At 35.4% G+C, this 144179-nt stretch overlaps 4 protein-coding genes across 6 annotated transcripts; 2 read left to right on the top strand and 2 right to left on the bottom strand.

Moving 5' to 3' along the window:
* Window positions 1–2389: 2389 nt before the first annotated feature.
* LOC123533599 (fibrinogen-like protein A) lies at window positions 2390–14350 on the top strand. The gene is made up of 5 exons (XM_053520414.1): window positions 2390–3056; window positions 8444–8574; window positions 9881–9977; window positions 10758–10913; window positions 11770–14350. The coding sequence occupies exons 1-5, from the start codon at window positions 2738–2740 to the stop codon at window positions 12009–12011; spliced, it is 945 nt and encodes a 314-aa protein (XP_053376389.1). The 5' UTR covers window positions 2390–2737; the 3' UTR covers window positions 12012–14350.
* Window positions 14351–22886: 8536 nt separating this feature from the next.
* On the bottom strand, window positions 22887–43080 carry LOC123534660 (3 beta-hydroxysteroid dehydrogenase/Delta 5-->4-isomerase type 1-like). Of its 2 annotated transcripts, XM_045317000.2 has the most exons (6): window positions 42895–43080; window positions 42314–42394; window positions 41867–42045; window positions 34763–34927; window positions 31796–31993; window positions 22887–23550 (listed from the first exon to the last, which is right to left on the bottom strand). In XM_045317000.2, the coding sequence occupies exons 3-6, from the start codon at window positions 42012–42014 to the stop codon at window positions 22988–22990; spliced, it is 1074 nt and encodes a 357-aa protein (XP_045172935.2). In that variant the 5' UTR covers window positions 42015–42045; window positions 42314–42394; window positions 42895–43080; the 3' UTR covers window positions 22887–22987. The 2 variants fall into 2 exon arrangements, with proteins under 2 accessions (XP_045172935.2, XP_045172934.2); XM_045316999.2 differs by lacking the exon at window positions 42895–43080 and having other exon boundaries at window positions 42314–42515.
* An 11416-nt stretch (window positions 43081–54496) lies between these two features.
* Window positions 54497–133473, top strand: LOC123533517 (uncharacterized). Of its 2 annotated transcripts, XM_053520411.1 has the most exons (64): window positions 54497–54641; window positions 68777–68847; window positions 70458–70617; window positions 71200–71360; window positions 71688–71846; window positions 72280–72430; window positions 74831–74991; window positions 75335–75491; window positions 76906–77078; window positions 78215–78373; window positions 80454–80610; window positions 81458–81630; window positions 84351–84507; window positions 86848–87014; window positions 88117–88273; window positions 88641–88801; window positions 89159–89326; window positions 90428–90584; window positions 90907–91070; window positions 91512–91679; window positions 93564–93731; window positions 94147–94320; window positions 94884–95051; window positions 95897–96064; window positions 96368–96547; window positions 96853–97029; window positions 97955–98077; window positions 98357–98481; window positions 99522–99851; window positions 100303–100534; window positions 100670–100935; window positions 101611–101821; window positions 102270–102512; window positions 103124–103282; window positions 103908–104102; window positions 104346–104597; window positions 105583–105772; window positions 106803–106972; window positions 111110–111274; window positions 112115–112240; window positions 112409–112540; window positions 113099–113227; window positions 114089–114202; window positions 114659–114919; window positions 115450–115572; window positions 115862–115987; window positions 116490–116615; window positions 117319–117450; window positions 117805–117882; window positions 118431–118601; window positions 118932–119051; window positions 121717–121839; window positions 125483–125608; window positions 125919–126041; window positions 126400–126657; window positions 126993–127099; window positions 127799–127955; window positions 128312–128418; window positions 129000–129156; window positions 130092–130118; window positions 130785–130896; window positions 131154–131230; window positions 132574–132665; window positions 132967–133473. In XM_053520411.1, the coding sequence occupies exons 2-64, from the start codon at window positions 68781–68783 to the stop codon at window positions 133039–133041; spliced, it is 9852 nt and encodes a 3283-aa protein (XP_053376386.1). In that variant the 5' UTR covers window positions 54497–54641; window positions 68777–68780; the 3' UTR covers window positions 133042–133473. The 2 variants fall into 2 exon arrangements, with proteins under 2 accessions (XP_053376386.1, XP_053376387.1); XM_053520412.1 differs by lacking the exon at window positions 130092–130118.
* A 4233-nt stretch (window positions 133474–137706) lies between these two features.
* LOC123535106 (sarcoplasmic calcium-binding protein-like) lies at window positions 137707–142877 on the bottom strand. Its single transcript, XM_045317648.2, has 3 exons — window positions 142739–142877; window positions 141265–141368; window positions 137707–139556 (listed from the first exon to the last, which is right to left on the bottom strand). Exons 2-3 carry the CDS (start codon window positions 141363–141365, stop codon window positions 139106–139108), a joined length of 552 nt encoding a protein of 183 aa, XP_045173583.1. The 5' UTR covers window positions 141366–141368; window positions 142739–142877; the 3' UTR covers window positions 137707–139105.
* Between the last annotated feature and the right edge of the window lie 1302 nt (window positions 142878–144179).

Genomic DNA, 144179 nt, shown 5'->3' with positions numbered 1-144179 from the left:
TCTGGCATTGTATTTGCAGAAATATGAGGAGATGGTCTTAATGTCATTTATTCTGTAAAAAAAAAAAAAAAAACATAATTGAAATATTTTTGTAGGACATCGTTTTGTACATCGATTTATAATTCGATTATGAACATTACCCAGTTTTTTCGTGTTGTTTTTGTTCTGTTTGGCACATTTATTTTATCTACTAGAAACATGGATGATAGTAAATACTCGGAAAGCAGGGGGTGGAAAGAGCCTTTTCGCTGGTCAGAGCCTCGGATTCTCCCTACCTCCCCCCTCTTATATAAAAATATCATAAAAAATAGAAAAGAGTTAAGGTTGGGGCAGCCGGCTCGCAGCATACGATTAACCTGTCTTTCTGGGTAGTTTTTAGATGAAATTAAAACAAAAAATAATAATTATAATAATAATAATGCGTAAAGATTAAGATAACATGACAAGTATTTGTCATATTACATATGAATTGTCCATTCTGTATTCTGTCTTACTGCATATGTTCATAAATAGTCCGGTGTATTTTATGTTTCTTTCAGCATATTGATTGCTTAAGTACATGCATATTTGGAAAGAATTATGATATTTCTGTCTATATATATTTCGAAGGCGTTCTATTGATGCACTGTGTTATTTGGATATTGATTGTTATACGAACAGTAGTTAACCACCATCTTTAAAACCAGTTTAAGTTGTTTGTTTGGTATCAGTTATATAGTAAAGGAAAGAAATAAGGCGTGTATGTGTATATAAACTTGATTTTATTAGTAAACATATATTATTTGCATTGATATGATTTCATCAATTTAGAATTATTTTATTGTCGTGACTTAAATGGCGCTTACAAATTGTAATCTTTATTCGGGGTACAGTAAAGAAAGTCTTCTTTATTAAAATGTTTGGCTCAAGTCAATTCTAATTTCATTTTAATTTTTGTCCGAGTTGTGAGCAATATTTAGTGATCCACAACATATTTTATTCTTGTATACTACGGCAGTATCAAAATAAAAGCTCACTTGTCTAGGTTGACCTTCTCGTATCTGCAACCTCGCGCTCGGTTGGTCATCTCTTATTATTGGTGTTATTGGGCGGGCGCTCTTTAACCGTTAGAGGGGGCCTTGTACCATGTGTTCGGCCATTCACCTGGTCCATGGATTGACTGTGTCTTATATAAACAGGGTTGTTCAACTTATCGGCCATACGATTATTAGTGATCAGTCGAAAGTTGCATTTGTTATATGTACGTGTAGGTCCGTACATATTTTTATAATTTGTGGGTCACTTTGCTACAAACCTCTAACATATGGGTTTTGTTGAAACAGACATGTAAATCCCCCCTGTTTTCTTACGTTTCCAGTCTGCTGGTTAGCTCAGTCAATCGCTTGGATGGATTATATTATTATTGTAGCATAGTTTGCTATAACCATTCCATCGCACCGGTCCGTTTGTTCATATATTACATTGAAACATTTTTTTTTTCAATATTTTAATATTTTTGTGCGTTTGTTTGCTGAAGACTTTCTTGACTTACATCAGATTTTATTTTGATCTTGGTGTTATTTTTCATTTCGCATTTACTTAATCTAGGAAGAATATTTTTGTTGATATATCATCTCATGTCATAGAGATCTCTGAAAGCATCTTTGCCTCGTTTTTTCATTAGTGCGAAGTACTAGAACCTATAATTTCCTATTAGGTCTGGTATGTTCTGCGCTTATTTTCATAGGTTGCTGCACCTTCGCGCTGCTATGTTGCTTCCAGGCATTTTAGCTGGAGCTTTGTCTTTCATATTTTCTCATCATTTTCATATATACCATGCTATATATTTACAATATGCCATAATTTTCATTTGAAAATTTACAGTAAAGTCACGGCCTTATCCCACATAATTTTGTTTTGTTTTTGCTGTATTACTTGGTACATTCACCTTTGTCTTAGAACCGATGAACTCCCTTATGCAGTCAGACCCGTACTGTAGACAGCCTCCAAAAATATAACCTGCTTACTATGGTCACACGTCACCTGTCTTGAGAAAATATATGTTTTCACAAATACCGGCATTTTTCAGTCCCCAAGGGAAGTTCTGCAGCCGGGTTTGACTGTATATATATATATACCCCAGCACCCACCAATAAATTAAGTAATATTCTATATACTGAAAAGAAAATGTAAGAACAATAAATCAGTTTGTTATGAAATATATTCATAGTTTACTTCGATCTTTGTTCTCATATTTTAGAATCAAATTCAAATTAGACATGCACTTACCCTGTCCATAACATAAGGACAAACATGGTGACACAAGCTTATGATTGCTGAAAATGATAGAGTATATATTGAGGTAGATATATATGTAAATTCAAAAATCTGTCTATAGAGAAAAGTATTGTAGGAGGTGTCCTAATAACAGCTAAAGGTCTATATTAGTAATTTTCCAGTCGCATTACTATCAAATGATAGTTATGATATGAAATGTTATTAAATCATGATTTTAGGCCTTAACAACGAGCATGGTTTACATGAGATAACTTCTACATACATTAAACAGCTTTGGATGTGCCGTAGACATACAGGGCGTAAAACAAATGATTTATTGATGAGCTTAAAGTCACGTGACAAAATAACAATAAGCCTCATACTCATATTTGAGCTTGAGGTAGATCGGATCAGACAAGAACTTTAGAAATTGGAAATAATTTTAGGTCATATCGTTAAATTTGTGATGGAATAAATAAGTATGAAGTGTACTTTTTTATTTGTGTGTTTGTTGACTTTCGCTGCAGTTTGGAACTTCATTTCCTCTGTTGATATTAGATTTAGAAAATACGAGTTTGTTTTCGAAGGATACAGGTGCATACCAAATGAAACCGCCTTTGAATATGAAAACATTTCTGATTCTTACAAATGCAGCAAGCTTTGTCACGTGAATAACGCGTGTCTCAGCTTCTCCTACAAACCGGATTCTTACCAGTGCATTGGATGTCGTGTTAATCTTGGCATCAGACCCAGCAGTTATGAGTCGTATCCTGGTTCGCTATATTTCCACACTAAGACAGGTAAGTATGATTTTTAAAATATTTTAAATGATGAATTGAAGCCCACGATGTCTATGTAAACAGAAAAATACATGTATGCGTGTGTGTACACGTGTGCATAGACGGATGTTCGTGCTCGTATAAAGAGTACCTTGAGTTACGTTTAAAGTACTTAACACTTAGCCCGCCGGCTTAGCTCAGTAGGGAGAGCGTTGGTCTACGGATCGCAGGGTCGCGAGTTCGATCCCCGGGCCCCGTATGTTCTTCGTGACGATTTGATAAAAGATACTGTGTCTGAAATCATTCGTCCTCCACCTCTGATAATTCATATGCGGGGAAGTTGGCAATTACTTGCGGAGAACAGGTTTGTACTGGTACAGAATCCAGGAACACTGGTTAGGTTAACTGCCTGCCGTTACATGACTGAAATACTGTTGAAAAACCGCGTTAAACCCAAAAACAAACAAAACAAATATAATAGGAAACACAATATGTAATGTGATACCAATGAAGTATAGACAACCAATGAAGAAAGTTTTAAACAAGTAGTTTTTACCAGGTGTTTGTTAGATATCACGTGCCTCTTTAGCAAGTGTTTGATACAGTACATTCGAGGATTGGTTAGAGTTTTCTCATATTACCGTTATAGTATCATAGTATAATTTAGGCCCTCCTTAAATACAATGTTTTCAAACCTTCCTCTACAAACTTATTCAGTCAATCTGTTTTCGGTATTACTTTAGAGAGAGAGGAAAAAACAATAACAGATAACTAGTATAAGTTAACATACAAGTGTGTTACCTCGGGGAAAGTGATTTGGGTAGCAAACGAACTTTATTTGCTATCAAATTGAATTCCCTGAGATTCTCACAAGCATGACGGTACTCGCCGGTAACACACGCGTGTGTATTGTCTAACTGGTTAATTGCATGATTAAAAACAGTAAAGTGAACACATTGTTTAGATATCTTAAATTTAAAGTATTTGAAAATATTTCCCTATTGAATCTCATTTAGAAACATTTCATAATAATCCCCTAACTCACATATAAAAGCCAGGAAATGGCACTGGGCAGGTTTTTATATAAATTATGCTTCACATCTGAAAGCTCTTTTTTCAAAATGTTCAGTAAACTGCTGAATAAAAAAGTTATAAATACACATTAAGACATTATCAATTGATGCCAATATTTAAAAAAAATGAAATAAAAGTTTAAAAAAAAATGAATTTACCGGGAGTTGCTAAAGAGGTAAGAAACCCTGGAGAAATAGAGAATGTAAACAATTCCCACGTATAGCTAATTTTAGAGTTAGTGAGTTGGGTTTTACGGCGAATCGACACAAAATTTTCATATATCGCTGAGAAAATTTCATATTGCAAACGCCAACAGTAAAGCATAAACATTTATGTAAAAATGTAAATCATACCTAAAATTATTTATGTAAAAATGTAAAGCATATCTAAAATCAGTAATCTAAAAATGTATATACGTATGTGTTAAGATATCAGCTGAAAACATAAGAATATCGCAAAAGATGTTAATAAAAATACGAAATGTCAGATTTTTGATAAACTCCTATCTGCTTTAAAAACGATAAAATATTTCAAACTGAAAATCCTTCAAATAACTCTCTCGAAGATTGAACGTCAGAATATGTACTGCGTTGTGTAACAAAGTCCACACAGTCGACCAAAACGTGCGGTGTTTGACATGGTATACTCGACATCACTAATCTCGCGTCATCACTAATTTCGCGGTATTTGAGTTGCGCCACCTACGTGGTGTTTTAAGTCAAAGTTCGTGTCCTATTTTACGCATGCTAGCGAAAAACGTTCTTACCTGCAGTTACAGTAATCGAACGATAATTTGATATTTGTAAACAAACGCAGCCGACCTTATTATTTACCAGTTTAGGTAAATCACGCATAGATGATACGGATTAGTATCTCAAACTGAGACTCGATGAACGAAGTACTGTATTAGCGCAATCGGTTAAGCCGCTAGGTATGACACCCGAGGTCTGGAGTTCGATACTGGGTTTAAGTATACTTTTTACCTTTTTTCAGCATAGATACAATATCTGTTTTTCAACTAGTTTTAAAAATAATACGGTAATACAGCATACATGGGTTCTTTGTGAACGTCCAATTTTTACCGATGGAATGTAAGTACATTACTCCCACGTTATACACTAACATACCATTCCATAGCTCGAAATGGCGAACATTGAACAAAGCTTCTGATGAGCGATTACTCTGAAACGGTCACACTGACAATTCTGCAACAGATACAGCGGACGAGCCGGAAATGAAATGAATTTTACTGATTAAAATTTCATAGATATTAAAACAAGTTAAAACAAAACAGAAAAAAAGAAATCAACATAATAAGATAAAAAAAAGAGAAGACAAACTGAGAAAAAATAAAACAAACATAAAGCAGGGCTACATAAAACTTTTCCTTAGAAAATAAACCTTTTGCGAGTTTCGAACTCGTGCTATTTTCGCACTGTATTTGAAAACCGACAGCTTAGACACCTGAGTTATTTAGCCAATCAAGTAAATGCTGATTTCTATTTGACAAGTTTCATACGAATTCCTATCTTAATTTACCGTGACATCTGACCAACCTAAATTATTTGTCTTAGACTCGCCTGACATTTTCGCGCCATTTTTATTATCGTTCGCCGACTGTACCTTGCTAAATATCTGTTAGTATTTATTAAAAGCGTATTTTTCACATATCTATAGCAAAAATAAAAAAAAATCCATTAATTAAGCAAATATTTGCAATGCTTACAAGTTCGTCTCGGTTAGGGAACACCAAATTTTACGTAACATCCCCAGCTAGACTAAAATGACTGAAATATCAGTATTAGGCGAACATCAAAACGTCTAAACTCGACGGATTCTAAAGGGGAAAAGGGGACAGATAGGATTCCTCAAAATAAACCCATGATACTGAGCAGTGAATTGGAACATGTTAGATTAGTATCAGATAGAGAATATTCAGTAATAGTACAATTCTTAGGTTCCGATACATTATGACCACGCCCGCGACCTTGTGGTTAACTTGCAAAATATCTGGTGTGTCCGCTGCCCAGAGGAGAATACGTTCGATAGTTTAAATTGGCGTTTAAAGACATTTGAGTGTTCCTGTTAATTTGACTTAGTTTTTTTTCAATGTTTGAATAATATTTAGTGTTTTTAACCTATGATAGTTTGATTGCCACAATTGTTGACCTATACCGCGAAATTAGTGATGTGACGTCACATGATGACAATGGCTGACTATTGTTGTTCGAAGTACACATGATTGTTTCTTGAATGTAAGAATAAGAGTAAGAATGATTTTATTATAGTGACATGTGCGTAAACGTATACAATTACAAATTACTTAAAGGAGCATAATAGCACCCGGACCAGTGGACCTATAGGTCACCTTATAGTCAGAAGTTGCAACATTAAACAGTTTTAGACATAATGGTACATATAAATATAATTAACAATCAATTACGTATGTGCATAAATATAAAAACATTTTGAACACGATATTCTATATGGCAAAGGAATTACATGGTTATATATAAGGACGTATGTTTGACATTAAAATAAGGAGATCATTTAATACATTGATATGTGATCCATTTTCACGCAGTTATTGATGCATATGACATGAAATATAGTGGTAAAGACAAGAAATACTCTGTTGTGTTGTTTATTGTTTAATGTCGTTAAGTCACATGTCAAGTGCCGCGACAATACAGATGAACGGTATACACATTCGGGTTGATCTTCTTTATTCCAAAGATAAGAATGAGTCAAACAGGTATGACCTATTCGACAGCGAGAAAGAACAACTTCCTCCAGAGTTAGCGCGACAAGATCTGTTCCCTTGGTGCTATTTCCCTAAAGTAGGTTTGATAACATGAAGTTTATTGAACGAAGCATGGTTCCATCATGTCCATGACGATCGCCATTTAGATAAAATGTTTTTGTTGATATTGGGCCTAAAATCGGTATATGGTAATTTCAAATTAGATTGTGGTAATGAAAGGGATTTCTCTGCTGCAGTATAAGCATCGTCATTTCCATGACTACATGACTGGGACTCCAGCAAAATATGATAGACATTTTAAGCATAGTTCATGAACCCTGAGAGGAATATTTTGAATGAAAGGATTTTTTCTATATTTCGGTTATGAATTGACTGTAAAACAAAAAGCCAGTCGGAAAATATAATACTGTTTTTCACTATTTTTTTTATATAAAATCAAAAGTTTTTGCCTCGGCTGAAAATATTGGTGCATTACTTAGCAAACGTAATTTTGATTGATGAAGGTGGCTGACAGCAGCACTGCCAACCTTTGATTCATCTTTTGAACCAGTCTGTGTAAATTGCAAAATAGTCCTTGAAAGTTGACTTGATTTCATGATGTTTGGACTTGAATTGTTTCAGACTTTCTAAAGGCAGTTTTCAAATCGAAACGAACGGTAAGGACATTAGGGGTCCATGGTGGTGTATCTGGAATTGAATTTTCTTTAATACCATCGAATTCAAAGTCAGTTTCATTCAAAGAAGATTTTATGCGAAAGGCATATTGCAATGGAAGTTTTCTTGGCGTGTGTAAAAAGAGGGTTCGTTTGCTTCAGCATACAAGCTTTCAACTGGCGATGTTCGGAATGCACCATGAGCAATACGAAAACTTTGATTATGGATAGTACTTAACATTTGTAAAAAATATTGTCTTACTAAATCATAAACAACACAACCGTAATCTAGCTTAGATCTAATTAAAGCCCTATAAAGTCTTAATAAAACCTGGCGATAGGCCCCCAATCAGTATTTGAAATTACCCTAAAAATATTCAGTGACTTCATCCAGTGTGGTGTTACCATGCAACCAGTATGGTGTTACATTGCTGCAACCAGTGTGGTGTTACATTTACTTCCCGGTTGCTGTTAATAAATAATTCTAAAAACAACAAACAGTTTAGAAATGAAGATATTCAAAGTGTCCACTTTATTGGAGACGGGTTTCTATGTTTCATTTTTGCATTTTTCCACTGCCCCAACACCCTCATCCCTTCACCTACCCCTTACCCAGTTTTATATTGTTGATATAAAGAAAATGTACTTGTTGCTGAACAGATAAAGCAATCTGTCTGTTCTATATCATTGCTAGTATTTCTCTATATTGCTGGCCTGCGTTGCGATGCATGGTTCTAGGGCTATGTTTAGGTGTTCGTCCAAAATATACCACAGTAACTCATTTTTCTATAATTCTCCAAATTAAAATCATTTCATAATATTTAATATCGTGTTTTAGAAAACTATTTCTCTGTTCATGTCTTTGATACATTATCAGTTTTCTTATTTTCACCAGGACTAATTTTTGTCAGTTTCAGAAACCAGCTGCAAAGAAATTTCAGAGAATAACCGCTTTGTGCCAAGTGGCCAGTATAAGATAAGGTTATCGAAGTCAAAGAAGGTACAAACAGTGTACTGTGACATGGACACAGACGGCGGAGGCTGGACTGTAAGTTTATTTATAAGGTTACATTTTTTTTAAACTAGTCTGTATAAAATAATATAATAATAATAATCATAATAATAACAACTTTATTTTCTGAAGGTGACATACTAAGTGTACAAATACAGATATTTTACAACTTATTTCCAGTATGGCCTTCAACTGATATACATTCACACATACACACAATCATACAGTCAATTTATAATTTAACATTTATACAAAAATACACATATCAGAATTACTTAAATTTTCTCGACAAACACGTCTCAAATTAAAGAAGTCTTACATAAACGTAATGTAACAATAACTATGTTTTAAAAGAATTACCATGCGTCACAAAGATTATACATGACAATTAAGATACATACAAAAAAAGAAAGTCTGTCCCATAAGATAATAAATAGTTCCAGATTTGAATAATAAGATAGTATGAATATTATTATTATTGGAATAGAATACAGTAACATCAATTCAACAAAATTCTTTTAATTACAAGTAATTAATTGCTAAAAACTATTGTAACAAGAGAAAATTCTTTAAATTATGCTTGAAAGTAGTTATATTATTATTATGAAGTTTATCGAAGTCAAAGAAGGTACAAACAGTCTATTGTGACATGGAAACGCACGGTGAAGGTTGGACGGTAAATTTATTCATAAGGTTAAAAAAGTAAAATTAAGTATATTAACAATAAATCAGATTTGCTACTTACAAATAGCCATGTTACGTTAATGTTATACATAATAATTGTTCTGATCATTCATTACGTTCTTGAACCTATAAAGCCAAGAAAATAAAGAAAACCTATGTTTGCGCTTTTCATGTGTAGTCTTATATGTAATATATTGATTTCATTTATTCCACAAAGGTTAATATTTTTGGTAACAATGGCCTTCGTAAAACTGTATAACAAAATTATTATATTTTTTATTGTATTCGGATAAACATGTTCTTACAAATTCAACATTAACAATTTTGTATTTCCACATGACAAATATCACCCTAAAGTTACAGTGGGGTTAAAAACTTTGTAAATACGTTTTATTACATGGAGGAACAGAAACGGATCATTGCAACAGCAGCATGACCTGGATATTGTATTCGGCTCTCGTAGATTTTACCAAAACTCTGGATTATAAGGTTTTGTCGCATTCTCTGTTTAATGCTTTAAAATAAAAGTTTTTGATATTTTTTCAAGTTTACGTAAGAAATGTACAATTACATGTTGATACACTATTTTTTTCAAATCATCTTAATTCATATTCTATATGATTATGAATTAACAGTAATTATATTCATTTATTACCAGGTGTTCCAACACAGATTTGACCATTCACTATACTTTAACCGAACTTTCTCGGAATATGAAAGCGGTTTTGGCGCCTTAAATGGTGAATTTTGGTTAGGTATGTTGCATTAATTACCTTATAAATGTTTAAGCAATACGATTATATGTCTCCGGTGCTCTCGGGTGTCTCCCTTATAACTAAGAGGCATGTACTGGATTTTCCCAGGAAAGACGACTTTGCGTGCAAGTATTCCTTCGTGGTGTAAAGCACAAATTTTGTGTTGAATAATTAAAAGAAAAGATTGTATGGATAAAAAGGATAGTGAACAGTTGTTAGACACTTTGTTTCATATATTGTCTTGTACAAAGAAATATGATATATATGCTATCGTTGATAGCATTGACTACCGTAAAGGTATAACTTCTATGCGCTGGCCCTAAAATTACACTCCTTGTTACGATACTGTAACTATTCTTTTGTCTATGGAAATCAAATATCTTCTTTAAAAAAATCATCTGCCCTGACTATGTAGCTATGCTCTAATTGATGCTATTTATAGAAGTTGTTTCCAATTGGTCTAAAATGGTACACAAGTACTTGTCAAACAAATAGTTGCATCAAAAACACAAATTATTCTGTCAATATGAGAATTGATCCGGGTTCGATTCGCAACTCACGAACAATTTTTTTCTTGATTTGTCGTTTTAAGACTGCTTAGAAACAAAAATATATGTTCTGTAGTTCGTAATAAGAAGAAAACTTCAATTTTAAAGAACGATCATTTTAGCGAAAATATAGAGGTCAGTGACTTTAAATTCGTGGTAAAAGATAAAATAGCATGCAAATATATTTCTGCATTTTGTTCAATTCATACTAAAAAAATCTTTATATGTCCAGGTCTCAAGACTGTGCAGGAAATGACATATCAGGTTAGACCTACGCTCAGGCTTGATGTCAGAACGGATGATGACATGATGTTTACCGAAACCTACCAGAACTTTTATCTTGACAAAGGCCCACGCTATACCCTTCGTTTTGGTGAACAAGTGAATGGTAATAATGTTAATTTCTAACTTCCATTTTTCACGGGATGTTAAACTTGATCTTTGTGAATACATGTGATACAATAAGCATTCGCAAAACAATTTCTTTTTAATTAAATGTATCAGTAGACAATCAATTTTGAGCTGTCCCACAATATTTGGGATAAGCAGAGGTATTGTTGCACTATAATTAGTTATTAGTTTGATCGAATAACATATTTATATAATGATGTCACGAATGCCATCAGAATGATGAACAAATTCTACAATCAACTGAGAAAATTACATACAGGTATTTGTAAAACTTTAACTAAAACTCGTTTCAGAATTGTTTTCCGTTCCTTTTAATTCCCTCTTTTCAATGCAACTTTGTTTATAGCTGATCCGTCAAAGCATGAACTGAACAGGCTAAATTAAAGGTACTGTTCGTTGTTTTATACTTATAGGTTTTTTGTATGTGGATATACGCAACTTTAGGAGCGCAATATTACCCGCGAAAGAACGAGAGCATATATCCACATAAAGTTGGTAACCTTTTTCAAATAATTAATTTATGACTGAATTATCGTTTTGTAACGAAAGGCAGGAAAAATACGAGAAGAATTTCTCCGAAAATATAATAAACAAATCAAACTGACGCGCATTAATATCATCCTCGAAAATGACGTCAACTTGTTGTCGCAACATGCGCGTGGACGCCATGAACATCGCGCGATTCTTTCCATTACAACGTTAAGAAAACATTCCACGTTCGATATGAAAGCGCTCCACGGAAATATGGAAAAATATTGCACGATCGCAGTCCATTGAAACTCAGTGGAAAATAATGTTAGGTATGTAATAATTGTTATTTATTTCTTTTTCAGATGTAGGTTCAGAGGGTTATCTTAAGACAAACAAAAATCAGCATTTCTCGACTTATGACGTTGACCAAGATAGTGCCTCAGCCTCGAACTGTGCTAGGAATAATGGTGGTGGTTGGTGGTACAATGCCTGCACCTGGATATCTCTAAATAGAGCTGTTCGTAGTCGCGATGGGATGCTAAATATAGGTACCTATGGACATACCGGAAAATATATCACAACCTCTAAAATGATGTTTCGATGATGACGATGCAGTTTTTTCATTGTATCCTCTTATAGATATTTATGGACTGTTCATGCAATTTTAGTTTGTTTCAGTTTATTAAATTTTGAAAACATTGTTAGCTTAAGAGAACCACAGGCGATCGATAAAATCGTGTTTGCTATTATTAATAAGCTGTTTAAAAGGTCTCTACCTTTTTTTATTATTTTTAGAAATTGTGCATGTCAACTAATACATGTTTATCTTTAAATGTCTGGACAAATATAACAGAACGAGCGCATACGAAGGTAAATGATATAGGTTACTAAAGGTATTGAAATGTAAATAAACAAACATATTCAATAAAAACAAATTGAGAACTATTTAATTTGAAATATATCTTTATTCCATTTGAGTTAACTCTGTTTAATATGCAATACAGGTACATTCATCAATACCTCCATGAAAACTTTCTGCGCAATGTGAAGGGCAAGATCCCTGTCTTTCTGCAATATTACCAAAATCATTAACATTACTTGCAGTCGAAAGAAAAGCCTCAAACCACCAACTTTGTAGAATTATTGAAAAAATCCTGAAGCATTAATATTGTTAGTGTTTGCCTTACGTTAAATTAGCTTAATAAACAATGAGCCTTCAGAAATTACGATATCTTCTCAATCATATTCCTTGTTAAGTGTTGTTTATTTTGTTGTCTTACTTACGCATTTGTGTGCATACGTGCGTGCGTGCGTGTCTGTGAAGAAGCTATATATAGTCGACACAGCTAACTCGTGAACATACGACTTGAAATATCAAATTTTACAGTAGTACAAGATACAGAGGACGCTCCATCAATCTTCCAAACTTTTAGGCAATATTTGGGTTAAAACCGAATACGCAGAACTCATCCGAAATTAATTTTAGTTGGAGCAGCAGATACATACCAGAGTCTCATTGTTTCGTAGTTCGGCATGTTACTATGAGACCAATGTTTTATCTTGGTAACTACTTGTACAAGTAAAGCTCAAGTGGTGGGAAAATTTTGTTTTGTTGAGAATTAGTCTGCATAAATAAATTCAGTTTCATCTTAAAGCCAGACAGTTTTACCTTAATGATTAATGAAGTACGTGTAAAACATGTACACAGAAATCGATATGAGCGAGCTGTGTTTTAGGATCTGGCCTCCAAAAGTGTCAGGCAAAATACATCATAATTGAGCCGTGCCATGAGAAAACCAACATAGTGGGTTTGCGACCAGCATGGATCCAGACCAGCCTGCGCAGCCGCGCAGTCTGGTCAGGATCCATGATGTTCGCTTTCAAACCCTTTTGCAATTAGAGAAACTGTTAGCGAACAGCATGGATCCTGACCAGACTGCGCGGATGCGCAGGCTGGTCTGGATCCATGCTGGTCGCAAAGCCACTATGTTGGTTTTCCCAAGGCACGGCTCATATCATGTGACTTGTGGTGTATAATTTTCCATTCGAAACAGTTGTAGTCTTCTGTGTGCATATAATAAAAGTCTTTACGGATAATACCATAACTGTAAAAAAAAAGAATTCAATGCGTCAAATATTCCTGTAGCCAGAGTTACGGAACCCTTGTAAAACAGACGGAACCAACAGGCTTCCGTCATAGTTAAATGGTATTGCAATGTATCTTTAATATGACAGTGTGGAAAAATGTAACCGTACGAAAACAAGTTATTTGTCATAAAATATGGTTATCAGTCCCCTACTGATTAAAGATCAAGGTCACAATTGGGGTCAAAGTTCAATATGGCCTTTCTTGTCAGGTCCATAACTCTGACATTCATGAAGGGATTTTTATATCATGGATACTGTTGCCCAAGATGAGACGACGTGTCATGCACAAAACCCGGAACCCTATCTATTGGCTTCCGTTAACCGTGGTCGTGTGATTAAGGTCACTAACTTCGAATCACTTGCCCCTCACCGCTGAGAGTTTGAAATCTCGCTTTGAAGTTACAATCCTTACTGTGAGGAGGCCATCTAGCTGGCTTGCGGAGAGTCGGTGGTTCTTCCGGTACCTGCCTGTGACGACATCATACCCGTTGGGGCACTTGGAGTTTTTTTTTCCCCCACGAAAAGCAGGAAAAACGCTGTATGACCTATAATCAATTATATCGGGGTGATGTAACACCCGACACAAAAATATAAATGTAAATGAATTGAACAATAAGTGGTGAACAAGAAATTTTGTTGGGTTATAACAATTATGTAAGTCTATTTGGCCTGCTTTGGACCGTCATATGGTAAATAAAATATATTATCAGATATTAAATGTTTTCACTACAGTTATTTGTTGGCTTTGTGTTTTGTTGCGCTCTCTGTATTGTATAATAAACTAAAATATATATACTGTATGTTATTTTTATTGAGGGCGAGTATATGTACACTAACAGCCCGAGTTTTCGATTCTTGAACAAAATCTTAAAAGTAGATCCCTCGGAAGCACCAAGAACAAGACAAACAGTGAATATTGCAGACTGAGTCTGTTCATGAGCAGTAACACTGCCCACGCCCCATAGCACCGGTGTTACGGTGTTGTCAGTTCTCCCCCCTCCACACAGACTAGTCAATTCCCCTCCCCCACCCCCTCTAATTGCAACTTGTTACTCGTGACCATTCTTATTGAGGAAAAACTAACTAGTCAATTCTCTACTCCCTCCCCTCCTCGTCAATTTTCCTGTCTATTCAATTATTTCCCCTGTAAGTGAGTTGGAACTAGCTATTCTTGGTTATTCTTAACTAGCCTGATTTTCATTTGCGATAGTCGGTTTTCATTTGAATTTCATATAAAATAAGAAATATGTTTCATATTTGTGTAAATTAAAGAAATGTTTTTAAATGAATTTATTCTAATTTTTGTTATATATATTTTTTTAACTGATGGCCTTTCTCTGTTTCAGTATCTTCTAAGGTAAGGAAATTACTGCTGATCAGTTCTTTCCCCCCTGGCAAGTACTAGACCTATCGGGTGGGGAGAAGAAATTGACCGGTCAGTCCTTTCCCCTCTAGCCTATACTTGCTCTGTTAGATGGGGGAAAGAAATTGACCAGTCAGTTCTCCCCCCACCACCCCACCACCCGCCGGTAGTACTTGACCTGTCAGGTGGGGAAGAAATTCACCAGTAAGTTTCCCCCCACCTAGGATATACTTTACCTGTCAGGTGGGGGAAAAATTGATCAGTCAGTTATTCCCCCAGGACCCGCCCCCCCCCCCCCCCCCCCCACACACACCCCCTCCCTCACTAGACAGTACTTGCTCGGTTTTTTTTGTTTTTGATTTTTTTTTGGATGTAACGTCGCACCGACACATGGTGGAAGAAGACTTGCTCGGTTAGGAGTTGAAAGGGGAGGGGTGGTGGGGGGGGGGGAGAAATTGACTGGTCCGTTCTTTTCCCCTAGCCGGTACTTGACCTGTCAGGGGTTGGGGGAGAAGAAATTAACCAGTTAGTTCTTTCACCTTTCTAGCAAGTACATGACCAGTCGAGTGAGGAAATGAATTTGGCCTGTCAGTTCTTTCCCCATTAGCAAGTACTTGAGCTTTCAGGCGGGGGGGGGGGGGGGGGGGGGGAAATTGACCAATCAGTTCTTCCCCGCTCCCCTACCCAGTACATGACCTGTCCGGTGGTGCAAGAAATTGATCGGTCAGTTCTTTCCCCTAACCCCTTGTCACTACTTGACCTTTCGGGTAGGGAGAAAATATTGACTGGTCAGTTTTTGCCAGTACTTGACCTGTCAGTTCTTTTCCCCTAGCCAGTTAGGTGGGGGAAGAAAATGACAGTCAGTTCTCGCCCCCCCCCCCCCACCCCCTCCTTTCAGCCAGTACTTGCTCTGTTAGGTGGAGAAATAAATTGACCAGTGTCAGTTCATTCCAACTATTCCTATCATATACGTGACTTGTAAGGAGGGGGAAGAAATTGACCAATATGTCCTTTCCCTTCTAGCCAGTACTTGCTCTGTTAGGTGGGGGGAAGAAATTGACTGGTCAGTTCTCCCGCCACCCCCCCACAGGCTAGTACTTAACCTAATGGTTTGGTTGACCGGTCAATTTCTTCCTCCACATGATAGGTCCATTATATGCAAGAGCGAATTTCTCCCACCACTTCTCAGGTCAGAAAAAAAACAGACCATTAATTTCTTCCCAACACATGACAGATATTAAATAGTAAATGAAATCAAACAGAAGTTGAAAAATTTGATTTGCAGAAAAAACGACAAAAAAGAAACATATAGGTTTATTCAAATAAAACACAATACCTATTTTCATTTGAAATTTAAATGGAAAATGAACAGACACTTGTATCCCTGAAACCAATACATTTGTACTTGAAGGGTAAACTTGACTAGGGGGAAAGATGACTAGTCAGTTTCTTCCCGTATCAGAAAACAAAGTGCAAAGGGGAGGGGGTGGAACCGACTGCGGGGGAATGGTGGAGGGGGAAGAGAAACTGACTAGTCGGGTTTTCTCCGGGGGAAAGAATTGACTAGTCAGTTTTTCCCCAGATTGAACTGACCTAGGGGAAAGATCGGCTGTTACACCGGCTTAAGCAGTATTCAATCTTCAAATCTAAATGAGTTGAAATCAATGAAGCCAATTGTTCTCAGTGTATATTTGGGAAATAATAGCACTACTCCAAAGCCTTGGTTTTATTCAAACTAATTAATCGATAAAAACATCGAAAACGTTTTATATAATCGATCCCTAAAAATATAGAATCATGATCGCATTTCAGTTGTACACCAAACAATTTTATTGAAAATCGATCTGTCTGGTCGATCTGTCTGGTCTTGTATGAATAAATAAATAGCATTCTGGCTAAATATAATACTTTTGTTCTTAAAACATTTCCTTATCAGGATACAGTTTTACTGTAGTAAGAAATTCAGAGTAAATGAAACTTCTCTATAGCAGTAATATGGCCTGCACTCAAGAAGGAAAATTAACAAGAGGATTTTCTAGCATTTGCTCAAAGAATCATTTATCAATACCGAGAAATTCTGATATCTTAGCATCAAGATTATGCAATTTAAATGTTAAAGTATGAAACTGACATCAGCCGTTACATTTTTCATAGCGTTTGGGTTTACGGCATGAATTTTAGAGTGGAAAAAAATGATAAAGCCTATACCTTCGACAGCTACTCGAAGTTTGGCGAAGTTGTCTGTAATGAGTACATCTTTCATATCTTGTTTCAAAGGATTTTCAAATCAAAGGGCAGTAAATCTTTAAACAATTTAAACGATTGCCTGAACACACCATTTTCCTTCTGCCTAAATAACCGGGACCTCCCTACGTACGAAATAAAGAATTTAAATCATAATAGGATAACAGAACACAAATGGGAAGTGTAAAGGAAAATAAACAACAGCTATTGGTTGTTAAGAATTTTAAGAGCTTGCGACACATGTTCGAATTCCTAATATGTATGTTGTAAAATCAATAAATTCCTTCTTTAAGTTTCAAACATATTATCAAGGGAAGATATGGCAGCAACGGAAATACAATCCTTATCATTCGAGCTTATGCTCTAACGAGCATTTCCACACATCTCATGGCTTTTAGCTCACAGGAGAACACACTCTTCACTTTATATTTAAACGACATCTCCTCTAAAACCATTTGGTGGAAGTTGATGAAATTTGACCTGTGTATGTTTTAGATAGTTCTCTATCAAACTTGTCAACGAATCTTATTTCATGCAGAACTCTCGCTGCATGGCAAACGAAGTTGGAATAATAAATCCGTCCTCTTAGAAGTCACTAGCCACATTTCAAGATAGTTTTGCAGAAATTTTCTTAGCACGCCCTGTGTAAAAAAATCATTGTTTTTACATTCCAGAGATCCCTTTTTCTACATGTTCATCGTAAATCTTTGACGGATTATATTTTCCATGAAATCTTGGTGAATTTTAAAATGGATTACATTAGTACAAAAACTAGGTTAATAGCAAGAAGCATAGAAACACCTTGTCAGTTTTACTGACTGTAGAAAAACAAACTTATTAACACTCATGAGGCCACATTTTGTCACTGAACTTCATAAAAGTTTGTCAGATTGTTTGTTTCTATGAAATCTAAATCAAGTTTGAAAATTTTTCTCCAGATCAAGTAACAAATTCTTACATTTTAGTTGTAACATTTTATATAATATCTGAGCATCATCAACGTTGATAGAATATTTGTTTCATCGAAATGTAGTGTGTTTATCACTAAGGTAAAACAAGAGGGCCATGATGGCCCTATATATTGCTCACCAGATTTGATCTGGCCTACTGACCTAGTTTATTACTCCACATGAGCCAATTTCGAATTTAACCTAGAGATCATCAAGACAAACATTAAGACCAAGTTCCATAAACATTGAATCACAACTGTAGCCTTTAGTGTTCACAAACTTTCCCTTTGATTTGACCATGTGACCTTGTTTTTGACTCTAAATGATCCAGAATAAAATTTGATCTAAAGATCATCAAGACATTCTGACCAAGTTTCATAAAGATTGAGTCTCAACTGTGGCCTACAGAGTGTTCACAAGCTTTTCCTTTGATCTGGCCCACTGACCTACTTTTTGACCCCGCATGACCAAGTTTCAAACTTGACCTAAAGATCATTAAAGCAAACATTCTTATCAAGTTTCATAAAGATTAGGTCACAAATGTGGCGTCTGGAGTGTTCACAAGCTTTTCTTTTGATCTGGCCCACTGACCTAGTTTTTGACTCTACATGGCGCAGTTTCAAACTTGACCTAGAGATTATCAAGACAAACATTCAGACTAAGTTTCATTAAGGTTAGGTCACAGATGTGACCTCTAGAGTGTTCACAAGCTTTTCCTTTGATCTAGCCTACTGATCTAGTTTTTAACCTAACATGACTCAGTTTCGAACTTGACCTATAGATCATCAAGACTAATATTCTGACCAAGTTTCATAAAGTAGATATAGGTATTTTTGAAAATAAACTTCAAAAACTTCAAGAAAATCCGACTTCAGATGAAGCTGAAATGGATTCTTTGAAAACGAAAATAAACGAATATTACGAAAAGCAAGCAGAAGCCGCAAATATTCGTTCGATAAAAAGTATATACAAGAAAATGAAAAATCAACGTCCTACTTTTTCAGTTTAGAAAAGAAACGGGGAATACAAAAATTATGGTCGAAAATTCGATCAGATTCAGGTCAAATGAAGTATGGAATAGATAATATATTAAAGGAACAATGTCAATTCTAAAAAGGTTATTTACATCTGAAGGGGTGATGAACAAGCTGCAAACTATCTACTATCCAGGGTCTCAACACAAATTTCACAGGAAGATGCAGATAAACTCGACGAGTATATTTCACTCTCCGAATTTGAAAACGCTGTTTTTAAATTTAAGCAATCAAAATCTCCCGGAGAAGGTGGCCTACCTGCAGAATGGATTTAAAAAAAAAATGGTACTTAGTCAAACATGAATTTCACTCGCTTTCAAAACTGATCCAAGATTATAACACTCTGACAAATTCGCAATATAAAGGAATTCTGTCACTTATGTATAAAAACGGAGAACGCGAAACTTTAAAAAAACTGGAGGCCAGTCACCCTTTTAAACGTCGACTATAAAATAATTGCTAAATGCTTATCGGACAGAATAAAACCATTGCTTTTGACTATAATAAATTCTGATTAAAAAGGTTACGTTGAGGGAAGAAATATTAATGAAGCAAACAGATTTATACAAGATTTGATGGAATATACAGATCGTGAAAATCAGGAGGGACTTATTGTATTTCTGGATCAAACCAAAGCTTTTGATAGATGCGAATGGCAGTGGATCGACATGTGCCTTAAAATTTTGTTTTGGTTTGAAATTTCGGAACTAACGACACTACTTAAATCCTCAAAAACAGCAATTATTACTAACGGATTTTTGTATGGGTTCTACCTCATTTCAAGGTCTATAAAGCAGGGCTGTCCGTGCGCCCCAATTTTATATATTATTCAAGCAGAGCCAATGGCATGTTGCATACGGCAAAATGAAAATATTCAAGGAATAGTGCTACCGTCAACAGATCTGATATTATCGGCGAAAATAAATCAGTTAGTTGATGATACACAATTTTTTGCTAAAAATGAAACTTCGCTGAAATACATATTCAAAGATTTGTCATATTACGAAAAAGCATCCGGAGCTAAACTGAATAAAGATAAAACATTTGGACTTTTTATTGGCAATCTAAAAGGAAAAACGCCGTTTTTCAAGGAAATTTAATGGACAAAATCGTATGTCAAAACACTGCGCGTTTATCACGGTTACAATATAGACAATGATGCAATATAGCGGGCGAAAATAGATAAAATAAAAAGCTCTTTACAAGTCTGGAAATCCAGAAATCTGACCGTACAGGGTAAGTCTTTATTGATAAAAACGTATTTTTTTCTGTATTAAATTTTGAAATTGAAAGTAGAGGCATTCCGGAAAAATATGTAAAAGAACTTGAAGATTTGATTTCTGACTTTTTATGGAACGGAAAAAAGTCGCTTGTCGCTAAACTGACGTTGAAAAGGGAGAAATGGCAAGGGGAAATAAATTTATATAACATTTCAGATATACGAGAATCACTTAACATTAAAATGATTTATAAAATCATACGCTCAAAGGTAGATAACTGGAACTCAATTGGTAAATATTATTTACAGTCGTTAGATAACATCTATTCTTCCTTTGCAGATGTTCATACTTAAAATAATATGATTATGAGAGAAGAGTGTCTTCTTATTATGCACTGGCAATAAAGCACTGGAGCAAACTACTTTAAAAAATTAAACCCGTCACCGTGAAGATATTTTAGATACTTCTTTATTTAATAATAGAAATCTACTTTTTCATATGAAACCTGTTCTCATTAAATCATTTTTAGAAAGCGGTATTACAAGTATTAGACATATATGGACCTGAAAAAAAGCATTTTATATATAGGTAATCAGATTTTCCAAAAGCTTTAGAAAGGCAAATTGGATATCTGAATGGTCAATTGTAAGAAGCAGTATTCAAGCAAAGAATTTATCTATTTTAAAGTCAAATGAAGACCCCAAAACAGCAAATAAACTCTTTTTTCAAGTGTAAAAATCTTCAACTTTTAAAATTGGGTGTAAATTGGTACATTACTCAAACCTGCATGTACGTGATATAATGAAACAGTTAGTATACTGTGACAATAAATCACCGTTAAAAGTTGAATTGGAAAGGGAACAGAATTTAAGTATTTCCTCTCTCGTTTGGGACAAAATTTGGATGAACATTTACAAATCATACTGTCTACCAATCGCGAAATATTTTCAATGGAGATTTGTTCACAATGTTATTTACACGGAGGAAACTATTTTTAATGAACACATCTAACGGGTTATGTATGCAACATATGTAAAACTAAGATGGAAACATTAAAACGTCTCTTTTGGGAATGCTGTGATATTAAACAATTATGGATTTTTGTAAACGAAATATTTCATTTAATTCTGCCCGAGGAGCACACTACTCTCGATTCTTCCAAGATAGCACTAGGTATATGTACAACTTATTCGAAAAACTCTAACGTTTGAAACACTTCCATTTCTGAAACGAAATTTTTATCTGGAAACACAGAAACGTTAAAATTAAATTTTCAAATGTTAAGCATGGAAGTGTTGTGATGGAAAGAAAAATCATATCAAATGTAAAAGATTTGTTCAAATTTTAAACTTTAAACAAAGAAAATATAACAGTTCTCAATAGAATCAAATTGTTATGATTGAAGGGGAACAACTCAAACAGCTTGACGAATGCCTGTTATGTTGATCCTATACTTTCGGGTATATATATTATAACTTGTAAAATCCGTAGTATAATGATGATCTTACATTTCTTTCGAGTATTTAATATATATATTGGCAAATGTTACTAAATTATTTTCATTGTAATAAATATTTGCCTTGAAACATTAACAATAAACAATTATGAAATTAAAATTGACACTTAATATACAGAGTTTATACTTGAGTATAAAATAATATAGAAGTTAAATTGAATGGATGTTGCAAGAAGAAACGCATAAAAAAATTAAAAATTCGACTTCATCCTGGTCTTGGAAAACTGAACATTTTAATACTATCCAAGTATGAAATTGTTTGGAATCCCCCATTAGAAGAAACTAAATTAGAAACTAAAGAAACTAGAATTCTTGTATAAACGTTTAGCAATCTTATTTGATAAATGGCCATTTGGAACTACGGCAAACTGCCCATTAGGAATCACACCTAACTGACACGGTATAAACGTTTAATTACCTATGTCCCAAAGGGACAATTTATCAAACAAATCACTAAACAATTTTCGTTGTTTTGTTGTTGTTTTTTATTTTCAACAAAACAGGTTTTGTCTTCACGAGTGTGTTAAAGCAAAATGTAAAACAAAGATCAAAAGTTAGATCAATCGATAATCAATATGATATTACAAATGAACATTTTCTATACTTTTCATTTTTGTTCTAATTTTTAAAAAACAATGGGAAAAAATACAAGAATTTCACCAGAGGCTTCAACAGTTCTTTTTTTAACTCAAAAATCTACAGTCTGTCTTGAAAAGACATGAACAGGAAGTATCATAGCTATTAATCCGAGTCTATTTGTATTAAGAAATTTGTATCAATAGGTTTTATTTGATGTAAAAAATCACAGTTACATAATAAAATCAATTATGTACGTATAAAATACCCGTGCAGAACGTATAATATGTCCATATCTTTTTTAACGTTTGGCAACATCTGTCGGCCTTATTGGGTGCATGTGCGTTTTTTTTCAACAACTTTACATAGTCTTCCCTATTCCCAATTTGGCCCATAATCTTTTCAAACAAAACACTAACATTCAAACAGTAATTTACACGTGCAACTATATTTCATGAAAAGACTAAATATAAAATATACTAAAATATGTACATAATTACTATCTCTATCTATACTTTTATGAAAATCACTAGTTTGAAATAGATCTGATATATTTCACCACTCGTTGTTTCACCTCATCTGGTCCAAATAATGGCTCATACCCTAACAGATGAGTGGCTTTCTGTCTGTCCAACAACCATGTCATTCCCCTCATATAACATATCCATTTACCTAGCGAGAAATTCACCGTCCAAAATAATGAAATAAATGTAAGCACAAAAATGAATACACGCATTAATACCATTTGTAGCCACATTGGTGGCGAGAGAGGAAATGGTTTCAGACCACTGTCCTTAACCATTGTAAACATGGCACCTTGTCCTTCCATTTTAGGCGTATCATCTGTAATAAAGTAGCATTGACCAGCAGCTTCCGGGTGTTTGTTTTCACGAAGCGTCATATCTGCCTGTATAAAAGCCCATGCAACGTTTCCCACATAGACCCAGTCGGTGTGTTTAAAGGAAAAGTCGACATATACATAGTATCCAGTAGCTTTGGTAAATCTATTGCCGTACAAAGTACCAAGACTTTTCCAGTCCAGGTCGCCGTATATCGCAGCGGGTCGGATTGACGCGGTCTGTAATGTACTACCTGAAAAGTGTTGAAATTGTAGTCAGAACTAATGTAATGTCACCAGAAAAATATTATGATATGTAAATGTACAGGCGAGTTTAAGTATTTTTACACGTACGGAGGTGTTGCAAGTCTTTGCCATTCTCTTAAAGGGCCACAATCTATTTGTTTATAACGTGACTGCCACATTTTTACGAACAAATGTTTTGTTAAATCTTACTTCCAATAGCTGTTTTTTTTCGACTATTTGTGAAATATTTGAATACAGAAAATATTATTTGAATGTTTTGTTTTTGATTACCTCCCTTTATGGTGCTGATAGTTCAAGATTATGTCTAATATAGAAACAAGTGCATTTCTAGCCATGTATTTATGCATATTCGCTATTTGGACAGCTAAGTAATCTCTTTCAACATAAAAGGAAAAGCCTTATGGGGCTTAAATGGGGTTAGGGTTTTAATTCAAATCAGTACAGTTCAGCTCATAAAGCGACTTCCTCATTTCAAATTAAAAACATAAACATTCTATTGTATAAAAAAGTTGTTATAATCTTCAGTACATTCTAAGTGAACTTAAACTCTGAAACTCTCGACAATTTCATTAAACATTCTAGATACCATCAGACTACTTATATAAAACCAGAACGAATTTCTTGCAAATCTTGCATTTCATACGACATTATTGTTGGTTTTTTGTTTTTTTTTAAAAAAAATATTTCATTAAAGACAACATGCCTACTTTAGTTTAATAGTCAGTGATCTCGGAAACCGGTGTCACAACATCAACACATTGTGGTATGTACAATAGTATCTTTTGAATAATAAGTCAAATGGGCCAGAAGCACAGACACTTGGGGTCAGGACAGCCCCAAGCCATCCCACTCTATTCCGCTCCTGTTGAACGAAAAATCTTTAGCATTTTAACCTGTAGTGAGCATAGATGACGGTGTTTTCAAAAGATGTAAGATGTCCTTGCATAAAACTATATTGATAGTGCATCATACATTTTTATATGCCATAACTGAGAGAACAATGTTTTAGAAAGCAGCCGCTCCCCCACCCCTCCCACTATCACCGGCAGACAATATGTGTGGCATTTAGTTCATAATCGGACTAGCACTTCCTGACAGAGAGATATTTATTATTACACATAAGTAAAGAAAGAAGGACACGTCCTTTAGCGGATGGTTTTTTTTCTCGTTAAAACACTGTAAACATTTTGTTGAAAAATTTGACCAGCTGGCGTTTGAAGAACTACAATTTTTGTATTTATTTTCAGCTCTGTGTTTTTGGCGAAAGTAAAAGTCGGTTTTCGTTAGGACATAGACATAGACATAGACAACACTTTATTTCATCTCAAATCATATTACACGATGTATGAGCGAACAGTTGCTCTAAATACAATACAATTATACGTGACATGGTGTTATTAATTTCAGTTCTAAAAAATGCTAGGAAGTAGAATTACATTTTCACTGATTGGACTGTTTTGGGGGTAAGGGCACAGCCACATTACAGCAAATAAGTATTTTACAGTACTGCGAATGTGTCTCCAGCCCCATCCCAGTCCTACACGCAAAACAAATACCATTTTTATGATTGTGATCTTTTTGGAGCATTTCGTCAGCGGGAAAGGGGAACTATAACTTTTGAAACAGACTATATTCATCTAAGGTATTTTGTTTACTAATATAGAATACACAGGTCACGTGACAATGTGTATTGACTCGATCACTGGGTCAAAGCTATTAAACGTGTGAATGACTACACATGGGCGTGTTTATCGGTGCGTTCTCGCAATTGATTGGTTCTCTTGGTAAAAATATGTGCACCGACAGTGGAAAGGTGACCTGGTATTTGTTTTGTTAGAAGTAAGGATTATAATAATATTCAATCATTGTGGATTATAAAAATACAGATGGGAGTATCACTGGATGTCAAAGATGCATTAGTAAGTTGATTAGAAACATTATTATGTTCATTATTTTAAACATTTTGTAACAAACGTACAAAGCACATGGGCGACAATGCTGTGCTGGGTTTCAGCTGTCATTGAGAAGCTAAATGGGCACATCTTCAAGGAGCTAGTGCAGATATGTGCTTGAAAATAGCATTTCAGTCGGCATGTGCTTTGTCTGAATTAAATTACTTTATTGCAATTAACAGTTGTAGGATAGGTGCGAAATAACGCGGTCCTGTCCAAAGTTCCGGGAGCACGCACCCGAGGCCACGGCTAGGGATACCCAGCACGACATGAGTCTCCATGGTCACATGGATTTCCATGTCATGCCGCATTCCCAGCCCGCCACCGGGTCCGCGCCCCGTCACCAGTGACACTAGCGCATTACTTCGCACCTGCATAAATGATTATGTAGACATGTAGAATACAACTTTGAGGTACCATCATAAAAGGAAACAGTCGGATGTTTGCATCAAACATCAAGCATTACAATTTCAGACAAATAGTGTACATAGGCCTATTTATAAGACAAAGCTTTTATACAATACATGAGTACTTCTTCAGGATCATGTCTTGAACTTTTTAAAGAGTATTTTAATAAATTTACATACATTTCTTAACTGTTTAATGGAAGAGTTGTTTAGAAGTTCACTGAATTTGTACACATTCGTATTTTCATAATAATAGCGTTTCAGATAGGTTGTTCTATCTGCATGAAAATAGGTACATTTAAGTAGCAGGTGATATTCATCAGCTGTCTCCAAGCTATCACAGCACGGGCATTCCTTTCATTAACAGCTAACCCGGCCATCTACCAACTTCATTGGGAAAATACGTATTGCTAGTTCGAAATTTGATTAAAAGCCTACTTTCAGATTTATCTAGTTTAATCAGGTATGGTTCTATTTCTATTTTATCCTTAATTAGGGCATAATTTTTACCTTTTGATGAGTTTTGTAAGATGCATGCCAACTTTGAATGTTTTGATCAAGTAGTATCTTTTAATAATATATTTAATTGATTTTGTTTCAAGTTGCTCTTGGTTTTGCCATATGTCTATTCTTCCAGTTTCAGCAAAGATATTTTTTACGTGGTTGATCCATTTAGATTTGAAATTTGATAGATTAAGCATATACTTATATAATTGGTATGAGAGTTTATCTTGTTTACCAGTAACTAGCCTATTCCAAAATCCTATCATTCTACATTTTACAGTTATATCAATTGGATACCTTCCAAACTCAGCTAAAAGCATGTACTGTGGAGTACTTTTTCTTAGATTGCACAGCTTCCTCAAAAATTCATTATGAATTTTATTAAGCATTGATAAATTTTCATAACCCCATACTTCTGATGAGTATGTTAATATTGGTAGTATCGTATGATCAAATAATTTAAGAATTAGATCAATAGGTAAATTAAGGTTATTAATTCTTTTATAGAATAAGAACATAGCTTTACGAGACGTTTGTGCGAGATTTTTTCTTGCATTTAGAAAGCTTCCAGATTTAGAAAACCATACCCCTAAATATTTATAAGAATCAACTACTTCTAGTGTAGAATTATCAATTTTGAATGAGAAGTTAGCATTATTTCTGGCACCAAAGACAATAATCTTAGTTTTTATCTTTATTTACAACCAAGTTCCAGGTTTTGCAATAATCATTAAAGTCATTGAGGCATTTTTGTAGGTCATCAGCATTATCAGAGACAAGAACTGTGTCATCTGCATAAAGTAAACTATTATTTTTAGCCAGGTGACAAGATCGTTCTCATTATCTTGCATCTTGATTCCAGAGTTGCCTTTTTGATCTAAATATTCTTCGAGGTCATTTAGGAATAAGGAGAATAGTAGAGGGGATAAATTCTCCCCTTGGCGTACCCCACAATTGCTGTGAAAAAATTGTGAATTAGTGTTACCATCAGAGACACAGGACTTAATGTTAGAGTACATATTTCGTATTACTCGGAAGAACTTTCCATTTACATTATACTTTATCAACTTCCTCCACAGACCTACCCTCCACACGGAATCAAATGCTCGAGAGAAATCAATGAAGCATGTAAATATTTGCTTTTTACTATGCCTTAATAATTCAATAATGGAGTTTAAAAGTGAATATGTGGTCCGTAGTGGAGTAATTTGCCCTGAAACCGGCTTGGTTTTCCGAGAGGATGCTATTCTGGTCAAGGAACTTTCCCAATCTTAAATTAGTATAGAAGTAAATAGTTTACTAACACATGAAAGTAACGTGATTGGCCGATAATTTTCGGTGTTTAATGGATCACCTTTTTTGTATATGGGTATAATGACCCTTCAGTCCAGCTTCTCGGTATTATACCTGTTTTAAGTATGAGGTTAAATAAAGCAATATACAGAGGTAACATTTTCTCCTTAGTAGATTTGATATATTCGTTAATTATACTATCCAGCCGGGAGACTTACCATTGTTTAAATTATTTATCATTTAACAATTTCTTCCTGACTTATATATGCGTTTAATAAATTATCGTCATCACTAATGTTTAAATTATTAAGAATATCGCTGTCATCCATATCGTGGTATTGGTTATTATTAGTATCCTTAAAATAATTATACATGGAATCAAGTGATGGCATTTCAGCCTTTTGCTTTTCGATTTTACAGTATTAAGGAACTTCCAATATTCTTTTGGTTGCTTTGTATGCATTTTCCTTAATTTATTTTGGTTATTTTTATTGTATTTATTTATTACATGTTCATTGTATTTTTATACTTTTTACATGCACTTTTTGCATGAAGTTTATTGTACTCTGATGGGTGCTTAGTATATTTTTTTCTAGCCTTGTTATAAGTTTTTCGTGCTTTGTCACACTCAGTACCATACCATGGCTTTTTGTAGTTACTTTTAAACGCTTTATTTCTTGACTTATTATCGGGAATGTTTTTTGGGCGCTTTGTATGAATATGTCTGACAATTTAGAGGTAACATTATCGATCTGTTTTGATCTACATCATCAGGATTGCTCGCTTGCATTTGAGATACAGTTGCAGTTATATCCTCAAAACTAATATTTTCATTGAAAGTATGAGATAATGTTTGATCCCATTTTGGGCTTTTTGGTTTACTCATGCTTGTATCATGCGTTATCTTTTGATTAATTATGAGTTTAAAGGTAATTAGTGAATGCCCATCTGACATCAGACTGTCTACATTAGTCACATTAAATTCGTACAAAAATTTATATGCAGAAATTGAAGATAACAGATAATCAATTAATGAGACATTTCGGAAGGTTAGGTTACTTGGCTTATTTCCCAGCCTTCCATTAATAATAAATACATTATTAATTTTGCACAGGTCTATAAGTTTGTAGCCATGATTATTTATCTTCTTATCATGCGATTTTCTCTCTAATGAAATTCCACTGTTTTCCATTTGGACCTTTGATCAAAAAGCTTATGGTATCATTGTCAAAATGAAAAAAGTCTGACAAAAAATCGTCATTTTTAGTGTAGTCTTGCATTTCTGCCGTTTGGGCATTAAAATCGCCAGAAATATAAACATGTTCATATTCGCTACATATTGCAAAAATATCAGATTCAAACAACTCAAATTCGTCATCATTATAAAACCTAGAATGCATCGGAGGTACATATACAATACCCAGAACAATATCTGTTTCTAAATTTGTACATTGAGGTTTTAGTTTTATCCACATTATATATTCAGAATTGCTATCAATAGTATCAACATATATTTGGCAACACTGTCCTTTATCAATACACCGACCCCACCACTTTTTCTAATATATTTTTGTTTACGAGGTTTACTAAAAAAGGTATATCCGTCAATATCAATAATATCATGCTCATCCACGTTTGTTTCTGATAGTAAAAATATGTCATGACTTTTAACTAAATTAACAAATTCTGGGTATAAAGAACGCCTCTTAAGGCCACAAACATTAAGAGCAGCAATGCTTAAAGTATGTAAAGTACCGTTCGATTCATTCAATGTTTTACCACTTTTGTTCATAGCAGTCTGTTGTTGACACGTCACACGGTCGCTATTCCCTCCGCTGACCTAGCCCATAGCACTGGAAGTGGAACTCGGCTTTGATTGGTCACCGGGTCCACCAGTAGCCCCGGCGGAATTTCCCGATCTACGACCCGAGCTGGAGTCGAATTGAGTCTGCATTCGGAGCATGGACTGACTATAGTCATCCAACTCCGTCTCACTTTTGTCCGAAGAGGTGGTTTCACGGACAGAATTGTAGCCTTCCGTGCTAGAGGTCCGATTGCACCGACTCAGCAGAAAGTGCCCTGAACATGTTCGAAGTGGACACCGGAGCAGTGCCCTTTGTCACGTGTTTCTGTTTGGTTATACGTTCCGCACGTGCAGTTTCTGGATTAGACGGTTCCAAGCGCGAGCCTCTCGCAGCCCGCATCACGTATTTCCAATCCGGGAATTCGTCTTGTATTACCTTCCGTTTAACTATAAGTTTTGCCGGGTATCCAATGACAACAGTTCCTCTCGGATTTCTGGATTTCTCAGTCTTATAGCGTTTCCATAATTTTGAGCGTGCTTGAACTATTTCTCTAGGATAGTCCCTATTTTATCCCGTACTCAGAACCTTTCAGCTTGTACGCATTGCGAAGAATCAGTTCGATATCATTTTCATTTGGAAACAGACTATAATAGGGCGGCACAGCGAGTCACTAGATAATCCTACCGATACACGTTGTTTACAATATTTTTTGAAGTGTCAATTTCAAGGTACAATGCGATAATGTCTGATGTTTTCTTTTCTAATCTTCATGGGGTTCTTCCTTGATTCCACGGAAAACCAGATTTAGTTTACGATTTTTCACTTCATTGTCTATGGCTCTATATTCTAATATTTTTAACCTAAAATTTGTGCTTTTATTTTCATTGTTCAAATCTTGCACGGAATGTTCCATATTTCGCACTTTCGACTCAATATGTTCCATTTTATTTAGCCTATCAAATATGGTGTTTAATTTATCGTCCATGCTCAATGCTTTAAATTGTTCTGTTGTTATGTTTGTTTCGTACGTACCACCGGTTGAATGTCTTTTACGTTTGTTTCGTTTGTTGTTTTGCACCTGCCACGCATTCGTGTTATGGCCGCCATGACTGTGACCACCTCCCCGCCCACGTTGCGAGCTAAATCCACTACGAAAAATCGAATTATCACCGCTATTCTTCTGGTTTGCCTGCATTCTCGGTCGATATATTCCAGGAAATATGTTTAAATAACACTTAGTCAATACCAAAGAGCAATATTCCTCAGAGAATGTAGATTAATCAGCAGAAAACATCGGTACATAAATTTCGACCTTTTTCACTCACCATGTCACGTGTCAATTTTTAGTTAGGAGGTGATAATCTTTAAACATATTGTCTTTAAAATCTCATCATGACAAGGTGTGAGAGCGAACGAGGTCATTAGTAGCGCATTTAAATTAAAAATCAGACAGACTTCTGCCGCACCCGCCCTTTGAACTGTTGAGCTCTTCCTACTCAGGTCAGCTTAAGTGAGAAAAAAGTTTCAAGTGACTTCATTTATGTTTGAAGTTTGAACTAGCATGGTCATATAATGTATGGTGATGGCTTCAAGTTTTACATTTATTTAAAGAATACTCTGCTATCGTCAATAAAGGAAGAAACTATTACTACATATTGTACGGTTGGATTTCGTATCTTAAAACATTTTTAGAAAATAAGCTAAAATAAATAGTGGCAAAGACTTCGGCAATATTTTCATCTAAACAAAATTACTGACCTGCACCTTTACTTATCTGCTGAGGTGAACATGTTTTACAAAAAAAAAAAGAACAAGTCAAAATCAAATCTCTGTCGGAAGAGTAACGGTTAAGTAATCTAGCCAGCCCGCTTAGCTAAATAGGGAGAGCGCAAATCCACAGAGATCTACGGATTGTGTCTGAAACTAATCGTCCTCCACCTCTGATTCATGTAGTGAAGTTAGTAGTTACTTGCGGAGAACAGGTTTGTACTGGTACTGAATCAAGGAACACTGGTTTATGTTAACTGCCCGTCGTTACATAAATGAAATACTGTTGAAAAACGGCGTAAAACTAATAACATACAAACAAACAAAACTTCTGTTTCATTGGGGAAAGTTGGCAGTTACTTGCGGAGAACAGGTTTATACTGGTAAAGAACCCAGAAACACTAGTTAGGTTAACTGCCAGCCTTTACGTGACTTAAATACTGCTGGAAAACGGCGTTAAAACCCCCCAAAAAAGAAAATCAAACCAACAAAATACAGTATTACCATTTGCTTGTATCACAAGTTCCTCGGCTTGTTGCTTAGTTTTTCCATAGACAGGAAACAGGTGCTCCCTGGGATACTCTAAACCATCTTCCCGACCGTCTATAATGTCGTCATACCCCAGTATCACTCCCGCCGAACTACAGTATATTAAACGTTTTACCCCTGTTGTTTTACACGCTTCTATGACTGTTTTCGTACCTGTAATTAATAAATCATTTCAATACATTAACATGTATTATGCAGAAGTTTTCTCGCAAAACAGTTTATTTACAGAAATTCCAGCCTACCAAATCAATAAACTACAGCGAGTCCAAAATCATGCCGCTAGAGTAGTCAAGAATGCTTCCTATGAAAAACCAAGTACCGAACTTCTGAAAGAATTACACTGGCTTCCAGTTAAGGCTAGAGTCATGTTCAAAGTTTTAGTAATAGTCTTCCGTGTCATCAATGGTACAGCTCCAGTATATCTGAGGGAAATGTTTGTACCTACTCGACAACGATACAGACTTCGCTCACAAAGTGACACTAACTTTAACATCCCTAGACGGCGAACAAAACTAGCAGACAGATCTATGGCAGTCGTTGGTCCCAAATGGTGGAACGATCTGCCTAGCTATCTGAAAAACATTCAGTCTGAAGCCAGCTTTAGATCAAAACTGAAAACACATTTATTTAGGCAGTTTTATGAACAATGAGTGTAGTCTTGTTAAAATACAAAATATTCAGAAGTGGTGTAAAATAGTATTTATATATGTCCAAATCTTTAAATCTAAGTTCTAGAATCCTGTTCATATTTTGTATGTATATATGTTAAATGTGTGTTATGTAATTGTAAAGCGCAATAGAATATTTTATAATTTTTGCGCTATATAAATGCCATGTATTTGTATAAAAGAATGCAGCTTATCATATATATAGATACATAGGTGGGCCGGTGGTCTAGTGGTAACACGCTTGACTGTCAATCCAGAGGTCCGGGGTTCGAATCCCGGTCCAGGCACTGGGAATTTCTGAGATGCTCTTGAGTGTCTCCCACCTAACTAGAGGCCTGTACTGGTTTTTCCCAGGAAATACGACTTCGCGTGTATCGTGCTATACACTGGGCACGTTAAAGAACCAGACTCTTTTCTATTCGAAAAGAGTCTGTATCTGAAAAGTTCTCTCTGTGTTCTGGGGGCTTTATCTCATTTTGTCCCTCTAGTCTGTACTAGTAAAGGATGATTTCGCGCCCTGTGTGGCTGCAGTTGCTGTAAAGCGCCTTAGAACGTGTTTATCATGAAAAGGGCGCTATATAAATCTGGTATAATAATAATAAACAGAAAAGTGTTAGTGCAATGGAAAGTACAGATATCAAACAGGGATCTTGTAAACTTCGTGCTTCGGGGAAATAAATAGTTTTGTTTTCTGTCTTTTTTTCCAGGGTGTTCTTTTTTGCAAATTTTATTGCAGCAGTCAAGGTGCACTTGTTTAATGATTTTATTATCATATTTGTATGTACATGTCCTTAGTCATCATATCAGTACTCCGTAGTCCGTAATCGTGTCTGTACTCTGTGATACAATGTATTGTGTTGTGCTCCGTATTTGTTTTATCGTGTCATAAAAATATAATTTGTAAGAGAGAATACTTTTTGATTGGTCAGTTATGCTACTGTGTAGTGCCATTTAAAAAAGCAGGCACGGACTCGCATACAGTGATAGGAGCAGACAGTCGGAGAATGAATGAAGTCTTTACTAGTGTGTCTTTACCAGTGAAGATATGTACACTATGCTAGACAGGGGCCCAAGTCTAAACACTACCATGATGAACATAAGGACCCACTGGAATTTGGAATTGAGTGCTGAAACGGCATGCTGGTCTGGACTCACAAAAGGCATACGAACGGCTGCTTTGAAGCTCGCGATGTATAAAATCGCGTCAGTTGTCGCAAGACAGTATCAACACTCATTAGAAACAAAGCAAGTGTCTTCAGACAGGCGATATGCCATGGTCGTGCATATTGAGAATGGAGAAAAATATATATCCGCCAACAAATCCTCGATTCCTTCACACAAGTCGTCAGTAGATCTTGGAACACGAATTGTGTATAGCCAGGTGAGGCAAATCTTAGATATGTACTCCATACTAACGGATAATCAATGATTTCGGATGAAAAGGTCTTGCGAGATTTAACTGCTGTGGGTTCAAGCAAGCTAAAAGGACGGCCAAGATAGACGTAACTTGGAACACCTGAACTTTACTGGTACACCATTTCAATAAATACTCTTTCTAATCTTTACGGGGGCTACCGTCCCCACACCCCTGTTTTTCTGTTTAGTTTATTGAATTTATCTAAGCGATTGTAACAAGCACACTATACCTTTTAAAATTCTAGCAGGAAGTGCGTATCAGTAAAGTGCATTCTAGCCCGTAATTAAATATGATACTTGTATTGCGAAGGAATACTGAGGTTAAACAATAAAATGGATCGGCTTGTTCACTACAGGTTTACCGGCTGCAGTCAGTGGTGCGTCATCTAAATGTTAGAGGACCTCGACTGGTATTCGCTAAAACTGACCACTTGAACATGCTTCTCCAGATTCAGAATGGCATTATTGCCGTTACCCGCAGTCCCATCAGACTGAACGCATCCGCACCAGAGGGCGCAACATGCAGTATGAGTTTACAGCAATTAACGATATATAAGTAGTCTTCTTCTAACAGACAAATGGGGAGTTCAGAGCTAACGTTGGGGCTCAGTCAAAATAAAGCTGATTTAACGGTGTAACGGACACGAGTAGCTTTATCACGTGGTATTAAAACATTCCTACAGAATAATTTCATGTGAAACAGTAAGACATTTCAACAAAGATGACAAATTGCAATTAACGTAGTTCTAAATAACACAATTATTTGGTATAAAGTATATGAAGTGATTGATGCTGCGAGGACGAGCGCACAGTATAGTTTAAGATTGGAATACTTTACCTTCGACATTTATTTGATAGCTCCTCTCCATGTCGGCAAATAAAGAGATATCGATTATACTAGCAAGGTGGAACACACAATCTACGCCCCTGCATGCCTCTTTCATAAGGTCAAGGTCAATGATACTTCCAACAAAATGCCGCACTGGCTTTTTCGCTCTGAACTCTGAAAAACAAAAACACGCAGTTTCCAAAATAACATAAAGAAATACAACCTCCAACCTCTAGCATCTGACTGGCTGTGTCAGTACACGTTGGCCAATGACATAGCAGAATTCTGGGTGTTGTTTATAAAACTGAATCTGCTGCTGATAGCTACTTCAATATGGAAGTTTTATGAACTAAAGAATTAAAATGAGTAAAAACAAATAAAAGTATCATTATATTTCAGTAGCAGATATTTGCAATAAAATCTTTCTTTTCTTTACAATCAATTCAAAAGTATTAAAATGATTCATGAGCACTAAATGTATACAGAAATGATGAATTAGAAAAGGTGTTGATTAAATCTGCTAAATCAGGTACCTGTAACTTAAAGTTACAAACCATGCTCAACTTTTGCTAACGTGAACCGTTGGCATTTTATTATTTAACTCAAATACATTTAACTTGGTCAATTACGATAAATAAAATCTACAAGAAATCTAACAGTTAAACGCCTAAGAGCCTTTTATGTTTAAGTGCTAATACGTTACGTTTTTAGGGTATAGTTCATTTAAATTTAACACACAGCTGTGGTAATATTATATACATAGACATATTTATCAAATCTTTACAAATATACTGTGAACTAATTGTTCATATTTTCAAATGTAATGAAGCTTAATCTTAACCAGTCAGGTAAAACTCTGATAACATAACATTAACACCGATAACCCGGTCACAGGGTGTTCGACTTTGGGTCTTCTCGAGTGAGTTACCATATAACATCGGAAAATGTGCTCAAGAAAAGTGTCGTGTCCATTGGCAGCAGACAACACTGGCAGCAGACGACACTGGTACAAGATGAGAGAAAAAACAATGTTACAATGTTAATGAAAACCTGTTCCAAGTCCGCTGGTAAACTTCCGGTCCAGACGACATCGCTTCCGGTCCAAACGACATAGCTATGTACAGCTCTACAATAAAACTCGAAATGATGAACGAAAGTCGTCTTAGAAATTATTCTGAATGCGAAATCATACAGTGGTACATTGGTCTATTCGTTTTGTTTATTCGTTCTAAAAATGCACACTGCACGTTCATGCTGCATCTACACAGGCACGTATACTCAAGTTGAAACGACGCTTGTCATACATTTCACATCAAACAGACAGAATATCTGTTGTCGTCTGGACCGGAAGTCCACTAGTGGACTTTGTGCAGGTTTTTCAATCGTTCGTTCCTCACCCACTCTCTTGCACACCGGTTACGTAATAGTTATAGTATGTGTGAGAGTGTGTTACCAGGATATATCAGAGCTAGGGGTACATCGAGGGTATTTTTCTCTGCACATATCGTCGAGGCCGGTAGGCCGAGACAGATATGTGAAGAGAAAAATAACGAGATGTACCCCTAGCTCTGATATATCCTGGTAACACACGAGCATTACGTAATAGTTATAGTATGTGTGAGAGTGTGTTACCAGGATATATCAGAGCTAGGGGTACATCGAGGGTATTTTTCTCTGCACATATCGTCGAGGCCGGTAGGCCGAGACAGATATGTGAAGAGAAAAATAACGAGATGTACCCCTAGCTCTGATATATCCTGGTAACACACGAGCACTACATATTATAACTGTTTTATCGCATAGTTTATCATTAAAATTTATATATTATTTTCATTTAAATTTGTTTATTATTATTTTTACTATTTTGATTCCCTTTCTGCGCCTCGCTGACTGAAACACTAAAACTTCTGTTTTAGAAAAATGTGTTCCCCAGATAAAAGTACCCAACAAATTTCTGCATTGGTTTTAAATCTTTGCATTTCATTGGCCAGACATATTGTAAAACTTGTTGTTTTGTTTGTAAAAAAAATCAGAGAAAAAGAAACATTTGAGAAATCTCAGAATTTCATGTATTTCTGAATTTGGCAATAACTATCAAGTTTTTGAAATATTCTAGTTTATTTATTCTTTTACTTTATAAATGTAGGTGTTTGTGACAATTCTTTCTCTGTGAACTGTAAATTGGAGCTAAAATCATCTTTTCTTTGAAAGGAAAAAATTATACTCCCTTGATAGGACCTCAATAGAGAAAAAGTGTTCCGATATATTCGGAACAGTTTTACTGTGCTGATATATATCGGAACACTTTTTTTCTTATGAAACTCCATAGAGATTTCCGTGTTGATATATATCGCAACAGTTTTGTAAGTTATCAGCACAGTTTTGTAGTAATAATGTGTGTTACTATGTATAACATGCTGCAAAGATCAAAGGAAAACTGCCGCGCTATGCGATAAATATTATAACTGTTTTATCGCATAGTTTATCATTAAAATTTATATATTATTTTCATTTAAATTTGTTTATTATTATTTTTACTTTTTTGATTCCCTTTCTGCGCCTCGCTGACTGAAACACTAAAACTTCTGTTTTAGAAAATGTGTTCCCCAGATAAAAGTACCCAACAAATTTCTGCATTGGTTTAAAATCTTTGCATTTCATTGGCCAGACATATTGTAAAACTTGTTGTTTTGTTTGTAAAAAAAATCAAAGAAAAAGAAACATTTGAGAAATCTCAGAATTTCATATATTTCATGTATTTCTGAATTTGGCAATAACTATCAAGTTTTTGAAATATTCTAGTTTATTTATTCTTTTACTTTATAAATGTAGGTGTTTGTGACAATTCTTTCTCTGTGAACTGTAAATTGGAGCTAAAATCATCTTTTCTTTGAAAGGAAAAAATTATACTCCCTTGATAGGACCTCAATAGAGAAAAAGTGTTCCGATATATATCGGAACAGTTTTACTGTGCTGATATATATCGGAACACTTTTTTTCTTATGAAACTCCATAGAGATTTCCGTGTTGATATATATCGCAACAGTTTTGTAAGTTATCAGCACAGTTTTGTAGTAATAATGTGTGTTACTATGTATAACATGCTGCAAAGATCAAAGGAAAACTGCCGCGCTATGCGATAAATATTATAACTGTTTTATCGCATAGTTTATCATTAAAATTTATATATTATTTTCATTTAAATTTGTTTATTATTATTTTTACTTTTTTGATTCCCTTTCTGCGCCTCGCTGACTGAAACACCAAAACTTCTGTTTTAGAAAATGTGTTCCCCAGATAAAAGTACCCAACAAATTTCTGCATTGGTTTAAAATCTTTGCATTTCATTGGCCAGACATATTGTAAAACTTGTTGTTTTGTTTGTAAAAAAAATCAAAGAAAAAGAAACATTTGAGAAATCTCAGAATTTCATATATTTCATGTATTTCTGAATTTGGCAATAACTATCAAGTTTTTGAAATATTCTAGTTTATTTATTCTTTTACTTTATAAATGTAGGTGTTTGTGACAATTCTTTCTCTGTGAACTGTAAATTGGAGCTAAAATCATCTTTTCTTTGAAAGGAAAAAATTATACTCCCTTGATAGGACCTCAATAGAGAAAAAGTGTTCCGATATATATCGGAACAGTTTTACTGTGCTGATATATATCGGAACACTTTTTTTCTTATGAAACTCCATAGAGATTTCCGTGTTGATATATATCACAACAGTTTTGTAAGATATCAGCACAGTTTTGTAGTAATAATGTGTGTTACTATGTATAACATGCTGCAAAGATCAAAGGAAAATTGCCGCACTATGCGATAAATTAGCATAGTGTATGGGTGAGGAACGAACGACAACTCTGTTTGGAGAATGCTAATGTAGCCGGTGTGCAAGAGAGTGACTGCTGCATCATCGATCGTTCAATATGCACAGTACCCATTAGTTTGCTATACGCTTAAATAAAAACTTGAGAATAAAAAATATATCATGTAATAAAACACTTATTAAATGATTTACCGGTCAATAGTCAGAAGCTATTAGTTTCAACTATTGATCGGCGAACTATTCAATAAAGTAAATTCTTTCATATGCAACTATTAATGTAATACCTGATGCCTTTTGTCTTATAACATATAACAACGTGGATGGTCTGAATACAATAAGTTCGTTTCATCTAAAACGTGAAAAAAATACATAAAAACAGGTAGTGAATTCGCAATATATTTGTGTTAACAGACGCAGTAACTGAATGATATTGCTGATCTTAAAGTTCGTGACTTGCTGATTTTCATTAACGGAAAATAGCTTCAATCTTTTACTTTATTTGAGCTGAAATATTACAGGGAAGAGCTATTGTGAAAATGTTCGCATCCGGAACTCTCCACTGTGTTTAGATTAATTCACTGTAAACAAATTCTGCCTGTCATTAGCTAGATTAGGGTAACCGTCACACAGATTGAACATTGAATCTGGCAGATGGTCAAGGCCGATTCGCGTACAAGTAAATGAAAGAAAATGTAATCGGGATATTTAGGATTTTTATTCACAATGCGTTTGCAACTAGAAACGAATATTTGTTCAGATAAGAATTCAAGATACTGAAAATCGTCCTTAACTTTTATCCTGTCACTTGCAGTATTTTCGACCCGATATCAGGGTGCCGTATATCTTTCTTGATATACCGTCAGTTGATCATGTGACCAGTGATATACGGTCAGTTGATCATGTGACCTTATGATCGATATTGTTGTCATAAGAAATTTTGCAACGAAACCATCATCATTGTGTTGGAAATGTCCGAACTAAGAAAATGAGTGGTCAAATAATGAGTTTTTATTAAAAAAAGAAGAAGTTATTGCGATTTTGCCGGTAATCACGTCATTATATAAGTGACGTCATTACGAATATGACGTCATTAAAGCGGTTGTCGCACACTTATTTTTGTAAAATAAATTGCCAAATATCGGAAAATGAAGTAATGACAAGATAAATAGAATAATAGGTTAGTGCCTAAGATGGAGAAAGTTTATCTGGCTCGGCTCCGGACGTTATCAGGTTCGCCTTCGGCTCACCCGATAACCTCCTCCACCTCCAGATAAACTTTCTCATCTACGGCACTAACCTATTATTCTCTATTAATCTTTACTTGTTGTCTATCAATGTATTTAAGCCGGTGTAATGAAGTATTTCGACCCCCATAGAATAACGACCCCCCGGTCATTATTCTATAGAAAATGTGACTCCTTTCCTGTAAAATATTGACTCCCCTTATAAAATACTGACTCCCTTTGAAAACTCTATAGAATAACGACCCCCCGGTCATTATTCTATAGAAAAACTGACCCCTCCAAGTAAAATACTGGCTCCCTAAAGATGACTCCCTTCGAATCTCATAGAATAACGACCCCGGTTATTATTCTATAGAAAAAGTGACTCCTTCCATGTAAAATACTCACTGCCGAAATTACTACATTCGAACTCTCATACAATATCGATTCCCGGACATTATTCTATTTAAAAAAGTTACTCTTCCGTGTAAAACACAGGCTCCTAAAAAGACTTTCGACGATAATATCTATTAAAAAGGGATCCCCACCAAACCTAACGGACAATTTTACTAGATCTACAACTCTAATACCCTCCATTGCCAATAGTTAACATTTTGAATGTACTACTACTACTGGTGCCGCTACTTCTATTGCTATTACTACATGTACTTCTTCTACTTCTACTACTACTACTACTACTTCTACTACTACTACTACAACTGCTACTACTGATACTACTATACCTGCTTCCACTAATACGTCTTGTACATCTACCTCTTCTTCTCCTGCTGCTGTTGTTGCTGTCACTTATTCCTCTGCTGCTGCTGCTGCTGCTACTACTACTGCAACTGCCACTACCACTGCCACTACTACTACTACTACTACTACTACTACTACTACTACTTTTTATTGTTGCCGCTACCGTACTTTACTGCCACTGCTAAGTATTGCAACTTCTATTAATACTAAGTTCTATGCTAGCAGTTTCTTGTGCAGTTTTCTTCTGAAGAATTACTTCATACCGAAGTTTGCAGGGATTATTGACATGAACTGGTGTGTTTTGTGAACGTATTGTGAATTGTTATTTTCCTGAAAAAAAATGTATACACCAAGATACAGCGTCTAGAAATAGAATCCCTTTTCCCGTTGCGGAATGCTCTGATTTCTGTGTCAAGTGATGGTATCTGGGGCTAATGGTCAAACGGAAGGACGGACGGACGGACAAGGGCAAATCTATATGCCCCCCTCCCCCGAGTGGGGGCATAAAATGCAGCAATTAGGCCTTAGATACATGAGTTATCACTAAATTTGACCAAATCACCGGGGGTCATTTTTTTATGGGAGTCAATATTCTTCGTGAGGTTCAGTTTACTTCACGTGGGGGAGTCATAGTACTATGATCTGGAGGTCATAATACTATGACCGGGGGGTCACTTTTTCTATAGAATAATGACCGGGGGTCATTATTCTATGGGGGTCGAAATACTTCATTACACCGGTATCAAATATAACAAAAATAAAATTTTGAAAATGTTAATGTTCAATTAATATTATATGTCCTTTATTCGTTTTGGGGAAAAGGTTAACACTTATTACGGTAAAGTTATTACCATCTGGACCCTTCTTTTTGTTTTCGTGAACGGGTTACGGTGATCTAGTTTTTGAGGTATGTATAATTGTGTATCTTGGTGCATCATTGTTTATGATCATGGCATATTGATTTATTGTAATATGGTTATGTATAATTATGTGTCTATGTAGATGCCATTTCTGCTATTAGAATTTTGTATTTAGCAAAATTACATGTAAACTTCTCCGGCTATTTAGAACATTTGTCATTAAGCTTCGAATATTATTTGTTAACAACACTGTTCGTCATATTATTACCATGCAATGCTTGTCCTCATGGGCTTCTTGGCATAACTGAATGAAATATAATAAACTCTAAACCCTATCTTAACTCTAGAAAATAAACTTAATACAATGAAATATTGTTCATTTCTGCTACTGTATTTGCAGCTAAGTAGGTAAATTCAAAACATACATAAAAACAATACCTGTTTTATTGACGTACGGCTGTGTATCCAGAACCCTTATTTCAGTCACGTGTTCTGCGTGAGTTTGCAACAATCCCACCAGATGCTGTCCCAGAAACCCAGAACTTCCGGTGACCAACACGACATAATCTCGCAAACGCCGTGACATTTTATCACACTGGTGACTGTCCCATAACAAACTAAAAAGTTCCAATGTTGTCATGCATATTTGTTTAATTCATAAACCCATACCCTGCTTCATTTCTAAAATGAACTTGTCCATCTTCCAATTAGGACAGCACCATTAACAGTAAAAGGGGTGCTTACCAAAAAAGATACATGTACTAACTGAATCACTTGCCGCCAGCAGGCTAAGGGTTAAATGCTGGAATGTCTTAATATTTCAAAGAAAGCTATGAAATATGCAACTACAGTTTTTCCTTAAAAGAGAATTAAATGAATACTCACCAAATGTGTCACATTCATCAGCTTACATCGAGCATCAAACAAAAGCTTTCCGTATCAAAAACCAACAAAACTCCACACAACCTGCCGTAATCAATCAATGAACTTATTTAATTGTTTATTCTTTTGCACAATACTGATATACAGTTAATGGTTAAAAGCATGGTTATTGTCGAATTGTAAAAACTGTTTATCAGTAAAATGAATAGTATATCAATACTTTGTACCTTCAACCGGTTAAAATATGTTATGCTGGATTAAATTTCAATGTCCTAGTTTTTAACCTCGAGTTAAAGTTTACGAACCGTAAATAAACTGATTTTGCTGTTATGTTACAAGTCTTTAAACTTAAACAAGAGAATACACGAGTTTCGAGTTTATTATTCAACTTTACCTATAGACCTAAATTTTGAGTATGAAATTAAGTCAAGTCAGACAGTTTATTTCTTTCTCCTCAAAAATACAACATGATAAGATAACATACTATTAAAACATTACAATTTAATATACATGAGTTTAATACATTCATATATCTTAAAACGTAATTCTTCGTAAGATAACCGAGTCATAAACATAAAAATTACCTTCAAAGGGCATCCATATATAACATGCATGAGGAAACTGTGTATACTATGTCACATTATGTATACAAACTTCAATCACTTGAGCACTGTCTCCTGGATCAATCGTCAAACATATGTATCCCTTGTATAATACATAACACATAACACTCTCTATAGACGACAGACTCAACCTTTTCACTATAACCTGGCCGCTAAAATTGGAAAACCCTATTTTAAAGAGATTTAAAATGTGCTTTGTTGGTGTGTATATTTATATTTCAGGGGCGGTTCCAGAATATAGTGTTGGGGGGGGGGGGAGAACTAGGGGTTCTGGGGGGTATGCTATAATAATAAGATGCTAATTATAGTCCACGTTTTATGACTTGTCAAACTTATTCTTGCTTAAGTATCTTAGAATGGAATTTTTAGCCCGATTGGATTTCTGTGGAATTTTATGGGGAGGGGTTACCAAGGACTATAACATAGAAATGGTAAAGAGCGTTATAGGAGCTCATGCAAATTTGTTGGATTTTTATTGTGCGAACATAGCGAGCGAGAAAAATGCATATTTTATATTTTGTTTTACCTAGAACAAAAGACAAATTACCTATGCGAGCATAGCGAGCGAATAAAATGCATATTTTATATTTTTCACCCAGAACAAAAGATAAATATCTATGCCAGCGTAGCGAGCGAGAAAAAATGCATATTTTATAAATCATATATGTGAGCGTAGCGAGCGAGAAAAAATGATGCATATTTTGCACTTTTTTCACCCTGAACAAAAGAAAAACTACCTATGCTCCGGTGATTTTAGGGGCGAATGCACACCCCTCTCCCCGGATCCTCCCTTGTATTTCATTGGAGTTTCTTTATATAATGTGTTGTTCTGATTACAGGTTAGACAAGCTTACTGTCGCTGAGTGGCTGCTTTTTAATTTCTGACTTTTGCAACCACCGCGACAAGCCAAAGTATGTCAAAAACTTGGGATCTGCTGCGAGCAATATTTGCTCGCATCTCAAATACATGAATGGAAATTGTTAAACACTATAAAATATATACCATGTCCACGAAGAAAGACCCTTTTTCTCGCGATCTGCACCAATGATATTCTTGAAATACACAGCATTACTTTATACCGGCCATAAATCCACAGCTATCCCGCAATATTGACCTTGTTTTTCAGCCATGATATTTTATGATGCGTTGTTTTGATCCTTATCGACCAATCAGAAAACGCGCACCTTACAACATTTACATTTCAAGTATTGGAGAATCTGTGGAAACCTGTACGCTGAATTCTCGTTTTTTACGTCATTATGAATTTAAAAGAAATGAACACGAAATATGATGTATACTGTGTTGTTTATTATTTAAAGCGTATGAACAACATACAGAAAAAATATATATACATAAAAACAGCCTAGAGAATATAAAAAGTCACGTTGTCTACGTGTGCAAACCTCACGGTGTGTATTTAAAGTTACTGTACATATTTTTTCCAGAACGGCCCTCTCAAACAATTTTCAGATCCCGTGATTGTTTTCATGTCACTGTCAGTAAAATATTTTACTAAACTTCTTGCGTAGGCAAATATTAAGACCAGTTAAGTAGGGACGACATGTGCGTATTTATTGAAACGCTCAAAACCGGAGGAGCTTACAGCCGTGTCGTCCTGGGAAGAAGTAACATGGTTTCAAACTTGAGAAGTGATCACACGTTTCACCGTATTACACCTTTATTTTTTGACTAAGTTAGTTTTGAATTTTTGAGAGAATTCAACAAAATACTTTCATAAATAATTTACTTACGAGAAGAATATAAAAAAACGTTCGCGCAAAAATATTTTATACGAGACTGAAATTCGGCAAGCGCGCGGGAAATTTCATTAGATCTACCGTATTTCCTTTGATAACTTGAAAGTATGTCTCTAATCAACTTGATTTTATATTGTTGACTGTATAATGTATGATGTAGACACATGTTACCAATGTACTAACTAACGGACCTTAACAAACGAGCTCCTTTCTGTTGTACATGGGCACAGTAATACTTATGCATATTTTAGTTTTTTTTTCTTCAGATAACAAAATCAAATAACTATGCGTGGTTATATTTCTTATAAATATAATGAATTACAAATTATATATTTCGCGTAATATGCGTATCTTTTGTAAATCGGCATAGTGACTATATTTAAAGAAAACTTGCGACATTCAATATTTCGCCAACAATGCGTTGTTAGAAGTCGTTTTTCATTATTAATTAAAAAATAGTTATTTTGTTGTCCGAAGAATCTTAGGGCATTTACTGAAGTAAAACTTATTGCAAACGAGATGTCAATTAATTTGCAAACAAATTCAGCTTAAAAAGACTTACTATATCAATTTGCACCCCTGTTGCAATTATTGGTAATCTATTTGATTGTGACAGACGATTAATTACAATTATCTAATATTCAAAACGTAATAAAAATTATTTAGAATAAATAAAAAAATCTATGCTTCCAAAGAATTTGCCGATTTGGAATCGGTCTTGTAACCGGTATCAATACATTATTTAACTAAAAAAGCATGTGACGGGTATTAAAAAATCTTTCAAAGTAAACCCGAGTAGTCAAGATGATGATCAGAAATAAATTTTATTTCTTGGAGATATCTACTCTTATATCGCGAACACCATTTCCGTAAATCTCGTATACAGAAATAACTTTTAATAAACTTCTTTCAGTTATTTTTTTTTCTGATTGAACAGGGTTATAGATCTTCCAAAAAATAATTAAAACAGTTGTTTATTTAAGAGAAGTTTAGGTAATTTCAGTTCATATTTCCCTTAGGCTCGCCGATTTTCAATGTGTTATAAAAAAACGTTTTGTGTGCATATATTTCATTTTTCTTTTGTATTTCAATTATTCATGTTATATACGAATGAATTTTGTCATAAAGCCAACAAAAATACCACTTACTTAAAAAAACGGGTGCATTACGGTTATGGAAATTTCCTGGCGCTCACCGAATTTCAATCTCGCATAAGACCATTTTGCGCGAACGTACTTTATTTTCGTTTCAAAAATCAATTATTTTTATTATACGTTTGTATGTGGTTAGAGTCAGTCATAAACCCTGCAAATAAAACATTTATTAAAGAAAAACAAAACTAAGCAAAACATAATGTCAAATTTAATGCATGGATCCTTGGACTTTTCTTTTACATTTTGTTGTTTGGAACGATAATACATTTGTGAATTTAGAAGATTTCTATTAATTTCATTGTAACAGACCAAAAAAACATGGAGAAAAAATGATTTTACAATACTCACTAACGTTCAACAAATTCAAATCATGTGAGAGGTGCATTACGAAAAAAAACGGGAGACGAAATCGACCGGTTCACCGGTAGGGCGATTTGACGCGGTACATATTTCACCACAGTTGGGCGGTTGTTTACATAGGATTTCAGCTAACGTGTTTCGTTTTGAAACTAACATATTTTTTACCGATTTACTTATAGAAACAAGCAAGATTATCAGGTATTCGTCTGTATTTATTATGTATAACAAGTAGAGTGCAGAAAAATGTGAAAATTTGGTGTTAAATGCAAACTTCATAAAACTCAATTTCCACTCGGTTTTTGGCATATTTTGGTCCGACGTTACAGTTTGACCGTCACAATATAAAACGAACTGTATACGTCGGATTAGTTCGACTAATTACAGGTAACACTATAGCAAAAAACTCGATTGATAACAGATTTTATCCAGAAATTGCACCTTGTTGGCGTCAAAAGTATATACATTGTATTTTCTTGCTTGAAGAATGATCTACATATAAATCCGACCGTTTCGTGGAAAAAGAAAAGTTTGGTAAAATTAAGTACATGGGGGTGTGTGGAGCACGTGGTCTGATTGGGGCATCTGCACAGCATATTCTGTTTGCATATTTAGACGCGAGGGAGACTGTTCCAACCCCTGCGCGAGCAAGTTTTAGGGATCATTGCTTCAGGTTTAACGTTGATGACCGATTGTGTATGCCATGTACATGTGGCGGTATGTGGCAGCGCTTTGCTAGTATTTCATTTGATGTGTTTTAAGCAAGATAGTGCTTTGAATAGCATTGCGTCACATGATTTTAAACATATTTCACAATAATTATTAATCTGATTATTTCACAGATTTTCTAACGTCAGCTGCTTTTAAGTTCGAAATATTTTATAATGTTTACATGTGCTCTTACTTTCAGATGTCGGTTTTAATCTACTAACATACTTTCTTATCATTTTTGTCGTTGCTATGTTCTAATGTGCCTGAAAATGAGGTTACTTATACTGTAACATATAATCATTATAATTATCTCTTTCTACTCATAAATGCAAAATAAATAAGATGTAAACACTTTGCATGTACTCTCTTTTAATATTTGTAAATTTAAAACCATTTAGATAGCAGATGGGCGTCTAAGAAGAGTTGGGGAATGTGTAGTGTTTCGTGTGGGTTAGGAATTCGATCTCTAACCAGATCGTGTAGAAATCCAGAGCCTTCTCCGTAAGGTAGATATTGTCAAGGTGTCCAGCAGAAGTTTGAAACATTTCATGATCGCTAGACATTGTTATGGTGTCCAACAGGAAATGGAAGTACAAATGTATGGCATGGTCGCTAGAAATTGTCAAGGTATCAACAAGGAAGTCAAAACCTTACGGTAAAGATTGTCAAGGTATCCAACTTGAAGTCGAAACTTGTCATGATTGCTAGTGATTGACATGGTGTCCCGCAGGAAGTCGACACTTGTCATGATCGGTAGAGATTGTCAAGATGTCCCGCAGGAAGTCAAAACCTTATGGTACAGATTCTCAAGGTGTCCCACAGGAAGTCGAAACCTGTCGGTAAAGATTGTCATGGTGTCCCACAGGAAGTCGAAACTTGTCATGATCGCTAGAGATTGTCAAGATGTTAAACAGGAAAGTGAAGCATGTCATGATTGCTAGAGATTGTCAAGGATGTCAGCACCTACGGCTGAGCTTGACAAAATGTCCCACAGGAAGTCGAAACATTTCTGTAGAGATTGTCAAGTTGACACAAGGGAGGTCGAAACATGTCATGGTCGCTAGAGATTGTCAAGGTTTTCCACAGGAAGTCAAAACATGTCATGATCGCTAGAGATTGTCAAGGTGTTCCGCAGGAAATCTATACATGTCATGGTCGCTAGAGATTGTCAAGGGGTTCCACAGGAAGTCGAAACATGTCATGATCGCTCGAGATTGTCAAGGTGTTCCGCAGGAAGTCGAATCACGTCATGATCGCTAGAGATTGTCAAGGTGTTCCACAGGAAGTCGAAACATGTCATGATCGCTAGAGATTGTCAAGGTGTCTCGCAGGAAGTCGAAATATGACATGGTCGCTGGAGATTGTCAAGGTGTCTCGCAGGACGTCGAACATGTCATGGTCGCTAGAGATTGACAAGGTGTCTGGCAGGAAGTCAAAACATGTCATGGTCATGATCACCAGAGATTGTGAAGGTGTCCCGCAAGAAGTCAAAACTTGTCATGATCGCTAGAGATTGTCAAGGTGTTCCGCAGGAAGTCGAAACATGTCATGATCGCTAGAGATTGTCAAGGTGTCTCGCAGGAAGTCGAAACATGTCATGGTCGCTAGAGATTGTCAAGGTGTCTCGCAGGAAGTCGAAACATGTCATGGTCGCTAGAGATTGTCAAGGTGTTCCGCAGGAAGTCAAAACATGTCATGGTCGCTAGGGATTGTCAAGGTGTCTCGCAGAAAGTCGAAACATGTCATGGTCGCTAGAGATTGTCAAGGTGTCTCGCAGGAAGTCGAAACATGTCATGGTCGCTAGAGATTGTCAAGGTGTTCCGCAGGAAGTCAAAACATGTCATGGTCGCTAGGGATTGTCAAGGTGTCTCGCAGAAAGTCGAAACATGTCATGATCGCTAGAGATTGTCAAGTTGTCCCGCAGGAAGTCAAAACTTGTCATGATAGCTAGAGAGTGTCAGTGTGTCCCGCAGGAAGTCGAAACATGTCATGATCGCTAGATATTGGCAAGGTGTCTCGCAGGAAGTCGAAACATGTCATGATCACCAGAGATTGTCAAGGTGTTCCGCAGGAAGTCGAAAAGTCAAGATCGCCAGAGATTGTCAATGTGTTCCGCAAGAAGTCGAAACATGTCATGATCGCTAGAGATTGTCAAGGTGTCCCGCAGGATGTCGAAACATGTCATGATCGTTAAAGATTGTCAAGGTGTCCCACAGGAAGTCTAAACAAGATCGCTATATCAAATAAGTTACTCATTCATTTACATTTGTTAAACATATTCAAAATTTGACTTTTACTGAGTGCAAGTGAACGTGTTTTATTGTCTCGTCTTCTATTAACTTTCGTCCTAAGGATGTAGGATCATGTTTTCCTACTGTCAGCATTGTTTCTTACTCTGTGAGCTTGAAGAACATTAGTTTCTATGACAAATAAGGGCAGAAAAAAAATAGGACACTGCACTCGCTTTTATTTGAGGGCATTTTTTTCACCCACTGTTTAAGCGTTTCTGAAATTAAGTAAAATTGGGGCTACTTTATAAAACATATGATATCTCACTTAATGTTATTGAGATTTCAGGTCTTACAGGTTACAATGAATACAAGGTGATACCAGTATTATATCAACATAAATGTCACTAACAAATCTCTTTCATGTTTACATGTGTGCATAATTACCCAACCCACTTTTTTCAACGGAAGGAGCGTACTTATGTCTACAAAACAAATTCTGTTGTTAAGATTTTAAAAACATTTTTCTGCCTTAATGACACACAAAAATGCTTCAAAATGGAAAGAAAAAAATATTTGGGTCAACATGAAGCTAAGAGATATATTCAGAATATACCTTTAAAACTTGTGAATTTTGATATCTTTAGTTCTTTTTGCTTAAATTTATACTTTCTAGATAATATAAAGTACTATGTTGATTTTTTTGAAGTTGTAGCTGATCCTTATATCAGTCAGAAAATTATCAGAACCAACCCTGATCTACTTTAGAAGATATTTGAAATTACCGACTACTATCCCATTGAATCTATTTGGTTAAATGGTACATTATTAGCTATATTTCAAGTATTTAGTATCAATTTTGGCATTAATGTTGTTAGAAAGAAATATTCGAAGGAATATTTTTCAAAACGGCGGATATCCTGAAAAAAGAACGCTCGTACATCCTTAATTGCTATTTTACTTTGTATGTATTTCAATACTTAATTACTATTTTACTTTGTACGTATTTCAATACTTAATTACTATTTCAGTTTGTACGTATTTCAATACTTAATTACTATTTCACTTTGTATGTATTTCAATTCTTAATTATTATTTCACTTTGTATGTATTTCAATACTTAATTACTATTTTACTTTGTATGTTTTTCAATACAGGTTTAAGCCGGTGTAATGAAGTATTTCGACCCCCATAGAATAATGACCCCCCCCCGGTCATTATTCTATAGAAAAAGTGACCCCCCGGTCATAGTATTATGACCTCCAGATCATAGTACTATGACTCCCCCACGTGAAGTAAAATGAACCTCACGAAGAATATTGACTCCCATAAAAAAACGACCCCGGTCATTTGGTCAAATTTAGTGATAACTCATGTATCTAAGGCCTAATTGCTGCATTTTATGCCCCCACTCGGGGGTGGGGGCATATAGATTTGCCCTTGTCCGCCCGTCCGTCCTTCCGTTTGACCATTAGCCCCAGATACCACCACTTGACACAGAAATCAGGGCATTCCGCAACGGGAAAAGGGATTCTATTTCTAGACGCTGTATCTTGGTGTATACATTTTTTTCAGGAAAATAACAATTCACAATACGTTCACAAAACACACCAGTGTCAATAATCCCTGCAAACTTCGGTATGAAGTAATTCTTCAGAAGAAAACTGCACAAGAAACTGCTAGCCGATAGAACTTAGTATTAATAGAAGTTGCAATACTTAGCAATGGCAGTAAAGTACGGTAGCGGCAACAATAGAAAGTAGTAGTAGTAGTAGTAGTAGTAGTAGTAGTAGTAGTAGTGGCAGTGGTAGTGGCAGTGGCAGCAGCAGCAGCAGCAGCAGCAGCAGCAGAGGAATAAGTGACAGCAACAACAGCAGCAGGAGAAGAAGAGGTAGATGTACAAGACGTATTAGTGGAAGCAGTTATAGTAGTATCAGTAGTAGCAGTTGTAGTAGTAGTAGTAGAAGTAGTAGTAGTAGTAGTAGAAGAAGAAGAAGTACATGTAGTAATAGCAATATAAGTAGCGGCACCAGTAGTAGTAGTACAATCAAAATGTTAACTATTGGCAATGGAGGGTATTAGAGTTGTAGATTAGTAAAATTGTCCGTTAGGTTTGGTGGGGATCACTTTTTAATAGATATTATCGTCGAAAGTCTTTTTAGGAGCCGGTGTTTTACACGGAAAGAGTAACTTTTTTTAAATAGAATAATGTCCCGGAATCGATATTGTATGAGAGTTCGAATGTAGTAATTTCGGCAGTGAGTATTTTACATGGAAGGAGTCACTTTTTCTATAGAATAATAACCGGGGTCGTTATTCTATGAGATTCGAAGGGAGTCATCTTTAGGGAGTCAGTATTTTACTTGGAGGGGTCAGTTTTTCTATAGAATAATGACCGGGGGTCGTTATTCTATAGAGTTTTCAAAGGGAGTCAGTTTTTTATAAGGGGAGTCAATATTTTACAGGAAAGGAGTCACATTTTCTATAGAATAATGACCGGGGGTCGTTATTCTATGGGGGTCGAAATACTTCATTACACCGGCCCGCTTAGCTCAGTAGGGTGAGCGTTGATCTACGGATCGCGGGGTCGTGAGTTCTCCGTGATGATTTGATAAAAGACATTGTGTCTGAAATCATTAGTCCTCCACCTCTGTTTCATGTGGGGTAGTTGGCAGTTACTTGCGGAGAACAGGTTTGTACTGGTACAGAATCCAAGAACACTGGTTAGGTTAATTGCATGCCGTTACATGACTGAAACACTGTTGAAAACGGCGTTAAACCCAAAACAAACAAACAAAAACAAACAAACAATAGGGTATAGGTTTAATGAATCTGAAGACTATTTCAGGAACTTTAGTGATTACAAGAATGATTTCAGTAAACTGGACTGCAAATTTTGTCTTTGTATTTCAATTCATACCTTTGATACATTTTTTCTCCAAGCTAAACATTTTAGTTGTCTTAGAGATTTGAATATCGGTTACTAATGTATTAACTTTATGTCCTGTTCTTAGGCCTATATTTGTAAAATACTTTTTTTTTTTAAACTTGACTTTTTATGTATTATAACGCACTTTTGTGTCATTATCTAGGTATGAAGTAGGACCTAGGCTACGTTCAAAAACTGGCTGACCAAGGAGACACAGAACTGCATGTGGATTTCGAAGCAGCACATGGAAACTATAAGGATCTTACATGCCTGCCTGTGTAAGACGGAGTTTTCCCTACCCGAGGACAGTGTGGAATAGAAAACCGAGCGTTAGGGAAGATTTTTATCCAAGCTGTCCTGAGGGTTGGGAAAGCAGTTGTCTTACAGAAACAGACATGTTAGATCATTTTTCTTGCCTATCACATTTCAAAATAGATCATAGAGACAAATAGATTGGGGTCTCCTGACAATATTTATAATTATAGTTTATGACGTACCATGTGACGTCACCGAAAAGCACGCTATTTTAGACAAGGTTTTTCCCTAGGGAAAGACAGGAACATGTCCTGGCGCGAGCTCTGAAAATGTATACTTTCTCCACTAGATAGGCAAGAAAAGGCATATGAAACGATACCCACTATTCATTTCCGGCAAGACAATCGTACTCTCTGCCCGTCGGTTAAGTGATAAACTCTCATGAAAGTACGCTTTTAATTGACAAAAAACATTTAAATCTAATACCAATGAAAAATAAGATAAAGAAAAAAAAACATGGACAAAAGTCCAACAGGAACAGCCACATTCAAAGAAAAAGAATCAATATGTCATACAATACTATATCTTAAGGACCACAATGGAAATAAGAGTTTATTTTAACTCTTTTTTTGTGTTATCCTTAACATATAATGTTGATTGACATGGCTATATTAATTCATACATGTTTGTTTATTGTTTGATTGTATGTTTTAATTATAAGTCGCCATGTAAATTGTACATTTTATGTTGAAATAAATCTATCTATCTATCTATCTAATTTTCGATTACCTTGACACTTTTGAGAAATGTCTTGACGGTCTTTTGTCAATTATTTATTCTATGCTTCATGTACTGATTTAGAACAATCACTGACCACAGTGTTTTCAAAATTCACTCACACTCATAGATTCAATTTTCATGTCTGGAGTAGTTGTGCCTGGACCTTATGGACTACCACTTTCTGCCTTTGACCACGATGTGGACCGTAATGGGAAAAACTGAATTTTATTGTCATGTTGCATGGTAGAACAGTGCTTGTTATTCCTCCAATTTTAATAGAGATACCTGAACCCAGACATCAACAGTATACAGGGTATGGTGTATTTGCCATTTAAATGCTACCATACTCTGGAATCAACAAAATTGATGTTTAGACTGAATTAGTATCTAACTCCGTTTATTTGTATAAATAAAGGAACGATGAATAATTTAATGCTGACGCATGGTTCATATTGTTTATTTTTGGTTTGATGATTTTTAGGCGATGTCGAGAAAATGAAATGATGCATTTGTTAGTATACCTCTTTTGCCTCCAACAACCCACCCCCACCCCCGGACTTTACGCACAATGTGAATTTCCTGTTTACGGATGTTGCTTTCCCGCGCTTTGTTTAAATACGTTGCTATAAAAAATAGTTCTAAAAAGAAAGCCGTTCCATTGATTTTATTCTTATAATTATTTTTTGAAATCGGTATGCAAGAAAAAGATTATGTCACTGGTTATAGGTACAGATGGGAATATCCGGCTCTCGGGTAACTGTTCAGGCGGTAACTCGGCAGGAGCCTCGCTACCGCCTAAACAGTTACCCTCGAGGCCGGAAAATTCCATCTGTACCTTAAGAACCAAAAACGTATGTACTCAATGCCTTTTCAGAAGACAGAGCAACAAGAGAAACACCCTTAAGGGCCCGATGAAACAGGCCGGATGACAGATATCATAACAGTTCAGTCCTGGTAGGATTTAAAAACTGCTTATCATAGAGTCCTACCCCTCTTCCGTCAAACAAGATCAAAGAGGGAAGCGTATAGTGTCCAACTGTAAACAGATTGAACACTAAACATGCGGTATGTCTCATAGACTTACATATCTGTCTTATGTTGACCGACATAATTATGCTTACTTTATTTTGAATTAGATCTATTAAAAACAAATCGGCATATATATAGTGTCCATGCATTTAAACTGTAAAATAGCTCGTCCTTTTTTAGCCTAATTATTTTTAAATGCATACAAAAATCGCATTCTTTCTCGTTTACAATTGGATTTGTATTGAAATGCGTCAAGTGGTATCTTAAAAGAATCTACCTCAGACTATTTCAATGTCAAATGTAAAGAACAAATATTTAACTTGTTAAATGTTTTAATCGGTTGTGAAAGAAGCATATGCAAACAAAAAGAGTACCTTTTTAATTTTTTCTTCCTATTTTAAACCAGTCGAATATTCTCGCTGCTTTCTTTACCATTTGGGGTAGTTGCATAGTACAATATTGTCAAATATTGTCTAATAATGAGGAGATAAATTTGCTTTTAAATAGGTAAGTTTATATGAAAAAAATATTTCATTTCTGTGCTTAGTTTGAACAATATCTCACAAATTACTATAATATGATGCACTGATTGTTGTAAATTTGGTAAACCTTCGTCTTTATCAGAGAATTTTTCCGATAAGAATCTACTAATATTAACTTTTTATAGTCTTCTGTATTTAAGTGAAAATGAGAAATGTTTAGATATATTCACATCCATTTTTCAATTTTAAACTGATAATCATATAATATAGTGGTAGATATACTTTAAATGTTAACAATAAAAAATATGTACATCTACATTGAATCTATTATAAGCTATGCGAAAAGCATCACCTTTTATGTTTTTCTTCAATTTACTCGGGCGATTACATACATAATTATGTATTATTATGAATCCTTTAAAACATTTTTGTTATCACACAAACATATCAGTTCAATTGTAAACTCACGATTCTTGATTGAACGTATACATACACCTCCGCACTTTAAAAACGCACCACTTAATAAATACACAAATTACACTTTCTGAGTGGACCAATTTATTCATTCTTGTATTACATAGTAATCTTAATATCTCTTCCATAAGATGTGCAAAAATGAAAAAGATCTATAAATAAAAACTACTTATTTAAGATGTTTATATCTGGTACCCCTCAGTTTCAAAATTCACAAAATAGAATTTTGAGATTTTTTATTACTTATTTCACGCATAAAGTCTTCCAATATTAATTTAAATGATAACAAATGTCTTTTTTCCAATACACTAGTCGCTTGTCGCTTAATTAAAATTATATTTATTCAAAACCACTCATCCATGACTTATTATGCACAGGTAAGACGTTTAGCACGTTTTGCATGTGCACTGTACATGTGAGCTGTCAAATAATATAAAATTGATAAATTCGTGATCTCTAATAAAAACGTAACTATGAGATCAACAATTGTTTCATTTTGTATAAATAACAAGTTCACAATATGCCCCGACTTCCGGATAATATTCCCCAAGCTAGGATAAGCAACATAGTTACTTCAATGAGGAGAAGATGCGTTGCCTGCGTGGCAGCTCTCGGAGGATATACTAGATACTGACATACTGGTCGTCTGTGAATTTTGACTTGGAGGGTGGTGTTGTTTAATAGGATGAAATGAACAGTTTTTGTTAACCGATTTTTGTTAAATTTTCCTTGTTTGTGTACCAGATAATGAATATATGTAATCACATAAAAATAATGGAATTGTCATATGAAATAAAATTTTATGACCCATTTTCTGAGTGGTGCGTTTTTAAAGTGCGGAGGTGTATAATAGGCGTCATACAGCAATATTTAAGATCAAAATGTCAATTAACAGGTGTCGTGTGCCTTCATAACGGCATACCTAGTTTTACCATTATCTTTGATCCATCATAACCTTATGACAAGAAGGCACACTGTAGTCTGTCATTGCACAAGGTGCGCAAGACTCTATTGCGGCATATGCTATCTCGCTATCTCGTATTATTGCATATGTTACTAATTTAGTAACAAATTTTATTTAAACGTATATGAGAAACATTAGGATAGTATTAATGTTCATGTGAGCTAGTATGCCAGATATCGGTAACGTCAAAATCATCAGACAACGTTGGTGATGTTCCTGCGCTTCAGTGACGTTCTCAGTTAAAAGGTAGGGTGGAACATATATTCAATTCAATTCGTTTATTTCTCTCAATTCATGATAACATGACATTATGAGGTACAATACAATATTTATAATATATAACTATAACGAGGCATTTATACAAAACGGTTGTAAAACAGTGTTGGTGTACCTTAAAGACTATATTTATGAAGATAAAGTAATAATTATAATTTTCTGATATCTCAATAAATTCTCTTTTTTTAATATTCCATATTAGTATCCCTTCCTGGTGTTATTCGATAGATTTTAGTTTTGTGTGCTTTGTTCAGATGCGTTTTCGGCCTTCGTGATTAAATAACTACGCATCTGAACACAAAACCGTGTTTTAATTGCCGACAAAACACTCAAAACTTAAATCTACTTCCCAGATATAACATGGTCTATAATCTATAGGCGCTAGTAAAACATTTATTCTTACGCATCATGTTGAAAAAAAAGGGAAGTTTAATTTAAGCTGAAGATCTTGATATCGTATGCACTTAATCTTGAGTATCAGTATACATACAAGAATCTTGAAATAAAGTAGAAACAACCTATATATGTCGCTATATATTTCGGGTAGGTTTCTGTACATGATGTACTTGATACAACAATTATAATATATTTCGTCTTAAGTGTTTTCTGTCGGTTTAAGAACGCAGGTTATGTCTGCCCTGTGTCCAAAAGAAATTGTGCGCTTCTTTAAGCACAAAGGTTGGAAAGTAGCTATATAACCTATTTAAACTGTGTTTGTGCAGCAACCATTTACTCGGATATGTAAACAACTAGTGCAATATAGTTACCCAGATTACAGAAATTGAAATGACCACACGATTTAATCGGGACCCTACTTAACCATACATAGCCTCATTAATACATATCTAACATGAAAGAAAAAATGCATACAATGTTGAAACCAAATACACATTTTTGTGCGTTATATCTACCTTACATCAGAGAGAACTAATCTTATTCTAAATTGACTAATACCGTACACTTTAATTTATTTGTAAAGCTCTTAGGAAGTGTTCAATGGTTCTGTTGAACCCGCTACAACCCTTACAATGGACTAATATAAAGTATACAATAACTTACCAACTTTGTCGAGCGCTGAATACCTTCTAGAATGAAGTAATTTGTGTAACGTTCTGCCAATAGTTTTACCAATATGGCGGCCTCCTAGTCAGAGGGCGATCCCAGCATCCTTCACGTCAGCCAGCAGTTTCGCGGGCGACACACATGAGTGATCCGCGTCTACTACACTCCTCCCCACCCTATAAGGGAGTGCCTCTATGTTAACTGTATCAGCCTCTCGGAAATGTCTGAGCCTGCCATGTTTGATGTTCCAACCCAACGTTGTAGGTTGGATGTCCTGGGTTCAAACCAGTACTAGCACTAGGTTGTCAGCATATTTTTCTACCCTGGGCAACCTGGAGTCTCCCGGCAAGGCCGCACCTTCCTTGACCAGGAACCAGCCTTCACAGTTTAGGTGAAGCCTAGTCGATATTAGGCCCTGCTTAGGCCAACTCTGGAGGCATCTTTCTGACATAGAGCCGTTCCGTGTTGGTGGTGGCTCTTTGAAGAAGATCTCTCCATGGCTCATTGCGGATCTTGGCTACCTCAGCCGCGGTGTAACCCAAGGCAGCTGGTGTCGACCTTCGAAGGGCTGCACCAGGAACCGGAAAGTATGGAGCATCAGTCTCTAGGAGAATTCGTCCCGGATCAACATGCCTTATCCAATCCAACATGTCATGGTCCCCAGGCTCCTTATATTTAGACACCATCGAAGTGAAACCGAAGTACGTGTTTGGGTACTCCGCAATCCATCTCTCTGCTAGTGAGCGACTGCCCGTAAATCAATGGCAGTGTATAAGGTGTTCCCGTCCCACTGACTGATGCGCCTTCAGAATCATGAGGACAGTCAGCCATGCTTCGTCGGATTCCGTCCCCACACTCCTGCAATGTAACACTAGGACATGGTTTGGTCCTAAGCAATCTAACGCCTTCTCCAGATTCAACATCTGGGTATACCACTGATTTGGTGGCTCATTGCGCTCCAAGCCAACTTCCCCTAGAGCAACCACTTCGGGCATATTCAGGCGATCCCTGAACCGTCTCCAGTCCTCTTCAGTCCCTGAGTTTTTCCGGGGATGCCATCCAATAGCAGGACAAACTCCTTGGCTGACCCAGTTCTTTATCTCTGTTTTAGAAGGGTAAGTTTCTGGGTCACAAAACACGCCAATGACCCTTGGTACCTCAATCTCATATTCTGGTAAGGTTGACGAGCCATCCAGAATACTGGAGAGATTCTTCTCTCTTTTCCCTAGTTTCTCCATTGTCCGGTCTAGATGACAATGGCTGTCAAATCCAACTGCGAGTTTAGGCAGTAGAAGTTGTTCCTCTTCAGACGGTTCGAATAGCTCCCTGAAGGTGTCCCGCTGTTCCGGCCTTAGCAACGAAACCAAAGAAATGAGCCTGCTCCACTCGATTAAGGAAAGAACACTGCTTCCATGATTACGGAGCGTCAAATCCTCCTCACGCTTGTTCAGCACCTCTCCCAGCTCACGCATGCCCTGCTGTAGGTCAGTTAAAGGAGTTTTAGTTTCAAAAAACTCCCCAATACTTTCAGCCAGCGTCACCAAACTATTCAGCGTCTTGTGAGCTCCCACCAGCATTCGCTGGAGATGGACAAGAGCCGTCCTCCTCCTCTCAGCAACTTCCGTGCCATTCAGCGCAGGATGAAATAGCAATGGCAGATGTTTTTTGAAGGCATGTTTTTCCTCCATTCTGTCACTACATCCTTGAATTGGGCATCTAGGCAGCGCCGGTTTAGGACGCTTGCCAGACTCCTGGCCTGCCTGCTGAGAGGGGCTCCGTTTTCTCGGCTGCTCCTCCCTATGCCTGTGGCTGTCATCTCGTTGACGCTGCCTGTCTGACGTACCATGACTTCGGTTATCGGGGGGTCTCGGTCTGATTTGGACCGAGTTGCCCCTATTGCCTGATGAATGCCCTTGCTTATGGGGCTGCTTAGGGTTTCCCCTACTCTCCTGACTTCGGTCGACATGCTTGTCCTTCCGGGATTCTCTCCGGCTCTCTTCATGCCCTTCTTTGTGGGCCTCACAGGCACTATCTCGGTAATCCTGACATTTTGGGGATTCCCTAGACTTTTCCTTGGTTTTAGGCTGTTCAGAATAAGCTTTGCCCTTTGGAACATCCTTCACCCATGGTTTAACCGGGCTGACAGGTTTAGTGCCAGCTGGCGTATGTTCCGGAGTCCTAGGTCTGTCTGGCGCGTTCACCAACTGGACATCATCTTCCAACAGACGAGACTCGTCTTCCTCGGTCAAATCCAACTGCATCTCTTCCTCCCCCTCCAACAGAGACGATGCTGCTTTCCCTGACACCAGCTGCTCAATCCTTCCGATTTCAGGATTTGATTGAATTCTTATATCCTTGCTGGGACCCTGGACTACCTCACTCCAAGTGCGTTGCTTTGGCGGAGGGAGTGGTGCCACATTAGCTTCCAGCCATGACCTGTTATGGAAGTTGAGCTCCAAGAGGTCCTTTGACAGTTTTTTAAGCCAAGCTTTCTTGGAATTTCTGGACTTTGCCAGTTCGACCTGACTCAGCAATGTAGCCTCGGCCTGCTGACGGAATTCTGGTGGGCACATAGTTAGTGTGGTCACCAGTGGTTCTGTTGGAGACAGCCTACCAACCTTGGAAAGGTCTTGCATCTCCTTGAGATTTTGCTCATGATTTGCCATCTTATCTGCAAATAGAAAGAAGAGAATTTAAATAACTTACCATGTCCCTGATTATGTTCTACCCTTACAATCCGCGCACTGGTACATGCCAATGTTCAAGGCATCTGTTGGAGTAATATCCACACATGATCCATGGAACCATTCCTCGCAATGATCGCATTGTATCATGAATCTACCCTGCCACTGTTTTCTGCAAAAGCAATAGACCCTCTGGCAGTTTTAGTGCCCTCGGGGTTAGCCTTCCAGTGTTTGATCCAGCTTGGCAACTGTCTGTCTCGACATGGTTTTAATTGATCATGATTAGCGACAAACACTACATTCCTAAGCTTCACCCTGAAAAGATAAGACGACAATCTTGTGACGATTACCCCGGGCCCTTTCCAAGGCGGACATAGCTTCTTACACTTACCCTTTACGGCCGCTGTGTCAAGGACATAGACTGCATCACCTACCTGGTAAGTTCTTTCAAATAATCTCAGATCATGGTCACGTTTCATTCTCTTTGTGCTAGTTTTTAGTGTTTTCCTAGCAACTTCATGAGCCTGCTGTAGACTTGTTACCAGCGAAGTAACATGTTCATCTGGACTTACCTGTTTATTCTGACCCTGTGGGAACATCAAACTAGCTGGAGTATTTACTTCCCTACCCAACATCATCTTATTTGGTGTAAACCCTGTCATACGATTGACCGGAGCACGAAGAGCGCCGGCCAATTGTGGCAAGTACTGGTCCCATTTGTTTTGGGATTTGCCTATGAAACAACGCACAGCGTCCATTAAGGTTCTGTTATACCTCTCCACTTGTCCATTACTAGAGGGTCGGTATGGTGTGGTTCGTGCTTTGTGAATTTCTAGAACAGAGCATACTTCAGTGAATAGTTTAGATTCAAAGTTTCTGCCCTGGTCTGAAAAAATTTCAAAAGGTACACCAAATCTCGCAAAGAAATGATTAACCGCACCTCTAGCTGTATCCTCTGCTGACTGAGTTGGTAAGGGTATACACTCGACCCACTTGGTGAACTGGTCCACCATCATCAAGACATACTCATTACCTTGAGAAGTTTTTGGGAGAGGCCCCAAGAAATCTAGGTGCACCCGTTCCATGGGCACCCCTGCCTGGTGTTCGGACAAAGGGCTACGGCCATGCCTGCTTGTCTTCTTGTTTTGATTACAAACAGCACACCCTGATACATACCTGGTCACATCATCCTTGAGCCCATACCATGTGTACTTTTCTCTAAGTCTTTCTTTAGTTCTCCCTACCCCTTGATGACCTGAAGAGGGGAGGTCATGATTTAACCCTATTGCAATCTCTCGTAGCTCTTTTGGCAAGACAAGTCTTTTGTCATCTGTATCTGGGTCATTTAGGTACAAAACCCCATGGATAAACAAGAATTCTTCCCTGTTCAGCCAATAAGATTTAAGCGCGGGACTAGCTCGGAACAATTCAGATGGATCTGGCTCCCGAATATCGTCTAACCATTCAATTATAACCCGAAGGTCTTCGTCAGACCATTGAGCCTGTTTTAGCTCATCTAAAGAAAAGCCCCAGCTATACAAGGTTCGATTGCTTACACCTGGTAAGTCTGTTTCATTACCTTTATCCGACTCACCACTGTCGTCGTCTGTCTGAGTCACAAGAGGTTGTTTAGATCTGACTGGCAAAGGCCCTGTTTTCGACCTATTGTCAGCGGTATCACCATCCACTGGCTTTAGCGGAGCGTCGGAGTCTGTTTTCGGCACATCCGATCCACCTTGGTCTACTGCTGCATTATCCCTTGCCTTACCCCGGGTAGTAACCATGTTAACACCTACCACTCCATAGCAACCTGCAGGTTCTTCAGTTTGCCATGAAATGTTGTCGATTACAGACTGCAAAACTTCTATGTCGTCTTGACATACTGCACCAGATTCTAAATGCTGCTGAGTTGTGCAACAGCCAAGAATCTCTGATTCTGAGTTATCTAGATCAAACCCTTTTTGGTTCGAGACTGGCTTGCCACTGTCGCTGTTTGAATTTCCCCAATCAATCCCGTAGATGTTTTCACCTGTGCCCCCATGGGTCCTCACAGTTTGACCATCGCTGGAGTGGCCAACAACAGCGGAAACCGTCAAAGCTGATCTTATCACCAATGGCACTGCATCATCTACTTCTTCTTGGAAGACTGCCCAATTTGTTTCATGAGCCCTAACACAATATTGGCACCCACCGCATGGTAAATTACCAGGTCGCACCCCGGCACTGTGACCTTCGCATGTCCCCTCTACAGCCGGCATTCTGGACAATGCATCCGCGTTACAGTGCTCACGACCTGCCCGGTGTTTCAACACCATATTATATTGAGATAGCTGTTCCAACCATCTCGCCAACTGACCTTGCGGTTCCCGGAAGTTCATAAGCCATCTTAAGCTTGAATGGTCTGTCCTAACCGTAAATGGTTTGCCTAGTAAATAGTGCCTGAACTGTCTTGTAAAACGCACCACCGCCAGAAGTTCTTTCCTGGTTGTACAATACCGACGTTGCTCCTTTGTTAGAGCAAAGCTGCCATAGGCAATGACTTTTTCCATGCCTTGCTGCACTTGAATGAGTTCAGCTCCGATTGCATAATTAGAGGCATCAGTGTCTAGAATGAATTCATCTTTGAGATTCGGCAACGCTAATACAGGTGGTGAAATGAGAGCTTGTTTTAGAAACTCAAATGCTTCCGCCTATTTCTCAGTCCACTCGAACTGTTTTTTCCGAGTGACAGCATAAAAAGGTTCGGCAATTTGTGAAAAGTTTTTCACAAATCCCCTGTGGTAATTGGCCAGCCCCATGAATCTCTCTACCTCCTTGGTTGATTTTGGAGGTGGCCAATCTTTCACTACTTGGATGTCAGTGTCGGACATCTGCAAGGAATCACCTGTAACTCTACGCCCCAGAAACTCAACCTCCTTCTGAAACAATGAACATTTCTTGGGTTTTAGTTTTAACCCATACTGTTTGAACCTCTCCAGGACCTCCCTCAAATTTTGGAGGTGATCCTGGAAGCTCGACCCTAGCACTAAAATATCATCTAGGAATGCCAAGACAATCTTCCATGACAAACCACGCAATACAAGATTCATGACACGCGCATATGTGGCTGGAGCTCCGCAAAGTCCAAAACCCATACGCACATGTTCATACAATCCGTACTTAGTGATGAATGCCGTTTTCTTCCGGTCTTCTTCCCGGATATGCACTTGCCAGTACGCAGAATTGGCATCTAGTTTAGAGAACCAAACACTACCAGCCAGCGTATCTAGGCAGTCATCCACTAGAGGTAACGGGAAGACATCTTTGGTTGAGGATGCATTCAAAGCTCTGAAGTCCAGGCACCAACGAACTGAGCCATCGCGCTTTCTGATGAGAATTGGTGTCGATGTCCAATCAGATGTGGACTCTTGAATAACTCCAGCTTTGAGCATTTTTTGCAATTGAGCTTCCTCTTCCCCCGCAAAGCATGCAGGTGTGCGGCGCAACCTTTGTTTTGTAGGTTTAGCATCACCTGTATCTATTGTGTGCTCAATAGCATCAAAATGACCTAGATCAAATTCGTCTTTGGCAAAGACATCCTGATATTCAGTCAGGATTTCCTCAAGTTCTGAACTTTGTTCCTTGTTTAAGCGTTGGCTTGCTTCTTCCCAGACGGATTTTAAATGCTCTGGGATACCAGTTTTGATATCCTGTTCAACACCTTTGTGTTTATCTGTCTCTTTTTCTGAGACCTCACCTACCTGATAGACCCGTACCCCCTCCGCAGACTCCTCAGCCAGAGTGTCAGATATGGCATATGCCTTGCCTAAATCCTTTCCCTTTTTGACTAATCGATACCTGTCTCCCGGATTAATTAAACATACCATGGGATCTGATTTTCCATTTCTTACAACTCTAGGGGCAAGAAATCCCAAGTTTTCATCTGGTTCAATGACATAATCAGGTAGTGGTGTTTCCATTTTACACTGTACTCTTACTTACTACAGAATGAGGAGGTACCACCACGCGCTTAGCAACAGTAACTCTAGCAACCTGGGGCTTGTCCCCATATGATGCCTCATCAAGCGCTATCCTCATGCCATCAAAATGTAGCACACCCCTACCCATATGAAGAACAGCTTGACCCCTTCTTAAGATGTCGATACCAAATAGCATATCTTGCTCAATGGGACCTACGTATAAGGTCTCTTTGTACCAACGTGTCCCTATCCTGATTTTGAAAGGACCTGCAATGAAACCAGACATGGCCATTTCTCTCCCAGCAGTTAGAAGTTTCACCACCTTAATTTTTGGTGGAGGATTTTTCAGGGAATTGTAAACAGAGTCAGATATTATAGTGACTTGGGCAGCAGTATCTACAACTGCCGAAAGGTGACGGTCGTTGAGTTGAATTGGCATGGAAAATTCAGATGCTGACTTTATTTGACATACAAGTACTTCTTCTACCCCTTGACCACCATTAGGAACTGAAAAGTCCTGTTTTGGCACTTGGTTTTGTTGGGGACCATGGTGTCGAGTATCAACTGTACTGGTCAAAACCGGATTTTCGGATGCCATGTCGTCGGGTTTCCCCTTATTGCTTTGTTTTTGCAATTGATCACTTTGGGTACCATGCTGTCGGGGGTTGTCTGTATTCTTAAAAATGCTATTGTCTGATACCAAACTACTTTGAGTCGGTGGAGAACCTGTTTGGCCAAGTTTTTGGCACTGGTTGTTGAAGGTACCATACTCTTGAGTGTTGACTGTAGCTGAAAAAATGTTATGATTTGGTGTGTCCTTGCTGTTAAGATGAATAGGACTTAGCTTTTGACCTTGGTTTTCAAGATGGCCATGATGTTGAGGTGCTACTGTATCAAAAAATTATCTACATATGTATCCGTATTGATAAAATGATCACTGCATGGTTTTTGCAATGAGTCCCCCTGGGTACCAAGCTCCTGAAGTTCAACTGTACTGTTTTTTAACTGTTCCCTGTTAATTGACACTGGGACCTGGCATGTGAGCGGATTGGACAGGCCTAATTCTGAGGATTGGGTCGGGGTTCGGCCGTACTGCCCGACCCCTTGGAGTTTAACTGTACATTGCGTTTTGGGCAATTTCGTCTAAAATGACCTTGTTCACCACAGTGAAAACAACCACTTGACCGCGATGGTCGACCTCTCCCTCGCCCCCTGTTTTCCAGGATTGATTTCTGGAGACGTTCCTCCAGATCCTTAAGGGCCTTCATAAATTCTGGCTCTTGCGGTGGCTTTGAAGGTTTTTGAAAAACTTGGTTTACAGTAAACAGGTCATCATCTGATTCGGTACGCCGTTTTTGGCGATCAGCCTTAGACTTACCATACATTGCTGTGTGTACTTGCTGATACTTACGGACCAGCTGGATAGCATGTTGCACGGTATGCGGTTCTTGCATACAGACATGGTGCCCTGCATCTTTATCAACCATACCCTGGCAAAAACGATTAACGGCCTGTTCGGTGCAGAACTTATCCGGAAGATCCTTGTACGCTCGGACAGCCAAAGTCAGAACTCGGTCTGCCCAGTCTTCCAATGACTCACCCTGGTTTTTGGTGGCTTGCTGAAATCTTACCTGAGCAGCAGCCGGCACTTCGCGTTCACCAAAGCGGTCTCCCAGCTTTTTCAATAAAGCAACAAAAGTCAAAGATTCTGACCTATCGCTGAATATCGCATAGTAATCAAGCGCTTTTCCCTTTAGGCTCCAGCAGAGGCAGTTTAGGCACTCTTGCTCGGTCCAGTCATACGCCTTTGCATACCTGGTAAATTGCATTTTAAAAGCCTTCCAGTTACCTTTCCCATCATAGGTTAGATTCTTTGGAAGAGTAACAACTGAACGTTTCGGCTTTTGTTTAACCGAACCTTCAGTTTTCGGCTTGCGTGATGGCTTGGAGCGGTGCGATTTCCTTGAGCTGTCATCATCAGAGCTACTTTGATCAGTTTCAGTAAAATCATCAGAAGGAAAATCACTTACCTTATCCGGGCCTGTAGGTAGTTGGTAATATTGAGAGGATTTAGCCGAGTAGACCTGTTTGGTTTCACAGTCAGGATTTTTTACCTGTTCTGGGCCCGCCTGTTTAGACAAATCTTCCATCATGCCCTCTTTTCCCTCCTTCAACAGTTTACGGGCTGAAGCGAGAACTGTCAGTATATCACCGTAAAGGGGTGGGGTATCTTTAGACCCCGGCGGGGAATGGACATGCATTTCCCCCCTTGAAAATTCATCAGAATCCTCAAGGTCTGAGCTTTCCGCCTTAATTTGGGCTAGTTTAGCATTTTTTGTAAAATCTATTTGGCTCAATACCTCTTCTGAAAAAGACCTACGGGCAATTGTTTCTAATACCTCTCTATTTAGGTTACCGCTACTCTTCCGTACAGCAACAACTGCTGAAGCCAACTTGAATTTTATACCAGGTATTTGTATTAATTGTTCCACAGAAGCAAAGTTTATTGCCACTGGCCCCCAAGGAAGATTACTAGGCTGATTGTCCATGTTTAGGGACATTCGTAAACTTACACAAATAAATTAAACAATTGAAAGTGCTGTATTTCCACGAAACGGATGTTTACACTTTGCAAACTACCGGAAAAAGGTTAGTTTCCGGTGAGCATGCGCAGATGTTTTACCAAACAAAAATTGCCTAAAATCGTTTAATTTAGACAAATCTACGATGAAACCAATCCTACTATGATGTTGTAACACTGCTCGAGCGATCCAAATCAGGTTCGAAGTACTACAGGGTTTGTTTGAATGCACTGGTGCTGCGCTGTATTGCGCAATAGGGAACGTGGTAGCGTCCTCGAAGATCGGCGATTCTGAGCTTTTTAACCGCTGCCACCAGTGTTGAACCCGCTACAACCCTTACAATGGACTAATATAAAGTATATAATAACTTACCAACTTTGTCGAGCGCTGAATACCTTCTAGAATGAAGTAATTTGTGTAACGTTCTGCCAATAGTTTTACCGATATGGCGGCCTCCTAGTCAGAGGGCGATCCCAGCATCCTTCACGTCAGCCAGCAGTTTCGCGGGCGACACACATGAGTGATCCGCGTCTGCTACAGTTCCGACGTCGATAAGAATGTCTAATTAGAGAAAAAAGATTTTTAAAAAATCGTGACTGTCAACTAAAAGTGCAAATATTGATCAAATAAGTCTTGGAGACGGCATGTTATTTTTTAAATCGAATGCCTGTCACGTGTTGTAAAGCATTCGTTGATAAAAGCAATGATAATAACGAAACACACTGCATAAATCTGACTGAACATATTAGTAAAACTTTTAACAGTTTAAACATATTTATTCCCAAAATAGAGTACATATATTGGTTCATATGTCATACTATGGTGAAAGCAAAAAGGCTTAATTAACATATTAAAATGTTGTTGAAAAATACCGTCACATATCAATAGATGAAACGTCATTATAAAAAATGTTGTCGTTCAAGTTCCTGTTGCCACCAACTGGAGTTTGAAAAACTGTATACAATATTACTTCCTCAACTTCATGTTTTGAAATACTGAAGAATTTGTTAATTAAGTTCAATGTATCCCTTTTAAATGTCATTTCTCTATTTAGTGTTTTGCATTAAAATGTGGTATCTATTCGGCAAACAAGAGAAAATGTGTATAAAATGTCTTAATGTTAGTATATTATCATATACGGTATATTACACTTTACTATCAGTAAATAATTTTCTATAAAACTAAAAATATCCTTAAAACAAGGTCTAATTTAGTTCCTGTAAAATGAGCCGCACCATGAAAAAACCAACAAAGTGCATTTATGACCAGTATGGATCCAGACCAGCCTGCGCATCCGCGCAGTCTGGTCAGGATCCATGCTGTTCGTTAACAGTTTCTGTAATTGCAATAGGGGTTGAAAGCGAACAGTATGGATCCTGACTAGACAGCCTGGATATGCAGGCTGGTCTGGATCCATGCTGGTCGCAAACACACTATGTTTGTTTTCTGATGCTGCGGCTCAAATGCTTGTAACTTTGTAGGCTTTACTTTGATCAACTGTTTGTCATTTGGTCTCAGTACCACTCATTCAGTATTCTAAGGACAGTATAGGTCATATATTACTGGTCACATGCCATATAAAACATTCCGCCTGCACACATGTTTCTAGATAGAGACAGCAAAATGCGAAGAACATCAACATCTAATGTTAATATGAAATAAATATTTATCAACATCTTAACAAACCCAGGGTTTAGCACTGTAAGGGGTGGTGGGGGGGGGGGGGGGGGGGGGGGGGGGCAACTTCGTAAGTGACTGAGTCAGTATCATTTTTGTTTGTAATAACATAATATATTACGAAGGTTTACTCGCTCAAATTAATTTGTTCATTTGTTTTACTTGCATGAACATGAAACACTTACTTTTATGCCAAATATATCTATACCCGGATGTACCCAAGTAGGAAATTCATGTTTTTAAAGCAAGACGTTCATTTGATTCATACACACACTCCACAACAAGAAAATACTGAAAGCTCAGTTGGTTTGATATGCTCTGATATTATGTCTACCCTGCTCGCTATTATGTTGGAATTAGAGTTCAATTCAATATAGCGGAGGAATATGTCAATTTATATCACGACTTCGTATCGCATTTATATAAAAAGTCCAATAAGATAGATCTAACACTTCTATTTACTTGTAACTATGTCATTTTAGCAAGATGAGCCAACTCCTTACTGTAAGGGTAATCCTTTTGGTGAATGCTGTGTTATGCTGTCCTGTCACAGGTAAGTATTTCTTATATACTTACATTATCATAAAATATATATGGAATCATTTAATCTTGATAATTGCCTTTCATATTACCCTGGTACACATATTACCCTGGTACACTTTAGGTATCCGATCCAGAAATAAGCAAGTTCTTTATAACTGTACCATAAAATATATATCAAATACTGATGCCTGGCAAACTTATATAATTTTGTTATCATTTTAAAGTGTATTGTGTACTGAGACAGAATTATAACTATTTTACTTTATACTTTTCAATGATACTTCAACAGAAATCCAATTATAACAGTGTATGAGTTATCATTTCGCAGTAAATCAACATGACTGTAGTGATTTGTGCATATTAATATGGTCATCTTATTCTTGTTCAGCAGACAAAACTCTTTCAAATGATACCACCCCCGGGCATCGGAATGTTACCTATTTGTGGATCGGATACCTTAAGTCATATAAATTTGAATTTCAGCCTAAGAAATGCATTAACTCGAAAAAAGATTTTGAAAGAAAAATCAAAGGTTAAGAGAACTGACCGCCCTTACATAACAGAAAATCAAGACCGTGGTAAAATGGTGTTAAATCAAACTAACAGACACTATTTTTCAACTTCCAAGCTGTTTCTTATAGGCGAAATGAAAACATTTTCTCAATTGTCTGGCGTGCATGTTCATGCCGTTTTAGCACGCTGGACTTGCAAAATATACGTCCACCACATCGTTTGGACTTTTGGCTGTAATGATGAATAACAACATTAACTATAAAAAAAGATTTTTGACACTATAGTACACAAAATGCATGTTACACTGTCATATGTATACGTTTAATTTTGTCTAAACTGGAGTATTTTTCACCTTTCTGGACATCACTTATCAACTCAACCAACTTTTTGTACCCAGTACCCTCTACGGTTTAATTGCAAAACATGAAATAACATGTCGTATGCTTTCGTTTTGAATACAAATATATTTTATTGTTAGGACATTTAATTTGCAACGGTATTTTGAAGAAAAAGCAGATATTTCTTTATCGCAACAACAAAATATTAGAAAGCCAGTTAAAATGGCGCTGTAATACTTCCAACAATGTGTCATGTCGTTTCAATCTGGCTATTCGTTATGTCCAACATAAGTATCAAACTGGTGTAAACACGACTTACCCGACTTATAACGATGTACATGTGAAAACCAAAGGGCCCCGAAGAATGCCTTAAAGCCCTGCTACGCGGCTATTCAAATTCTGTTGTGTGTATGCAACCAATAATTACAAAAGGTAACAGTTAACGGCCACGCGCCACATTTTAGCAAGCAAATCCAAAGGTTTTTATATAGAATTATATATATAATAAACTGTTTTATGACAGGCGTCACTGTTAATAGTCAGGGTTTTCATGCTACTCAGTGACAAATTAAGGTTAAAAGGTAGGACTGGAGTAGGTCTTTAATCTCCCGCACTCTTTGATGTCGTCGATAGCTTATAGATACAAGGTATACACTTTAATACGTGATTGTATCACGTGGAAAAGCTGCCTCAATTTGGACTTGACCTCTGTTTTTTCAGGGAGGACATTTATGTTGTATTTTAATTGAGTACTTGATGTCTGTTTTAGGAAATGACGTTTTGGATATCACTGAGGTGAGACTTGTAAATGGAAATGGTATACATGATGGACGAGTTGAAATCAATATAAATGGGGTATGGGGAACAATTTGTGACGATTCCTTTGGTATCTCTGCGGCACAAGTTGTATGCAGAATGCTAAATTTAACGTATGTATCACCTACATGCTTTTAGACAATTCTCAAATATCAATGCCGAGCTTATATGGAACGATATATTTAATGCTATGGCCAAGTACTTTAATGTTATGACAACCATTTTCGAAAAACGCTAAACATTAAACGTAAAATTAAAAGCCATTTAGAAACATAATTTTTGGATAATATTTATAACACAGGCGAAATCATAGATAAGAAGAAACTATACGCATCTTAAGTTTTCAAGTTGCGAAACTTGTCCAACATATTCACATAAGCGAGTGACTGACTATTTATAGGACCATCCGTAATTCTAATTTTGTGTTGGATTTAACGTTACACCGACACAATTACAGGTCATATGGCGACGTTCAAGCTTTCTATCGTGGATGAAGACCCTAGCTGCCCTTCAAGAAATTATTTTATCACGGGCGGGCACCTGGATAGAACCACGTACCTTTCATAACTAAGCTGGATGGCTTCTCACATGGAAAATTCTACACCCAAGTGAGACTGTTAATTTATATATAAATAATGTTATAACACACCCTAAAAGGTTTGTTGAGAAACAACGTGCATTTACATTTGTCACAGAGCATCAGCAATCGCTACCAAAGCTACATTTGGCGAAGGAAATGGGCCAATATTTGCACAGAAGGTCACATGCAGTGGTTCTGAACCACATCTCCGGCAATGTACATATGTAACCAGCGGAACATGTTCGCATGGACAAGATGTTGGAGTTTTTTGTACAGGTAAGACATTCAATATCAAACAATGGCTAGAAAGTTCAATTATTATGTAATGCATGTTTACATCTGATAACCGTTGTATACACACTATTTCAACAAGCCTTTATCACAGCCCTCTGTTGTACAGTACCAATATTATTTCATTTACATTTCAAATAAAAATAAGCTCAGTCTAAATATTATTTCTGAGACTCTACGTTGCCATTGGTAACCCTGTCAGTCTTCTTTTGTAATTTATTATTTGTACATTACGACTGTAGGGATAAAAAGCTACGAACATTATATTACTCTCTAGTTTGCTATGATTAATGGATGTTTCTGGTATAACAGAATGTGGACATGTTAACATAACATACGGGGAAGGATACTCCTTGTCTCCAAATGGAAGTGTATTGACAGTCTCTTGCTACAAAGGATTTCGATCTAATGTGAACACGACAGTTTGTGACAATAACATATGGTCATTGAGATCAATAGAATGTGTACCAGGTACGTATGGGATACAGGTAGAAGGCTAATGTAATAGTTTGATCATTCATTGCATTAATAATAAGTAGTTTGTAAAGAGACTCCAGGAGTATGCACTTCCACTTCCAGTCTGTATTAAAATGATTCTACCTTTAAATAACACATAATTGAACTTTTGTTTGTTTAAACTAAAAGCAAACGCCAACCAATGAATTCTAGTCTGTACTTGCACTGTGACAAAATATCGAAGTTTTCAGTCAGTCTTACTATACAAATATAGAGGAAATACTTTAGCTGTTAATTAAATTATAGTGAATAATAGTTACCCTCAATAGCTATTGACATTTATAAGTTTTGATATCTTATTGACTCGGTGATATATTTGAAAAAAAGTTAACATAAGAAGGAATGCCCTATTTCGATGATCTAGATATGATACATTTTTATAACATAGATTCCATTGTTTACGTGCGGTTACAAGATGGTGTTGGTCTATACGACGGAAGAATTGAAGTGCTCATAAACGGGACTTGGGGTGCTGTTTGCAGAAACACACTGACATATAAAGATGTACAGACGATATGCACAATACTTTTTGGAACCAGGTGAGCAATTGATGGAACATTAATTGTAGATCGCAAAACAAGGATATATATACAATGCCTGTATTAAAGTGCAAACTTGGATAGGTAAATAACTGTGAAGCACATGTATATGTACATTCATAGCAAGAATTGTTTTAACGTTAATGACCCAACTTACCGTTTAGCTCGCAGTAGCACCAAGTGTTCGAAGGTGCTCGAAGGGAGCTATTGTAGTCATTCAGTATTGTGTTATTTTCGTCAAAAATCTACCGCGCGTTCGTCAGTCCGTCCGTCGTCCGTCCACACTTTTTTTTTCCAACGAGACCTCCTTTGAAACCATTTGATTGAACTTGATTACTCTTGACCTGAATGTTCTCTATTAAGGATAACATGGTGTAATAGCCATATTTCATATCTTGTACCTGGATGGAAATATTTAAATGAATTTTGGTCACTTTAGAGACATTAGAGACAAAAACTTTTCACCGAATGATTTTCAAGTTTTGTAATTTTTTGGGTAGATAATCGGAATTGAAATTAACATTGATGCCTATGGGAAATATATAATTTCTTTGAATATGAGAATCTGAACTTGAGTTTCGAGAAACTTTTGCGGTAGAAAGTTGCGTTATATGATTCTGATACAAAATCAAAGAGAAATCTAAAATCCCCCATAGGGAAAAGGAAATAATATTTTTTTTTCTAGTTTTCAGGGGAGAAAACTCATGAAAAAATATCAGGGGAGGTAATCTAAAGGAAATTTTTGAGAACTTCTGTCACTATATAACTTGTCAATATGCACCCTATTTCTGTCGTTCAATATTTTTAAAGCTTACATTATCAAATTGTATGTACGCTTTTGGTAAAATTGAGGCCTATTACAGCATGGTATCCTTAAAGATGTCCTCAGAATTTTACCCAATGCAGAACTATGTTTGCCATGAAAAGAAAAAATAAATCTTCTAAAAGTACAGCTAACCGCATCTCAAAATAATTTGGTAGAAGTGTTCTCTTGGTTACACTCTACCTAAAGTTTGTTATGATTCGTCAAAAATAAAACAAAAAAACATGACGAGAGTGGACGAGGTCAATTTTCCCTTTATGTATAATGGTGGGAACTTATAAAATATTCTAGTAAGGGAAAGGCTATCTTATTTCATGATTATTTCACAGAAATGCTTTTGACTTGATCATCGGCAACAGTATTTCATATTTCCGATTTATTGATAATCTTTATGTGAGTAATTGTTGGTCCGATTCTCAGATAATTCGTAAAAATGTTCTTTTGGTGACCCTCTACAAATATTGTTCAAGTTATTTGATTCATCAGAACATTTCTTCTTGTCAGTAACTTCTAGACCGATTTTGAAATCATTTCTCCCAAATGTTTCTTGAGTGACTCTTTAACAAGTATGTACAAATTTTCCAAACATTTTTCGAAACGTGGCCACCAAAGCTGAAAATTAAACAATCTTCAAACAACAGCTTCACATAATCCGCTGATCCTCACCGCAAACTTTTGAGTCGTTATTTCAAATTCGGGTGATCCTCATAGAAGAATTTGAAATGATTGCAATTTGTCAAAAGAAAACTCATGGCCCTGAGAGAACGTCACTTTTCTCTATATAAATATTGTGGGAATTTTAAATAAAAAACTTCTTGTCAGACTCTGTTGCTAAATTTTAAACCAAAACATCACACAAATTAACATTGAATGCTTCACTACCGTGATTGTTCAAGTTATTCCGATTCGTCAAAAAACATTACCACGAGAGGACAAAGTCACCGTAATACGTGTATACATGGTTCAAATTTAGACAAGCATACAAGCTAAATGCTAGTGGAAATTTAAAATAGCTAGTGGGTTTGAAATGTACTAGCTAATTTCAGGTAGTCATTAATATAGCAAGCAAATGTCTTCAGAGCTTTAATAAAATTTGTAAAAAAATATTTTGTTGTCAAACAATCTTGAGGCCAGTCCCTTTAAGCTTGTAAGTGGACAAAAATGGCACTAGCTATTTTAAACTAATAGAAAATATTTTTTGTTTGTAACTGGCTACTTACAGAGATCAATCAGTAAGTTTTGGCCAGTAAATGTTGGGAGTACCATGTAGAAATATTAATAAAGTAATTAAATATTATTAACTTTAGCTGGTAGCTTTTAATTTTAGCTAGTGAACAAAAAGGGCACTAGCTAAGTTCAGCTAGTACAAACTATTGTTAAATTTGACCCCTGGTGTATATAGAGAAAATTTTATAAAAAGTCCATGTCAACTTGCTGGTCAAATCTTCCTTTTAATATGCGCATATACTAAGAATGTTCAAGCTAATTTGATTTGCTGAAAAACATGGCCGCCACTTGTCATGAGAATAAATTCCACACTGACGTTTGTAGTTAGCTTGCTTGTTCTTTTCTTCGAGGAATTACCAAACGTACTATCCTATGGCGACTGCTGGAGCTGTCCCGGTACTGATTAAACAACTAGGTTGTACAGGATACGAGAATAATATTAACGAATGTGAATTCAGTACGGATGCAGCATGTTCAAATGAACTGTCCGCAGCTGGAGTTGTTTGTCGAGGTAAGTTTAGGAGATGATATTTTTCAATGTTGTTTGCGAAGTTGTTTGTGAAGTTGTTTGTGAAGTGACAGTTTTTGGTAGAAAAGTTGTCACGGAAAGGTGCACACTATTGCCATAAGAAATTTGCAATTGTATTGCTTTAGATCGAAACAAACCAATATTCAAAAACCTCTATAATAATCTATACATATTCATTCCTTCATCTGTATTGTAAAGCGCTATAAACTTTAGCTCACAAACTTGAAATGTTTTATAACCATTACCCTTTTGATCCGAAGCCGTAAAAGAGGGCTATCCTAGAGATTTATATTTATTCAGTCAAGTTGATATTGTTGTGTTGCAGTTCATCCATTGAACATCACGGACATAAGACTCGCGGACGGTAATGGACCTTTTGATGGTCGGGTTGAACTCTACGTCGATGGTAATTGGGGCACCATATGTAGGCGCTACATCGGTTTATATGATGCAATGACACTTTGCAACATGCTAAATTTGAGGTATGAGTTGTGCTCTTTGAAAACTATGCTGCCGAGTTATATGCCCTAATCCTTATAATATGAGATAAATGATTTTTCTTCGTTGCTTACTTCAAAAAGTCCTTAGACTTACTGAAACGTTTTTTTATGTAATTTAATGTATTTTATGTCAGAGCGTTAAATACCATTTGACAAATATAATTGCAGCAGCATTAAGTTCCTAATATATCTCTGTTTTATTTCGAAATGAATGGAACACGGCCCCTTTGCCAATGTCTATAAGAAAAGATTCCGTATTCCATGTCTAAATAATTGAAAAACCAACGGTTTTTGATTGTGTTGTCATTTATAACAGTTTTACAATATGTGTATTTTCTTTATTTTTGCAATTTCAGAATTTTTACATATATAAATATACGTTTGGAGCATTATGGATAATATGTATTGATTTATTTTGTTAAATATAATTATACTCCAAGGTACACAAGTATACATTATTAGATGCTGGCACGTCTACAATTAAAATTGTGTATGTAAATATATATGTAGGTGGATTTACGATACCGCTTAATTGATCGATATTAACCCAACAACGAAATCATAACGTTATACATGTTTTACTGTTTCTATGGAGAGTATTTTACGCACCAATTTATGCAACGGAAAAAAATGCATGGACAGTAACCATTTTCGCCTGAAAAAAAAACAACAACAACACAAGTTAGTAACAAGAGTTGTTAAGTCAGTCATTGTTATATGTAAATACAGGGCCGATTTAGTTTAGATATTAAAGGATATGGAAACATGTCCTTTGTGTATGCAGCTCAACTAACCAAGGTGTGTGAAGTTGAATACTTGGTATATTCAATACCACCACAAAGAAATACTTTGTATAATATATATATAAACATTCGTTATATTTTATCATAAGTATCATAAACAACTTGCATTGTATTGCTTTCGTGGGATTAATTCATGTTTAACATTTTTCGTTTCCCGTTGTGATGTTATGGCTTAGACCCTGATGTGAATTTGTTTTCGTAATATTACATTAACACAGCTGTAGAACATCCTGTTTTGTTGAAAGACGTCATTATTTTGATACGTTTGATTAAAATGTCCAGTGAGCTGGAAAAAATCATCTTGTGTAGTATACGGGAAAAAAACAAATAAAAATGATCTAGACTAGACGTTTAGATCATATTTTCCGATATGAATAGTATACAGAACAAAGATATTAAATCTGTTCCACAGAAAAGACTAATTTTGGAATGACAATAGAACCAGGCGAAATAAAGTCAAAAAATAAGATCTTACGGTAAAAGTATCTTGTAAACAAAGAAGACTGAATCTATATATTTTTTAGAATATCTAAACAGCGTTTTCAGCAAAGTTTCTCCTCTGGTGAACATATTTTGAATCTTTTGATCTACAGTTTGGCCGCTTACTTCAAGAACAATGTTTATGGTGAAGGTTCTGGACCAGTGCTAATCCAGAATTTACGTTGTGACAATGAAGAAAATCAAATTGCTAGTTGCAATTATTACGACTATCCAAGCGAAATATCACCATGTAACCATAACTATGACCTGTCGTTAGTGTGTACACGTAAGTGAGCAGTACAATATCAGAAATACTGAGATTTAATACCAGTGCGTATACGTGAAACATTTTATGTTTATTTATTTGGGTTTTACTGCGCACCGACACAGTATAGGTTATATGGCGCCAGGACTACAAATTTTGGTTCCACATCTCATTTACATCGAAATAAAAACATGAGGTATGGAATCAAAATGTGTATACCTGCTGGAATCACAGAGTTACTGTCGCCTCTTACGATCATTCAAGGGTTAGGCAGTGGTTCCAATTCTTTTCATAATCAGATCGTCCCAGAACCGCATGGGGTCATGAAGCATTTTCTTTAATCATTTTAATGGAACTCCCGTAAGACCAAAATGTAGACAAACGCTTTCATGAACACTTGCAAAACAGAAACGGTGAAAAAGCTCAACAACGTATACAATACGTGAAACGAAATCTCTTGGCGCTGTGTATTATGCATTGCTGATATGCATAAAATGCTCTGCATTTACACGTACATACATTAAATCTCAATATATATGTAGTGTACATGTAGTGTAAGTGTAGCGTGAAATAAACATATCTGAAATATATACATTTTTTTTTTGTAAATGTTAAAAAATATTTGCAATATCTACATATCCTTTCAACAAGGTACCAAAGGTATCAGCAGTGCTGAGTAGACACATTGTCGTGAATGTTTTGGTAGATCAGATTTGTATTTCATTTTGTGTTTTATCATGATAAAGTAATTGCCTTTATTGAGATTTTGATGTTGCATTTTATTGGTGGATGTTTATCATACATTTTCGTTTCTATCATTAAGAACATTTTAAGATGTGATTCGATTTACAGTGAGGGACACTGGTAGCATTGGATGTTCTCAAGAGACATTTTTGTTACTATTTTATATACACTGTTGTTACTAGAACATGAAAAACAGATGCACCCATATTGAAATGTTTAAAAATCCCATTATGTAAACAAAACTATTTTACTGTGTGCGTGCTTTAAAGGTAACAATTGTTTGTTTGTTACTATATTTCATTCCACATCGATAGAGTTTATAGCAAACATATATATTATTATCTTATATATATTTTACTTTTAAACTGCAAATTAATAGTCATTGAGTTTCTCAAAATAATTGTTTTTATCAGCGTGTGGCTCTCCAAATGTCATAAATGGCGAAGCAACATCTTTCAATGGCTCTGTATTAACCGTGACTTGTCAGACTGGTTCTATACCATACAACGTGTACATGACCTGCCTGGAAAATGGAACGTGGGCGTGGGAGGAGGAATGTACTCCGGTCTATGGTAATAGTTAAATATCTTTAAAGAGTATTTAATGTTTCATGTATAAGCACACAGTAAAAGAATATCGTGTATATGTCTTATGTTCAGTTCCAGACAGAACTTTGTATGAAAGAATGCCTTGGCTTAAAATACTCTTTATATGCCTTAAGGGATCGTATATTGTTATCGCGTCGGTGTCCGTCTGCCCGTCTGTCAGTTAGCAATGTAGACCACTTTGTATCTCTGGAACCTCATGAAGGATTTCGAAGAATCTTGACACAAATGTTCACAACATCAATACGACGTGCAGAGTGTATGCTTTGGATGTCGCTTCAATGCCAAAGGCACTTAAGAGTCAAAGGTCATATGACTTTGTTTCTTGTCCGCACTGTAACACTTGAACTGACTGAAGAATTTTTAAAGAATCTTGGCACACATGTTCACCACATCGAGACGACGTGTAGAGCGCATGTTCTAGATGGCTCGCTTCATGGTCAAGGTCCCACTTAGGGGTCAAATGTCATACCTTCGGGCCTATGTTTCTTCGCATTGCAGTGCTCTTGTTTAACATTATGTTACTGAGGTAATTCTCATAAGCGGATCATAATAAAAATGATCGATCATTTTTGAAGGCAATGTGATGTTGATGGCGTAGTGTCCAGACGTGTTGAAAGTATGGCTCACTTTACGGCTATAAGGGGCTGCGGAAACTATAAATAGGAATGTTATATGATAATTTTATTTTGTTTCAATGAATTGCATTGTGACTAAACATTTATTCTATTTTTATAATGTACCAAATTCAATTAATTATTTGAGAATAAAATGTTATTCAGTTTCTACCAAATAATAATAATGTTATTATGACACAATGTTCTGGTACGTTCTTGTGTTACTATTTAGTGCACTGCTTTCTCGACTGAATGATAATTATAACAATAAGTTTCCCTGATTTTTAAGGTCAAGAATATTTTATATTCGACAGTTCGAAGTCAAACATGATTTTTGTTGAAATATTTTCTCAATGTGGTACTTTAAGACAGTATTTTAGGGTCTTCAAAAGAAAGTCTTTTCATGCATCGCTTTAAAGATGTTCAGCAAATCTAATCTTTTACATCTTTACCAAGATCTTAGAAATCTCACATTCATTGATATAATTTTGCACATGATTGCACTGAGGAGCCCCATCGCGAAAACTAGAGGAAAACGAAAAAGCGTAAAATGATTTATTCTAATTAATCGATCGAGGACTGCTTACGTGGTCACAAGCAGTCTCGCACAGACTTGATGGTTTGATTGCATCTCTAGGGCACATAGAGAGCTTTTAAATAGGAAGCTAAGTTTAAATACTTTATTTTCATGTGATGCTCACAATACAAGGTCACTTTATTCGTATTTGTGACATTTGGTCAGCAGGATATACTTTTCTCAAGTAGTTCAGATAATTTTGGATAGGAAGGGGCAGTAAGAGTTTAGAAAATAGGTAAAGAATTATAAACGATTTTTCGTCACGAATCGTTAATCTGTTTAATGTTGAAACACGTTTTGTGGTCCTTTCACAAGATATTTCCAATTGTTGTGTTTGATTTAACATCGAAATGAATAACATTAGAACCTTGAAAAACTTTGTCATGAATCTCTAAATAGATAATTGCTCAGTAGGAAACATCATCCTTACATTGACCTTTCTGAAGTCTGTCAGTTCATGTCGGTTATTAAAGAGTCATCACTGATCTCTTATTTATATCATTTGATCTTGTTTGAACATTTTTGCACTGGCAAATAGTCTATAAATATCAAATTCGAAACATAATACATTTCCATTGAAATCCCAAACTTAATATGTTTTGAATACAGAGTAATAAAATCTGTAAAAAGATCCATTGGAAGCAAAGAATGCAACCAAAAAGAATAATAGCAGACTCGGTTTGATTGAGTCTGTTCAAGAGAGGTAATGAAATGTGCAACACCTCTCACGCCCCCTAGCACCGGCTTAAGCAGAACTCTATTACACATATGTTGAATGGACTCCATGATCCCAAAGGACCAGGTCAGTTACACTTATATCATAGTATTTCAAAAGTCAATATTATTTTTACAGTATACCCTTTAAATATTACCGATATTCGCTTGGCGGGAAATAACTGGCCTTCAGAGGGCCGTGTTGAGATCCTAGTAAATGGAACATGGGGTACCATTTGTGGACGAAATGTTAATGAAATTGACGTAGACGTGATTTGTCGTATGTTTGGACTCACGTAAGTTTACCCCCATTTAAAAGTTAAAGTGTTTATTTGTTAGAAATTAAATAAACAATTTTCAATTTGTTGTATAGAACCGCTGAATTCTAAGTCGTCCTATTGTAGACAAAGGGAAAACATAGCCAGGGTTCGCTCTAATTTTATCAAAGTACAACGCTCAAATAGAAATAATTACGTCATGAACATTAGCAATAAATTATATTTTATTCTAACACGACCAGCAAATAACCTACATACAAAAGCAAAACCTATCTCGGGTTATTCTGCAATAACCCACGCGCGTGCAATGACGTCGTCCTATCCAAGTGCGTAGCACGGTCGTAAAATGTAGTTACCATTTTTGCTAACACTGTAGATACTAGAATGTCGTGTTAGAATCGAAATAACAAGTTCCCAAGTGTGATTTATCGTAGAAAAACCCGAGTGTTTTGTTCTTATGCGAAACAATATATCACTCAGGCCAACGGCCTTCGTGATATATTCTTACGCATAAGAACTCAAAACACGGGTATTCTACGATAAACCACGTTTGGAAACTTGTTATTTTTTAAATATATAGCAGAATACAGTTCTGATGCGAATTCTCTAAAAGCATGAATACACCTGTTGATAATTAGCAGCAGGAAAAATCGGTATTATCTGGGTATTTCCTTGATTATCGCAACCATAACCTGTTACAATGAAATTATTTGTCTAGCTAAGTTGCTTTTAGAAGTAAGTCCTGTTCAACTGGGAAAGTTGAATTTGGTTAACGAAATTAAGTGTTCTAATAAAAGCTTGATAACCCTTTGAGAGTAAAATTTGTAGGATATTTTCAAGTTTTGGAACACCTTACGTTTTGCAGGTATCAGTCTCATTACACGAAAGCAAAGGAAGAAAATTTGTTTGGTATTGGCACTGGCCCAATTTACATTGACGACATCAAATGCAATGGGACGGAAAATCATATCAATTGGTGTAATTACGATTTGTCGAATTCATGCACACATTTTGATGATCTTGCCGTAATCTGCACAGGTATGATGATACTCAAATGTATGCATACAGATAAAATGGTGTCCAGTTCTTGAAATTTGACGAACATACGTAATATAATTTCCTTGCAACGGTTGCATTCCTCGGTTAGTTTATACTAATTTGTTTTAGCTCGATTGTGATGAAAGCTTCAAGCTTATTTGAACCACTCTCGAGTCCGCTTCCTGGAAAAACCAGTAATGGTGTCATATGAGAAGTCATGGTCGTGACCCCAGTGGGGCTCGAACCCATGACCCCTGGATTGAGCGGCCGACACCTTAACCACTAGACCACCGCTCCCCTTAAAAGTTATGTTTGTATCCTAAAAAAACCAAAGAAGTGTACTTGTTATAGTTCCAATAATTTTCTGAAGTTAGTTAAATACCAAACCGATTACAAACATTTCAAAATTGCCTTGAAGAGGTGTAGAATAGTACAGATTGTAATCTTAGATGCAAGCAAATCGAGGGAAATAGAGGTGCGGTCAGAGAAATCAAAGATGACCGATAAGTAGACGTAAGAGTCTATTATATTCTTCAATGCCTTAAACATTATAAGTTTTAGATTTAATTCATCGTGGATTATCACACTATATCAAATTACCTTGAAATGTCATTGTTTTATTTATCACCATGGAAGCAGCAATATATGAAACAACTCTTAGATATATATTCTTTTTTTATAATTTCTTGTAAAACGTATATAATGAAAATAGTAAATTGAGAATACTGGTTATCTTGTTACGAAAAACTGGAATGAAAAGTAAATAAAGCGAGCGAAACTACAAAGACAAGTGGAAAACATTATTTGTGTTGAAATGCAATATTTTAGTACAGGTGTCAGACACGCCCTCGGCCCCCCTGTAGACTTTTTGTCATAGGTACCAAATTGTTTGGCAGCACCAACTCTTTTCACTGTTTCCATGGCAATCGTTCATTTTTGGAAAGGACATACATATAGATGATAATCAATCATATCTTGGTCAGGTTTGGTGATAAAACAATAAGAAATGTACTGAAATGGAGCCGAGACATTGGCCTATAATTAGCAGTGTTTTCAAGTTAATTACGACGATGTTCCAGAGTGGGCCATGCACCGTACTGGAAGAAGAGAACTAATTTGCATATTCATGAATATTAAAGAGATTATTACAAAATGACAACAATTTGTTGAAAATAACAATTTTTAGTTTTAAATCATTCTGGTTCCTAAAAATGTTAGACGTTTCTGGTCACAGCCTATTTACTGTTCATTAATAAAAAATATAATCTGAAAAGTAGATCCCTCGGAAGCACTGAGAACAATGCAAACAGTGAAAATTGCAGACTCGGTTTGATTGAGTCTGTTCATGAGCAGTAATGGAAAATGCAACACATCCCACGCCCCCTAGCACCGGCTTAAGCAGTATTCAATCTTCAAATCTAAATGAGTTGAAATCAATGATCCCGAAGGACCAGAAAGTATAACAACACTGAGATGAAGTTGGGGCGACATTTTACGGCCGCCACACAGCGCTTAACACCCGCTGTTGTGAAGTAAATATAATCTGAAAAGTAGATCCCTCGGAAGCACCGAGAACAATGCAAAATTAAATGCTTCCGAATGGTCTTCTGATATACTTTATGAACTATTGCTATAATACTTTATGAACTATTGCTATAATACTTTATGAACTATTGCTGTAGTAGTAGTAGTGTTCCTTTTAAGCTGGTGATACCACTATTGTATCCAATATTGTACCGACAATGTTTTTTTTTTTTTAAAATGATCGTTAGACGATGAAATCTAAATTCTAATATGCTTGTCTCTGTTAAAACACGCTTAGGCTAGAATGACGTCACGTTACCGTGCGGTGACGTCAAAGTTTTTGTTGCGACCAAGAAAGAGCGCTAATATATTTTATCTACTGTTTAAGATTAAAGGCGTATTAGAATTAAAATAATTTATAGCAAAGCCGTGTTTTAACACTATGTAAATCGTCGTACAAACAATTTCACGAAGGGTGTGCGACGTATAACCGCCCATCGTGCATCAGTAGTGTTAAAACACTCTTTTGCTATAGATTTGAAATGAAAGTTTACACACTGGTGAAAAATATTGAATAAAACAATTGAATTTTTGTTTATTATGTTCAGTTGATTGGCAAATTATGAAAGTTGGGTAGTGTTTATCAGTAAATGATCATCACGGAAACAAAGAATTAAATCTTTAAAAAGATCCTTTGGAAAGGAAGAATGACTAAAGAATACTTGAAACATAACACAGGTTATCGTTGTTAATAATATCGCTTCTTTTGGATACACAATTTGCTGCTGAATGTAATACCAACGATATATTGTTCAAGTCTGTCTTTTTATGCACCCCTGGTACATGTTTATGTTTATCCAGGAAGGGTATTTTTCATGTAGAAGGTACATTTGGTGAGTATCGTGCATTAAAAGTAGTTCGCATTTTTTAAAGTTCAACACATTATAATTCCCTGTAAGAAAGTGTTAGATAATTAAATGACAGGTACACAGGAAATAAACAAAAACATCACACAAATCTTGAATATCGAACATGAATTTGAATGTGCGCTTATAACATCAACTCTAATTAATACCTTTTGCTGGATTTATTTCGTATGTAGCTTCAAAAAAGTTGTTAAAATAGCTTTTGAAGTGGTGTTGAACCATTGATTCAGTGAAAGCTTTATCTAGTAGATATATTTTATTTTTATCTAGGTTACCAGCTGAATATCACAGGTATTAGATTAGCTGGAACGAACGGTCCATACCACGGTCGTGTCGAAATACAAGTCAACAGTACATGGGGGACAATCAGTGACTTTGGGTTTTATCAACTAGAAGCACACGCTGTTTGTTCCATGCTTGGCTTAAAGTAAGAGATCCATACTTGCATCTTTTTAAGCATCTCTAAACATTTGAAAATAAGAGTTCAGCTTTCTAAGAACGTATAATGCAATTTCATCAAACGAAAAGACAATAGTTACATAAGACTCCCTTGTAAATTACATAAATGTTTAAACTTTCTAGTAATCGTTCGTAATGAATTTCGTCAATCCAGGTAGAGTATTATTTATTGCTACGACTTTTCGTATTTAATAATATATTACGGTCTTGCAATTATTACGCCAATAAAACGCTTTATTTTTGGAATATATTTTTCTTAGATTTTCCTTTCGTCTTTTTAACGCCTTAATATGACATGTGATATATTTTCATTTAGTAGAGTGGTATATATCAAGGAACCTTTGGAGAAATTGGTAGGCAGCTATAAGAATGACAACAATTTTAAGTCTCTAATTTCTGTATAATGTATACTATGAACTTTCTTCAACTACGACAAGACACTCTTCTGAGGATATATGCCGTAATGAATCAACGCACACTTAAGTGTATATTGAATATAACCATATCTAAATGATACTATTAGCTGTAATTTAATCACTTTTATTACGTTCTCTTATTTCTATAAAGACTGACATGAAAATGTAGTCCTTTAAGTATGTACACGGGGACATTTTGTATTGCTAAAACGTTAAAGGGATAAATAGAGAATATTAGGTTAGTGCCGTAGATGAGAAAGTTTATCTGGCGAGGTGGAGGAGGTGAGCCGAATGCGAACCTGAGAACGTCCGGAGCCGAGCCAGATAAACTTTCTCCATCTTAGGCACTAACCTATTATTCTATTTATCTTGTCATTACTTCATTTTCCGATATTTGGCAATTTATTTTACAAAAATAAGTGTGCGACAACCGTTTTAATGACCTCATATTCGTAATGACGTCACTTATATAATGACGTAATCACCGACAAAATCGCAATAACTTCTTCGTTTTTGAATAAAAACTCATTATTTGTCCACTCATTTTCTTAGTTCGGGCATTTCCAACACAATGGTGATGGTTTCAACGCAAAATTTCTTATGACAACAATATCGATCATAAGGTCACATGATTAACTGACCGTATATCACTGGTCACGTGTCAACTGACGGTATATCAAAAAAGATATAAGGCACCCTGATATCGGGTCGAAAATACTGCAAGTGACAGGATAAAATGTTTTAATAGGATTCAAAGTTGTTTAGTTTTATATTCAGTATTTATCCATTTGCTGGATGAACTTTTAAAGAGCAATCCCTAAAAACGAATGGTCAGACGTAAGTGACTTAAATAAACTTACAACCCATCTCCAGAAAGCACTGGTAATAATCCATGGCCATATCTAAGGTAACAAAACATCCGAGAAGTCCCATTTCCCATTTTCTTCTGAAACATTTCCAAAAAGAATATGCATTATTGATGCACCCCTCACAGTTTTTGGACTTTCTTGATAAACCAAAACTGCTTCATCTCTATGAAAACGTTTCTGGAGTCTCAGACAAACTCATGCATGGGTACCTTCATATCCTAGTGACTGCTACCAAACGGTATGTATTGATGATAATTTATCTACGCATGTGCGGATGACCGGAAGGATTGGTTTTGGTTTATACAAGTTACATAATGTACAACTAAGGTGTGTGTGGGGGGGGGGGGGGGGGGGGGGGGGGGGGGGGGGGGGGGGTTGCATTCAGATTTCGCCGATTGCATTAGATAATAGAAATTTTATACAGAAGTGTACAGTAATGAGTGTGGTTTCGCCTATATAGCTGTCATATCTTTACGCTTAATGCAGGTCAACAGAAGCTGTAATCAAAGCACTACTTAACATTACAGACTTAACGGTAAAGGTCGATGACTCTGTAATTATGTAAACAAAACTAAAAAAGGAATATCTTCAGTCAATATAAAGGATATGACAGATGTATAAAGATTTGTCAGAAACCTAAGATACAAAAGCCCTGTCAAAAATTATGTCAAAGACTCGGAGTCGGATTTTTGAGAACAGGTTCACAACTACAAGATCAAGAAACGTGCGGAGAATCCAGTTAGAGATACCGACTCAATACCTGCTCATCAATGTCTATTAAACACCCATTTAATTACAAACTCTTCGCAAAAGGATCAGTTGGTGTTTTAAATGTTTATATATCAACTGGTTTTATGTCTGTACTTTTAGATACTTGTTGGTTTGTATTCTTTGCATATCTATTTAAAGACATTTTCGCATGTATACGCATGAAAAAGTTGCTACCTAAGTGTTGCATAATAATAATGATAATAACAAGAATTTTAATAATAATAATGACCCATTCTATTTTCCTGATGACAGATATAAAGAATATATACATAATTCTCATTACGGGAAGGGTCAAGGACCGAACTACATTAACAATCTTGACTGCAAGGGATACTACAGCCATATCAACGATTGCAAATATGTTGTTGACGATATATACAATCAAGATCATTCAGATGATGCATCGGTAATATGTTATGGTTGGTATTCGTACTTAATATAAATTATCTACTTTTTTGCGATCCTGACTAACATTTTCCAAATTTAAAGAGAAAAAATGCATTCCTTCGAAATGCCTCTTACTTACGTTTATAACAGCTGTTGAAATTTGAACATCGGGGCATGATAATACTGTAAAGAGTTTTTTTAAAATGTATTTAAAGAAAACCTGGCATATAACTAATTGAGTACAAATAATTCATATTAACTCCAAATTACACAATTAAATGTTTAAATGACGTCTTTTGCATGTCCAAGTTTTCACTGCTCTAACCATATAAACAAACTAAAAATTGTCACAGTGCAAGAGAAATGAACCATAAGACTTTCGTACATATATCATATCTGCTTGAGGTTTATATCATTGTTTTTGTCATAGACTGGCATAACAATATATAATTATTATGTATAATCTTTATGACAGTTTCTAAGATAAAATATTTTCACTTGGAGAACTGCAAAAAAGTTCTGAAAAGTGTCCTGTACAGAAGAGGACATTTTGTCAAAACTGTAAATTGAATTTAGTAGACAAGACTATACCTGATAAATGTTAATATTGTATTGCCGTGTTTTATATGCGTAGCCATTTCATACTTATGGACTTTTGCTCATAAAATAGGTTTTAAAATTATTGAAATGATCATCAAGTCTAACAAAGAAATAGAAATTAATTGTAGAGTTATTTGTAAATTAAACTATTTGTTGCGTTGTGTTTAACATGACAGCGACACAGTTATAGGTCGTATGGCGACTTTCAATCTTTGATGGTGGAGGAAGATCACAGGTGTCTCTCTGTGCATTATTTCATCTCGGGCGAGCACCTGGATAAATCAACCGACCTTCCGTAAGCCAGCCGGATGGCTTCCCCACATGAAGAAGAATTAAATGCCTCGAGTGAGGCTCGAATTCACATCGTGTGAGGCAAGTGATATGAGGTCAATGACCTTAACCACTCAGCCACGAAGGTCTCACGTAAGTTAATTTAAAACGTGATGTATGTTATCTATTAAGAAAACATCTTTTATACTGTTTATTGTTTCAAGATTACGAAAAGAAAAATAAAATACTATGACAATCTTACAGGACCAGAACTAAACATAACAGGGTACAGACTGACTGATGGTACAGGTGTTTTTGATGGTCGTGCTGAAATCAAGGTCAATGATACGTGGGGAACTATTTGCGACAACAATTTCAATATCCTTGCTGCAGATTTATTTTGCAAACAGTTTGGACTAAGGTTATTTTTTATATATAAATATCATATTTATCTAAGATTGGACGCGGAATGAGGAGAGTCAGGTTTGTCATTACTTTCATCTCTTCTGTGCTTATTTTGGACTAGACACATTGCTATGTATGTGTGAGGAAGTGTGGACTTTGTTTTTAAAACACATAATATATTCCTTTCAGCGACCAATTCCGATGTAAAATAAAATAAAAAAGACATCAGGATTTGAATACTTAGAGTTATATAAACAACTTTTGTAAACTATCAAATAATATATTGGACCCTAACTGTAAACTTGACCGGAAGCCAATAACCTCCTCTATGCATATTTTATATAATGAATAAAGACAACCATTTATTTTTAAAAATATATCAGAGCTGTGCAGTATTTCACTGGTGCTGAATATGGAGAAGGCAGTGGACCAATATACATTGATCAGATATTTTGTCAGCTCTACAATCAAGACTTCAGCAACTGCAAATATTTGTACTTGAATTCCTGTACTCATGAAATGGACATTTCTCTTGTTTGTAACGGTTTGTTCATAATCTGTTTCAACTAATATGAGTTTAATATGTATCAAAAAGTGTTTTCATTTGTGTAATATATCGATTATATTCTTAATTGTGTCTTTGCAGTTTAACCAAGTTAGGATGAAATAAGATCAGATATTTAAATATCAAAAGAGGGGAGAACTTTGTAAAATAAATGCGGCGATTACAATCTACCTTCCTTAAATAAAAGTACAAAATTTATCAGCAGTCATGTACCATTTTGCGATGAAGATTCTTTTCAGTGATTATATTTACCTGTTTTGTTGAGGAATCCAGAAGTAACTCATATTAGCAACAGGACGGGTAAAATGTGCTAGTGAATGAATCTTTTAATTATAGAATGTGGCGAACCTGCGATATCATTTTGGGGAGCTGGCTATTTTAGATTTAGTGGATCTACTCTCTATTCAGATTGCTCCTTCTACAGGAACTATATTGGAACGCTCAATATGACATGCGATACTGACACAAAAACCTGGGTGACACGTGGAGAATGCCAGGAATACAGTATGTACAGTTTGAAACTTTTGAATCGAGAGTTTTACTTCGTGAAAACCGAAATTCGATTTTAAATAATAGTTTGCGCGTGATTTTTTTTCTGGGCGGGACTTAAAATATCTTAAATACAACTGGAATATTGAAATATGCCCGTGCGAAATATCAAGTTTCAATTGAATTTGAATACGTTGGAATAAAAAGTATCAATTGTTAGCTACATGTAGTACATACTTGTATATATTATAAAATGTGCAGAGATAACCATTTAATCTATATGACAAGTTTGACTTTCACCTGGACTGTTTTAGCTTCGTTTTGAAAAAGTATTGTTAAGTTCACTAATTAAATGCAATAATGTAAGTTTACAGTTATTTTGTTGTATTTAATCATAGAACACAAGCGATTATACAAAATGAAGTATTAGAAGGCGTTGTTTTATCAGTATTGTTAGTTTAATTACTAGATCTACATTAATTCCGGTAATTCCGTGCCGGCATACCACAACTGACCTGATTTCAGCAAGTAACAAACAACGTCCTTACAAGAATCATGTGTGGAAGGCGAATTATTTCATACAAATGATCTTTTGGTTTAAACAGTATTTTATTGACATAATTACATCTGTTACACTAAATTGTTAAATGTACAAACATATAGGATTGAGTAGAAAGCTTTAAGCTTTTTTAAAACTCTCTTCCTATAACTAATACAATTTCAGTGGTAACAATATAAACAATCTATCATAAATGTTCTGTTTACAGTTTCTTCGTTTATATATGGTATCTGACAAAATGTGTCAACTGTATTTTTAAAATAGATTGACAGAAAGGATTTTTGGATAAGAAAATTAAAATGTTTATATGAAATTAACTCTAAATTATAAATGCTTTATCCTGCAATATTAAATATCTAAGAAGATAGGGATAGGAAGGAAGGAAAAAAATATAGGAAATGGGGTCGATAGGTCAGAAATAATCTTTTGTCGAGTCGTCACGTAAAACAATCGCACCAGCTGTGCATCGACCTCTCATTTAATACTATTTTGATTAACTTACCAGTAGTGCGTCTTTGAAACTTAGTCTCGTATTAATTATGGTCTATTTCTTTAAGATTATCCGCTGGAAGTTACCGACATTCGTCTCGTAAATGGAAGCAGGCCTAGTAATGGAAGGGTTGAGCTTAAATCACTTGGCACCTGGGGGACAATCTGTGACCATTCCTTTGGCATATTGGAAGCGAACACTATTTGTAACATGGTTGGATATCCGTAAGTAGTGTTTATTAATGTAATACAGAACCGTTAGTAATCAACTTTAGACAAATAAAGATATTGTCCAATTTTTTCGTGACTGATGAATGATGAGATATTAGTCCTTAAAATGCCATTTATTTAATCTTTTGTTTGCTTAAATATGTATTAATCAGATATAGGTCTAAAATAATTAACGTTAGTTTCCTAAAACTTTCAAAAACATTTTTATATAAAGTATTGTTTTATCCTTTTGATTGCAGAAGTGGACTTAAATTGTATGCCTTGAAATGATTTTTCTTTTTGTAAAATGTAACTGTTTACATGGGGTTGCTAACAGACATGCAGTGACATTCTTTCCTGGTTCTCATAACGGTGATGGTTCAGGGCCTATATTTGTGGATGATCTGGTTTGTGGCGATAATTCTACTCACATAAACAACTGCACTTACAAAACGTATGATGATTGTGACCATTCACATGATGTATTCGTGGAATGCACTGGTAGTGTATACAATTCATATATATAAAAATAACATTTTGTACTTTATTGCATATAGCTGATCCAGTGTAGTGTGGAATATCAGATAAATACGCCTTCTATCTGTAGTCTATGATTGTCAAAACTGTATTTTAAAATTTCATATCAATAAAAATGACTCAATCTTTAATAACTCCTTGGTTTGTGTTTAACGGATTGTTTTGATTTGTTTTGCTTTGGACAACCTAAAGCTAAAGCTGAGTTCTTGCTATCGTATCAGTTGTGAACTTTTTGAAAAGGCTATATATTTATAAAAGAAGCTAACGCAGTCACTGATTAATATAAACGTTTTTGAAGTCTTTTTGTTTCAGTATTAAACTATAGACAAAAGGAATTTTACTTACAAGTTGAGTGATGTAATATTACTTTGTCAGCATTTGAATCACTTATGTGTTTTATTTAAGACTGTGGTGACCCAGCACCTGGGAATGGTTTTGTAAATTCTACACGGACAAGTTATGGCACAGCTATCCACATCACCTGTAAACAAAACTATGAACTTGTCGGGGAAGCAGACATAATATGTCAGTTGAATGGGTCTTGGAATAGTCTCCCTGAATGCAATCTGATAGGTAGGGAAATTGGGTATATACTAATAATTGCACGTACATACATCTGAGATAAAGTCTTTTGTGTATGCTGTAATGTATTAGCCTCTACTTTGAAACAAAATATGCTTCTTTGAAATGATTTCAGTTAGTGTCGTAGGTCCTGTCTTTTCACGAAATATTCTGGATGTGCGATTGTTTGTCTGCACGTTCTTGCCGTGATATATTCTTTACATAATTTTCGATTTTGAAAACGCATTTCAATTTTTGTGAGCGAAGACATAGTCGCCGAAATGTTTGTTCGGTGTATGTGCGTTAGTGCGTTAGTACGTGCGTCCGTCCATATGTTTTTGGTCCGGACAATTACTTTGACATAAATAGACTTAGTTTTATGCGCAAACCCCAGGTTCTTATCTCGAAGGTCAAGGCCACACTTGAAGGTCAAGGGTCATGTCAGATCTTCTCTGAAGCATAGCTTTGACATGTATAAAGGAATCTTGTTTATATTTGGCACGAATGTTTATCTCTATGACTCAGAGTGTCGCGCACAAACACTAGGTTCCTATGTCACAGGTCAAGGTCACAGTTAGGGGTAAAAAGTTATTTTAGAGCTTGTCCGGGCTGTAACTTGGCCATGCATAGAGCAATCATTTTTTAATTGATTTATATTATGAATCACGAGGCAAAGGAACTCAGTCGAGAGTTCAAAACTGAGCTGAACATACCACAAGGTAGTGAAGACATTACGAACTCACTAGCGAATGATCTGTCCTCAGTGACTGTGAGACTTGCTGTTCCTCGTCTTGACCGCGGGAATCAAGAGGATGAAGGTATTCGGAAGAGCCTCACACTTGCTATGATCAATAAAGACTATCCTCCGGAAACATGGACTCTTGTTTATACATATGGATCAGCCACATACCCATCTGGCAAGAGAGAAACACTACATGCAGCCACAGGAAAACACTGCAGCAATTACAAGGCAGAGACTGAAGCACTCAGAATGCCATCTCAATGGTTGAGGACTCGGCAGAAGAAAGCTCCTCAGTCGTCTTTCTCACATATGCACCGTCTGTCATAGAAGCTCTGATCAACAATAAAGATCCACAGCTAGCCAGGAGAATGAAGAGCCTGCGTATAACCTGCAAAGTAGCACTTAAGTGGATTCCATCCCATTGTGTACTTGCTGGCAATGAAGAGGCAGACCAACTGGTTAAGCTAGGATCTCAGTCAGAACAACCAACAACACCTGTGAGCTACAAAGAGAAAGTCGCCATCAGCAAGGCACTGACGAGACCAAAGATTGAGGATGATGCTTTTCATCTCCTTGAACGGTCTGAACAAGTGATGTTGGTAGGGATTTTCGCTCAACAAGCTCAAAGCTCACGTGTACAAGAAATACAGACTTGCACCATCACCAACTTGTCCACGTGGTGAGGAAAATCAGACTACGGAGCATATACTTCAGAGATGTAAAAGGCATGACCAGGAGCGAACTGCTGCTTGGCCGATAGATACCTCAATCCACCAGAAACTGGTTCGATAGTGAAGTCGTGAACAAAGAATAATAATAAGAAGAAGATAATTATTATGAATCTTGTTATAAAATGGAAAATATTTGTATCAAAATACGCCCCAACCAGACATGTCAAGGCTTTGATATTCGTATCCGTTTATTACATATATTATAGCTACGAACCCGAACATGTATCAGACATTTTGGCTAAATGTCGCGCACACGTACACAAACGTAAATAATCGTACATATATTTTTCACTGTGTTTTATAGTAAAAGAATAGTAAGTATCAGTTGAACGTATGACATCCGTTTTGTAAGTTAGGCACATATACATAGGTAAGGAAAGGTCTTGTTGTTTATAGAAAGTCGATGTTACCATTTGTTTTAAGACTGTGGAGACCCAACTCCCGAACATGGCTCCAGCAACGACACCGTCACTATTAAGGGCACAGTTGTCAGGATCTGGTGTGATGAGGGATATAATATATCCGGTGATGTTGTCATCATCTGTCGGCCGGACAGACTTTGGACAGGCTATCCAACGTGTGAGATTATAGGTAATTCGACCAGTTGTAGATAGGTATCATAACTTTTGAAGTAATCAAACTGCATATTGTATTTCATATTGAATAGATAATGAAGAATTCAGAGTTATGTGACAAAAAAGATAAATATATAATTTCATTAATCAGAGCATGCTTGAAAGCTTTTAAGGCTGTTTCTTCTTTAGTAGAATGTTTGCATGGAGATTGATTTATACATTTGTATATTGAATTAGAAATATTTAATTGCGCTCGTTCCATTTGATAATATCAAATTATGTTTGTCTTTTACATTCATGTTTGGAAGATAAACAGAAAATAATCAAATATATTTTAACAATATTGTTTATTATTTCATAGTTTTGCATTTACACTCATATCAATAATATACGCAGTATAGGAAAAACATTTTTTCATTATTGTCGTTAAGACTGTGGGACACCAAAACCAGATAATGCTTCAGTTAGTTTGCCAGAAGGAAAAACAACTTACGGAAATTCTGCAATCATCAGTTGTTTGGAAGGATACAATCCCCTTGGTAGTACTCCGGTATCGTGTCTCGCAAACGGCTCTTGGGAAGTATGGCCAAAATGTAAAGCTGAAGGTAAGAAAGAAAGTCATGTATAAATTTAATGGTGTTTTGAAAATAGTACTGAGTCAGTAACTATGTGAATAGACGTTCTTTTCTAATTTCGTTGTACAATGGTTCTTTCGTCAATTATTTAGAATTATGTGCAAAAAGATGGATTATGTTGCATTTGCGTGCGTTAGATATTCATCTGGTTAGAATTACTTTTATTTTTGTGACTTTGGAAAATGGTTGGGGTAAAAGTCTGGTAAGGTGCGCACCATTAATCGGTTAAAGTTTTTCAGTGGTGGTTTTGGCACTAACCGTTCCATGGGTGTGCCCCACTATGTTCCATTATTTGTGAGTCAAGTCAAGTCAAGTCAAGTAAATTTTATTTACAAAGTCGGTGCAGATATAACAAATAACATAAGCTCTAGTCAATCCACAGGTGTTCACTTTGTCTTTGTCTGTGCGTGTGTTTGTCTATTTGTACTAGTCTAGATCACGTCCGCGTGCTGTAGGTTGCGCTTTGGGGAGGATGAATTTTGGAACGTTTGCCTGTTGGATATTAATGCATATTTTTTTATTGTTGTTTGTAGACTGCGGAGATCCGTCTCCTAATAAGGGTTCAGCTAACACAACGGAAACAACATACGGAACTGTCGTTGAGATCACATGCAGCAGTGGTTTCAATTTATCAGGAAACTCTACAATCGTATGTCAGTCTGATGGGACATGGAGCGATAACCCTGTCTGTGACACATCAGGTCATAAATAAACTTACACTTGTTACGCATAAATAAAAATATTCAGTATATTTCACTGTAGTTGCAGTTTGTACATTATTTACATTATTATAAAATGGCATTAAAGCAAACACAAAAATGCTTCTTAAAAAAAGTATAGATACAGCTTTGTCTGAACCTACTACATGACACTGCCTTTACCCCTTTTACTTTGAGACTAATTCTTTAAAAGCATTTACTGGATATCTATGAAAATACGACTAAGCAATAAATTTATCAAAACTGGCTAAAACTAAAGTAAGTGAATGGCGAACAACCGATGCTTGGTCAAGTAAGACTACATTTTTTCATTAGCTTTTATCTTATTTTAAAATCATACAATGTATCACAGTACTTTGATAATGGTGTTTCACTTTCTGGGCAGTTGGAATCATGGAATTCAGTCACTATATCTACATAAATTATTCCGCTTCAGTCGGTGTTAAGAGGCATGAAAATGTTTCACATTTCATTACCTTTTACAAACAGACTGTGGGAATATTAATAACGTCACGGTGTTTCATATACGACTGTAGATAATTATCCGAAGTGTAGTGACATGCAATAACCTTTTTTTCCTGAATTTATAAGCTAACAAACAAGTAAAACGCAACTTGAAATCTATTATTATTTTACCCATTTCTACAAATCTAATGTTTATCCTATATCAAGTAGGTTGGATTTCTTTGCCGTGTAGCTGAACATATTTCAAATAAAAAAGAAACACTCTCTGAAATATTCATCACTAGTTTGGTATAGCATGATGAAATTAAATAAAGTTATCAGTAGTTGCTTTAGTTGGCAAAGTATTTCATAATGAGTTGCAGATTGTGGACCGTTGTCAGTTGCAAATGGGGACGTAGACCAATCTGACGGGACATCATTGCAGTCAATTGTCACAATTACGTGTAATGAGGGATTTGATATACAAGGTCCGTCAGCTGTTGTATGTACACGTTCTGGATGGAATGATTCCACAACATGTGTATTGCAAGGTGAGAAATTGGTTTAATGTCTGTCTTGTCGTTTATTAACATCGTAATGTTACCACTGAAATACCGATTACATCAATTAAATACATTATGAGAACCATAATACAACTAAAATCTCATATACAAGTACATTCTGGTGTAGGGGCCTAAGTGGCAGAGTTGTTAAGATTGAATCACATGCCTAACATCGTCGTCGTCGGTTATGGGGTAGATTATTTTCATACGTGAGGAAGTATGGACGACCGGTGAAAGCAGAAGGTAGTACCTGAAGTATGCATTTTGTTGATAGTAAATTCAAATGTTTAGTTTGTGAGAACCCTTCACCTACGAACGGAAGAATAAGTGATACTGATGGTAAGGATGGATACGTGTTTGGCAATTATGCGAATATAGACTGTAACACAGGATATAGCATACAGGGAGAAAACGTCATCACATGTCAGAATGGAGGAGTTTGGAGTGACAGGCCAGTGTGCGAATTAGTTGGTAAGGTTTTTAGATATTTATCATTATTCACGTAGAAAGTAAACATATCTATGTGAAAAGATCAATTTCACAAATTCTTTACCACAGAGACATTAAATTCCATCAAATTATTGGCAATAGCTATAATACAAAAGTAGATCTATCAACTTCGGATAATCGAGCTATCCCAAATAGCATGACTAAAATCTTGATCACGTTTTGAAATCTTTTTCTGTATACATTTAACAACCGGAAAAATCATACAAACTTTTGTTTTGTTAATTAGGATATGTAGAGTGATAAACACATTTGTTAAATTTCAAAAGATTGTGGAAATCTAACTACACCGACTCATGGGACGAAGAAAGTGTTGCAAGGAACAAAATATAATGACAAAATTACATTTAATTGTAATGAAGGATTCCTTCTGGTTGGTGAGGAAACAATCATCTGTGGCAAAACTGGAGAGTGGAGTAATGAGGCTCCAATATGTTTGGCTAAATGTAAGTGAATAAATATTTAACGCCAGCGCGATTCTTTTAGTTGACGAGGAAACGATCTTACGTGACAATAATGGGAAGTTGAGTAATGAGGCTGCAATATAAGTATATAAAGAATAAACGTTAGAGCTGTAAAATGTGAAAACGTGAAAGTATAGTTTGTTGGTTTTATGTCCTTCAAATAACCACAAATTATTTTACGAACTTAAATTCATGAAAATTGTAAAATTAAATTTTAAGTTGTGACACCTCTTGTCTTAGGCAAGTACTTTGGAGCAGGGATATTTATGTTTACTTCCCTAGCAGTTGAACAATGGAGTGGAACATGTAAAGGGTATTAAACACGATATCATAATTCTTCTAACGACAAAGACAATAAGAGTATATTCATATGTGTTTGATTTATCCTTAAAGGACTTCAAATATATTTGATAACTTATTTATGATAAAAAAAAAAAAAATACAAATTTTCAGAAGCCACTGATGAAATGAAATATTATTAACTACATTATTGTGAAGATAATACAATTTTGTTTGTATCAAAATGTGCATTTTATTAACATGTGTTGTAATACCTGAGAGGTAGGGTTAGTAAAGGTGCAGTTATCTTGCTCTGTATTTCCTGTACCTACATCGCAAAATGATGCTTTAGTTAAATATTCCTGCATACCAAATGTCGTTATTGCGCCATTACAAAGAGCTCAAAAAGTATAATGGCAACATTAAGGGTATGTATTTGCATAGTAAAATATTTAATCGAATTATTGAAATCATGCACTAATGGATGACTTGCGCAAGGACTATGAGTATACAAATTTTATACTTCATCGAACATGTACACTTTTTATTAGTTGTAGTGTTCGATAGTTTCGTTTGTATCCATTGTACTGGTGAAGTATTTCATTATCTGAACTATATATATTTTCAGCTATAGTTGGTGGGCCTTGTGTCAGCAACGAATATTGTTTAATGAAAGATTCTCTGTGTATTAACTCTGTATGCACCTGTATCACAGGAATTTATGAAAATCGTACAAACACGTGTGATAAAAGTGAGTTGTCCAATTGCATTGTATCTTAATTGATTTTGAACCTAGCGGATGTAATATATTGCTGAATTTATTTCTTCCGTTTTTTTAAGATAAATACAACTTTCTTTTCTTGATAGGCTGTTTATTCTTAGTGTTTTTTTCTCTTCAAATTTTGATTTGGCGTGGTAGATATTCACGTCTTCAATATTTTCAACAAAATAATCTCAAGGCAACATAATTTTGTAATTTAAATCTTTGAATTACTTTTTAATTTTAATGTTATGATATTTACCTCACCAGTGCCACTTTTGCCGTACGGCTCTGATGTGGGAGACTATTTTTTATCTGAGGAAGACATCTGCGGACCAGGTGTAACTTTTTTACCAGGGATGCCTGTTTCTGGCAAAATGCGCACAAATTTGTATGTAAGTACTGTAATGTTTTAATATATATGAGCAAGTGTAATTACAGATTATTCCTTTCGGTAACTCCCAGGCTTTTATCATGTTCATGTCTTTGAATCTTAATTCTATTATAACAAAAACAGCTGGTATGATTTAAATATGCTGAGTAATTCTATGTACACGTTATAAATAGTAAGAGGTAGAACCTACACTTCTAATGATAATATTTTTTATGTTTTGTTATATAATTAATTGAAGTTCTGATTTCTATAACTCTTCCCTCAACTTCAGACAAGCTTTTCATAATATAGATACGTAAAAATTGTTTCAGAAACGAAATCATATTATCACAATAAAACACATTTTGGGTTAATCGTATGTGCTTGATATACCCTTCAGATGATTTTGTCAGCTTTTCTTTTGCAAAACTTAAACTTTTAACAAGTTCAAGTTCAAATTTTATTGGCAAATCAGCAAAGTACTTGCCTTTGGCCATTTACATTGTAATAGAAATATGGCAAAGACACAATTTTACAAAATCATAACAATATATACATGTACACATAAATAACAAAATTTTTACTAGGAAACAGTAATATTTGACAGGGTATTGTTGCGTTGAAGCATAGCTTCTTTTATAAATTTACACAGGTTTAACAGATGTTTCTTTCTCATAACTGACATAACAGAAACAAATTTATTTAAAGAGGGCCAAGAAACATTGCCCAGATATTTAAATTATGTCTAATATCTCTATATTTGTCACAACACAATAGAAAATGATACTCCGATTCGGTTACATTTTGGGTACATAATTTGCATACTCTTTCATTTCTATCTACACCAGTACATCTTCCTACTTCAATTTCTAATTTATGAGAGGATAGTCTTAAGGACGTCAAACACTTTCTTAAATTATCGTTTGGTATAATTTCTATATAATTTAACAATCCAAGAAATTCTAACAAAGTGTCACACGTGTTGTAAAACATAACTGGAAAAACTGGTAAAGATGTAATATGCATATGTCAAATAATGTTGATTTATTTTTTAATTTATAGGTTTGCTCCTATGGATTTATTAGCTTGGACACTCGGTACACAAACCCTTCACCTCCGCAGAACATTGACGATGTACTAACTGTAGGGCAACATACAATTATTGCGCCTTTTTATGGCCCAATAAATAGAAGAAGATCCGGTCCTGTTTATTATAGATCGTACGACATTCTGAACTCGTATAACAAGATGAAAGATGATGCAGAATTAGTGTCTTATATCGAAAACATCGTTATAAAATTTGGAGACTTGGAAACGTATGATGCGAGCTTTATTTTAATTGCAACATGGCACAATACAAGACCTTTTGGAATAGGTTTTGATACCTCTAAGGTTAGGTTGCATTCGTATCGTTTTTGCTTTATTTTTAACTTATTCTCGGGTATTCAATTAAAAACCTGCACCATAGAAGGGTGATTAAATGTTATTGTTACAGAATAGAATTTAAATATGCAAAGCAATGAACCGGCTAAATCGCGTTGTTAGCAGTCAAAGTAAACACTACAAATCAGAAAAATTACCGCAGATTAAATCTTAAAAATACTTACACTCTATCGTATGTCAAGTAATGTGGATAATTTCAAAGTTATGTGTTGTGGTCCAGTAAAGGTGTTCAGTGTACAGCCACAAACACATCCACTGGACTGAACACATATCAGACAATTTGCACTTTCGTCCACATATAATGAAAGTTACAATAACACACTTGTTCGCTGACAAATACCTTAAATACTTGACTTGAATACGTTTGTAATGTTCGTAACTAATTATATTACTCATTCAGACATCCACGTTTCAAGCTGTACTTGTGTCTGACGGAAAGACCACATATGTGTTTTATATTTATGGGCATGGTTTGATGCAATGGAATATCAATGATTCTCATCATTCCCCAATTTGGGTTGGTTTCAAGACAGACACAGTAGACTCTTTCACCACCTACACACACCCGTATGCATTCTCTTCACAAGTTCTGCAACTGGATTCACTGCCTGTAATATCTAAATCTAAAAACGGTAAGATGCTCACATTAACAAGATGTACTATGATTTGAAATGTGAATCTGACATCAAAATGTACTTTGCAATAAATGACAATGGAAACTTCATATAGAAAAGTGCTTGACAATTTAATTTCTGATTAATTGGTAGATGTAACCGGACTGGTTTTCAAGCAGCTGAGCCAGAATGGAAGAGAAAATGATGCAGTTGATTGTATACGATGGTATAATGAAAATCATAAAGAAAAGCAACACCTGGACTATATATCAAGCCTGACTCCAGAATGTCCTTGTGATATCTGGTTATCAAGATTCGACCCATGGTTCTGGCGTATCGGATTACATAGATGGCGCAAAGATGTTACACACGCATGCGTTGATATGCTTCACGTTGGAAACTTCGGACAATATGGAAAGGTTAAGTCAATGTATACAGTAGAATTCCTACTTAAGATAATCTCAAATTTAAGATCATCCCGTAAATAAGGCAATTTTTGAAGAATATGATACTTTGTAAAAATGCACTGGTGCATTTTCCAAAAATGCGACATCCCGCTTATCAACTGATACGACAATAACAATTACCAGTCCGATTAGCAGTGTACATGCTAAATTATTTTCTGCCTAGGTATCCCGTCGAACGCCCCTCATAATCAGGTTTCGAACCTAGGGCTCATGGCGCTTTTACAGCAAACATGTGGCACACAGACTACTTTCGAGCTGATGAAATACAACAATTTTAATCGTTATGAAAACAAATATGCTAGGCTGTTTTGACTAAATCTGATTTTTATGGACAGTAATGCCTAGTCAGGTGGGTACATAGCATGCACACATATTATAGTGATTCATTTAATTTTTCTTTGTTTTAAATGTATACATTTTTAGACATACGGCAGAAATTTAACCTAGTTTGTCCTAGTAAGAAATAAAACACATTCAAACAAATTAGAACCTTAATTAATCTGCTGACTAGGCATCACTGCCCATAACAATCAGAATGAATCAAAACAGTATAACAGACTGTTCTCATAAAGATGATATTACTATATATTATCTATAAACCAACTTTTAATGATCTATTCTTTTCAGTCCTGTTGCTATGATTTGAGGACTTGGCTTTGGGTATACGAGAGACCACTTGCAGGAGGTTTTCAGTTGTACAGTCCTCAATATCCGCTGGAACATATCCAAAATGATGTCATACCAAAGACAAAATGTTGTGTAAATTCCGATTATTGCAACTTATATTACGAATTAAGACCAACTGGATCTTGTTACGTATCCTCTTCTTACGACTATGGTAATTATATATTGCATTAACTTGTCAATTATTACTACTATTTCTTGTGTATAATACGTTCGCACACAGAAGATTTTTTTTATCTGCTGAGCGAGAAAATAAATTAATGGTTTCTTTTCTTTTTTGTTTTGCAAAACCGATTTATAAGTAGAAGTTTGCCAATTTTAGACCAGCAATTATTACAGATAAGCACATGCAGCTCCGCAGTTTAAGTGTTAGGTTTACAACTAAAAAGTGTTCGTAAAATTGATTGTAGTAAAAGTCTGTGCGTCTGTTACAGATTGTACTCTTACTAATTCAGTACTTTTAATATTTCTCCTGTAAAAGCATCTTCTTATAGATTTAAATTCTTCTTATAAATATTACTCTCATTCTGTTTTATGGTGATATTGTCTGGCCAATTTCATATAATAGGTAAATTTCGTCACACCTTTGAAATGTGTTGTAGGAGTATTCTGGGGAGATCCTCATTTCATTACTCTGGACGGATTGAATTTCACATTCAATGGCCTTGGGGAGTTCACACTTTTACAAATACGAACAGCTAATTACACGTTCGACCTTCAAGCAAGAACTGAAAGAGCTATAAAGAAGGATGGTAACTTATCCGATGCTACAGTGTTCAGTGTTTTTGCTGTAAAAGACTCAACAAATGCATCTTTACAAGTGGAACTTAACAGAGCGAAGGATGGTGAGTGTTCATTATTAAACAAAATATTCGAATATAAGTTAAATTAAAAACAAAGTATAGTTCAGGTATTGATTCACTTGCACAATACCGAATATGTGCTAGGAATATACAAAAAATGTACGTAGTAGAGACAATTTGCTAATTATTACATGCCAATAAAAGAAATCTCCCTTTATTATTTAATTTTGAATTTTAAGAAATAAGACTAAATTTTGACTAAAAGGAATCTTATATTTACATAGTGAATTATGACAATAAATGACAATGAATATCGTAGGAACCACACTTCTATCACGAGTCGAATTTTAAGGTACAAAGTTGAATCCCATTTAATACATATTGGTTTTCATATTTTATGATTTATGAATTGTAAGATAATAACCTTAAATCGAAGAATTCAACATATGTTACTTTCTTCCAGATAGAAAATAACAGGAACAACAAGTAAAATTTAATGTAAACAATGGGTATACGATATTGCTATATTACCTTGTCATACAAGCCAACTCTTCTTTCGTGGCTGTAGATATCTATCGTCTGCCATGAATATTATTTTAACTTCTATCGCTTATCGTGAAACGAAAACATAATTACTTTTGCTTGTAAACCAGGTATGATATTGCACGGAAACAAAATAGATCTCACGAAACAATTTTATGCGAGTGTTGAGCCTTATGACCCAATTGTTTATTTCCCAACGGATCCAAGAGAGGGCAATTTGATAATTTTCAAACAAGATGAAACTATCAGCGTGTCATTCCCGACTATGGGTACGTTTGTTTTAATTCAGTATATATTACTTTCAATTCTGCAAGTAATATTGCTTATAACTTTGCATTGAATTAAAGAACCGTGCATGTCAATCTTTTCTCATAGTACTCACAATAACATGATTTACATAGCTCATAATATGTAGAAAAAGTTTAAATTTCATCATTATTTGCTAGTGACATAAATACTGCAGATTTGTACATTATTTTTTGTTTGGTCGATGAATGTGCGTTTTATTTTGCTACTTTGATTGATATATATATATCAGCTTTTTGGCGTGAGTGGTGTTGCACATTTCATTATCGCTCATGAACACACTGAATACCACGAGTATGCTATGAAAACAACCATTCCTTGTAGTTTTTATTCAATATTCAAATATTTTACTCAGTATGGATTGAGAGTTTGGTCGCCAGTATTTTTACAAATGATTTTTCATACATTATTTTGTGCTAAAACAGGTTTTATAGTGTTTAAACACAGCATAGTTAGTGCGAAATGTAAAGAAAATGTTACTGTTTGCTCTTCAATTTCCCCGTGAACCCTGCCAAAGTCATTAATATCGTATATAGACGATCCGAATTTAACGGATTTACATTAATATGATAGCATTTATTGTTTCAGGTATTACGCTCAATATATCTGTAAATGTGGAGATGCTATCGTTAAACACAGGCGTTTCAAAGAGTTTAAAAGGTCATACGACAGGACTCCTTGGAAACTATGACGGCAACCCTGACAATGATTTTTCCATGCCCAGTGGAACTGTTCTTCGTGCGGACCTCACTGAACGGGAAGTGTTCGAATATGGAAAGTCATGTATGTGTAGCATACAGTCAAGCTAGCCCAAGCGGCAATAATATGAATTTGTTATATTTATTTTCTAAAATGATTGCAGTTTCTAGAGATGATAAGGATTCATTTGATTTGTTTAAGTGGTACCATCTAGATGGACATTAAAATGGGGAGAATTTCTTTAGATCACAAGAATAAGGCAGGTGTACATACAAAAAAGCTGGCGTTTTCTTATACTGTTAAATATGCAATAAATGTCCGTTTCAGGGGAAATAAATCCAGACAACTCTGCATTTATCTATGACGAAGGAAAATCACATTCAAACTATCACAATAATTCTTACGTACCACGATTTCTGGATGAAGCTGATCCTGTCAAAAGAGCTGAAGCGGAGAAATCATGCAATGGTTCCCATAATATCGAATGTGTATTTGATTTCGTGTTCACAGAAAAGAAAGAAATAGCTGACCAAACAAATATCATAAGAGCACAATCCGACTCTACCAGATCGGAACTAGGCATGATTTTACAAATACTCTTATCTTAAATGTCTATCAAACAATCATATAAGTTTTTGTAAACTTGCTTTCTAATCCATTCATGTACAAATTCATTTATATTGTTATATGTGCAGTTTTCTAAATAAATACTGTTTACTGTTTAAACCAACAATCAGAATTATGTGTCGCAGATCGTCTTATAACATTTATATGTTGTCAATAAGAAAGACGATTTCTTGTGCTAAACACACATAGGGCTTAAAACAGATTTTTAAATCAAACATCATTTGTAGAATTTTATTATAAAAGCCATGCGGGTATTTGATCTTTGTGTCGCCGTTTGTGTGTTGGTACCGTTAAAAAATGGATATGGTTTGCCTGTGTTTTTTAATTTTGTCTTTTGACAGTTCCTGTGATACGCAAGCTCCATAACCTCAGATCCCCTTTCTAAATTCCAGTTTGTTTAGTTCTGTCCATTGTTTTCTCGTTTTGGGCGAACCCTTTACTTCATCTGGGGACCAAACGCCGCTCTTCATGGAATTACACGCCTCAACACGTGTATCATTGAAGGTTCCATGTTCAACGCCGTTTGAATACATCTGCGGATGTCTCTAAATTGCTTTTTGTACTTTTAGCATGTGTAAATGTTGAGTTCTGCTCAACCCGGGGCTAGAGGTCGTGGACGGTAGCATGCATTTCCACTACCGTCCATGAACAGGCTCAATCCAACCGAGCCTGCAACGTTTTCGTTTTTGTCGTGTTGAGCGACCTGTGAAGTTTCCTTTTCTCATTTGTATACGAGGATTAAATTCCATTCTACGTACATTGAGTGTGGTGTTTTGCACTGACCTGAATCAATGAGGAATGAAAGAAAATATAATATCTGTCAGTGTTTCATTTAAGTGTACGTAGTTAATGCATGTAACCTCTTTGTGCACAAAATTCATAAATGATATACTTTTTCTCTTAATTTGATTTTTCTTAATTTGTTTTTCTGTTTCAGAAATAATGGTCCCGTCACTGACAGGATGTATGGTCGTTAACGCTAAGAAGGGTGATGATGTAATATGCAACCTTAACTATGATACTGGTGATGAAATACATTTTATTGAAAATAGTGTGAACGCTATGTTAGACCAAGGATCATCGTCTATCAAATATGTTCAAACAACTGATGAGCCTGTGAACATACGGTAATTCATCTTCAAATGACTGTATTTATCTCAATGGTATATTCTTAGCCGTTTCGTAGCCGTTTTTCTACCTCATAGTCCTCTCCGGAAGTAAGATTTTTCCCAATTTTTGACAAAAATTCCCTGAAAATATGCCACTCATTTTTATACCGATACAGATCTAATCACAAAATAAATATGTATAAGTTAGTTTATACTGATATCTGTTAGCTTTATTGTGATTAGAGCCTCAAACTTATTTGAACCAGTCTCTATACTACTTCTTGGAAAAAACAGTACTGTATCACATGGGGTCTTGTCTTGACCCCACTTGGGCTTCAACCTACGACTTGAGGGTAATGCGACCGACAACTCGAATGCTACACCACCGTTCTCTCCGTGCTTCTCTAGACGATGTGCTTTTTAAGTATTATTTTCTTGGAACGTAACGGCTCCGATACCCCAAAGCCGAAACACCACACTTATTCACTAATAGACACTTTTGTCCGAATTTCTCTTTCATGTTGCGAAGAGAATAGACTTAAAATTGGCAGTGACACAGGAAGAGAAATTGCACCATTACTGTCGGCACTTTTAGAAGCCGCCAACCAGTGAAGTCATTGAGATTTGTTCAAATTTCAATGATGAGTTACGTACTTTCGATGGAATTTCATTCTTTGGATGTCACAGTTACAATCTTAATTCCTCCCTGCATCACAAAACATAGCATTCGCAGGTGTTATGATCGGCTTCCATTCATTCATTCCTTTAAATATGTCCAATGTTTCCATTTTTCGTTACCGTCGAATATTTAGATTTAAGTCCATTACCTAAATCAATGTGCACAAAAGACTAAATACTGTCTATTATATACTGTGTACCACGTAAGTTATTTCTTCACCAAACGTCATATAAGTTTCATTCTGAGCCGCCATTAATCCGCCTTGCCTTATTAACATGTTTCTCCTGCTAATCGTTTCAAACAAAAATACCGGTAGATCTTGAAATAACTACTTTGAATGTAACATCATGACCTCATCTTCTATTTTAGAATTGCTTCAAAGAACGAACATGGCCGTTATTCTCCAACTTTTATTGTAAGTGTTCTCCTTTGCACAAACTGTAACGGTCATGGTGTGTGTACTAACCAGTCAAGAGACGATGCACGAGAAAATAACTATTTCAAGTATGCCACATGTGAATGTGAACCACAGTATCAAGGTATTCATATATTTAGTTTACTTTTATTCCTTCAGGACAGACAGACACAAAGCCAATTGAACATTTTTGTGCCCTCCATGAGTGGTGGGATACATATATTTGGTCTTGTCTGTGCGTCCGTCCGTCCAAAGTTCGTGAACACCTAGTTCAAAAAATATTTGATATAATTTAATGAAACCTTGCATGAGTCTTTATCATGATATGAACTTGCGCACACCTATTTTTCGTCTGACTCCATCCCCTATTTTCAGTGTTATGGCCCCTAAAAATATACATTTTCACCTTGTGACACGCCTAGCTCAAAAATTAGTTGATAAAGATTCATGAAACATTGCTTGAGTCTTGATCATGATATGAACTTGTGCACCTACTATTTTTTATTTGGGTCGGCCCTCTATTTGCAGAGTTATGGCCCCTGAAATAGTCAAAAATGCACATTTTTACATTGTCACGCGCATTGCTCAAATATATTTCATATAAACTTATTAAACCTTGCACGAGTCATTATCATGATATGAACTTGCGCACCTCCTATTTGTATTTGGCTCCACCCCTATTTTAGAGTTATCGCCCCTGAAATAGTCAAGAACGCACATTTTTACCTTGTGACGCGCCTAGCTCAAAAAGTATTTCATATAAATTTATTAAACCTTGCCCGAGTCTTTATCACGATATGGACTTGCGCACCTCCTATTTTTTGTCTGCCTCTGCCCCCTACCTGCATAGTTATGGCCCTTGAAATAGTAAAAAATGCACATTTTCTCCTTGTGACGCACCTAGCTCAAAATGTATTTAATGTAAATAGTTGAAAACTTGCATGAGTCTTTATCATGCTTCTCCTATATTTTGGCTGGCTCCACCACTTATTTTTAAAGTTATGCCCCCTGAAATAGTAAAAAATGCACATTGTCACCTAATTATGTGCCTAATTCAGAAGTATTTGATGTCAATTCATGAAACCTTGCTTTAGTCTTTATCATGATGTGACCTTGCACACTTGGCAATCTTGAGAGTCTTAGAGTTTATTACAGAGTTATGGCCCTAAAAATAACCAAAATAGTGGATTTATTGTTTGTGATGCTCATAGCTCAAAAAGTATTTGGCAGCACCCTGCCCTTTTTGAGCTCTAGAAATAACACTAGATCTAGAATAATGAATCCATTTTATAAAATGTGTTGAGGCTATACATTTGAATTATTGCCCCTTATTTGTGACAAATGTACCAGTGGGAGAGAGGGCGGGGGGGGGGGGGGGGGGGGGGGGAAAGTTCATACCCTGTGTCCTACAGAGACATTCTAGTTTATATATATTTACATTTGCATTGCAATCTCGTAGAAGCATTGAATCCTTTAAAACATTTAATGTGCCCTTTAAATAGGCATAGGAAATAGAGATCAATATAATTGCACCTTTACTAATCCTACCAGGTGTTCTGTATTACAAAAGTGCTTCTATTGTGACATTTTGATACAAGCAAAACTGTATTATCTGCACTATTAGTTACTTATTGGTACTTCATTTTATTATTGGCTTGTTAAAAGTTAATTTTATACCATTTGTAAGTTGACAGAATCATAGGAACCATGTTTTGCGGGGTAAATCAAACACAAATGAATAAATCCTAAATGTTTTTGTTGTGCAAAAAAGTATGATATTGTGTCTAAAACAGTTTTCTTTTCCATTCAATTGTGTAACTGAAAGGGAAGTAAACTAATAGATATCTCTGCTTATAAGTACTAGCCCAAGGCAAGAGTTGTCATTCTTTGTGGATCACAACTTTAAATTAAAAATTAAAACTTCTGTTATTGATATTAACAAAAACTATCATGAACTTCACATTTGTGAAATCATTTTTGGTTATTTTAAGGACTTGGAAATCAATTTCTAGACTTTATTTAATGTATTACTATCATTGAAAATTTTAGGGTCTATCTCTACTTTAAAGCATGCGATGTTCCATTTAGCTTTGAATGTTAATCTTAATATTCCTAGGTTTTGTACCAGTTGCAAATTAGCTCAGTGGTAAAGCATACATTCCATGTTAAACAAATGTTTTGCCGTATGGGTTCGAAACTCAGCATCGACATTAAATTTTTATTTCTCATAAACATTTAGATTCCTTCATGAACTATGTGACAACACAACAGAGAAGTATCTTGAGCCGATATGGCAGATCAGAAAAGTTTAGCATTATATCAAAGATGATATTGACTAAATGCATGCATTTAAGCCAAGCAAATAATAAACATACTGTTGTGTTATAATAAAGGCATACATACAAATACAGAAACAAAAATACGGGAACAAAAATGAAAACGAAAAGAAAAAAAACAAAACACAAAAAGACAAAAAAAAAAATGAAAAAACCCTCAGGAAGATTCGAACCCACAAAATGATTCGCTTATATTCTATTGTTATCTGCGTTTTACCCGACTGAGCTATGTTTCCATATAATGATAGTATATTTAAGATGAAAGAAATACTAATATTTACTTAGAAGGTAATGTGTAAGCATTATGGATTGGTATTTCATCGGTTATCATGAAATAGAATCGTCTTCGCGTTTCGGCGGGAATCTTGTTATCATTGGGGATTAGTATTAACAAAACGCGATAACTGTGGCCTTTATTTACTAATACCGGATTAACCCATAACAATGAAATAGGGAATCAGGTGGACACATTATATGACAAATATCATATATCGCAAAACCAATGCAAGTTGCGGCGTGGTCTAGTGGTTAACACGTATGATTTGTGAGCTTACGGTGCTGGTTCGAATACAGGACGAGCTACTTTTTTTTTATTCTTCCAGCATGTTTTTACCTGGAGAAGGAATTCATGTAAAACTATTTATATCATGATTTTCTCGTGCACTTATACTGAATACTTATTGACATTTTTCAGAGGATCTCTTATTAGAATAGACATTGAATCTATATACATTGCAATAATAATCAAACAAATACATAAATAAAAAGAATGAAAGAAAAAATACAAAAGACGATATAAACAAAAACCTGCAAAATAGAATAAGTAAAAATCATTTTTAAAAAAGAAGGGCTCGAACCTACACCATACAAACATAAAAAGAATAGATGTCCGACACACTATCCACTAGACTACAAATCTGTTTTGGAATAAAGGATCGTATTTAGAGTTAAGAATACTACAATATACAAATTAACACCACTTATCGGATAACATACCTGCTTTACCTGTTTTTGGATTTTACCGAGTACCGTTAAAATTAAATTATCGCGATTCATTAATACACTGTATATTTTATCAACAAAACCGGACACTATTATAACTAACAAACTGTAATTTAAGAGTCATATGCTTAAAAAAAGATATTGGCATGATAGTGTCCTTGGCTGAAAAAATATTGGTACAGAAATATCGAATGTACGAAATGTTTTAACATTATAAAAACTTAACGATTTACCGCGGCAACGGATGCAAAACCTATTTCATGCTAGAAAATGCTATGCTCTCTCAAATTACAAATCAAATAAAATGATTTGATATCTGTAAAACGATATATTATTTGTTTAAAATATTCTGTGAAATTATATAACAAAGATGGTCAAATATAGCTATGAAATTAACTGCGTATCAAATTATATTATGTTACAATTACAATTACAAATACGAATATTCAGCTCAGACAACGGTCGCTGATAATTATTAGCATCCAAATATTGCTCAGCTTCGGGAACGGTCGCTGAATATGTTTAGTGTCTAAATGTGACTTTGATCCGGCAACTGTCGCTGAAATAGATTGTCTTGTCCATATTTTGGAACAGTCCAGACGTTGATGTTCCATAATTTGACCATCTAACTAAGCCATGACGAAAAGGTAAAAAATATGAAAGAAAAGGGGGTCGTTGAAGTAGTGGGGTTTTTGTTTTATATATTGAATAATTATTAAACGTATAATGTAAGAAATTTAAATATTTTTGACGTCTACCTTGGAATGGAGCTGTCGAGAAAAAGGAATATTCCAGAAATCGATTTACTTATATAGTTAATGAATGAATTATCTCCTCCATTGAAAACTCTATTGTATAATATTTGGTTGATGAATTATTTATCCTGAAACGAATAAATAGAATATTATATTTTTAACGAACAGGCAATGACTGTGAGGAAGACTTCGACGGTTGTGCAGCAAATCCGTGTTCGCTAAAGAGAAATTGTACTACTCTAACAGCAGAAGAACAAAAAGCACAAAAGAGATCTTTCATATGTGGTCCTTGTCCTTCGGGCTACAGGGCAGACAACGAAGGCGACTGTATTGGTATTGACCGTTGTATTAACTAAACGAATGGTCTGCATTGCCATGAAATTTGTAAATACACATTGTCGATATATAAAACACTTAGATTGAGAAGCAAACCTTAAGAATCCGCCAGAGAATAACTGTATATGTATATGATTGCGTTTCCTCGATGGTAATTATACATAATTTGCATCAACATATTGAGAAATACAAGCATCTATTTGGATTTTACAATTGCAAATCGACAGTAGCATTTATGAGGTGGAGACGTAGGTGCTGATCATTTAAACTGTTTATGCAATTAATTTAACTTGATACTTTAGTTTAGATCACAGTCTCTTTATGCATTATCAGCTATTTATTTAGCTATGTTTCCAAACGTTTCAATATACATTAAAAGAGAATGACTGAAACTTAATTAACATTAGCAGATATATTTTTGTCAATACAAAATAACTCGGGAGGAATATTTTAGTCAGGAATCTTTGCTATGTTGCCAAATGCAACTGAGATACTATTTTATAACAGCATTTAATCCAACAGAACTAACTAAGTATATTCTTTTGAAGCAAATTAAAAGCAGATTCGATTTGAATGACTCTGTATAGATAAAATATATAATACACCTAGCACCTGCTTAAACAGAACGCTAAAATTAAGAAATATTGAAAGGATTCCGTGAGAGACTGGAAATACAAACATCACTGAGTATAACATGGCGGTGTTTCCGATCGCAACTAAGCACTTAAAGACTGATGTCTAGATAGGTAATGAAATCTAGACGAATATTCGTTAGAGGCTTAGAACACAAGAATTTATTATCAGCAGTCTGACAACATCTTTCCTTTACATTTCTAGATTTGGACGAATGCATTGAAAGCATGAATGTCTGTGAACATGTATGCGTTAACACAGAAGGCAGTTATTTCTGTTCTTGCAATGCTGGGTTTAGAGTTGACAGCAGAAATATAAGTAATTGCAGAGGTAAGATATATCAGTAAGAAAGATAAAAAAGGATTCGTAATATGGTTTTCTTTTTCCCATTTAAGCAATTATTGAAAATTGATACTGTTAAGCAAATGGTAATGTTGATCCCTTTTTATAATAACCATGTCAATGTCTGGTTTAGATAAACTATAATTGCTATTTTAGATATAAACGAATGTGAACAAGCTCAGCATAATTGTACGCATGTATGCAGTAATACCGCAGGTGGGTTCTCCTGCACGTGTTATTCTGGGTACAAACTTGACGAAGCAACGTGGTCGTGTGTTGAAGTATCAGGTAAAGTTTGCGTGTTTATTTTGATTAAATCACATTTGACCATCACGCTGTTTTACAAGATAGCAAATGTTTTATAGTTTTATTAAATGGCATTGGTGCACACATAAATATACGTAACAAATAGAATGTAATTATGAGTTGCAAATCAAAGTTCTGTTCCATTAAATGAAAATGATAGATAATAGTAATTACAAGCAGTTTCATGACTGTTTAATTCAAACATCATAGATCTCTACAAGATTGGATTCACTAAGTGATGCATGACGTCATGTTATCATAAGAATACAATTAAACAGAATGTGAAGTTACAAAGACATGCTTTTACCTTTAAAGCAGTAGAAAAATATTCATACAGATATCGCTTATACATTTTTGATCTTCTCTGCTTTCTGTATTATCTTGTATATAATTGTCATTTATTGGACATATTGTCAGAGTAATAAATTTTCAATCTAATCTTGGCCCGCTTAACACCAAAATAATCAGGAATGTGTGAAAATAACAATACACTACTTTTCGAAATGACTTTTGTGATTTACTTTTAATTTGATACACTAGACGGTGGTTGCAATGAAACAGAGAGGTTTACTTGCTCAAACACAAGTGGTTGCACTATAGTTGAAGGAAGGTCAGAGTGTTTCTGTACTGAAGGATACGAGTTGGACGAATCTAAAACACTTTGTCAAGGTCGGTAGATATATTTTTTATATACTCAGCGCCATTGAAAAGTTACCACTTAATATATACCTCTTTACTTGTTTATACAATATCTACGTCACTTTTTCATGGTCTGAGCGCGGTCTGTTACTCATAGACTCTGTCTGATCATGTTTCCTAACCCATTTCCCGACTGTCAGATGAGAACAGTACATACGACGTGCAATTTCAAGACATGAAAGTTCGGCGTCAACCATGTCAATGGCCTGATGGCGTTGATTGTGCCTTAAACGTGGCATTCTTAGAAAGGATATTCTGGATTTTTTAACGTATTCCTTTTAGTTTGTGAACTAACTTTCAAGTGCAATGAATGATTTGCGATAGAATTTTTGTACATGTCGACATCGCTGGAAAAAGTGCCTCAAATGGAGTTAAAGAAATTTGACAAATCTTCACACCAGTGGCGTCTCTGTTGCGTCAAAAATGTAGTCGTGTTATGCCTTTAACACAGTCCAGTGCGGCTTTTAAAATATAAGGATCATTAGGGTGGTAATTTTTCAGTGACGCCGAGTATATCTTGAGTTTCAGTTTAAGCTTGAATACAGTTTAAGGGGTGTAATAATTTACCAGATACAGAGAAACATTTAGGCATGTTGTTTAACAACACTGCTTCAAAATGATTTTACTTTAAAAGTTGCAATAGAGAAACATAATGACAACCGAATACTAGTATATAACAACCATCAAATTCTAAATGAAATGATCGTTGACTAACTTTGAAACACGGTAACCTATCCGAACGTTACAGGATTGTACGGTAAAGTTTAGTAGTATTCATAGATAATTAAAGCTAAAATACAAATGTAACTAGTATGATATGTTCTTCACCAGATATAGATGAATGTAGTCGAGATGTTTGTCCTCATGATTGTGTCAATTCTGCTGGCAGTTTTCAGTGTGTTTGTTTTACTGGATATAAACTACAGGAGCCAACAACATGCATAGGTACAGAATATTTACTCCAAATATTGATAAAAACTCAAAAACTGTACTTTAATAATTTCACCTTTACCCTGCTAAATTTCTATATACCGGATTTGTCCATCTTTCAATTTGGACAGTACCTTTAACTGTTAAAAGAGGTGCATACCAAAACGATACTGACTGAATGGCGAAAAGTGCAGATCATGATCAGACTGTATGGATGTGCAGGCTGATCATGATCTGCGCTGGTCGCAAGCCAGAGTTAATTGTGTCCAGCAGGATAACATAAATTCTTTTTGTTATAAGAACACGGATTACTGTTCGGTTGTATAACATAATTTAAAACTGATAGTAAATAATACCATCAGCGATTCCGCTACTACATTTGTTTAAATTACGTCCATATCAAAACCATAACTCTTAGCTATTGTTCAATCAAGGGCGAAAATCATAACCCTTATCTGTGATATATTCAAGCCTGTGAAATTCCTTACTGGGGGAACAATTGTACACATAAATGTGTTTGTACTGGTCGCGGTGCAGACAGATGTGATACTGTTAAGGGTTGTAAGTGTGAAGATGGTTGGCAAGGTGAAACTTGCGATGACGATATCAACGAATGTAGCACATTGCCTGAAGTATGTGATGACCCGCGGAAAACATGTGTCAATTACTTGGGATCATACAGCTGTGTTTGTAAGACTGGATTTCACCTGACAGAACAAGGGGACTGTGAAGGTAAGCCAGCACAACAAAATTTGTGAACAGGATTGTGAGTAGATTTAAACCCTGAAAAAAATCCGATGCCATTTGAATGTAAAATATCTGATGAATATTATGAATATATAAATAAGGCTTTGGAAATGTGTAAGTGGAACATTGATTCATGAATTTAATTTTTATTTCTGTCGACAATTCCAATGAAATCTATATTATTTTTACGGCACAGTATACAATTTACAAAAGTCGTTTTATATCTGTAAGTCACACAAAACATGAAATGAAATATTCCTTTCTTTGTACTTAACGTTTGGCAAAGTTAGAACGATTTAAATGTAATGGTTGTCTCGGCATATATGTAACAAATTTACTAAATATTGGACAACTGTTTACAAACGTCCTAGTAGAAACTATGCTAGTTGTCTGTGATAAAGAAATAGTAAACATTACAATGCGAGAACTTCTTATATGCTAGCAGGGCGCTTCAAAATGTTATATTGCTTTTAAATCGGTGTGCTTAATATTTACTATTTACTTACCTTCGTTAGATGATGATGAATGTGCTGATCCACAGCTGCATAATTGTATGCATAAATGCAAGAATGCCTTCGGTGGTTATACTTGCGAGTGTTACAATGGCTTCTCAAAGGTCAATGCAACAAGTTGTGCAGGTAAATAAAAAATCAATACTTTCTTTCTTCGAATGGCAGACATGATTTGCCAGTTTGCAATCTGTGAAATAGTAGAAAGAACTGCTCTCATTGCAATAATATATTCTCATTTTGTAAATACTTCCTCGTTATAGACATGCTTCATAATTACATTTTAGCATGACATACGCATTGACTATCTATAATTAGCAAAGTTAACTTCACAATTCAACAGAAACGTCTCATTTAGTATAATGCATCCACGGTTTAAATGTGAAGTAGTACTTTATACATTTTTATAATATTCCAGATGTAAATGAGTGTGCGGTGGGAACAGATAGATGTGAGCAACAGTGTACAAATTATCAGGGTCTTTACACATGTTCCTGTTTCTATGGATATATACTAAATGATGACCGCCAAACATGTACCAAAGGTAATTTAGTCCATTGAGTTACAATATAAGTCTTAAGTTTGAGGTAATACTTCTTATCAAAACAAAGATCGATATTTCGTGTTTTAAACAAAACCACGTTTTATTTTTATGTACAACTTGTTAAGAGACCAAGAGCATTCAGATAACGCTTCATCAGTTCTTGTTAGTGGTGTTTAAATTTAAGAACAAATTATTTAGTATTAAGAAGACAGGTTGTGTTAACAATCCACTTTTGCCCTTCATTTTTGTTATTTCTTAAAGGAAGTTGTGCCTTATTACGCAAATATAATGTTTACTTTTTTTGTTTGTTTATTCCTTGTCTATGGGCGTTATTGAAATCTACTTTAAAGCAAATAACGACTAGGGGCTTAAATTCTTTAATTAACTGCTCTCATAATTGAGTTCCGTATTTTCGTGTATTTAATACTCGCCTTTTAAAATTATTCAGTTTTGTCTTTCCTCTATATTTATGAACAGCCCGTATTACAAATGGGTTTTACAGTTTCAGATCCTTGTTTCACTGAAAGAAATTTAACATGTTCACACTTTTGCGTGTTGTCTCAAGAAGAAGCGGCATGCGGTTGTCAAAAGGGTTATCACTTGGAATCTGATAATGAGACTTGTACAGGTAATAATAAATGAGATATATACGGTATTTAGTGTAAATCAAAGCCAATGAGGACCACAGGGAGTTTGGTAGAGATACGTGTCCGTTGTATGTATACGCCCGCATCAATAAATGCTGTTTATTGACTGTTTCTATGATCAGAAAACAACTGCAAATACAGTTTTGTTTTGACCTAATACCAGAACCGTTCAAAGAGCAAAAAGTATCTAAGCAAATGAAAACATGTATCAAACATTAGAGATAAAGAAAGTAAAACAATACTTTTTAATGATATATCTACACCTGTTACAAGAATGTCGCACTTTCAAAGTGTGCCATTTATAACTCAGATATATTTATAATATATTAAAAGGCCAACAATTTATATACATGTATTACTAAACGCTGCTACAAAATAATGGAAGCAAATGTATCGAAGACGTTGATTGAACTCCTTGTGATCTGACATAAATGAGAGCTTGCATAATCTAATCTGAAATAAAATGAACTATTGACCGGTCACTAGCATAAACAATGAAAACCTACGTAAGGACTCGTATTTTTATTGTTACAAACATGATGTGAGACTGAGTGTCCTATAAAACACATTAATTGCTTGCGGCGATACTTTCATCAGAACTGGACACAAAAGCACTATGTATTATGTAACTACTCGAGGCATTTATTCCGAATCGGCAGTTATTGTACAACTCAACATTTTCAGATATCAACGAGTGTGATGACAGTGCCACTAACAAATGTGACAATGATGCTACATGTATTAATACGGTGGGGTCCTTAACTTGCGTGTGTCCAGTTGGGAAACAACTTGAAAATGATGACAGGACATGCTCAGGTTTGTAACCTTAGTTTCAGTGCTATTCCATAATTTATATTCCATATTCATATTGGTAATGGTAAAATCTGTAAAAGGGTCCTTTGAAAGCATAGAATGCAAGCAATAAAAATAATAGCAGACTCGGTTTAATTGAGATTGTTTATGAGCGGTTATGAAATGTGCAAAGCCCCTTATCTGTTGAATGAACTCCAAAAGGACCAGAAAAAATAACATTACTGAATCCAAGTATGGGGAGACACGGTATTTCAAAACAAATGGATAAATTTTCTTAATATGTAATGAATGACTAATTCAATCATTTTCAAAGCAGCAAATCTGGGATATATGTTTACTTTTCTCTCTTTTTTTCAGACTGTGATATGTTCCATTATGGCAAAGATTGTTTGCAGAACTGCAGCTGCTTATACGGGAAATGTGACAGAATTGCTGGTGATTTTTTGTTTCAACATTGCAGGCGTAGTAGTTAACTTCGTATTCACATAGGGCAACAGTTTGCCATTTGCATCTTACTGCGACATTGAAGTGCAACTAAATTTGATGACAAAATATTTACAATTATTCTGATATCTAGATTATGTTTATAAAGGGAAACAACTTCTCTGCCTGCAACTATGGCATGTAGACATTATTGCCATCCTTGTGAATGCTTCTCCGTATTATTCGTTAATTTTAAAATAATCTATTCCTAAATGTAGGCTACCGTGACCTGTTGATCACATGCCTCTCAGCGATTTGAGTTAGAAAGCTGGCATAGAATGTAGAAGTCTTTATGTTAAAAAGCTATCAAGATGTCTTACGGCATGACGTTTGTTCTACCGAGGTGCCCGACTGCCTGAAACAGTGCTGGAACACGTGGTATTTTCCTATGCTACAGAAAGCTAAAAAATGCCTTGTATTGCCTAAACAGTGTCAAAGTCACTGTAAAGCCAACAAAATTATAACAAAGTAATACTTTGAGTGATTATACATTTTAACAGGCTGTGTTAGTGACGGCGGTTGGGCTGGAAATCAATGTGATATTGATATTAACGAATGTGAAACCGGACTGGTTACATGTACAGCAGATAATACGGTTTGTACGAACTTACTTGGTGGCGCAATGTGCTCATGCAGTTCTGGCTATACAAATAATTCTGGAGTTTGTCGAGGTACGGTATCAAACACTTGATGAAACAAGTCATTAGAATATGTTTTTTCAATTCATTCTTAACCTTATTATTCCAGATATAGATCATAAAAAGATCCTTTAGAAGCAGAAACGTGAAAAATCTTCCCTGAGAATGGAGGTCTATAAGATAGATAAATAATTCGACGTATTTTATTCCTCCTAGGAACTTATAAGTCTACCAATATAAATAAATAAGAGGTAGTCAATAGGTATCTCTTATTAATTGATTAGTGTTTATTCATATGTGTTTTAGACGGTTTTATGAGCTACGTAATAATTATTATGTATTTGACATACTTGACATTTTCAGATATAGACGAATGTAGCGATGTAAACTTAAATTCATGCGACCAACAATGTACTAATTCAGTCGGAAGCTATACCTGCACTTGTAATAAAGGATTTGTTTTAAAAGGAGGAAAATGTACAGGTAAGTATTTAGTTCATGAACGCTTTAGATACTCAAATATGCATAAATAGCAGAAATATAAAAATTGAAAATAATTGTACTTAACAGTCCATCTGTGATATGTAATCACTTAGAACATATAGCTTAAGTCAGAATTCGAATTCCGGTTACTGCGCATACTTATTGTTGTTATCCCTGATGATTTCATGAGTAAATTATTCTCCGGTAATGTTTGCGGAAAGTAAGCACTTGCCTTATCAAAATTAAATGAGTATGGGAATTTGGGTCTAATGCGACTTTGGTCGAACGAAGGTTTTAAGCATATATTACAGATTGGCATGTTAAAAGTGAAAATCTGCTATTCGGTAACAGATATCAGCCGTTTTCATGGAGAAGTTACCACTTTTCGGACACCATGTTATCATGGTAACATACAATATTTTGTAACAAACATTTGCTTTTTTCTAAGTCTATGTATAAAAGAAACGTCTTTCACACAATTAAAAATATGGATTTACATGATTCATTCTTGAAATAAAATACGTACCATGTAGCCAGTATTAATTATTTCCTTTTATACTGGAAGTTTTCTGTCATGCCCATTTCTGGAGAACTTCTTCTTACAGCGCCAAAGTAGTTTTTGATTGTAGTTTCTGCATACAGTAAGTTTTGAAAAGTTTATAAAGCTAAATACTGTAGAGCTAGTTTAATTAAAATTGTTCTTCTCAAGCCACTTCACTGCTTTCATGGCAACAAACATATTTTTACTAAACATTTCTGACAGCGCATTTAGTTTTAGTTTGTTTTTTGTCTTGACATACACTTATATGATGAAAGTTTTTAGATCATGAGGGCAGAAAACATGTCCTTATTTGTGCAATATTGAGCTTCTTTCTCATATCAGTATTTGTGACAGTTGTACGTTATTCCACCGGCATGATTTCAACTGGATGATCAGCGAATAAACCAGTTCCTTAAGTTTTATTCCCATTCACAAATTCATGAAGGACATATAACTTTCTAAAATAAATCATCATTCTGCAAAACAAAAATACATCAACATTAGCGATTCGTTACTAAAGTTAGCGCAAGGTTACAGAATAGAAAAAAGTGTCTTTATGTGTACATGAAAACAAAATGATTTTCAATTCATCCATACGCCTTACACTTTTCCAGAAGAAAATGCATTTCAAGCTAGCTAAGATTCCGACATACTAGACAAAGACTTCTGAATTACAGTGAAACTTAATATAATCTCAAATACTTGTTACATCTGTTCCTGACCGGTCACTATATAAATATAATAACAATAAATATGGACAGGGCTTTATATAATATGACTAAACACCTTGCCTGACTATGTTTCTCTGGCACTAGAGTTACAAAGTCTTCTTGCGTACTGGTCTTGCATATAAACTTCGTTTAAAATGGTATACGAAAGATAGACACTAATCTGAGTTACACTAGGTACCTTTAAACTGTCACTAGTGTCCGGGATATTTTGAAAACAGTCGATATGAATTTAAGTAATATTTTCAAATTCTACATATCGCTTAAATATTTACTGACCTGCAAAATCGTGAACTGCGAAATTGCAAAACACGGAAATGTTAATAATACTGTTTGATAAATACTACTTTCCTCTTCGTTCATTTATCGTGCCAATATAAAAAATAATTGAACAAAAATGCATTAATTGACGCATGCACGTGCTGAACTCCACCAATTTCTTTGACGTAACTATAATCGAGTATTTCTCCAACAACGTAACGCCTAAATAGGACCGAGGACGTCATGGTGCGTCCTATTAATGTTTGTTTTGTATTGTTAGCCTTTAATTTTGCACCGACACAATTATTTGTCATATGGCGACTTTCCAACTTTTGGTGGGGAGGAAGATACCAGTTCCCATTTGTGCATTATTTCATCACGGGCGGGCACCTTGGTAGAACCACCTGCCTTCTGTAAGCTAGTTGGATGGCTTCCTCACATGACGATTCCGACGTTCAGAGTGAGTTTTGAACCCACATCGGCATATGATTTGAAGTCAGTGACCTTAACCACTTAGCCATGAATCTTCCCTCCCCTTATGCCAACTGTCAAATTGTGGATTTCCTCTTGTTTTTGGCCCCGGTTGAATGTTGTATTGCACTATGTTGATTATGCAAAAGTAAAACATACTTTGTTGCGCAAATATGTACATATTTAAACACTTCAAATAGTAGGCTGACATTCGGTTCATACTTGGTATTCAATCGAAATGAAACTTTGCAAATTATCCTCGCAAAACCAGTAACGTTTGAATAAAAATCTAGCGTAAATTGAATTTCGTATTAATCTATCTATATTTATGTTTAATTAGAAGCTGACATATGAAAGGAATTATTCGCGGAGGCTAATTCTTGCGGAATTTCTTGTTGCAATATTCCATGAACTTAAATCTAAAAGAACACATGCAAGTTCCATACATTGTACCCTCTAAGGTTCAATTCGTATCGCCAAAGCAAGATAATATATGACCTTGAAAATATTTTTGCAGTATTTGTAGGCTACATCCAATGTTAACAGTGAAGTATACTCATATTTGCCCTTTTCGTTGGAGAATCGAGTTTGACTAATGATATCACAAAAAGTATAAAACAACTGTTTGCTAGTTGTATTTTAATTAGTTTCTTTATGACTGTAGACGTAGATGAATGTTCTGGGAAAAATGCTTGTGATCAGATCTGTGAGAACGTCATTGGAAGCTACATATGTTCATGTGCAGGTGGATTTAAACTCAATCTAATTGACAGAAAGTCTTGCAGACGTAAGTAAACCGTTTTATTTCAGCGCAAAATTGATCTCAATATAGACATTAAACTTAGTCTACTTTCGAGTCAATACTGAATTTCTTTTGTCTTTTAGTAAATTCAAAATTTATGACTAGCCAAGAATCTAATACATAACAAATGAGAGTGAAAGAGATTCACTTGCTCTTTATTATCATAATTATGCCAAAAATTAACCTGAACGGATTAATTAAAGTTTTTATAATGTAAACAAACCCGTACAACATTTTACTCACGAATGCAATCAATGCATGTTATATTTTTACAATGGATTGTTTGAATGTAGTGCTAAATGATATGCCCCGACAGAAATTCTCTTTCAAGTTGTGTAGACAGTTGCAAATTTATGTGAATTTCTAAATACCTGCTTACACTATTTGCATCAATAAATGAAGTATCTTTGTTTTCGATAGTGATCCGGAAATAAATATCGCCAAATTACGTACTCTCAGTGTGCTTTTTCTGAAAGAGCGCGTTGAACTTCAAGTTCGTCCGAAGAATGCCGGATTGCTTATGACAATACGTCGTCACATGAAAATTAATACGTCATCACATTGAAATTAAAACGTCAACACATGGAAAATAAAAAGTGTCTACGGATCTATTACCTTAAAATGATAAAATAAGATTTGATAACAGTGGCCCTTTTTGCAAAGTTCTCCTGAACAGTCAACAATTTTACATAAGTTGTTACAGATATTTGATACCAGTTTTAAGATTTTTGGTTATTTCTGATTGTTGGGTATACATCTTACTACAATTTTGTGTAAACTAATTTATCCGCGATGAAACAAGAATGTACCTGAAGTTATAACGCAAAAACTTAATTAATTGCAAAAACGGTTATTCTTGCATAAAAACTACTTTTTTCACTGGATCCGCCCATGTATTAACGGGAGAAAAATCGTGTGCAAACAAGGCAATTCACGTGCTGTTAATACCTGTTATTTTTGAAATGCTTTGCCAGGGACATATGTATGTATTTCTGCGCAGACTGATATTTGGCATCCGCATCTTGTTTCTTCCATAATAACCTCTTGTTGTAGCATTATAGACACAATGTAATCCATAGTATGTTTAGCTGTATCAGTTTCCAACCCCAAACGTACTGCCCCCATCAATTTACGCACTAGCTTCTCTTAGAATATTTACTCCCTTTACAAAGCGTCTGTTCAGTTATTGTAAATAACTGTGAATAAATAAGTATCGCGTGTAACTTGTGCTATTGCCCGTTTTTAGGTATTATATTAATGACTTTTGTTAGTATCAGTCGGTTTGTTTTTACCTGATTGTTCGCAGAATTCATATAATAAACCTCGAAAGCTAGTCACTAGCTTCGTACTCATCCGTACTCTGTTTGTTCGTATTCAAAATAATTCGAATGTAAAGTTGTTATTCTTAAAATAATTGTGTTCCTATTTATCAAATTTTTAAGTTATATGCAAAATTATGTGTAATGTAACGTTTGTAATAACTAAAAATAAAAATAAGATGCTCAAAAACCTTCAAATCACGCTTTTAGTAGTGTTGTTGTTATGTGTGCCCCGGTTATGGATATTTAAAACATGTTTACCGTTTCCAAGAACAACAAGAATGGTAAATAAAAATTGTACCGGAATCGTCAAGTCATCACATATGAAAACAATGCATTTAGTCGTCGTGTAATGTTTTTTTATGCAAGAATAGCGACAATACACGTTTGTTTTGTGTATTAACGCCTGCAGAAGCCCTTGGAATATGTTTGTGACCTCGACCTTCGGTCTCGGTCACAAACAATCCCGCGGGCTTCTGCAGACGTTAATACACAAAAAAAACGTGTATTATCCCTACATAAAAGTCCTTAACCATTTTGAATGAAACTGATGCATTTTTATCCCCCGCCGATGACATCGGGAGGTGTGGGGGAGGGGGGGTGGGGTATTGAAATGGCGTTGTCCGTCCGTCAGTCCGTGCGTCCGTCCGTCTGCAGTCATTCCTCAGTAACTAGCTGGTAGAATTTCATGAAACTTAAAATAAACATGAACCAACATACTGCAATGATGCCCGTCAATTTTGTTTTTTGATTGGTCAATTTCCCTTAGAGTTATTGCCCTTGAGTTAATGAAAAATGCCCAAAAATGTGCTTCCGCAGCCATTTCTCAGTAACTATCAGGCAGAATTTCATGAAACTTGAAATAAACATGCACCAAATACTGGGATGATGCCCGTCAAGTTTTTTTTTGATTGATTTCCCTTAGAGTTATTGCCCTTGATTTAATGAAAAATCCACGTCTGCAGCAATTTCTCAGTAATAAGCTGATAGAATTTCATGAAACTTGAAATAAAAATGAAACAACATACTTTGATGATGCTTTTCTTTTTTTTTTCAATTGATCAATTTTCCTTAGAGTTATTGCCCTTTAATTGTTTAAAAATCTGCAGATTTGTACATAACAAACCAACCAGTTGGTAGAATTTCATTAAACTTCTTTTATTCTTTTCCATGAAAATTTATTATAAACATGTGAAGTTTTGTACCCACACCTGGTCACCACCTTGCCTTGGTCCCCCACTCCCCTCCTCATTTCTTTTTATTAATATTTCTTTTCAAACCTTCCATGAATATTTATCAGCATGCAAAGTTGTCAACATGAGAGATTTTGTACCCTTTCCTGGTCATCCCCCCACACCCCCGCCAAAAAAAAAACAACATTCATTTTCTGTTAAAATGATCTTGACTAATGAAATTATTTGCTTCTTAGTAACATCCTTTACGTTTTGCTGGATATATTTTTTTGCCATTCCTCACCACAAGCCCTTTCGGCGGGGGATATCAATTCATCGAATTTGCTTGTTTATTTTGATTTGCCCTAAAGTTTCTAGCAGGGCTTCAGGACCACTTCCAAAATAACTGTCATGAGAAAAATTTGCCTGATCTGTATCAGTAGGTCATATTTTGTTTGCCTAATCAGTTGTTAGGGAATGTTTCTATTCAGCTTTTTACTCTCCATTACTTTTTTCTTGCTAGCTTCAGTTTATTAGTCATTCAGATTTATTTCCTTTAAATATTCTTGGGTCTACATATTTGTTGTAATATATCTGGACAATGTCTAAACTTAATTAACTAAATATCGTATCATGTGTGTTTGAATATCGAATTATGCGTGTTTGAATATCGTATTATGCGTGTATATCGTATTATGTGTGTTGAAGTATGGAATTATGTGTGTACATCGTATTATGTGTGTTGAAGTATGGAATTATGTGTGTATATCGTATTATGTGTGTTGAAGTATGGAATTATGTGTGTATATCGTATTATGTGTGTTAGGGCGAGGGAGGTCGGATTGAGAGGACAACATGTTCCAAATGTGATTTTTGTTTGTTTGATTCGTTTCATACATGGAATGCTAGCATTTAAACACATATCAAATGGAAAAAACGCAGTTGCCTAACGTTGTTTTTATGTCAATAATCATTGTACTGATTCTTTATATCTTCCTGAATAAAATCTTAAAAACATTCCGTCTGAAACATAGAACGCATTAAAGCAAACTAATAACGTCTGTTCGTGAGAGGTAATGAAATATTTTCTCGATACCTACACATTTGCACTTTCATAATCTGAATTTATACTTTAAGCGGAAAATGAGTGTAACGACAAAGAAAGGACTACCTGCAAGCCAAATACCGCATGCTCTGTGAAGGATGGTGAAGTAATTTGTACTTGTCTGAAAGGTTATCGAGCAATTGGAAATGCATGTGAAGGTAGAAATCTTTCATGATCTGTTAATTTCAAACGACAAAATAACATAACATATCTATGATAACCCCAAAACGGATTAGATAACGTGTAATTGCTATCATATAGTTTAAGTAATTATTGTACACCACTCTTAAATTTACAGAAGTGATATTTGAATAACTTGGTAAATGTTTATTCATAGAAAATGCTGTTTATTCATAGAAAATGCTGTTTAACGGGACAACATACATACATAAAAAGATAACTAGATTAGTAACATATTCAACAAGAAGCCTAATATACTGATAATTACAAAATTAAATATTGTTACAGATGTTAATGAGTGCAGTACAGACACGAATCCATGTTCCCAAAATTGCACTAATATAGACGGAAGCTTTCGCTGCAGTTGTTACACTGGATATTACCTAGCTGATGATCAACTGACTTGCCAAAGTATATCCTCTCAGCATTTGTCTGTCTAAAAGTTAGATTATGTCCAAATTTCAAATTTGTAAAAACATGACCATATAAACTGTCTAGTGAATACGAAATAGTCATGTGTCTAGATTTAAACTGAATTGTGTGTAAGAAATGAATGTACAACTAGACAAAAAATTTGTACAATCAGTAAAATGGCAGTTTTTGACAAGTGTCTATTTCTACATGATCTTCCACTGCGAATACATACACCTTTATATCTATAGCTACTCACGTTAAGTATGCCTCATGAGATTTCAACATTTAAACTTGAAATCCAGTGATCTGTACTCACTCACCAATTTGAAATACAAAAAAAAATGTCTTTCTTCAGAATGCAATGTTTGGAAATATGGTAAAGACTGCAGCGCTAATTGTTCTTGTAACAAACTACAAGCAGAGAAATGTGACTCTGTTACTGGTCATTGTGAGTGTAGACCTGAATGGACTGGTGCAATATGTGGTGATGATGTTGATGAATGCACAGACGAGACAGCTTGTCCGAATAACTCCATATGTATGAACTTTGCCGGAGGCTTCGAGTGTAGATGTAGAAACGGCTACTTTACAACAGGAACTGGACACTGTGAAGGTAGATATGAAATCAAGGTTTAGAAAGAATGCATTAAGATAATATCATTTAATTAGATAACTGATATTATGTCTTAGATACACGAGTTTAAAGACAAACAATTTGAATCTAAAGGTTCTAACACATTTCAAAATTAAGACAACTACATGGGTACTATTTTAAAATGTGATAAAGGAAAAAAAGTTTTAAATGAGAAACATTTCTCATACAAGCAAAGACCCTACTGACAAACTAATAGATTCTTCAAAATAATGTGATGAAAATGCCAATACGGATAAACTGAGATAGATCATTTTTGTGTAAATCATAATAACATGTTTGATTTTATAACTAAGAATGTGATAACTGGCATTTTGGGAACAGCTGTCTTCAAGATTGTACGTGCAGCTTCGAGAACACAGACGATTGCTATCACGAAACGGGTGAATGTATTTGCAAGCAGGTAATACATTTAATATTAAATATATTTCATGAACAAATGACTGGACCACGTACAATGCATTATAATTATGAATGCATTGTTTATTTTACAGAAAATACGGCTAATAATTCACTTCGCAGTTTACATATTTTTACAATTTTACACGCGATAGTAGTTTGTATCTTGGTTTTCTTAGCTAATTGTTTTTGTATAGTTTCAAATGTATAGGAGAATATCTAAAAGTGATTCAATGTGCAGGTTAATGTATCATTGCTCTAATACTATGCAATGAAAAGCTTTTTAAATGTATGATTATCATATTTCATCTTGTTATCAGCTAATATTTTTACAATCTCGGGCGGGGCATATGTTCTCCGTGACGATTTGATAAAAGACATTGTGTCTGAAATCATTTATCGTCTTCCTCTGATTCATGTGGGGTGCAGTTACTTGTGGAGAACAGGTTTGTACTTGTACAGAATCCAGCAACACTGGTTAGGTTAGCTGCCCGCCGTTACATGACTGAAATACTGTTGAAAAACGGCGCTAAACCCAAAAACAAACAAGTAAACAAACAAACAAAATATTTTTACATGAATTTACAAGTATATACAAATAGTTCCATCTAACTACCCGAAATTTCAAAGGCAGAATGAAAAGTGACAGTTAAAGATATATCCGCTATATTATGTATTTCCTTTCGTATTGTTTTCTTTATAGGGATGGACGGGTGTAAATTGCACAACATATGATGACGAATGTACAAAAGATACTGATGTTTGTCAAGAAAAGGCAAATTCATTCTGCCAAAGCAATGCTGGTTCTTTTAAATGTATATGTAAGGATGGCTTTCTTGAAGAAAATGGTCATTGTAAAGGTAGATGATTAGCTTATTTAAAGCACTTTTATGAACAATAATACGGTAGGAGTTTTATAAAACATTTAAGACATAGTAATATCTAATGGGGATGACGTATGCTAAGAAGATTTTGTATTTCTTCAGATTTATGGAATGACACTAAATGTGAAATATTCAGGAGGTACCAGTGTTTGACTGGTTTCCTTACAAATGCCATGTTGTCATTTGAGATGCAGTTTTCTGTATTCTACCTTCCGCAAAATGTGCATTGTAATAAAACGTTATTTTCATTGTAAATTTTGTTTCGGAGGCCCATGTTGTACAAAAAGGAATTGGTGTTTATAAACAATAAGAAAAGTAACGACAACTTTCAGAATGCGATGACAGCCATTATGGGACTAACTGTAGTAAGAAATGTTTGTGCAATAGTCTACATACAGCGTTTTGTCACCATGTAACTGGAAAATGTACTTGCAAGGAGGTTTGTGTTTCCATTCAGTTTTTTGATTTTGAATATTCTGACTTTAGATTTGTTATGTCCTGTATAGTTATGTATAGTTACTTTTACCATTCACTACATTTACTGCATAATAAATAGACGTGAAACAATTTTAACTGCCTTTAAAGTCAGACAGTGAACTCTGTTGCAATACATAGTTCATTATCATTAATTATATATATATATAGCACATGGCAGTGAGGGTGTTATGTATATTGTCAACCTGAAAAATGTATTAACACCCGAGCCGATAGGCGAGGATGTTAGTACATTATAAGGAATGACAATATCAATAACATCCTCACCCTGACATGTGCTATTTATTTTATTATACCGAAGAAACCATTGAGTGCGATGAGAAGGACACATTTGGTTATTAAAATCATTACCCGGAGATTATTCGAAAATGCGGATCGGTGTGAGAGACATTAAAATTAATACATTTTGAGAGGTTGGGACTTTGCCTTAGGTTTTTACATGAGGTATAATAAATTCGTTTAATGTGTATGTTTTAAGAAATTTTCTTTGAGACAATTACTATGTCAGTTGTTAATAATTGATAGGGACGGTCAGGTGTTCACTGTACGGACGATATAGATGAGTGTGTAACCAATGGAACTGTGTGTCAGACAAAGGCTAATTCTACATGCAGAAATACAGACGGCTCGTATGAATGTGTTTGTGATGACGGCTTTCAAGAACAAGACAATATTTGTACAGGTTATTGTAAAAGTGATTTGTAAACTTGTACCAGTAATAGTAATAAAAGTTCATTTTTACATACACAGGCATGACATACACCAAAAGCCAAGACTATATTGCTATTAACATCATTCTAGTAAATCAAAATCGAAAAAGAACGGTAAGCAACACACTTTACATGTTGTAACATTGATCTACTCTTCTGCAAGTAGACGAAAATGTGTTTTATGATATAAGAAAATATTTTAAAATACTTAATTTTGCACTAAACATCAATCTCATACTTAACAATAATGAACAAAACAAAACAAATATGCAAATGATTTATCTATTTAAAAACTAAACTGTTTGTTTTGCTTACATGTATATTGTTGTTAATAATTCTTTATCTTCAAATACTATTGCATGATTAAATTATTTATAGGCCATTACAGTGATGCATGCATTATTTCACAGGCCTGCACATGTTTGGATAGGTTTGTAGTTATCGGAAGAGGCAGGGATGTTTTCTAGTATTGCTCTTTGCTCTGTCTTGTACAGGCTCTTATTTTTCATGACGTGTAATTTGCACCTGGCCGTTTCAAACTTTTATAAATAAGTGAATTTATTGTTGACATATATTTGTTTGTAAACATATAAAATATATCGTGCCATAGAATTACGAAAGTAAACACGGTGAGATATTCACAATGACCCCTGTGTTACTGATTCTGCTTCACGTCAATATGAGGGAGCTTATATCAATTACAGGACCACTGCGAGAAACGTACAATGCTTTGTCACCACATACTGTTATAGGAATATGTATGGAAAATGAAGTTACTGTACCCATTTCATTCCATTCCATAATTGGAGTAATCTTCAATTTAATTTATTTCTAATTGAAAGTTTTGTTATCAAAGATTAAATGTTATGGTCTAAGAGACAATATCTGATTCGTTTCACTTTTACAGATGTTGAGCCAACGACTGCGAAGTCAAGTAAGTAAAACTAATGAAATCTAGGAATTTTCGGTTTAGTTTCTATTTTGTTTGGTGTATTCTGTGAAGTGGTAGATGATTTATTCATAAAATTGTCACATACTCGTTTCTGTTTAAGGAATAATAAGTTCCCAAGTGTGGTTTATCGTAGAATAACCTGTGTTTTGAGTTCTTATGCGTAAGAATATATTGTTTCGCATAAGAAAGAAAAACTCTGGTTATTCTACGATAAATCACACTTGGGAACTTAATATTTCGATTCTAACACGACATACTATAGTATCAACAATGTTTGAAAAAATGGTTACTACTTTTTACGAAATGAACTACACTTCGTGCTACGCACCCGGATCATTCAATACATAGAGGATGACGTCACTACTTTGGGTTATCGCACATTCTAACATGACCAGCAAATAACCTATATACACATAGGAGAAAATCCATCAACGGTTATTTTGCGATAACCCATGCGCGTGTAAAGTAATAAAAGGATAATAAGCTTTGCATCGAGAAATACACACTCGTCCTTTAGAGAAATATTAATTGTGCTCCTAAAATTACACAAAATTCCCTCTGCAAAACTCGTTCATATCTTCCTATACAATGCTAATAACCTACAAATTGTTCATGCAGCATGAGCGGTTTGGTTTTTGTTTTCCTTAGTGAACTGGTCACTGGTTATTGGACTGTCTGGGGCGGGTTTGTTCCTCGTGATTATGGTGGCCTTGACAGTTGTTGGGTTGCGAAATATCTCTCGAAGACAGAAAAGAAAAAGGTATGGGAAGCCTAGGTAATTTTGTAAAGTTGAAAAAGAAACATGTTGATTCGAATTATATCAATACATAATATATAAATCATAGCAAATCTAATTTGATTGCTACAGTAAGTAATGCTTTCATCAGCCGTGAACATTGTAGTCAGTGTTTTCAATACATCTAGAATTCAACGTAATTGAAAACGAAGGCGATTCATAAGCGTGCTTCAAAAAATATTGGTCTTATTTTAGGCGATCTAAAACTTAATTTTATTTAGGTCACGGTCAAGCCAGAATACCCGCAGACCTTATGGCCAGCGCTCTAATTACAGCAACAAGCAAATGAGGCAGGAAGGTATATATATATATATTTACACATGACTACGATATATACAAGTTTGTATTTAAATTTTTATATTTCGTTACAAGCCATTTAGCTGCAGACAGTGTATAGAGGCTGTCTTGTTGTCAACTATAATCTAATTTTGAGATCAATAGTGTTGAAAATGAAATCTTAGTCTTGATTTTCTTATGAATATTTAACGAAATGACGTGACAAATATCGTTTGTAACTGAAAGGCATGTATTGTAATACGTATCGATGTTTTTTTATCATCTTTACTCTGAAGGCGTTAAAATGCTTAAGATGTAACAGTACAGAGTATAACATGACTCTGTTTTAATATATGAAGATCTTTATTTTTCTGTATTATATTTTCTCTTATTACAAGTTTAATTCTGGTGTTCATTATCATTATTATACCAGATTTATATAGCGCCATTTTCATGATAAAACGCAGCCACACTGCGCGAAATTCATCATCCACTAGTACAAACACAGAGCGATCTGACCAGATGGACAGAGTGAGAAAAAGCCCCCAGAAAAGACAGACAGAATCCTTTTTAGATACAGACTTGTCCGGCTGACTTAGCATAGCGCTTTGCGAATAGACAGTCTGGTTCTTTAACATGCCCGGTGGATAGCACCGATACACGCGAAGCCTCTTTCCTGGGAGTGGTTAGGTGGGAGACACTCGGGAGCATCTCAGAAATTTCCAGTGCCTGGACCGGGATTCGAACCCCGGACCTCTGGATTGACAGTCAGACATGTTACCACTAGACCACCGGCCCACCTATGCATGTGTAAACCCTGCCAAGTAATGCTCACATTTAATAAAGCTCCGAAGGGTATTGTGTTAAATGTGTGCGTTAAAGTGAGGGTTTTACACATGTTTGAAATCCTGCAAAAAATTATTTAATCCTTTCAATTGCAAGTAAATCTGTTTCCGCATCCATTTGTTCATGTTTCGAGAACAATCGTGTTATCATTTTTTAATCGTTACAATTATCACGGGATATTATATATATATATAATTATGTAACTAGTTTCGCCATTGACAAAAAAAATGGATGAAAAGGGTTGATCGATGTGTGAAAGTCTCTGCTAGACCAGTCAAACTGCTTGAAATAATAGATGAGCCGTACCACGACATAGAGGCTTTTCGACCAGCATAGATCCAGATCAGCCTGCGCATCCGCGCAGTCTGGTCAGGATCCATGCTGTTTGCTAACAGTTTCTCTAGTTACAATAGCCTTTAAAAGCGAACAGTACGAATCCTGACCAGACTGCGCGGACTGGTCGAAAAGCCACTATGTTTGTTTTCTCATGGCACGGCTCAGATATTGATATAATTATAGATGAAACATCCACCAGCGAACTGAGACATTCAAACTGGAGAGAGAAATTTTCAAGCACACCACGTTTACGTCCAAATGAAAACTTAACTGCCGTAAGTATTTCGTAATTGGATAAGTCAATCAGGACACTAATATATGTGAAAATACTATTTACTGAATTGGTCTCAGAGCAAAACAAATACATTTTCTGTATCAATTCAGAAAATATATTTTATTCCTAACTATACTTTGTGTCATTATGTAAGACAACTGGTTTTAAATTTCAGAGTTTTTGTTTTTAGAAAAATGTCAAAATTCTATAGAAGTGAAACGAATAAAAGCAATTATAATATATTTTTATAGTTCGAGATTCTTTTCATTGTCACTTATATTACCTTATTCTACATGTTTCAGTACATCCAACCGTACCATATCCCGCACGCTCGAGCAGCTGCTTACAGTGATGCCGATAATAACAACCAGCGGTAGATGCTTGATTTTAAGGCATAGGCTTATTATACAAGCTTCTTGACGTTTTATTTTGTGACATCTTTAAACATTTCTCTGTCAATAGACAAGTTCCTTTTTTAACATTGTGCACTTATTAAATAGCAAAGGCGTTTCTTAGACCGGTACTATCGACATCGTAGCCGGAGCGCCTGTGGGTGTAACAGTGCTAGTAACGACGTAAGACGCGGCCTTTTCATTTAATTAGTTGTTTGGTTATATACTTAAAAGCAATACAGAGTTATGTAAAATTTAAAACAGTTTATCACATTTAGCGTAAAATTGAAAATATTGACGTTGAATCTTTTAACCATACTCGGGGTGGGCCAGAAACCTATTTGACATGACTTATTCGAGTTGTATAATTGTCACAGTTTATTGTTAGGTATTTGTATAATACACATATATATATATTGTGTTAGACATTATTTTCCTAACTGATGGTATTCTTTTAAGTGTAACACTCTTGTTAAATGTAAAATTAAGCATTTGATTTTTTGGTCGAGCACGCTTAGTCGTCACTTTTGGCGGGTCGATGTATGTGCGTGCGTCCGTCCGATTTTGTCCGGACCATAACTTCGCCCGTTGAACATACGTTACATCCGTTGCTTGTCCGGTAGTAGTTCGGCCATGAATCAGGTCCACAGGACAAGAACGGATGCAAACCGGACAAATACAGCATAAGGAACGCACGAGTAACGAACAGAACGCATACAAGCGCATTGCTACCGTACATCTAACGGACAACTTTGTCCGATGATGTACGTTCCAAATTTTGATTATGCTCAAAACCTTCCACCGGATGGAACGAACATCGCCGGACAAGGAGCGCAGGCGCCGCATGAGAACCCGGAAAGAAACGCATGCGAACGGACACGAACGGATTGAAAATTTTATTCTAAGATGGACGTCCGTTAACGCTATACGGTGCAGTGTGACTGACCCATATGATTTGTTTTTTAGCTTTATTTTAATAATGTTATCCATATTTTCCTGTTGTCACACACGTATTTACACACATAAGAGTATAACAGGCATGCACGGACCATAATAATTTCGAAATTTGACGCTTTGTTCTTTAGTATTTTGAGCCTTCACTGCTGAACATTCAGACAGGAGTTTGTATACGTAAACGACTGGAAATGTGTTTTTCGTTGGGGCGCCAGCAGATTTGATGATGTTTTTTGGGGTTGGGGTTGGGAGATGGTATATTGCTTTTGTATTCCTGTTTAGCTCTTAGAACTGTATTAGTATTCACATGTTTAATCATATTTTTCAATTGTAATAAGTTACGTTTGTCAATACAATCACTTTCTAGTACTATATGTTACGTACGCGAAGTAGTAGATACTAATTATATTATAACTGCTCTCACTCAGGTACACAAGTAGGCCTACAGAGTATATCGCAACCGATTCTTTTGGATCAGTACGTGGCGGCTCTACACTTCAATACCACAGTTTTTATCCTACCCTCATACAAGATATAGCACAAAATCGGCCTGCCTAATAAACTTTGCTATATCTAGACGGTGTCAAGATATTACTTTTGCGGGAACTTTTAAAATTACATATTTCATCAAAATTTTGCATTGAAACCATCACCATTGTATTGGAAATTTCTGAACTTAGAAAATGAGTGGTCAGATCAAATCTTTTTATCCAAAAACAAAAACGTTATTGCTATTTTACACTTTAACAGCACTTCAGCCGGAAATTTTGAAAACATTTGTTGTTTTTTTTTGGAATTTTTGCATTGAAACCGCTATCATTGTATTGGAAATGTTCTAACTAAGAAAAGAAGTGGTAATATCAAAAGTTTCTACCCAGAAACTAAAATGTTATAGCATTTTTTTAAAAATTTTATCCACAAATTGAATTGTCTTGTAAACGTCATATACTGTGTCAAGATATCACTTTTGCGGGAACTTTTGAAGTCACTTACTTTATCAAAATGTTACATTTAAATCATCACCATTGTATTGGAAATGTCTAAACGTAGAAAATGAATGGTCAAATCAAAGGTTTTTATCCTGAAACAAAATAGTTATTGCTATTTTTACTATTACAGCACTTCATTTTGAAAATTATTTTGTTCCATTTTTTCGTTGAAACTGTTATTATTGTATTGGAAATGTTCTAATTAAGAAAATAAGTGGTAAAAATAAAAAGTTTTTTACCCAGAAACAAAAAAGTTATACATTTTTTTCAATTTTCCACAAACTGAATTAGGCTACACAAGCAAACGTCGATCATATTTTTTCCAATTTTCTGAACAGGTAGGATAAATAGAACATTAGATTACTGCCTGATAGATTTAAATTTATAAGGCGAGTGGAAGAAAATATATTAGGCGAGGCTCTTCTCTATTTACTAATAACCTATAATAATTGTTTCAGTAGCTATACTTCACGTCATATTTGATAATTTATTATGACCGATGTCTATATGGCTACATCTCAATACTACAATCAGCTGCATAACTAGTTATAAAATTTACGTCACATTTGATATGATTACTGTCTATATTGTTAACTTTAGTTTGCTGTCACCATATACTTATCCTATATTTTGCCAAATGCGTCTATGACCTTCTGGTTTATATGAAATAAAATCTTGAAATTTTGAAATCGTATTTTGTCAACTATCACAACAGAATCACCATTAAAGTTACTTTAGTATGAAAGCTAATCTCAAGCCTTTCATAACGCTGAAGGAATTTTTAAAATCGGACCACTATTGAAAAAGATACGGCAGTTTGAAATTTAAGAAAATGGTGAACATGGAGGCAGCCATTTTAGTGTGTTTATGACGTCATTTACACACTGCTGAAGTTTTATTTAGCAAATAACCTTTTACATAGATTAATGTCATATATTTCTTGAGAGTAAGATCTAAAACATGGTAATTTCTTTCATTATAGCTGGAAAACGGAGAGAAATTATTGTACAGAAATAATTGAATATAGTTCAAATAAGTATCTAAAATTTTAATAAATCCGTCATGTTGTTTTTTTTTTTGCCATGGAAACAAAATGGCCGCAGTTTTGATCAAATATTAAAAGGCTCATAACTGTCTCATTTTAAAACCGATTTTGAAACTTCTTTCTCTCCTTTAAATGATTTAAGAAGATGGAATTAACATGAGAACAGCATTGCCTTTCCTTTTAAGTGAGGCGGCCGTAAAATCTCGACAAGACATTGGGCTCAGTGTAATATGTTGTATTTTTATGTCCTTTGGGATCATGAAGAGTTCATGTTTTCCGCTTCAGCAGGTGCAAGGGGCATGAGGGGTGTTGCACATTACCAGAATTTATTATGCCGTTCTAAGTGCTACGAGTTGCATAATGCATATTTTACTAATGATCTGAAATACATACAAGACACTGAAATATGTAAACCCAAACCTTGAAAGCCTTGCAATATATAACGTAAATGTTATAATGATGCCACTAATTTGCCACTAATTTGTATACTGTTACGACTCGTTAACCTGGTTCCCGACTGGCTGTAGATTAGTTTTTTTAAGTAGAGACAGTAAACAGAAGTACTAGCTTAGAGGCTCTCAAATATTCATGCACCAAAGGCACTTTGGAAAAGCTCATTATTAAGAAACAACAACATTTATTTTTTTATGCGATTTGCTAATGATCGTTCATAGTTCTGTATAGATATTTTGTTTGAATATCAATTTTTATATTTATGTTTTTAGTAGCTTTATAGCTGCGAATAAACTGTAAAATTTGACAAACTACTTTTATGAAATCTTGTCCATTTCATACGATTCCTTTGAGAAATATGACACTGAAAGTACAACCGCAGTGTAAAATTTCTGTATTACTGTATATCACTAGGGTTATTAGTTTTATTGAATGCAGTCTTTGCTTCCAAAGGATCTTTTTTACAGATTTTATTAGTTATCATGACATCTTGACATCAGCCTTAAAGTGCCTTTAAGTAAAAGGTATCTCCGTATCTGGATTATGTGGTGTTATATGGTTCATGGAGACTATTCAATATCTGAGCCGTGTCATGAGAAAACCAACATAGTGGGTTTGTGACCAGCATGGATCCAGACCAGGCTGCGCATCCGCGCAGTCTGGTCTGGATCCATGCTGTTCGCTTTCAAAGCTTATTGTAATTAGAGAAACTGTTAGCGAACAGCATGGATCCTGACCAGACTGCGCTGATGCGCAGGCTGGTCTGGATCCATGCTGGTCGCAAACACACTATGTTGGTTTTCTCATGACACGGTTCATCTATGTAAGCTGTACATGCTTAAGTCAAAATAAACCTAAGATATGTAACATATAACTTTAGCCAGATTTTGAATTGCATGATAACATTATTAATGTTTTAACCTGAATTAAGTCATTTCAATAAATAAATTCCCTTCAGTTCGTGAATAGGTTCCAAAGGATCTTCTTACAGATTTAACAAGTAGATGGTGAATAAATTAGATACTTAATGCCCATTTATTGTAAAAGTGGTACTTAATGTGTTCGAAAGTATATCACTTGGAAATTTTTCAATAAAGCCCGTTTAATGGTCACTTATCGAAGCCTAACATTCGAACATGGATTAACTGAGTTAAGTATCTATACATTATAGTTATATATGAATATGACAGGGCAAAAAAATAAAAGTCATTTGAGTTTACTCGTTTATTTGGTTTGTATTTGGTATTGGCAAAGCTGAATATAGTTTACCATAAAGAAATCGTTAACACTGTGATGTCTTCTCGTGCTTTTCGATTGGCATTTCAAACATTTTATATAAGATTTCAACACAGAACAAGTAAAAAAAAGATAATTTTACTACCCAAATGGGAAGCAAGTTATTATACTAGTATTTAAAATCCCGTTTCCCGTTCGGGAAGTAGAAAAAAACAACAACAAAAAACAGTGGTTGACTTCCTGAAAGGGAATGTTACCCTACAGAATAGCGGCGACGGACTAACATATGTCAAACGACTGGATTTATCAATAAAAAGTTACGAAATCATGGGGCTCACAAATGTGCAATTTATTGTCTCCAGTAAAGTATACTGGCATTAAAGTAACTCTTAAAAATGGAAATAACAATTTAGCAGATAGCCTGAGACTCTTAAGGGGGTCCAAATCCAGACATCATTCATGGATGGCTTTTAATTATGCAAATAACGCTATTGCCGATGTTTTTGTGTTTAAAAGAGTTTTTTATTTCGGGTGAACGTGTAGAATAGAATTCATCTATGTTTTCTGTTACAACACTCAATCGGGCGTATCAAAAAATGAAAAGAAAAAAATCTTCATTAGTTTCTTTTTCAACAGAAACCTCTATTTAGTCCAAATACCAAAATTATCGCGTGTACAATACAATTTGGGATCTTATTTCTGCTCCGATTTCACATTTTTTTCTTGCATAAAACAGTAGGGCCACTCTTTTTTCAGCAATGATAATGCTCTTAAAAATATAAGTAAATATGGTTCATGACGGATTGTGTGTGCTGCAGCCACCGAACTTTTATCAATTTTATATTAGATCAAGTAGGTATTTATTACGTTTATGCCTACACGTGCATGGCAGGCTTTCAAACCCACTGCAGTAAGGTGCGAGTGATAGGTAATTAAAAAGGCCCGGAATCAGTTCAGAATCAATAAACAAGGAATTTTCACAGACGTTTGAAAATATGTCCCAATATCCTATTAATTCAATTGAACTTAGTGAAACATAATCCAAAATGAAGTAGGGGTTAATAGCTCAAAATGAAGGAGTTTGTGTGTTTGTAAAATAGCTTCAAGAGTTATTTCCCATTAACAAAAGTGCACATAAAGACTAAGGTGATTATAATTATTAACTTATTAAGGAATCAAGACATCATTAAAGTCAAGAAATAAAAACGACAAAACGAAATAGCTCTTCAGATAAAACAAACAAATAAAATATTCATGGCGAATTAGGAAATTAAGATCCAGTTCATCGGTTCGACATACATTGACCTTCTGATTGAAGCGTTTTGTGATATAAAGTCAAATTATGGAATTAATTGCTCCTTGTGTAAAGCTCTTAAATTTCTACAATATTGAGAGCGACAATGACAGGTTTTTCTTTTGTGATTACGTTTTCATCACCATTACACATGTATTCGACAAAAGACTCTGTGTAGTCATCGTTATGTACGAAACCCGGCTTCCTTTGAGGATACGACTGTATGAATTTCTTGTCGAAATTCTGCTCAACACCCCAGCATCTCATACAGACGGCCAGTTCCTGCTCTGATATACAACCATCTTGATTAACATCAAAAATATTGGTAACGACAGAGGTAGCATTTTGCTGGTTGGCTCGAAACTTTACAGGATCAGCGTTGTACTCTTTCGTTAGTGTATCCAGGAACATTTCCTCTGTGACTTTGTCTTGATCTTTGAGGAAGCACTCTCTCCAGAAGTAGCGGAATTTTTCTTTTGCAGCTGTTGTTTGTTCAGCACTGAATTTGTGATGAGTAGCGAATCTATCTCTGTAATGAAAAACACGTTCACTGGTACATTAACACACCTCTGGAGACAACATTTTTACTTATCAAAATCAAAATATTTCTAGTTTTTCATAACATTTACAAATTTGCGCAGAGGTTAAGCACATAATATAGATCTTATGCATGTTGACTCGAAACTCTTCTACGGCAATTAATTTCCTTTAATTTTATTTAATTTTTATTCTATATCTATTTCATCTATCCAATCGTGAACGTTTATTTGCAACTCTTGTGTGTGTGTGCGTGCGTGCGTGCGTGTGTGTGTGTGTTCCGGTTTAACGTCTTTTTCAACATTTTTTCTGTCATATAAACGATCATGTCTACTTGTAGCAGTGCGCACAATGCCCAATTTGCAACACGTGACCGTACAATATATTACAGTATTGGACGCACATACGTACACAAACCTCTGTTTTTCCGTATTTGGACGGTTCAACAGTCCCATGTTAAACATACGATTAAGCCCGAAACGCGAGAAAATGTTCCGATTGCAAATCGGGTGAAGTAGGCGCTCTAAGTTCAGAGTTGAAATCGGGGTTATTTGTCGTTTGTTTGAAAATACTGTACAGGAAAGGTAGAAATACAATATTCAAACTAAAATAAAATTGATATAGAACAAAAAGCTTATTTAACATTGCACTGTACAATACGAGATATATTTGGACTCGTACCGACCTGAGAAAACCATATTGGTCTCGCCTACCGGCTCCTCCAATATGATTTTCTCAGCTGTGTACTCGTCCAAATATATCTCCGTATTGTACAGAACAATGTTAAATAACCTAATATCATTCTATTCTACATAAAAATTATTCAGTTCGTTTGTGAAGCTTATATGGCAGATGGAAAGACTTTACTGTTGTAACTCTACAGTTAAATGCATATAATCAACATACAATTGGAAGAAATAAAAACATGTTTATTTAAGAAATAATATATCCCAAACAGTGATTTGTGATTGAATAAAATCATTGTTTGGATAAGATGCGAAGGAATTATATCACGAGGGCGAGTGATATAATGAAACGCATTTAAATCACAAACAAGGTTAATTTTACACAGAACAAGTGGAGAAATATGGACGAAATTACATATTTCAGGACTTGTAAGAATGATACAAAGGAAATTCTGCCCTTTTTCTGCTGACACATTCGCGCTCCAGGTACACCCTTCGTTTGCATTTAATTCAGTAATTAGAGGGTATTTATAAATTCCTTTACATCATACTTACAAGACCGGAAGTGTCTAATTTCTTCTATTTTCTCCGCTTGGTCTGTGTAAAATTTAGCACTCAAACAATTTTGGAACCGCTTGATCTGATATATAAAGGTATCGCCAGTATGATATTGGACAGTAGCATAACAGAAATACAGATACATACTTATCAAATAATGTACAAGTAAAATGATTTGTTTCTTCAGTTGTCATGGAGTAGATCCGTTTGGAAATCATGTGATCCTCAGGGTGTAGTATACTGACGTATGTTCTTTCTTTTACGATCTATATTTTGAAAACTCATCTCTTAGAGCCACAACACTCCAGTCTTCTACGTAATGTTACACTGAAGAAATAGTTCTATATCGTTTACTGTAGGCCTATATGATTGAATTTTTAAACACTGAAAGTCCGTCCATATATGAAACACGAGAAAGTCATGCGTTACCACTTCTATATTTATGTTCGTACTTACGTGAACAGTTCTGCGTCTTCTATTGTAATTATGTTATCTTTATTGATGTCATTTACATGAAATATAGCCCTCCATTTTCGTAATAGGAAGTCGTTAGCCATTTTCTGAGAAGAAAATAAAATATAATTCAATGAATGTATCATAAACTGGCCTGTTTCTGCCAGAAACAGTACCTTAACCCATGTCAATTGTCATCAGAATCTCGAATACCTGGCTAAATACGTGGCTAAAAAATGGCCTGAATACTAACAAGTATATATTGAAGCACAAGCAGGGTTTAGATCATAAATAGGGAACCGATGGTAATAATATTGTAATGATGTATGCTTTACGAGAATAAAAACGTCTGTTTAAGAAATGATATATCTCATTTAGCAATTTGTTGATGGTTCGAACACGACCCGCTTTATCTAAGAAGTATATAATATACCTCATTTTGCCAGACAAATTCTGAGTATTTTCAAATAACAGAATAAGACATTGTCCATGCGCGAGAGAAAGAATAAAAGCTGCTTACAGACAGTGACAATATTCGATATTTCCCACTAACTGACAATACCCATATGTTTGATATTTGCGGTTGATAACAAAACAAAGGTATGCTGATTAAATATGACATTGTATATTATGTGTAAAGCGAACACACTCTACATATTAAATCATCTTTTAGCGACAGTCCGACTGCGATGCACTCACATGTTGTATTGACGAATGGCAGAATATGCTAACATTTTTTCTTCATAATACATTCTTCTTGTTTTGTTGGGCGGCTAAATTCTTACTCAGATATTATACACTTGATGACCGGCTTGCCGGTCAATAGTCAAAAGTTTTGACTATTTACCGGTAGGCCATTCAAAAAGTATTCTATTATATGACATCAGAAATGTTAATGAAAATGTTTTACCTATTACCCAGGAAACATGTGCTGAATATAGACCGGTCATATAGCAAAACACGTGCTGAATATAGACTGGTCATATAGCACAACAGGTGCTGAATATAGACCGGTCATATAGCACAACACGTGCTGAATATAGACCGTCATATAACACAACAGGTGCTGAATATAGACCGGTCATATAGCACAACACGTGCTGAATATAGACCGGTCATATAGCACAACACGTGCTGAATATAGACCGGTCATAAAGCACAACACGTGCTGAATATAGACCGGTCATATAGCACAAACTATTGAAATTTTGTTGAAGCGTGAACATTTTTATCAATAAATAGTCTTTCTGTTTTCCGTTAAGCATATGGCATTATCACTGAGATAGTTACAACTGACTGTTAAACATTACCATACTGAATTCAAGCTTTGGTTCATGTACTTTAAGTTGGACAACAAGGAAATATATTTAAATACGTTACACAAATTTCGTTTGTTCCATATCAATATATTTCTTACCTAATTTAAGGTTTCATAAATGTCTGTATATATTAACAATTTGCAAAAACTGGAACTTACTTGTCTTCTACAATAATCCTTTTCCTTTGTTTTCTCAAAGGGTGTGTTATTTGTACGTCGCTGTTCCGGCTAGATATTTGTTGTAGTTTCTTGTAACCTTCTTTAAAAAACAATCATATCGTTATTTATCGTGTAAGCGTGAGGTCCGGCAGGTGGTTCTCACAACATACTTAAAAGATCGATAAAATTGCTTGTAAAATAAACTTATGCTTCAAGTAAATCAACATACTTTTAATATTGAAAAGAGGTTCAATGATAAAAATAATTGAGCAGCAAGACCAACAAAATAAGAGCTATTGTTCTAACTATGAATAAAAACTACATTTTCTCTGAATCCGGACATATATTGATACAAAAAATTATGCGTTTAACTTGTTTTTCATGTCCAGTTTATCTCTAAATAATCTGCCAGGGATAAGACAAAGTAAGTAGACCTGTTTTCGTCAAAACGTCCTTGTGTACATCCTCGGGATAATGAAATTTTACCTAAAGTTATTTCTAAATGAGGTAATATCACGACTAAAGTCTTAAACTGAAAGAGATTAATTTGATTAAACGCTTATTTCTATACAATGACATATCCAATGACGTTGTACATTTAATTTAACAAGCCTTAAAAATATAAATGGTGAAATGTAAAAACTAAAAAAAAAGACTTTAAAACAAAACATTTAAAATATACCATAAAGTCTCTAAAATACAAGTGTCTTAAAATTTTGTTTGAATGTATCAAGTGATTCACTTTTGCGTAATGCTAATGGCAGTTCATTCCGCAGTTTTGGACCAATAGTACAGAAACTTTTATCATTGAATGTTTTGCACTTGTACCGAACAACATAACGACATCCCGAATTTTCTGACGATCTAAAACCTTGTCTAGTAGGATCGTACTCTGTAAGCTGTTCTGTTAAATACATAGGTGCTCGGCCAATGTGACAGCTAAAAAGGAAAGGACCTTAAACTCAATCCTTGCTTCCATCAGCAGCAGATGTAAGTCATATAATGTTTGTTTGGAACGGTCAAATTTGCTCCTGTTAGGGACAAGTTTTGCACACACGTTTTGAATACGTTGCATCTTACGCACCTCATCGTTGGTTACACCATACAGTATGACATTGCAGTAATCCAATTGTAAAATAACTAGGTAACTAGACTGTACGTAAAGTATGATTAATTTTCTTATAAACAAGAAGACAATCAACATACGTTCTTAATAACTGCCATAATGTAATGACTCTAATGCAGGCAATGCGAAATATTCAGTTGCAGCATGAGACGGATGCACTTCACCAGCTGCAGAAGCATCAATTTGATTTATTTTTTGCTTACAATTCATATCTTCTTGGCAGCAATCAAAGGCAAAATACCTATAACAGCTGGTAAAAAATGTCGTCAATGTCATTATGCAAAGGATTACAAAAAGAGGCAAAGAAATCAGCTC

The sequence above is a fragment of the Mercenaria mercenaria genome, chromosome 12 (genome assembly GCF_021730395.1).
Source record: "Mercenaria mercenaria strain notata chromosome 12, MADL_Memer_1, whole genome shotgun sequence".
NCBI classification, from domain to species: domain Eukaryota; kingdom Metazoa; phylum Mollusca; class Bivalvia; order Venerida; family Veneridae; genus Mercenaria; species Mercenaria mercenaria.
The sequence above is the reverse complement of the archived record's forward strand: the minus strand, read 5'-3'. Positions and strand labels throughout refer to the sequence as shown.

Bases quoted from the DNA above. Each gene is read 5' to 3' on its own strand.
- LOC123533599 (XM_053520414.1), top strand. From the start codon at position 2,738: ATGAAGTGTACTTTTTTATTTGTGTGTTTGTTGACTTTCGCTGCAGTT. The intron at 8,575-9,880 runs GTAAGTTTATTT...ATTTATTACCAG, and splicing joins CAGACGGCGGAGGCTGGACT to GTGTTCCAACACAGATTTGA. The intron at 9,978-10,757 runs GTATGTTGCATT...TTATATGTCCAG, and splicing joins AAATGGTGAATTTTGGTTAG to GTCTCAAGACTGTGCAGGAA.
- LOC123534660 (XM_045317000.2), bottom strand. From the start codon at position 42,014: ATGTCACGGCGTTTGCGAGATTATGTCGTGTTGGTCACCGGAAGTTCT. The intron at 31,994-34,762 runs GTAAAGTATTCC...TATTAATTACAG, and splicing joins CTATCAAATAAATGTCGAAG to GTACGAAAACAGTCATAGAA. The intron at 23,551-31,795 runs GTAATACTGTAT...AACACTTTTCAG, and splicing joins ACTTGTGATACAAGCAAATG to GTAGTACATTACAGACCGCG.
- LOC123533517 (XM_053520411.1), top strand. From the start codon at position 68,781: ATGAGCCAACTCCTTACTGTAAGGGTAATCCTTTTGGTGAATGCTGTG. The intron at 70,618-71,199 runs GTATGTATCACC...CATTTGTCACAG, and splicing joins TGCAGAATGCTAAATTTAAC to AGCATCAGCAATCGCTACCA. The intron at 96,548-96,852 runs GTAAGGTTTTTA...AAATTTCAAAAG, and splicing joins GCCAGTGTGCGAATTAGTTG to ATTGTGGAAATCTAACTACA.
- LOC123535106 (XM_045317648.2), bottom strand. From the start codon at position 141,365: ATGGCTAACGACTTCCTATTACGAAAATGGAGGGCTATATTTCATGTA. The intron at 139,557-141,264 runs GTAAGTACGAAC...TTTTCATTACAG, and splicing joins GAAGACGCAGAACTGTTCAC to AGATAGATTCGCTACTCATC.